The 124048-nt window shown below is 42.2% G+C and overlaps 2 protein-coding genes and 2 long non-coding RNA genes across 11 annotated transcripts; 2 read left to right on the top strand and 2 right to left on the bottom strand.

Annotated features, from left to right (window-relative positions):
* Positions 1 to 344: 344 nt before the first annotated feature.
* On the bottom strand, positions 345 to 4717 carry LOC119566792. Its single transcript, XR_005226150.2, has 2 exons — positions 3067 to 4717; positions 345 to 2823 (listed from the first exon to the last, which is right to left on the bottom strand). It is a non-coding gene; the product is annotated as an uncharacterized LOC119566792 (long non-coding RNA).
* A 25589-nt stretch (positions 4718 to 30306) lies between these two features.
* MORC3 (MORC family CW-type zinc finger 3) lies at positions 30307 to 85269 on the top strand. Its single transcript, XM_037904252.2, has 17 exons — positions 30307 to 30456; positions 40346 to 40418; positions 46871 to 47003; positions 48059 to 48273; positions 48573 to 48720; positions 51681 to 51831; positions 53102 to 53233; positions 53465 to 53584; positions 59316 to 59413; positions 64352 to 64456; positions 64607 to 64729; positions 64821 to 64895; positions 65763 to 65805; positions 73654 to 73841; positions 74846 to 75674; positions 80580 to 80743; positions 83113 to 85269. Exons 1-17 carry the CDS (start codon positions 30418 to 30420, stop codon positions 83264 to 83266), a joined length of 2790 nt encoding a protein of 929 aa, XP_037760180.1. The 5' UTR covers positions 30307 to 30417; the 3' UTR covers positions 83267 to 85269.
* On the bottom strand, positions 30819 to 89535 carry LOC114021373. 5 transcript variants are annotated; one of them, XR_005226143.2, is made up of 6 exons: positions 88997 to 89206; positions 85825 to 85924; positions 60769 to 60861; positions 58248 to 58368; positions 43729 to 43844; positions 30819 to 31305 (listed from the first exon to the last, which is right to left on the bottom strand). It is a non-coding gene; the product is annotated as an uncharacterized LOC114021373 (long non-coding RNA). The 5 variants fall into 5 exon arrangements; XR_006287951.1 differs by lacking the exon at positions 30819 to 31305 and adding an exon at positions 38343 to 38433; XR_005226142.2 differs by lacking the exon at positions 30819 to 31305 and having other exon boundaries at positions 43002 to 43844.
* On the top strand, positions 89436 to 119360 carry CHAF1B (chromatin assembly factor 1 subunit B). Of its 4 annotated transcripts, XR_005226141.2 has the most exons (16): positions 89565 to 89712; positions 90211 to 90299; positions 92302 to 92432; positions 92811 to 92943; positions 93698 to 93815; positions 95556 to 95659; positions 98970 to 99066; positions 101239 to 101317; positions 104262 to 104355; positions 105266 to 105335; positions 105452 to 105543; positions 107097 to 107259; positions 108426 to 108854; positions 113650 to 113826; positions 117385 to 117479; positions 118018 to 118038. XR_005226141.2 is itself a non-coding variant. In XM_037904233.2 (15 exons), exons 3-15 carry the CDS (start codon positions 92307 to 92309, stop codon positions 118137 to 118139), a joined length of 1722 nt encoding a protein of 573 aa, XP_037760161.1. In that variant the 5' UTR covers positions 89436 to 89712; positions 90211 to 90299; positions 92302 to 92306; the 3' UTR covers positions 118140 to 119360. The 4 variants fall into 4 exon arrangements, 3 of the variants coding, with proteins under 3 accessions (XP_037760161.1, XP_037760168.1, XP_043394190.1); XM_037904233.2 differs by lacking the exon at positions 113650 to 113826 and having other exon boundaries at positions 89436 to 89712; positions 118018 to 119360; XM_037904240.2 differs by lacking the exon at positions 113650 to 113826 and having other exon boundaries at positions 89581 to 89712; positions 90249 to 90299; positions 118018 to 119360.
* Positions 119361 to 124048: the final 4688 nt, after the last annotated feature.

The following is a 124048-nucleotide window of genomic DNA, read 5'->3' as shown; positions in this document are numbered from 1 at the left end:
AGCACACATTTGAGATCTTATTTTTTCCTACAGCTTTTTCAACAATTTTATACTTTTGAGCAAGCATACCTTTTACAGATATTACCAGTCTAATTGATCGTTCTATTTTATCTAGTGTGTCCTTATTAGTTTGTATCTCCATATTCCAATCTGTATCATTTCACTCTATTTCCCTCAAATTTGGCCATATTAATCTAGGGTGAGTCATAAAGGTTTTAGTCATCTGACAGTGCCACTGAGATTGATCATACTGGAAATAAGTTATATTTCCACAAGTACATCACATCCCTTGGTTCATGAACCAGGTTTGGTTGTTTATTGTTACATTACCCTTTTTTATTTTGATGCCAACATCTATCTGTGTTTATTTCATATAATTCCCACCAACCATTTTTCCACTGTAAATTCGTGGTGAGATTACCTCCTTTCCATTCCAAATTCCAGTTTCCTTCTTTAACCAAGGTACCCCATTCCAATTGGGCTCCTAATATTTGCTTCTCTCCTAACCCAGATATCCACCATAATCCATTTCCTTCTGGTACTATTTCATAGTACCCTGTTTCATTTTCCCAGGTGCTGGCAAATATTACCGGATACACTTCCTGTGCCTTTCCATTGGGTATACCGGAAAGGACAAGAGTGCACTGGCGTATGGTATATGTATGCACTTACACCTTCCAGGTATCCTGGAATGATTGATTAATATAAGAGTAGTAACTCAATGCCCAGTTAAGAGTCTGGGGCCAAGTTCCTTTTTGGCTCTGTTCCAAGATATCTTTCCATTGTTCTCCCAAGCTTCCCTGGGCTTCTATACAAACTTCTCCCCAGGATAATCCTGAGCAGTTATCCCTTATTTGTTTAACGATATCCAGAATACTTTCCCCCAATAATGCACTCAATTCCATCACAGAATATCCCATCTTTTGTTTCCCCTTGTTTCCCGGTGTGTACTGACTGCATCAGTTGCTTTAAAGTCTCTCTCTTTCTTTCCATTAGGGTAGAGAGGCTCCATGTGTTTCCCAATCCCATTCCAGTGTTTAGTGTTTCCCATATGGTATCTCTCAACCATTCCTCTTCTTTCCACGTCCCAGATCCAATATGTTTTATATTGTGCAATCCATTTAGAACAGTCAGGATAATTAGTGTCAATCATCCAATCTTCAGGAAATAAGTTTATAAAAACTTTAAATCTGGACCCATTATATATGTATCTGTGCCTGCGGTCACGGTCTGGAATTAACCATTCCATGCATTCAGGGGAACAATTGGTTACATTAGGATGTTCCTGGGTCACTTTGGTGATATTAACCCATGTTTTACCTTCCCTGTGTTGTATATTCCCTGTATATGAGGTATGGCATCTTAAAGCACATTGATGTTCTTCAGGACATTTACATCTAGATACTACCCATCTCTCAACTTGGGTGTTATGGCAATGTCCCTTTACCATTATCCATTCATTTCCTAATTCCCATTCAAACACAGATTCAGCACAATGCCCTGATGAACACATGGTCTGGGTACACTAATTACATTCCCATTGACATATGTCCATATTTTCAGTGATGTTATAGTTTCACAGTTGTTCCTATATCTATGGGGGGAACCTCAGTCCCATTTTCAAGCCAAGCTCCTTGAGTTATACATTCTTGGGGTGCTTTGGTTACAAGGACCTTTTCTTGGGGTACATCTGGTTTCCATAGTTCCCCAGTTCTAGTATCAATAATTCGGGATTAGTGAATTCCTGAATATGTGTACAATTAGTTACACTCTAGGTCCACACACATCCTTTACCATCTGGATCATATGCTCATTCAACTACCAAAGTGTGTTGTTTTTTTTCCCAAAGGTTCCTTGCCAGCCTTTTGTCAATATTTTAGAGTTTAACCCTTGTGTCCACACAGAAACACATGCTCTTTTTCTTTCATGAAAGGTCCATATTCCTTGGGTGTCTTTTTTGGCCCCGAAAGGATTAACAGATTCTGTTACCACACAGTGCCAAACTTCTCCACCTCCCACATCCCGGTCTTCCTCATCCTAATCTTTACCAGGTCTGACCACTCTTTCCAATCTCTGAACCAAGGAATCAGCTGCCTGGATAAAAAGTTCTGTGTCCTCATTTTTCCCAGCTCCTTTTCCTTTAATTCTGGGGAGATAAGCCTTGTTGAAACATAATCTTTGGACAGTACTACAGACGATGGCTCTGAACCGTTATTCATCGTAAGGTTCGTGCCAGTTGGAACTGTGCCTAAATCTATATTATCCTCAGCAGTTAGGGACCGTTTCTGAATTTCCCCTCCTGCTTTTTCAGTTGGCGGAGATGCTGTTATAGGTCTGCATCCTATAAAAAGTGGAAATAAGGTGAATGGACGCTCATAACGAAATCCCCGTTCTATCCTCCTGTACAGAAACTCCACTGGTTCTACAAATACTGCTTCAAATTTTTCCATGCAACTCCAAATAAGTTGGAGACCATCTTCACAAGAACTTCTTCCTGGTCGGGGGTAGGTCCACCATACAGGACCTCTACTCCATAGTTTTGTGACATTCCAGTCCCAAGCCATACATCTTTCCTTTGCTTTAGATCACCTCTATTTCTCATTCCTTTACCCATTCAAAATTAGTACCCCCAATTCAAAAGAGGAAATCAGTGCATATCCTTGGTATAAGCCCTCATTGCTGTTGGAATTGTTTGATCACAATCTTTGGTCGCCTCTCCTGTGGGACAGATGGATGGCGATCCAGTAACCACATGACAGATGAGCCCACAGATGACAAAGCAAAACAGGTTCCACAGGATATTCCTTGCTTCCATGGATCAGTCTGTGCAAAAACAAAACACAGGCCTCTAACCATGCCTTATAGGTTAGTACATCTTATGATTATATACTATTTTGTCTACCTTATAGGTTTATGAACTATTATACTTGATGGATACAGTTTGACTTGATCAAAATGTCTCCATACATCCCCATTTGGAGTGGCCACCAGAACCACTATAGGACTGGTCACATATTTCACAGGGAAAGGTCCCTTCCATGTGGGTTTTAGCTTACCTTTACTTACCAATTCTTTGAGAATCACTTTGTCCCCTATCTTCTATTGATACCTAGATGGTCCTTTGTTCTTCCCTTTGTCTTCGCTGATTTTCTTGTGCCCAAATTTCTTCAATTGTTTGTACCAAATCTGCTATCCAAACTTCCTTCTGTACCCGTTCAGTTATCTGTTTTCTAGGTGGGAGTAGGAATTCAGGAGTCCTCATAGTTGGACCTGTCATTAACTCAAAAGGTGAGTACGTACTTCCAGCTGTCCCAAAGCTCTCATGGTTATCAGGAGTGCAGGTTAAAGCAGTTTCCCAATCTCAACCTTGTGTTTGAATTTGCTTGGTCAAGGCGGCTTTTATTTCTCTATTCCTTTCCATTTTTCCTGCACTCTGTGGGTGGTAGACTATATGCCATTTCTGTTTGATGCCCATCATTAATCGTAATGCTTTTACCACTGCTCCCACGAAGTAAGGTTCTTGGTAACTATTCATGACCAAGGGTATACCCCATCTGCTTAGTATTTGGGTCCATAAAGCCTGAGGTGTAGTTTGAGTTGTGTTATCTGTTGTGGGGATTTCTTCCACCCATCCTGAAAAATCATCTATGACCACCAAGCAAAAGGTTTTCTTTGTAGGAGTTCTTTGCAAAGGTCCAATGTAATCCATTTGTAATCTTTGCCACAAGCCCCTAGTGTCAGGTTGGTGTCTCAGTATTTTTGCTTTCCTGCTTTTAGGGTTAACTTGGGCACACACCAAGCATTGTTGACAAAATGTGGTCATATGCTTGTCCATTCCTGGCCACCACATTACCTTTTTTTACTTGGCGCTAATGTTCTTTTAGCCCTTGTTTATGTCCTCATTCATGGACAAATCGGATTATTTCTTCTCTATATTGTTCTGGAGGTACCCATCTTTCTTGATCTCCTTGTTTTGCTATGATCATTTGTTATTTCCCATTCTCCTTCTACTCCTGTTATACTTTGTCCCACTAGTTTCTATTCCTGTTCTTCATACTGTATGAATGCTTTGTGGTGTTCCAGAAATTTTTGATCAGCTGTATCAGTGTTTGTTTGCAGTTTTCCTGGATTTGCTTCATTTTTCATTTGAGATTGAATTACCACTTTGATGTCACTGTGAACCACAGCTGTTGCAGCTGCTGCTTTAGCCATTTTATCCACTTTAGCACTGTAGTATCCTTCCAGAGTATGTTGTTTAGCATGAGCCTTAACATGCTTGATTTCTGTGGAACCAATCCTTTTCCGAATAATATCAATAATAGTTTTCCAGTAATCCCAGTATACAACTTCTTTGCCTTCCCGCTGTTCCATATGGGTACCCATATGCTTACTTCTTGCACAGTCCATTGAGAATCAGAGCATATGACCACATCACAGTCCAAGGGAGTTGCTTCAAATGCTAGCTTGACTGCTGCCACTTCACATCCCTGGATTGACATCCTTTCACATGGGATTTCGAGTTCCTGTTTTGGAAACAAACAGTTGCTACTACACAAACCAGTTGACTCTCCCTGTAAGAACTAGATCCATCGGTGAACCATACCCACTTGGGATCCAATATTGCCTGTAGTAGATCCCCAGCTTCTTGCACAGGCCACTTGTACTGTGTCTGTATGGTATGACAAAGCTCTGTCCTTGTCTCAGTGGGTCCCGCATTTCCTGGCAGATTTCGCTAGCCTCAGAGGCTCACTGTGACCCTCCACATAGTCCTCCTCTCTCTAGAGGCAAGGGTCACAGCCTACTGAGCCATTTTCATCATAAGCCAGCGAGGGAGGTGAGGAGAAGCTATCCTCCCTTGTTCAGTCTCTGTTGTCTCCAAGTCTCAGTGATTAATCAGGGGGGCTAAGGAGGGAGCCTGGGCCCACTCTCTACTCCAGGCTCCAGCCCAGGGACCCTAATAGTATCAGCTATGGTAGCTGACCTTTTAGAAACATGACACATACAATTCCCTGGGCTAATTCCCCACAGCAGCCCCCACTTCCTCAAGCTCCATTTCACCCTTACCTCAGGGCCTCCTTCCTCGTGCCCAATATGGCATGTACTGCTCATTCTCTCCAACAGCACAACTTCCTCCCACAGCTCCTGACATGCACACCCACCTGACCAACTGGGAGGCTTTTAACTAGTTTCAGCCAGTCTCTGATTGGTTTCAGGTGTCCCAATCAACCTAGCTATCTTCCCTGCCTTCTGGAAATATCTTAATTGGCTCCAGGTGTCTTAATTGACCTGGAGCAGCTGCCATTTACTTATCCTAGTAACAGGAATTTGTTTAGCCTGGGGCTAATATATCTGTCTCCCACTACTTTTCTATAGCCATCTGGCCTTGCCCTGTCACAATGGGCACAGGACATTCATGTTGTTCCCCTTCTATTATTAGATCATATGGAAGTAGTGGGGGTTCCTTTACTCTATTCACCACAATTCTATTTACTCTCTGCAGTTCTGTGGAATCAGGGCCCACTTCGCCAAATGATGATCACTTACTCTCATATCAGAAGTCTTTCCTTGCAGAATCAGTTTCACAGGGGTGTGAGCTGTGGTTACAATAATAGGAGCTTGTCCTGTTATGTATTCCCATTTCTGTAAGGCCCATATAACAGCCAAGCATTTCCCTTCACATGGAGAAAACGTGGACTCATGGGGTGTTAATCTGTGCTTTCCCTAAGCAACGGGGCGTTGCTTTCCACATGTTTCCTGCAGTAGTACTGCACCTATAGCTCCCAAGCTGTGTGATGCCATGAAGTAAAAAGCTTCAGCTGGATCTGGATATGCTAATACTGGTGCAGCCATAACTGTTTCTTTTAACTTCCTGAATGCCTCGTCATGTTCTGGGCCCCAGTCCCATTGTTGGTTTCTTTTTGTTAGGGACCACGGGGGTCTACATATTTTAGCAAAATTTGGTATAAAATCCTGAACAAATCCAACAGCTCCTAACAATACCCTAACTGAACGCACATCCACTGGCTTAGGGAGGGTGCTTAAGATTTCCACTCTTTGTTTACTGATAGTACAACCCTCCTGTTCCAAAATAGTACCTAGGTACTCAACTTCTTGCTGTACCAGCTGTGCCTTGTCCCATGGTAATTTAAAGCCTGTTTTCTCCACTGTGCCCAGGATCAGTTTAGTTCGATGTTTACACTCCTCCTGGGAAATGGCTGTTATCAATATGTCATCCACATAAGAAGTAACCCATGGCTTATCCAAATCCGGGAGTTGATCCCACATCCTTGTCACATGTGCTATACCTGGAGCATCGTGGCAACCCATGGGGACACATTGAAATGTTAACTGTTTGTTCTGGAATGTAAAAGCAAATCAGGACGGACTCTCAGGAGTTAATGGAATGGCAATGAAACAGACAGCAATATCCAAGACAGAGAACCATTTAGCAGCTGCAGCTATTCCAGCCAGTATAGCTGGTGCCAGCAGGACTGTAGCCACAGATTTTTCTATAATCAATCATGAGGCACCACCGTCCATCCGATTTCTGCACAGGCCAGATCAGAGAACTGTATGGACTTTGTACTCCACCACCACTTCTTGTTCTTTTAAATCCTGTAGCAATTCGTCTATATGTGGAACAGCTTCTGTAAGATAGAAATATTGAAGAACTGGTTTTACAAATTTTCCTACTATTTCCACTGCTGCTTGTATGCCCCCACATTCGGATTTCTTCTTGGCCCACACCATAGGGAACTCCCAGTCCATTCATTATCTGGTAGCATCACCTCTGCTATGGCTTTGCAAGCTCCTTTCCTTAATCCTTCTGAAATCACCTGCTCACTCACAATCCCTGTCTCCCTTTTCCACAGCAAACCTCCTGCCAGATCAATTATCCATTTCTCTTGCCATTCCACATCGGCACCTAAGATGGCATTTTCAGTCATGCTGTTACAGACCACTGTATCTGTCCAAAACTTACTGTGTCCTGTTACCCATGGCAGGTTTTTCAATAAAATCCCTTTCACTCCTTTGCCTTGAAATCCAAATAAATGAATAGTTGTCCTTTCTGCACACCCTCCTGCACCGATTTAATCAGAGTTGCCTCCACTCCTGTATCAATTAACACTAGCAACCATTGTATGTTTCCTCCCGCCCCCACCTGCCCCGCTTCCACATAAGGTCTATCAGTTATGTGGGGCTGTAATTTAGCCACTGATGTCCAATCTTGGGGGCAGAGGTTGCTAAGGGCCAGACAACCCTACTGAGATATGGAGCTACCCTGACGGGAAGCTGCCACATGCATCTGAGCCAATTCCTGGGACAACAAGCTGTAAGGGCCTACCAGATCTCCGGTACCTGTTCCCACAATCTCAACAGCCCTAGCCCCAGGTTGTGGCGCAGTCTGTGACTTGTTCCCTGCCAAATCATTCACAGCATTTAACAAAACCTCTAAAGGTTGTCCATCTAAACGAACCATATCCGCTCCTTTCTCCTGGAGTAAAGCCCATATTTGTGCTTGCATCGATCCTCCACCGGACCCTCCATGTACTTTGTGGGGTTGTCCCACGCGAGCGTGATTAGGACCATTGTAGCCTTCTCGGTTGCTGTAAGAAACCTTGCTGACCACCTTCCGGGAGGAGCCACTTATTCTGCTTACCACCTTCTCTGCCTCTCGGGCTATTTAATCAATCTAGCCTGATCCAACTCTCTCGAGATCCTATAAACACTTTAATAGGTTCCCTTAAACGATGATATAACAAATCTGTTACCGGCTGTTCCTCCATATCAGCTAGAGAACCTGCCTACAACAATAACTGACCCTCTCTCCTCCTGATGCACCAGTAAAACTGCCTTTCTTAACTCAGGTTTCAGAGTAGCAGCCGAGTGTTAGTCTGTATCCGCAAAAAGAACAGGAGGACTTGTGGCACCTTAGAGACTAACAAATTTATTTGAGCATAAGCTTTCGTGGGCTACAGCTCACTTCATCGGATGCACAGAATGGAACATATAGTAAGAAGATATATGTACATTTGCACATTGGCCAAACCGGACAGTCTCTAAGCAAAAGAATAAATGGACACAAATCAGACATCAAGAATTATAACATTCAAAAACCGGTAGGAGAACACTTCAACCTCTCTGCCCACTCAGTAACAGATTTAAGGGTGGCAATTTTGCAACAGAAAAGCTTCAAAAACAGACTCCGAGAAACTGCTGAGCTTGAATTAATATGCAAACTAAATAGCATTAACTTGGGATTGAATAGAGACTGGGAGTGGCTGGGTCATTACACATATTGAATCTATTTCCCTAAGTTAAGTAACCTCACACCTTCTTGTCAACTGTCTAAATGGGCCATCTTGATTATCGCTACAAAAGTTTTTTTTCTCCTGCTGATAATAGCTCATCTTAACTAATTAGCCTCTCACAGTTTGTATGGCAACTTCTGTGTGTGTGTGTGTGTGTGTGTGTGTGTGTATATATATATATATATATATACACTTACTATATGTTCCATTTTATGCATCCGATGAAGTGGGCTGTAGCCCACGAAAGCTTATGCTCAAATAAATTTGTTAGTCTCTAAGGTGCCACAAGTCCTCCTGTTCTTTTTTCTTAACTCAGAAGAGGTTAAGAAATATCGAGCTATCCTCTGTACTGCAGCCTCTCTGTCCTCTCAATTTGACTCCATTTCAAGCTCTGCTAACACCGCCATCCCTTCTGTAGGGCCAACACAAGTTATTGCCAGGTCCCTTAAGTCTCCCAAATCCAGATGTTTTCTAACAGCGTATCCCATTAATCAAGTCAGATATGTTTTTTGAGTCAAGGGACCTAATTGCTTAGCTAATGCCTGCTTTTCAATTTGAGTTAATGGGCAAGTTGTTTCTTCCAATACATAGCCGGGGAATTTAGGTATTTGAACCACCACCGCTGGCTGTCTTTCCATTTCTTCCCCTGATTCAACAGGCTCATCCTCCTCATCCAGAAGTTCAAATACCAAGCTCCCTTCTTGATCCTTCACCATTGTACCATCAGTATTGTATTTAGCTCTATATCTCTGTTTTCTAATCACTTGTGGATGCCTTATGGGTATATCAATGTTATGGTATGTAGGCTGACTTGCTGCTTCACTCCCATACTTTTTGCCAGACTGTAATGACACACACACCCTTTTGCCATTCTTTTCCTCTTTCATACATTCATATGGAGGTGGAGGGGCACTTGGCATTACATATTCTTCCTCCTTCTCTTGCGCTTTTCCCCCCGCCACACCTTCACAACATTTTCCCAGTCCTTGTCATTCCAGGGATTATGATCAAAAGCCATGCTACAAACAGATGTCCTAGCTACCAAAGCAGACGCCAGCTTATTAATCACTTCGATGCATTTCATATGATTCTCCTTTCCAGGTGGTTTTGTAGCTTGTTCAGTTAAAACTGACACAGCCCCTTTATATCGTTTTGCCTCCAATTTATACTTTTGTTTTTCCTGCATTTGTGCATCCATATCACATTCCAATTCCTGACAAGTTTGAGTTAAAGCAGCAATCTACTGGACATGAGTTACATTTTGCATCAGAGCAGTTTGCAAATCTCTTTTTATCCCCTCATTTTGTAATCTCAGTTTCTCCAGCTCCTCTTGCAAACTTTCCTTCTCCTGTTTCCAAATCTCATGCTCCTCTGAAAATGTATTCACAGCCTGATACATAATCCAAAGAGAATCGTTTGTCATTTATTACTTTTTAGGAATAGGAGTGCCACGTCTGATATTTTAACAGCATGTCATTCAAACACCCTTCCTTGTACAGGACAGGAACAGCATTTGGCAACCATAGATCAGAGCCAAGATCTTCATATGCCTTTCTCAGTAAGCACCTCTGTAGTAGCAGGATTATGTTTGTATTTTATATAATTTAGAATGAAGGATAAAGAATAATAATGTAGCATGTATTAGTGTATGATCTGATCATATCCTGCCAACCACCTTTTTTGAATAACAGAAAGGAATGGCGTAATGGGCCAATGGGTAGAGATACATCAGCCAGAATCTGTGTCTGGACTAATTTCAAAGCAGTAACAGACCTTTGAGGGTCACCAATTTGTTGTAGGTTTAGCATTTTAAAATAAGTAAAAGAGTGCCATAATTGTTTTCTTTTGCATTGCAATTTGATGTTCCTGTTCAAAGTGTTCTGTGTAAATTAATTATGTTTTGTGTGTGAATGAGGAATGTATGTGTTAAGAGATAAGTGTGAAGGCCATTGCTGAACCAGATGTATGAGGGAGGAACCGGAGACAGACTCAAGGGCGCCAGGAGGCTGCAACATGCCCCTATTGAAGCATCAGAGGAAGGTCGATTGACAACTCTAAAGATGAGACAGGCACCTTGTGATGGGTTGGATCACAGAAACCCCCTGGGAGGCTGCCACCTGATGTGCCAAGACTACTTCTGCTCTTGCTTTCCTGCCCTGTCAGCTTAGGACTTCAGTGCCCTGTCTGGTTTGAGCCAGACTGCTAGCCTACTGCAAATCCAGACCCAGGTCTGAACCACGTCCCCTAACAGCTCTAGACTTAACTGAAAGCAGCTTACAGAAGTGTTCCTGTCTTTGATACGCAGATGCCCAACTCCCAGTGGGGTCCTGTCATAACCATACAGCTAAGGGTAGCCTAGAATTCCTCCTTACCTGTAAGGGGTTAAGAAGCTCAAATAACCTGGTTGGCACCTGACCAAAAGGACCGATGGGGAAAGAAGATACTTTCAAATCTGCGGGGAAGGTTTGTGTGTGTGTTTTCTTTTGGGAAGCAGAGAAGCATCAGGTCAGAAAACTCCTTCTCCTATAAACAATTCTAAAAGTCTCTCATATTACAAAAGTTGTAAGTAAAAGCCATGCAAGGCATGTTAGATTGTCTTTTGTTCTGCTTGTGAATTTTTCCTTTGCTGGAGGGAGGTTTATTCCTGTTTTTTGTAACTTTGAAACTAAGCCTAGAGGAAGTTCTGCTGTGTTTTTGAATCTTTTGTTACTCTGTAAAGTTATTTTCCATCCTGATTTTACAGAGGTGATTTTTACCTTTTTTTAAAATAAGGTCCTTTTAAGAACCTGAATGATTTCTCTATTGTCCTAAGACCCAGGGGTTTGGGTCTGTGATCACTTTGTAACCAATTGGTTAGGATATTATTCTCAAGCCTCCCCAGGAAAGGGGGTGTAAGGGGTTGGGGGGATATTTGGGGGGAATAGGAACTCCAAGTGGTCCTTTTCCTGATTCTTTGTTAAATCACTTGGTGGTGGCAGCGTACCCTCCAAGGGCAAAGAATTTGTGCCTTGGGGAAGTTTTAACCTAAGCTGCTAGAAATAAGCTTGGGGGGGGTCTTTCATGTGGGTTCCCACATCTGTACCCCAGACTTCAGAGTGGGGAGGGAACCCTGACAGGTCCAAACCCTAAATAAATCCGTTTTACCCTGTATAAAGCTTTTTCAGGGTAAATGCATAAATTGTTCGCCCTCTATAATACTGATAGAGAGATATGCACAGCTCTTTCCCTGCCCCCTCCCCCCGACTATTAATACATACTCTGGGTTAATTAATAAGTAAAAAGTGATTAACCTCAGAAAGTAGGATTTAAGTGGTTCCAAGTAGTAACAGACAGAACAAAGTGAATTACCAAGCAAAATAAAATAAAACACTCAAGTCTAGTACAGTAATAAAAACTGAATACAGATTTAATCTCACCCTTAGAGATGTTTCAATAAGTTTCTTTCACAGACTGGACACCTTCCTAGTCTGGGCACAATCCTTTCCTTGGTATAGCCCTTGTTCCAGCTCTGGTGGTAGCTAGGGGATTCCTCATGATGGCTGCCTCTTTGGTCTGTTCCACCCACTTATATATCTTTTGCATAAGGCGGGAATCCTTTGTCCCTCTGGGTTCCCACCCCTCCTTCTCAATGGAGAAAGACCAGGTTAAAGATGGATTCCAGTTCAGGTGACATGATCACATGTTCTGTGAGACCCCAAGCCTTCATTCCTCCCAGCCTGACTCACTGGAAGGCCTGCCTGCAAACAGAGCCATCCACAGTCAGTTGTCCTATCCGATGGGAGCCATCAAGATTCCCAACCACCATTAATGGCCCACACTTTGCAGAATTACAATAGGCCCTCAGAGTTATATTTCATATTTCTAGTTTCAGATACAAGAGTGATACATTTATACAAATAGGATGAACACACTCAAAAGATTATAAGCTTTGTAATGATACCTTACAAGAGAACTTTTGCATGAAGCATAGCCCAGTTACATTATATTCACACATTAGCATATTTTTATAAAATCATACAGAGTGTGTCACACACCTAACAATGGGGACAAGATAGCAGTGATCAAAACCAGCATGGGATAACCCCCTGAGGAACTTGATGTAAAGAATGAGAAGGACAATTTAACAAAACAAGCACTCAAACAACAATTGATTACAGCATGATGGTGCAAAACTCATTGGTCCCAATGAAGGAAAATCACTAGATAAACAGGGGGCCTTACCATGAAACTTTGGGTTCGTTCTGCCAAGACTTCCGCAGAACATCGTGTTGCGGCCGACGGAACCTGGCTCCTCCCTACCAGTGATCAACCTAGCTGGGCACGAGGTTGATCCGGACTCTGGACTGGTAATTATAACATCAACTGGCAGGACAGTGTGTGTGTCTGTGTGTGTGTGTGTGTGTGTGTGGTATGATTGAATGCATATGCTAATTGTTGTATCTTCAATAAATGTGGCTTACCCACTGAAAAAGATCCTGTGTGCTTCTTATAAGCATAACACCTCTCAACCATACCTGGAGTCTTCAGGGCTTTCCCCTTGTCCCCCGGTATGATGACCCTTCCCTGTCTGCATTTGTGAAACACTGACAACAGGAACGACCAATATAACCCCGCTCACCGGTATATTTCCCTTTCTTCATACTGTAACTAAATCTGGCCCCCAAGCTATAATTAATATATCAGAACTGATTCAGAACAATATTCAAATTAGTCGGTTAACACCAATGATTCAAGATACCAAGCTCTTAACAGGCAACCAGTTCAGACTGCGTTCGATTCAGTTTAAAGACCTTTTCACTTAGACAGGACAGTAAACCATCTTCTGCTACCAAATGTTGACCACAGGGGGCGCTACTACCCTTGAAATGGATCTTTACTGGCTCCTAGCGGAGCAGATTACTGTCATACCGGTGAAAAAGGTCCACAGTAATTATCTTCAGTACACAGCATCTTATTGAGAAGGAATGACACAAGCGGTAAAGGGTTATATTAAGCACATAACTCCAACGTTAGACATTAAGAGCTATGCATTCCTCTTAGCGAGTCTCTCACAAACATACACAAACAGGTTCTGCGCTAGCCTCACACAGTTCCTTCCTGCTTGGCAAACAGAGAAGGTGGTTACCAATTTTATAGATGGCTTCTTCCCTCCTGCTCTGTTCTTCTCAGCCCTCTGGTCTGTCTTGGATTCCCTTGAGGCAAGGCCTTGGTTGCCTTGAGACCCCTCTGGTTCACAGTCCTACTCGAGCCCATGGAGCAGAGTTTTGGCTACTCTGTCTTGCAGCGTTGCTTCTTCAAGCGTCCATTAAGGAATCCCAACCACGGTAATTTACTTTGCTAGATTCTTGTACTCTTTCCTCAAAGGAGTCACATGTCTTAAAAGCATGCCCAGTGCACATGTGGTTACTAATTTTTACCAGATTAGTATTTTAGAAGGGGCTGGGTGGTGGTGGTCCCGAACGCAGATCACCCCACGTTTACTCACTCATCAATCATTCACTCTGGCTCTCTGCGTGGTGTCCTTGCTGTAAGGTCACTATAACCAGGTCGACCTGTGCTCTATGTTGGAATTTTATACATGTGATATTTACTTTTGCATGGGCCCATATTTGCTGACCAATAGGTTCAATATAGATCACACATGCAGACTTTGCCAGTCCTTTATCAAATTTGCTTCTGCTTAAAGGGAACCTGCTCCCAGGATCCTCTGCAGCCATTCAGCCATGTTTAAGTCATGTCAAGTTATGTTCACACCATTCATTCAGTATGGCCACACCAATTTGGCACCATCCCAACAATTAATGCCTGACATTTTTTTCTCCTGAAGTGCTGAGCATCCAAAAGTCCATTTGAAGTCACTGGCAGTTGCAGATGCTTAGCAAATCTGAAATTCAGATCCTAAGGCCTGAGTCCTGCAACTAGATCTGCATAGGGGCCCCTGGATGGAGACACATTTTTAACCAAGTTAGACAGATTAAATACTAAATTCTGGCCTTTTAATACAAACATTTCCAAATAGAGATTGTTTTCTGGGGTACTGCAGTGAGAAGTACCTGAAAGCGGATATTACTCCTTAGAACCCCTGAAACTCCCCAAAAAATTCCTTAGCCCCATCCCCCCACACATACCCTTTGAAGTGCTGCCATATGTGCAAAGCAGCAGCACCTGGGCCCTTCGGAAGATCTACATGTCTTATCAGGGAGAGCCGGAAAAGTGGTGGTCCCACTGATCCCTGTCAACTTAGTTGCATGCTGAAGTCCTTGCCACATAGATCTAACAGAAACAACAAGGAGTCCTTTTGGCACCTTAGAGACTAACAAGTTTATTTGGCCATAAGCTTTCGTGGGCTAAAACCCACTTCATCAGATGCATGGAGTGGAAAATACACAAGGCAGGTAAATATACACAGTACATGAAAAGATGGGAGTTGTCTTACCAAGTGGGGGGTCAGTGCTAACGACAATTCAATTAAAGTGGAAGTGGGCTATTCTCAACAGTATAATACCAAGGGAGGAAAAATCACTTTTGTAGTAGTAATGACGCTAATGTAATCAGGGTAGCCCATTTCAAACAGTTGACAAGAACATGTGAGTAACAGTAGGGGGAAATCAGTATGGGGAAATTAGTTTTTGGGTGCTAGAAACAGGAGCACTTCTTAAGCTGTTTTCAGTTAAGCCTGCAGCTTTTGGGGGACATGGTTCAGACCTGGGTCTGTTTGCAGCAGGCTAGCACGTCTGGCTCAACAAGACAGGGTACTGAAGTCCCAAGCTGCCAGGAAAAATGGGCTCAGAGGTAGTCTCAGCAGATCAGGTTTATATTCTGTGACCCAGCTGTGACGGTCAGTGGGGATCCTGGATGCAACACACTGGCAGGGGTTCTGGCCATGTCGCAGCCAGACTAGGGTTGGCTGCCCCTGGGCTACTTCCGGACTCCCCCTCTATCCAGCACCTTGGGTTCCTCGGGATAGCTGGCACAGGGCAGGCTCGGCCACTCCTTCAGGTAGCTGTCCTGGGGCAGGCCCGGCCAGCCCTTGGGTCTGCCACAGATCACTGGGGTCTCCCAATCAGGAGATAGGCCAGAGACATCTGGCCTCCCCGGCAGCTGCTCTGCCAGTGAGCCCTGGGGGGCGGGCTCAGAGCTCCCTGGCTCTGCCCACTCTGGTGTCCAGAGGGGCTCATCTCTCTCTGGGGCAGTGGGGAACCACATCACTACACCTACACACCCACACACCCCTCCTGCTAGTCCGGGCCAGGCTCTTCCATACCTCCTAGGCAGGACAGGAAGTCCACATTGGCGTGGTCTTTGCTGGCCCTATGCTGGATGGTGAAAGTATAGAGCTGTAATGCCAGGTGCCAGTGCATTAGCCTAGCGTTGTTGTTTTTCATTTTGGTTAACCACTGAAGTGGGGCATGGTCTGTGAGTAGCATAAATGGGGCCTCAAGGAGGTAGTACCGCAGGGCGTCACAAGCCCATTTCACCATGAGTGCTTCTTTCTCTACTACCGTGTAGTTCTTGCGGAGAAATAATTTCCGGCTGAGATATAAAGCCAGGTGGTCTTCTCTGTCGATTTCCTAGGACAGGACAGCCCCGACCCCCACCTCCGAGGCGTCCGTGTGGAGGATGAATTGACAATTGAAGTCCGGGCTATACAGGACTTGTTCCCAGCAGAGGAGCTCTTTGAGTGTCCAGAAGGCATCTTCGCATTCTTGAGTCCATGATTCAGGCCGGGGGCTGTCCTTAGTCAAAAGTTCCGTCAAGGGAGTGGAAATGGAAGCGAACTGGGGAATGAACCACCAATAGTAGCCCGTGAGCCCCAGAAGTTGTCGCACTTGACGTTTCGTGGTGGGTGGCGGGCATGCCGCCAGTGCTTGAACCTTCCCAATGAGGGGCTTCGCCCGTCCTCCCTCTATAGTGTATCCGAGGTACGTTGTCTCTTGCCATCCGATGCGACTTTTTTTTTTGCTTGGCCGTTAGTCCCGCCTTTTGCAGGGATCTCAGGACCACAGCTACCCGCTCCAGGTGGTCCTCTCACTGGCGGCTGTAGACTACAATGTCATCCAAGTACGCTGCTGCATAGTCTCGATGGGGCCACAGGAGGCAGTCCATCAGTCATTGGAATGTCTCCAGGGCCCCATGGAGGCTGAAGGGCATCTGGGTAAATTGGTAAAGTCCCGTTGGGGTGGTGAACACTGTCTTCTCCTTAGAGATGGGGGGGTGTGGGATCTGCCAGTACCCCTTACTTATGTAACGGGTTGTGATGAAACAGGCCTCCCCTAGGCAACCGAGCAGTTCATCCATGCGGGGCATAGGATATGCATTGAACCTCGAGATGGCATTGACCCACCGGAAGTCTATACAGGAGCACCGTGTTCCGTTGGGCTTGGGTACCAATACCATCGGACTGCACCACTCACTCTTTGACGGTTCAATCACTCCTAGGGCTAGCATGGCCTGAATTTCCTCCTCGACCTCATGCCGCATTTGGTGCGGCAGGGGCCTGGTCATCTCCTGGATTAACCCTTCCTGACTCGGTCTGGATGGCATGATGGACCAGGGTTGTGTAACCAGGTAGGACTGTAAAGGTTCCCCTGAAAGCCTGCAGGAGACATTGGGCCTGCTTTCACTGCTCCTCCGTGAGCGTGTCCCTGAGCTGGGATCCTGCAGGGTCCTCTGTTGGGGCATGCGGGGACCCAGCTATGGTTCTGGTGGGTAAGGGTTAATTAACAGGCCCTCCTGCTCCCGCCATGGTTTCAAGAGATTCATGTGATATCGCTGGATCTTCTTACGCTGGTCGGGCTGGTGGACCTCATAGGTGACGGGCCCGACCTTCCGGGTCACCTCATGGGGTCCCTGCCACCAGGCTAGCAGCTTCGATTTGCTTGACGGCAGGAGAAGCAGGACTCGATCACCTGGCTCAAACCACGCTTCCTGGTTATAGGTTCATGCCTGGGCTTCCTGGGCGGCTTTTAAATTTTCGCGCACTAGAGCTCCAGCCTGAGCAAGGTGCTCCTGGAGCTGGTGAACGTACTTCAGAAGGCCCTGGGTCAGAGACGGAGACTGCTCCCATGTCTCTCGCATTAAGTTTAATAGGCCTTGTGGGTGGCGGCCATATAGTAGCTCAAACGGGGAAAATTTTGTTGATGACTGGGGTACCTCGCAGATAGCCAGCAGTAAAGGCGGGAGTAGCTGGTCTCACTGGCGAAGCTCCTCTGTGTGGAACTTGCGCAGCATCTCCTTCAGGGTCCAATTGAACGTTCCACCAACCCGACAGTCTGTGGGTGGTAGACGGAGGTGCGCAACTGTTTAACTCCCAGAAGCTCGCATACCTGTTGCAACAGCCAGGAGGTAAAATTGGTGCCTTGGTCCATTAGGATCTCCCGGGCCAGCCCCACTCAAGCGAAAACCTTCACTAGTTCACCAGCGATGGTTCGGGTGGTGATGCTCCACAATGGCACGGCCTCAGGAAAACAGATGGTATAATCAATGATAACCAACACATACTGGAATCCTGCGGCACTTCTCGGGAGCGGGCCCACCAGGTCCATAGACGCCTGCTCAAATGGCATCTCCACTATGGGCATGGGAACCAAAGAGGCCTTAGGCACCCGTGGGAGAGCTGCGAATTGGTACTCTGCGCAGGAGCTACAATAGTTCCTCACCTCTTGGTGAATGCCAGAAGAACCGTGTCAAAATCCGGACGAGGGTCTTCTCATGGCCCAAGTTCCCTGTGGCAGAGATGTCTTATGCGAGCTTCATCACTGCTCATCAGTGGCACCAAGGCACCAGCAGCTGGGTCTGTGGTTCCTTCGTGCGGGGATCCTGTTCCACCCTGTAAAGACAGTCATGGTGTAGCTCAAAACGGGGCCACTGATTTGCATGACACGAGTCAATCACAGCCCCATTGACGACAGCTAGTTGTCCTTAGGACCAACTAAGGGTGGGACCTGTGCTCTTTGATTGTGTCAAAAGTTGGTGTTAAGTAGGGGTTCGACAGCTGGTCCAGGAAGGGGGTCCTCTGGTTCCTCGGTCCCTCACTCGGGGTCCGGGGCCTCCTCCTCCTCTTCTGGCTGGGCCTCGGGGCAATCCCCTTCCAGCGCAGGGGTCGAGCAGAGAACCTCCTCGAACGCTGGCCACTCATGCCCCAGAATCCCTGTGTAGGCTAGTCGAGGAGCCAGGCAGACGACCATCCGTTGTGTGACCCCGGCCACGGTGAGCGGGACCCGGGCACTAGGGTATGGCCGCACGTCGCTGAGGATGCAGTGCAGCCAGATCGTCCCCAGATGGGGGTTGGCCTGAGGCCCCAGAGTCTGACGGATTAGCGTATGGCCGCAGCCTGAATTGATCAGTGCCTGGGTTTGGTGGTCCTCGACAACTACTGGAACTGTGATCTTGGGGACCTGTGGCAGCCAGGCCTGGCTCCCACATAGACGTGGCTGAAGCTGCAGTCCATCTCCGTGCAATCACACTGCAAGTATCCATATTTCCAGCATAAAAAACAGGGCTCAAGTTCCAGGGGACCACCCTGGGTGGGGCCTCCCATCTGGCCCCTGGGGGGACTCTGATTGGTCCTCAGAATGCTCTGCACGAGGGGCACAGATCCTTGTCGACATGGGAGTTCGGGGCATCTGGCCTGAAGCCCTGAGTGAGCCTCTTGCCCATGTGGGAGGCTCCACACTTCAATCTGGGCACCCTGTTTCTTTTCGGGGTTAGGGCGCTCTGGCCCTGTGGGGGTGGGCTCGGGTAGCTGGTCCCACCGGCACTTCGGCTGCAAGGAAGTCTTCCATCAGTGCGACGGCGGTGGTTAGCAAAGCACCCAGGCCCTTCCCTACGACGGGAGGATGTGAACGAACAGTTCTAAAATAATTTACTCCATGACCTCGTCTGTGACCCACCTCTCCGGCTGTAGCCACCGCTTGCATGCTTCCCTCAGCTCTTAGGCCACCAACCAGGGTCTGGCACCTGTGGGGTAGGTCTGGCTCTGGAACCGCTGCTGAAAGTTTTCCGGGCTGATGTCCAAGGCATCCAGGATCGCTGTCTTTACCTGGCTATAGGCCTTTCCATCCTCTGTAAGACCAGCCCTCTGTATGCCATTTGGGATGTCCTGGTGAAGTACAGGGCCAGGAGGGTAGCCCATTGGTCAGGGGCCCATCCCGCAACCAGCCCCACCCTTTCAAAAGTTACCAAAAAGGCTTTGTGTCGTTGTGGTGTCCCATCTTGGTTAGCCGCACCGGCATGGTGGTGTGAGGTGACCCGGCCGCGTCTCCTGGCTGGGGCTCTGCAGGGCGTGGCAGTACTGTTGCCACGGGCTGCATGCATTGCTGCTGGTGTTCCTGGTTCTGAAACCCCAGGTCCCGAACCAGCTGCTGCTGCGCTCCTGGCAGCTGGATGAGCTGCTGTGGGAGCTGAGCCGCATGCTGCCGCTCCTGGCTCTCGGTCAGGAGCCTGATAAGTTTGTCCATATCCATGGCTTTTTCTGGGGTTCGTTCCCCCCAGACTCCTTCTCACAGGGGTCGAGGGATCGTGCCCACATACTCCACCACGTGTACAGCAGTTAGCCGGAGCTCATCTCTCTCTGGGGCGGCGGGGAACCACACCGCCTCACTAGGTTTGGGAGGAGGCCTAGCGGGGAATTAGTCTGGCAATGGTGAGTCAGGTGCTCAGGCCCTCAGGCAACAACAATATATAAACAGTGCATCCAGGCCCTTAGTCAGGGCTGGCATGCAGTGGAGTGGGAGGGCCAGCGTCCCCCGCTACCACCCAACTCGTGGGTGGCAGTCTCCCCCTCTCCCAGGCCTTCAGACCTAGGGCCTGGGCTCACTGTTTGAACCTGTTTATATACTGTTATTGCTCAGCCCCTGCCTGAGGGCCTGAGCCCCTGACTCACCATTGCCCCGCCCTGACCTAGGGCCTGGGCTTACGACTAACTGTGTTTATTTCTGCCCTCACAAAGGCCGCGGAGGAAGACTCCTGCGGCCGGACTAACTCCCTGCTAGGCCTCCTCCCGAACATAGTGAGGTGGTGTGGTTCCCTGCCGCTCCAGAGAGAGGGACGAGCCCCAGCTAATCTCTCCACATGGACCAACTTCAGTTGGTGAAAGAGACAGGCTTTTCAGCTAACACAGGTTCTTCAGGTCTGTGTAAGTTTGAAAACTTGTCTTTCACCAACAGAAGGTGTTCCAATAAATGCTATTGCCTCATCAATCTTGTCCCACTAATAGACTGGGCCCAAACACAGCTACACTAACACTCCAAAAAAAAAAGTACTTCGTTTTTCTGCTTTATTGGGAACATTGTTCACGCAGCTCCCTCAGTGGGAGATTGTTCCTACAAAACTTGATTACCCTATCAGAACTGAGGAACTATTATGTAATTAGCAAAGCAGCTGTGTCCGCAAGGGCTGGGGGGGAGATACCAGCGAAAGGAGGACACTCAGGCCTAAGGATAGTAAACTATGCTTTATTGAAGGAAGGACTTACGCTCCAATCTGCGCGGGGAGCCCCTAGGATGCACGGAGGAGCTGCAGGGGACTCTGGCCATTCGGGACAGCTGACCAGGCGGGACTCGGGGGTGGAGGGTGGAAGGGGGGAGTCCTCTATGGCACTATATTCTCCGCGCTCATCTCAGGGTTACATGGGATCAACAGCCGGTTACATTCTTACATGTATAATTTATGCTTATTACATAAACTGACTCGTTTACAGGCAAAAATATGCTGAGCTATGCTACAATATCTTTTGGCAGGGTCTGTCGGACAAAGTTCATTGAAACTGCCTGCATCCTCCGCTTACCTCCAGTCACATACTCAGTCCACCACTTAGCTCCTCGCCAATCTTCCGCAACCTTGCCCCTACAGCAGCACACACTGTTTGGCCAGCATGGGTGTTGCACTGTCTGGTGTGGCTCACTACAGTTGAGTGCCTACCTCAGGGCAGACACACTAACTGGTGGTATGTTCTATAATTAGATTTCACCAAGTCAGTAACAAATATGAACTCCCACATCACGGTAATACTCTTACCAGGAAATCACAAAAAGAAAAGGAGTACTTGTGGCACCTTAGAGACTAACCAATTTATTTGAGCATAAGCTTTCGTGAGCTACAGCTCACTTCATCGGATGCATAAAGTGGAAAATACAGTGAGGATGTTTTTATACACACAGACCATGAAAAAATGGGTGTTTATCACTACAAAAGGTTTTCTCTCCCCCCACCCCACTCTCCTGCTGGTAATAGCTTATCTAAAGTGATCACTCTCCTTACAATGTGTATGATAATCAAGGTGGGCCATTTCCAGCACAAATCCAGGGTTTAACAAGAACATCTGAGGAACAGTGAGGGGGGGTTAGGAAAAAACAAGGGGAAATAGGTTACCTTGCATAATGACTTAGCCACTCCCAGTCTCTATTCAAGCCTAAGTTAATTGTATCCAATTTGCAAACTGTTCCTCAGACGTTCTTGTTAAACCCTGGATCACTTCTCCTTTCTCAATTCTCCAGCCGTAAGAACAGGAAGTACTAAAAATTCCAAATATTATTTTGTTGTCCTCTGAAAAAGTTAACGTTAAGCATTTCATTTCCACTTCTCATTTGTTCAGTTCCCCTCTACTCCTACTGTCTGGACCATAGGCTGAGCTTCCCTTTTGTAGCCTGATTTATAGGTTGTGTATTAATTATATTGATTACTTAAGGATTCCAGTTAACACTTTGAGGGTTGACAGGTTCTTGTTCCAAGTTTAGGCCCAGGATTAATCAAATTATTATATAGTTGGGAACCCTGATGTGCCCTGTTACAACACTCACACGATAGGAACTCTTCTATATTTACAAACAGTTTATTAATACATTTAGCACAGTCACAAACACTCCAACCCACTAAGGTAGGAGCTCCTACAGAATGTACATCGGCACATCCATATACTTACACCATCCCTTGCAGAAGAACCTGAAGTGTTAGCCATTATTTTTTTCATCACAATCACATTCCCCCCTCATCACCAATGCTCATCATTTTGGAATCTCCCAAGGGCTCTAGATTTCTCTGTCCTACTGCCCCTAGGCTGGGATGCAGCTTTTATATTATGTTAGGCTGACACCACTATGTCTGATGCATAATCCGTAGAGGTTTCTTCCCTTTTCCTTATTTGTATTTCCTCACCTTATAAACATTGGAGTGTCCTTCTGCTATAGGTTAGTAGATCAATGATCTTAACTTATCATATACATCAATTCATTGCCATGGCTCTTTGAGGTTAGGTATTTGAGGATGTAGCTCATGTACCTGTTATTGTTATGTACATTAATTTGTTGCTATGACACTTTGCTTTGGACTCATGTTCCTGTGGTCAGAAGTTCCCCTTAAACACTCTATTTTCAGCTCCCCAATACTTGATGTTTTCCATTAGGCCATTTATCTGTGTCAAAGTTCATAGGCCTCAAGCCTTATGCTAAAACTGCTGAAGCCAATGTCTTACAGGATACAGGCCTGTAGATTCCTTGCACTACTGCTGAATATAATAAAGGCAAGCTAGCCCTATGGGCTACACTTTCACGTGGTTCTTGGCTCTCCCCAGAGAGCATGACTCTATTCCCTCCAGGGCTCTGCGTTTGGTGTGTGTGTGTTGCTCTCCAAGGGTACCTACGTTTCTGAGGCACCTCCCCACCAGTTGTCCGTAGCATGGGGGAGTTTTGTCTCTGCTAGCTATGGATCAGCTTCTGAGAACCAACAGCCTCTGGCAGCACAAGCACTACCTTCCAAGCCCCCGCAGGCCTTGCTATCTCTGTACAAGCAGTGATAGGCACATACCAACCCCCAAGTTCTCAGAGCTTTTCCTGCAGTGTCCCAAGGGAACATTTTACACATCAACTTGCAATATTCAACTCAGAGCCAGCACTTAGCTTAACCCCATGGCACTTAGATATATTTATAGTGAAAACAAGGATGTTTATCATAAAAAAACCAGAGCCTAGCAATAGTTAGAATGCTGGAAACATGGTTACATAATAAACAAAATCATAGCATGATTTCTAGACACTCAATAAGTTACTCTCTTAGAGAGAGAACATGGGTGAGGTAATATCTTTTATTAGCCCAACTTCTGTTGATGAGAGAGACCAGCCTTTCTTTCTCGCCAACAGAAGTTGGTCCAAGAAAAGATATTACCTCACCCATCTTATCTCTCTAATATCCTGGGACTGACATGGCTACAACACTGCATACAAGTTACTCTTTTGTCTAAAGAAGCTTATCTCATCCAAAGTTCTCTCCAGCGTTTTCAGTCAAGGCTGGCTGAGACCCCTCTTTCATGAAGCAAAAGTACTGTCCTTTTCCTACCTCAGGGAATGGTGCCTGGGCACCTTCTCTGCATCCCAAATATAGTCAAGTGCACCCACCAGATAGGGTTCCCCCTGTGACACTGGCAGGCCAGATACCAGCTCTTTCCAAGGCTGCAGGCATTAGCTAAGAACAGACAACTTTGTAGCTGACCACACAAGGTCACCTGTGTGTTAGTTTTGCTCAAAATAGGTATTAGTCTTATAAGAATGTATTTAGTGTTTAGTCTCTATGAAATATTTGTATGTTGCTGTATGCACTAATCTCATTTATAAGATCTATATCCCATGTTATAAGGTGATAGTTAAGTGTTTTCTCTGTAACTGTAAACCCCCACCATCAGGAGAGAAACATTACCAAGTGTGAAATACTAGCTTGCCACAGGATGTGTGATCTCTTGTCCACCGAAGAATGCTTATAGACACCAGACAAACCATTCGCAAAAAGAAAAGGAGGACTTGTGGCACCTTAGAGACTAACCAATTTATTTGAGCATGAGCTTTGCATCCGATGAAGTGCATCCGATGAAGTTGCATCCGATGAAGTGAGCTGTAGCTCACGAAAGCTCATGCTCAAATAAATTGGTTAGTCTCTAAGGTGCCACAAGTCCTCCTTTTCTTTTTGCGAATACAGACTAACACGGCTGTTACTCTGAAACCAGACAAACCATTGTGGAACATCAGAGGACAAAAGACTTTGTTGACTGCTTCCCACCCATCCCACATCCCCCATGGAGAGGAGACCTGCACATGAACTTGTCCCATCATCTTGAACTCTGTGGGAAGGGAATAAAAACCCCTAACAAAACAAAACTGCATCTTTTTGGCTCTTTGAACTTTGAAGTACCAGAGACTCTAAACTGAAGCTAGTGAGCTCTAGGGCCTGCCTCCTGGGTCTGCCCTGAAACACACGTTGAATTGAGAGATCACAACTTTGTCATTCTTAGGATTTCAGTGTTAACTCATTTGTGTGTGTATATGCTTGCTTGCATTAATCTGTAAATAACTCCCATTTCTTGCTCTTAATTAATAAACCTTTTTATAGTTTATTACAGGATTGGCTATAGGCATTGTCTTTGGTTTAAGATCTAGGATTCCATTTGATCTGGGGTAAGTGACTGGTCTCTTGGGACTGGAAACAACCTTAATGTGGTGTAATTTTTGGTGTAAGTGGCCATTTATCACTGGGTGGCAAGATAGATTGGAGAGTCTAAGGGGACTGTCTGTGACCCCATAGTAAAAAAGTCATAGTGATCAAGAAGTTCATATTTGTTACTGGCTTGGTGAAATCTAAGTATAGAACACACCAGCAGTTTGGTGCATCTGCCCTGTTTTTGACAGTCTAACCTGACGTAGGCACTCACAGTCGTGAGCCACCCCATACAGTGTGACACCTTGATTCTTCTAAAACAACAAGGAGTCCTTGTGGCACCTTAGAGACTAACAAATTTATCTGGGCATAAGCTTTCGTGGGCTAAAACCCACTTCATCAGATGAATGGAATGGAAAATACAATAGGGCAGTATAAATACACAGCATATGAAAAGATGGGAGTTGCCTTACCAACTGGGAGGTCAGTGCTAAAGAGCCAATTCAATTAAGGTTGAAGTGGGCTATTCTCAACAGTTGACAAGAAGGGGTGGAAATGATGATTTTCCTGTATTTTCCACTCCATGCACCTGATGAAGTGGGTTTTAGCCCACGAAAGCTTATGCCTAGATAAATTTGTTAGTCTCTAAGGTGCCACAAGGACTCCTCATTGTTTTTGCTGATACAGACTAACATGACTACCACTCTGAAACCTTCCTTCTCCTGCTTTTCCTGCTACATTTTTAACTCTGAAGTCCTCACAATCCTTCACTTGCATCCAGTTCAAACTGGTTATAAAAAGCCCATTGTAAATGAGACAATACTCAGTGCGCATGTGAATATATAGAATAAATATCTCGTCTGACAGAAAACCAGTTTTTCATCAATGCTGGTGATTCATACCTTGATACAGACTTAAGAAAATATTTTCAGGTATATGCATAACTTCTTCGTACATACATTTCACAATGATTTTAATCATCAATGTGACCCTGGCTTTCATCTGAGATCTCACATAACACTCTTTGATGAACCAGAATGTACGTACCAGAATCAGGACATTGCTGTAACCCCTTTGCCAGTTGGTGTCAAAGGGTTTTTGGATACAGTGTATACAGAAGATGTGTGTGGGCATGTACAGGGTGTGTGTGGGCTGTCCATAAATTACGTAACACATTTTTGATGCTTTTCAAGACCCAATCACCCACCCAACCTTTTACCACTTAGTAACACTGAAACAAACACGCAAACTAAGGACATGTTACGTAATAAAAGGGTTGCCAGATTTCTACTGCATTAATAGACCAAAGTCACTTGTTGAAAACTAGCCCAATCCATTCATTGAAACAAAGTTTTTTTTATTAACACATTGGTCTCTACACAAAATAACAGCTTTCGTTAGATACCAAGTACAGATATGATTTAAAAAAAACAAACAAAACCCTACAAGCCCCAGCAGGAGTTCATCCACATTAGCAACAAAGCTATGAGAGGACAATCAAATGCAGAATCATAACCCCAATATTGGAACTTGTGTCCCAACTGAGGGCTGGCAGATGTCTCAAACGAAAAAAGGCTGTAGTCAGTCATTGGCTGCATGTGTGTTCTCTCTGCATGCTGCACTGGCTCTGGCCAGGTAGCTGATACAGCAGGCTCCAATCAAACTGCCCAAAAGACCACAGACTTGGTTTCTGTAGTGAAGGCACTCGGCCAGGTTTATTGTCAACAAAGCACGATAATAGCACCTGGCAGACTCTACGAGGGTACTAAGACATGTATGCCCGTTACAATGGACTCAGCTCAGTGAATGGTGGGACTTTCCATTCGCCCCTTGACTGGACAAAGACATCCTCTCTGTGAGCCTTCTTTTATACACTGATACAAACAAGTTATGTATTGCCCTTCTGCTATGGTTAGTTACCACCCTTTACTTTGTATAAGTTGGTTCGATCAAAACATCTCTATTCATCAAGGTGTTATCCTAACCTTATCTTTAAGAGGGTGTCAGTTTGTCTTTGTATCATCTTCAGGGAGTGTGTTTAAATCATAACCTTGTATCGGGGTGTTCTGGTCCTACGCTTCTGGAATGTATTTACACAAATACTTAACGCGTAGGAGTGCTTGTGTTTTTGCAGTGCCAACTCCCCAGTTCTTGCCAATTTCATGTATTGGACAGTGAACCTGCAAGCAGGCAGCATCTGCTTTTAACACAGCAGGGCCTGACTTGGCCTGACTCTTGTTAACTCTGCTTTATCTCAACAGGCTCCTTATACCAAGCCTCATGACTCAGGTTCTCTCTTTCTACTACAATAGTGAATGAAGTTTTTAGGTACTGAACGTAAAACAACTTTAAGCTCACTTCCCAGATACTGTATGCAGCTGTGTCTCTACTACCTTCCATCCTGGCTCTGAATGTCTCAGAAGCACAGTGACAAGTGTTATTTAACCCCACACTGCAAAGGCTTTCTTATTAAAATCATGATCCTTTCCCCTCCCCTTCCTCCAACCTCTCAAATACTGCATGTATACAGAGGTCACAACATATTTAATATTCAGCTAAAACCTCTCCTCTACCAAAAAGAAGTAGAATGAAGGTTTGTAGCTGTTAGAGATGGAAAGAAGGAGCAGGAGGACCCAGAGGCAGATTGAGTAAACGGACTTCTCTGTTGAGGTACTTGTTTCCCTCGACCCAATTGTTGAGTAAGCCCCAAATTAATTACACCACACTCTTTTATTTAAGTTAATATGTAAACACCCACATTTACTGCAACACCTCCAAACCCCTTATTTAATCATATGAACGTCCATATAATTAATATTAATAGCTATATACTGAATAAAATGATACCCGCCCCTGGTTACAGCATTAAGCATATTATACAGACATTTTTACCTTGAAGATACATTTCTTTGCAGTAATTGTAGCCACAAGTTCCCTTAATCAGCAGTTCACAGTGGAGGGAGGAAGGGGACATGACCCTGAGCTTGTTTATGTAGCTGGGAGAGGAAGGAAGGGGGGAGATAACACTTTTTCACACAAAGGGTATCCTTCAGACAACCATATTCCTTATGCAGCTGCAACGCTTATCTATCCTTTTTGAAGCAGAAGGGAAGGGAAAAGGATGGCAACTTTATCTATCAAGCGAAGAAATAGCGCTTGCCTGTGCCTTACTCCCTATTACCATGATAGTGGTTACCCAGGTCTTTACTTAACCCTTACATACCCCTACAGTAGCAACCCCATACTCAGTCAAAAATTTGTATGATAGCTAACCTGTTGGTCTCTCTCTGCTGTACCCCTATAATTCCCTAAAGTGGACATGTTTCTATTACCCACACTGTGATCACTAACATAGTGGAGGAGAGCTAGAAAGAGCTGTTGCATTCATTTTGGGGAAGAGGGCAACTCCATCCTTTGTGATAAATTTGTTAGGAAATTTTAAGATTCCCTCCCTCCAGTGACAAATGTGTTTAACAGGCTCTCTATAGTTTCCCTCTTCCGAATCACAGTTTCATATGACAGCCATCAGGCAAAATATTCAGACAAGCTTGTCAATGGAAAGTGCATACCCACTAAACCAGGGATATGGTTCATAATTTTAAACTGTACACACAGTAGGAGATATGTTTTGCTGCTGCCCCAAGTATACACTACAAAGCAGTACATCTACTGATCATAACAAAGGACTGGGAGTCAGCTCTCAGTTTCAATTCCTGACTTGCTCTTTTAGTTTCAATTCAATGATTCATCGTGTAACCCTGCCAAGTCTACTCAGAGACAGCATTGTACAGCTGTTTATAAAACCTAAGATTTTTATAACTGCAAGAAGTTAACCAAAAAGTTTCTCTTTTTCCTTTTCAGTTTGTTTTGTGCATTAGACTGTACTTTGTGTATAGGCAGTACCAGTGTATACAGTACCTGTACAATCAGTCTCTATCTTGCTGTAGAGTCAGTATGGACATTAAACAAAACAGAAATACTTTTCTAAATTTGCTGTCAAAAACATGAATGATTTTATTTTAAAAGTCTAAGGTTACAGAATCACATTAATTTCTCACAGCTTCAATAACCCCATCCGTAAAATGGGATTCACAGTTATATGAGTGATGACAAATGTGGTGTGTGTAAAGCACTCTGAAATATTGAGATCAAATGAGCTATAAGAGGAGCCCAAATGTCCTCTGCTCATAGCAAAGGCCACCAAAAGCAGAGAGGGGAGCAGAACAGTGAGGGGTCTGGTCACCCCCACATGTACCCGCAGAACCCAGCCCCCACCACTGTTCCCTCTAAGCTGTGCGCGTCTGCACGCGCACACAGATCCTAAAACCCATGCACATGGCGAAACACCGCACGTACAAAAATTTGCACAGAAGCACAATTGGCACAGAAGAAATTTTTTGCTTACACAGCCTGTCAAAAATTAGAGGGAACATTGGTCCCCACCTGCTCTCCTCAGCACTCACCCGTCAGGGGCCCAGAGCCAGGCAGTTTGAAGCCCCCCGTCAGGGAGAGGCCATGACACAGGCCCTGTACATCCAGCTCATGTCCCACCAGACAGCAACAGAGCCGCTAAGTGCCGCCTGCACTCACCATGGCTGCAGCTCTAGGCTCACCCTGTGCCTGGAAATCTCGCCTTAGCCAGGAAAGGCCAGTGGGCAGTGAGGTACTGTAAGGAGAGCCCCGACACAGTATATATATATATATATATATATTTCATCTAATTAAATTTAATTAGCCCCAAATGTAGCAGACTATAAGCAAACTTGGCCAAAATACTGCAACCCCTGACTGCTCAAAAAACACCACAACTGGCATGCATAAATAGCCCAATTCCACAGGAAAACCTTGAATGTGGCAACATTCAAATAATGTATCTGAGTCTGTATACAGTGTATGTGTGTGCAGGGAATGTGTGGATGGATGTGTACAGGGTGTGTGCATTCAGGAAATGTCGGTGGGTGTGCGCACAGGGAATGTGTGTGTGCAGGGGATGTGGGATGGGTGTGTACAAGGTGTGTGTCTACAGGGTATGTGGGGGTGCACAGGGTGTGCGTGTGCAGAGGATATGGGGGTGGCTGCATACAGGGTGTGTGGGGGGAAGTGGGTGTCTGTGTGCACAGCGTGTGGGCAGGCAGGGGATGTGGGGGAGTGTGTGTGTGCAAAGGGGGTGTATAGGGGTGGGAGGATGACTGTACGCAAGGTGTGTGTATGGAGGAGCAGAGACTGCACGGGGAGGATATACCCAAGAGGATGCGGACGAGAGGTGCGCGCGCAGGGGGAATGGTTAGTGGGTGCGTGCGGAAGGGGACGGGCGGCGGGGCCTCTCCCTTTTCATGCAGCCGGGCGGGGGGAGGGAGGGTGTCCGCGAGCCGCTGTCACGTGGGGTGTGGCGGCCAGTCAGAGCCTGGCTCCTCTCCAGCCTTTCCGCCCCAACTGCTGCGCACGAGCCCACGAGCTGGGGGCACAAACCGCCGCCGCCTCGGCGCCTCGCCCCGCCCCCGCAGGCGGGTGCCGCGCACGCACAAGGGGGCGGGGTTGACGCTCGCGGCTCTTCCTCAGCGCCCGGCACCGCCCCCAACTCGGGGCCGGAAGTGGTCAGCCCCGCCCCGGAAGTGCTTGGGGCGGAGACGGGCGGGGGCTGGGACGTAAGGCTCCGCGGCTGCGTTGATTCTGCACCGGAGTTAAGATGGCGGTGCAGACGCAGAGCGGGATTCGCCTCAGCGCGGTGAGCGGGCGGCTGGGCGCCCCCGCCCCCTGGGGTGGGGGGGGGGCGTGAGTTGGTTTCTCCCCCCATCTCCCCTCCCCGTCTCGAGTCCGTTCCCTGGGGACCGGGTGGGGGCGGCGAAATGGTCCCCCCAGCAGGCGGCAGCTCCCTGTGCCCAGGCACGAAGGGGCGGGCTGAGGCCTGGCCCCGGGCAGGGAAACCTGCGCTTCCGAAAACCAAAACACCGCGGAGCTTGCTGGCGGCTCCCGAGAGACGGGCCGGGGGCTGGGCGCGCGCCGCCATGGGGGGGTCCGGGCTGGCTGGGAGGGGCTTTTCCACCCTGCGCGGGGGGAGCCCGGGCCGGCGGGCGGGGCTCGGCGCTCTGTGCCGGTCTGGCCGCGGGGGTGGTCGCCGCATGGCTGTTGGGGGCGGTGCCATCGGGGCTGTTTGGAAACAGTCGGGTAGGCGAGGCAATGAAGGACGCCTCAGCTCAACTCAAGAGTTTCCGGGAGGGGGACTTGGGAGACGATGCAAGCGACTTTCGGTTTGATGCTCTGGCCCTGCCTATGGAGGTCGCGGGACAGGTTTGGGCAGGAAGCCCGAGTTTGGGAGGCGGAGGAGAACAAAAACACTGGCTAGATTTAAAAGGACGTGATCATTCTTTGAGGTAGGCAGTTGTCAGGGATCTCTTCAGGGGAAACCTGTTGGCACCCACAGGTACCTGCAGGGTTTTTAAACAGCTAGGCTTTCCTGTGCCCTTCTCACCTGATGGAAGAGCTTAGATAATATGCAGTATTGTTGTAGCTGTGTGGTTCCTATGGTATTGGAGAGATGAGGTGGTCAAGGTAATATCTTCTATTGGACCAGCTTCTGATGAACAAGGAAAAAAGACAAAAATGTCATATCACCAGTGGTGAACGCTTTTCATGAAGCAATCACTCTGTATCCGATTTATCAATAGTTATATCCTCAAAGGAAACCTGCACAGCACTTCCAAAAGATGAATGAGAGCTTAAATTCATAATTTTGTTAGACACTAAAAATCATGGTTATAATAAAGGCACTGGCTTCATGGGTTATTACCCACCAACCCCACTTTTTGTCAATGACTACAACGGTGTTAATGGGCCACTTCACCTTGACTGGTCCCTTAGAATATGTGCTATCAATTTACGCTGAACTATCTTGTATTTAGCTGTGATGCTCTGAGGGCTTGTCTGCATTTCAGGTACGTACTGGGAGGCAGTTAACAAGTTGAGATGAGAAGCCCTCCCATTGACATAGCGCTGTGTACACAGGAGGTTTAGTCTGTACTGTATTGCTGAGTGACATAGTTATAACCATATAAGTTCCTAGTGTAGTCTGGGGCTCACTATCTTTCCCAGATCTGAAAAAGAGCTCTGTGTAGCTTTAAAGATTCTCTCTCACCAACAGAACTCCAGCTTAGATAAAATAGACAGGCATGTAGATCTTCTGTTTTTTTTTTTTAAACTTTTTTTCTCTTACACTATTCTTTGTGTTCCTACTGTTAAGACTAAAGAATACTTTGTTTTAAGAAGCCTCTTTTTGCGTCACTGTAATCCACTGGCCACTGATTCCCAAAGGAAAGACAGGAGGCACCAAACTTAGTCAGATCTGTTGGGTAAGCACAGTTGATATGCAGGCTACTGGAGCCTAGAACCCATTCTGTGAGTGGGAGAATAGCAGGATTGTCCAAGGGAGAAGGCATAAGACTGGAGAAGTGGACTTAGAGAGATCTGTAAGGGGTCAAAGGCACAGCTAACCATGGTAGTGGCAACTAGCATTGTCCATGGCTGTGGGTATAACCAAGGGCTAAAACCAGTTGAACAAATCACTTCAAAGTTCTGGATGTTTAAAAATGACTAGTAATATTTAGGGTTGCCAACTCTCCCGGTTTTGCCGGGAGTCTCCTGGAATCACACCCTATCTCCCAGAGGCTACTGAAACCAAACCGGGAGATTTTAGGCTGGTAAAAGTCAAGAGGTGCAGCAGGGCTAAGGCAGACTCCCTACCTGCCCTGGCCCTGTAATGCTCTTGGAAGCGGCCAGCATATCCCTGCGGCCCATGGGGATGTGGGGGCTCCGTGTGCTGCCCAAACGCTGACTCCGCAGCTCCCATTGGCCGGCAACTGCGGCCAAAGGGAGCTACAGGGGCGGTGCTTGTGAGTGTGGGCAGAGCATGGAGCGTCCTGCCCCTCAACCAGGTGCTGCAGGGATGTGCCGGCTGCTTCCGGGAGTGGGGTGGTGCCAGGGCAGGTAGGGAGACTGCCTTAGCCCTGCTGTGGCGCTGCTGGGAGCTGCCCGAGGTAAGTGCCTCCTGTCTGGAGCCCACACCCTCTCCTGCATCCTAAGCCTGGAGCCCCCTCCCGCACCCCAACACCTTGCCCCATTCTTGAGCCCCCTCCAACACCCAAACTCCTTCCCAGAGCTTGCACCCCACACCCCCTCCTGCACCCCTACCCCAGGCTCAGCCTGGAACCCCTTCCACATTCCGAACTCCTCGGCCCTAGCCCAGAGCATGCATCCCCCCTGCTCCCCAAGTATCTTGTATCTGCCCCAGCCCGGTGAGGGTGGTGGGGAGAGCGAGCAACGGAGGGAAGAGGGATGGAGTGAAACAGGGCAGGACAAGGGTGTTTGGGTTTTTGTGATTAGACAGTTGGCAACCCTGGTGGTATTCTTGTTTTCTAATATTTGGGTCCTTCCAAAAGAAAAGTGATTCTAAAACTTTGTGCACAATTAAATATCATTCAAGTGCAATGTACAAGATAATCAAAACACACGAATCTTATTTTCAAAAAGCAGTTCTATTAGTTGTTTTCAGAAGGAACTTAATAAAATCTATAGTGGCTCTGAATTTTTTTAGAATGGAAATTTTGCTAATGTTACTACTGTATCTATGAAGTAAATTATAATTAGGAAGACGAAGATTCAGAAACCTATTTATTTAGAAGTATGGAACTGAATAAATGAGGGAAGGTAAACATTTATAGTCTCAAATAAATATACACATTCAGTGCATTGAACTAGTTAAAATCTCCCACAATCTTTCGTACTCATGTTGAGCTTTATTGTGGAAATTCACTAGTATTTAAATTGTTGTAATTTCTGTTCTTTGTATATGCAGAATCTGTCAAAAGCAAGATGTATGTTCTGTTGAAGTTTGCTAAATATGCACTTTGTGCTAGGTACGTACCGTTAGTGCAGATGTCTCCGCAGTTTATTTTCATCTGGAATGTTATGTACAAAGCTAGAAAAAGTTTGTAAGGTGTGGTAATAGGATTGAAAATTCCACAGATTCCATCTGTCATAAACAAGTGGAAAATAAAGATGAGCAGAGTTAAGCTTATAAAGTTGGAACAAAGGGGAAAATGTAACTATTGTAAGTGTGTTCTCCAGATTGGTAACATAGTGACCATTCTGTATTATGCTGTCTTTACTTCCGATCAGTAAGTTGATTGATCCTGGTTATCTGGTGTCTTGACTCACTATCAAATGCTCATAGCTGACACGTACAGTATTCTGTGAAAAGAAAAGGAGTGCTTGTGGCACCTTAGAGACTAACAAATTTATTTAAGCATAAGCTTTCATGAGCTACAGCTCACTTCATCGGATGCATTCAGTGGAACATTCTGTGTATTCCAAACATCATCTTAAAGATATCCTGTGTAACTACCCACCATTCAACAGGGAAAGATTTATAACAACTTCAGAAATGTCAAGAATTGACTACAAATGAAAGTTATAATAAATTTTACAAACCTTTTAACTCCTACAATCTGTCCCGTGTATGATATTATAGAAACACTGGTGGCAGCTCCGTAGATAAGGCTGCATTCTGAAATGATGTGTATGTATTTCTCTCTACATGTAGGTGAGCTTTCAGAGTGAAATTTTACTTCGGCATTAATATTTGTCCTTTGAGTATTCTGAGTAGTTTGATTTCTTTTCATAAACTTTAAATTGGTCTCTGGCTGAAATTTATCCATAGTAGCCTGACTTTGTGTGTGCGCGCACACGCTGGGGGTAGGGAAGAGAGAAGGAATCAACTGATCAAAAAAGAGCCACTATGGGTTAGTGCTTTTTTGTCAGATTTATCCTGTAACAAAGGAAGTTTTATGTGTAGCTGCTGACAGATTTATTTTCTGTCAGCAACTTCATTTCTCTGACAGATTATATCCTACAGTAGAAAAGATTTTTATCTTTCAGAGAAGTGCAGCTGCTAATGGATACAACCTTCTCTGTCAACAGCTGTAGTTCTCTAGCAGGTAAAATCTTATGCCAATGAAGTGCAGCTGTCACAGAACTAGGGGACTCACTTTTCTTCAGGTCCCACCTCCCCTACTGAACCTCTTCTTCCTGCTTAAATATATTTTTAAAAAACCTAGGAAATTAACACACAAGTAATGAAGCAGTTATGGTTGCCACTCATGTAATATACCGACATACAATCAACATGCATGCCCATTGTTGTAGCTGTGTTAGTCCCTCCCAGTATATTAGAGACACAAGGTGGTGAGGTAATGTCTTTTATTGAAGTTGGTTCAGTAAAAGATTCTCATCCGCCTTGGCTCTCTTACATGATCAAGGAAAAGTTAGCTGTCTAACAGTACATACCCTCTAGTCCACAGGCCTGCCTTATCATTACCATAGCTACCGTGAATGATAGACGACACACAACACAACCTTAACTCTGCTCCTCTAAGGATGCCGGCCTTCCAGCATCCTCTACCAAATTATTCTCTCCCAGCATACTAAACTATGTCAGATATTTACTACTGATAATACTGGGGATGTGGAGAATCCAGTAAAGTAGTATTTGCAGAGGGCAGCTTGAAGGGGCAAAGTTAAGGTTCTGATATACAATAGTAGTAATAGTAATACTAAGGTGTGGGCCTGTGGGTAGAGGAGTAGGTGGTATGTACTGTTAAGTGGCTTAACTTTTTGTTTTGAGTCCAGTAAGTTACATGTGTGACAACTTTAATTGTTTTTACAATAAAGATTTTTGTCATCCGTAATCTATGACTGGCCTGGCTTGAATATGTACTCTGAGTACCTGGCTATGTAGAAACATTGATATGTAACCTGCATTTGGCCAGGTGAGTGCATTGTTCATAACCTCTGAATAGGGAAGGTATAAGATTTGCAATTTGTTTAGGATCCTTGCGTGGAGTAAGTTGGTCTAGTGATAGATCTGGACTATAGATTAAAAATAAGATGTAGTTTCTTGACAGAAGTGGGTAGTTGGGGTAGGGGAGGCTTGCATCTGTTTGGTACATTGAGGCAAAAGGCAACCTTTGTTGATATCAGGTAGGATATTTCCCAGGGAATGCCTTGCTGCTAAATGATGAACTAGCACTCGGCTGAGCCATCATGGATTAACAAGTTGTTGTTAGCATAGCCTCACACTCTACAAGGGAACCATGAGGGAGGAGACACAATGGGCGCAGGGCAGCGGCTGCAAACGCTTCCCTGTGGAAACTGAACGTGATGATGAATCCATGCTATCCTGCTGAATTGCACAACTCCCTCCTCTGGATGGCGCATGTACGGCTGCACAGGTGCCCACTTTCCAAAGTGTCAGGGGGTGCTCAACCTCCGGCTCTGCCCCAGGCCTGTCCCCACCCACTCCCCAGAGTGTGCTGCGTCCTTGGCCCACCCTTATTCCAAGCCACGACCTGCTAACAGGAGGCGGCCAAACAACGTTATATGCAAACATTGCGCAATTTTTAATTACTGTGTTCTCTAATAGATCAACGATGAAACAACGTTAAGTGAGGAGTTACTGTACCCACTCATTGAATAGTGCTACAGCTTCTGGGGGCACATTCTGTGATTCTTAGCAATGTAGAAATTTAAAGGAGTACTTGTGGCACCTTAGAGACTAACCAGTTTATTTGAGCATGAGCTTTCGTGAGCTACAGCTCACTTCATCGGATGCATAGCATATCGTGGAAACTGCAGAAGAAGGTCTTCTGCAGTTTCCACGATATGCTATGCATCCGATGAAGTGAGCTGTAGCTCACGAAAGCTCATGCTCAAATAAACTGGTTAGTCTCTAAGGTGCCACAAGTACTCCTTTTCTTTTTACGAATACAGACTAACACGGCTGTTACTCTGAAACCTGTAGAAATTTAAGTTGCTTTTTGAATTATTCCTTAGTGCATTGTGGGAGAACTTGTCTGTCCTTTCTGGGAACATGGAAAAATTGTTGGAAGGTATTGGACTAATGGTGGCACCACAGTGAAGCTAGCCTGCGTCCACACTGCAATAGTTTTACAGTTGCTGAGCTGTGCTCACTTCTGTGTTAGCCTATACCTCTTCTTGGGCCTGCCATTTTGAGTTAAAAGCACCACTGCATTCAAATTAAGGGGTTTTATGTGTGATGATGGCTCAAGTATAACTCAAGTTAACTTTGCAGTGAAGACCAGGCCAAAGACACGTTAGACCTTTGAGTCCTGCTGGACAGTGGGTTAGTTTTAATTTAATCAATAGAAAAGGGTTTGAGAATATGCATCATGAGGATATGTTCCTGTTATGTGCACTGGATTCCATTAAACTCTTCCATGTATGTAAAAATTGCTTTTCAAACAAGCTTTACAACATTCATGTGGGATGGGCAATGTTATTAGAGACAAAGGTGGGTGAGGTAATATCTTTTATTGGACCAACTTTTAGTATTTTAACAACACTGGTGGCTTGCCCATGAGAGGATTGTGCATGTACATATACAAAAATATAAAATCACTCAGGATTAAGCTCTCCAAAGGAAGTTAAAGATTTCATGCAATAACCACTCCCTGAAAGTCATTAAGGATATTGTGTGAGCTAAATCACTCTCCTTTGTACAGGTGGTTAGAACTTTCTAAGCTGCCTTTGTTTTGCAGAGCTGCTGTATAAAAGTGTTGATGGCCCAGCTTTCTGCACCATGTGGTCTCCATGAGCAGTGTGGGACTAGGCGTTTCTCCAGCCCTGGGCTATACTACCGAATTACGTTGGTATAACTGCTGAACTGGAATTAATTTGCAACTGGATACAATTAACTTAGGCTTGAATAGAGACTGGGAGTGGATGGGTCATTACACAAAGTAAAACTATTTCACCATGTTCTTCTTCCCCACCCTCCACTGTTCCTCAGATGTTCTTGTCAACTGCTGGAAATGGCCCACCTTGATTATCACTACAAAAGGTCGCCCCCCGCCCTCCCCCCGGTAATAGTTTAGCTTAAGTGATCACTCTGGTTACAGTGTGTATGGTAACACCCATTGTTTCATGTTCTCTATGTATATAAATCTCCCCACTGTATTTTCCACTGAATGCATCCAGTGAAGTGAGCTGTAGCTCACGAAAGCTTATGCTCAAATAAATTTTAGTCTCTAAGGTGCCACAAGTACTCCTTTTCTTTTTGGTATAACTGTCGCTCAGGGGGTGTGAATAATCCACACCACTGAATGATGTAGGTATACTGACCTGAGCGCTAGTGTAGACAGCGCTATGTCGGCAGGAGAGCTCTCTCACCAACATGGCTACTGCCTCTCATGGAGGTGGAGTTAAGTCGACAGGAGAGCTCGCTCCCATTGGCTTAGAATGTCTGCGCCAGAAGCAATACCACGGAGTAGTTGCATTGGTGCAGCTGTGTCACTACAAGTTTGCAGTGTAGACCTGCCCTCACTTATAGAAATGAAGTGCAGAGGTGTTTAGTGAGAGAGAGATTCTCAGAAATTGTTAAGCAGTTAGATTGGTGAGTGTGTCCTGGAAACAGGCGGGAAATGCTTTACTTGAGGTTTCTGCAAGAGTGAGTTGCTTATGTGCCATTTACCACCCCTGTTCAAGGAAATAGGATTGGTGTGCCTTTTGTAAATAAACAAGTTACCTGAAGAAGATACCTGACTCTGCATCACCAATTTCCGCTCCAAACAGAAAATTGACCTACAAGGTCATGATTTCTGCTCTGCTTGGCAAAAGATCAACAGCATTATATCTGTGGAGATAATGGACAGGGTGACTAGCTCATGTTTATTTAGGCCTTGTCTACACTAGAAAGGGTTTCCTGGTATAGCTGTTCTGGTCATTGGAGGGATAGAATTTAGGAGCTTGACTATCCAAACCATGAATCACCACTGCTTGACCTAAAGGAGCTATTTGGTTAGGGGTAAATAAGCCTTCATCACACTGACCCAATTACTACAGGGAGACATGTTTGTACACACTAAGAGCAGGTCTATACTGCAAAGTTTAGTTGAGACAGGTGTCTTTCAGGTGTGTGGAAAAAACAGTACTCCCTGTCAACACAACAATGCCACCAAAAACTCCAGTTTAGATGCAACTATGCTGACAGAAGATTGCTTCTTTAGCATAGCTAATGTTCAGAAAGGTGATGTTACAATGCTGGTGGAAAAACTCCATCTGTCAGTATATGCTATGTCTGCACTAGGGGGCTCCCCTGGTTAGTTTTACTGACAAAGCATTTGTAATATAGACAAAGCCTAAGCCAGTGTATTGCTCCTCTTGGTGGTTGCCCCTAGTAAGAATAAGTGCTTGTTACATACCTAAAGAAAAGATTACTCTTTTAGCTCAAGTGGTTGAGGCTTGTGCTGGAGAGCTGAGATTTGGTTCCTCTAATGACCTCTAGTGTCAGTTTTCAGAGTAACAGCCGTGTTAGTCTGTATTCGCAAAAAGAAAATGAGTACTTATGGCACCTTAGAGACTAACCAATTTATTTGAGCATAAGCTTTCATGAGCTACAGCTTCCGACGAAAGCTTATGCTCAAATAAATTGGTTAGACTCTAAGGTGCCACAAGTACTCCTTTTCTTTCTAGTGTCAGTGGACATGTAATTGTAATGACATGTAATACTCCTGGTGGAATTCTGTGCCAAAAAGTTTAAAAATCTACAACAAAAAATTTTGCACAGAATATTTTAATTCTGCATATTTTGTCAAAATAACACAATATAATCACACCACTTTCAATTATTTTTGGTCATTTGTTTCAAAATACTTGTCAGCAAGTATGTCTGTAACAATACAGACAACAAAAAAGATTCAGGAAATGTTTTTTGACAAATAGATTCCTTACTAGGCATATTAATACAGAACTCTGAGTAATTCATTTAAACCACAATACAGAACCATATTTCCCGCACCCTTCAGAAGCAGTGTAAAGGCTTGGGGGAGTTAGGGGTAACAGAGGAGCTGAGGGAGAGGGAAGTAAATTGCTGGGAAGGAGCCTGGGAGTGAACTTGGAGGGCTGTTGGGTATGGATGGGAAAAGTATGGAACGGGTTTTTTGCGGGGACAGGGAGGGATTGTTAGGGAGTTTCCCCCATGCAGACCCTGGCTGACCCCTAGCCTCTCCCATTCAGTCAGGCACATCTGCCCCCACCCCCATGTGTCTCTGTGCCCTCACCCAGCCACTCCCCTGGCCCTATGTAGCTCTGCACCCCTTCCCCCCTGCCCCCACGTGTCTCTGTGCCCTCACCCAGCCACTCCCCTGTCCCTATGTGTCCGTGTACCCCTCCCCTGTCCGCACTAGTCTCTGTGCCTCCACTCAGCCTCCCTATGTAGCTCTGCACCTCCCTCCGGAGTAATGTAAGATTCTCCGAAAAAGAGAAACCAACTTCATAGGGTGACCTTGAGGACTCTAGTCCAGAACACAGCATAACAACAAGGGCTAAATCTTACCAATCATGTCACTTTCTTGAAGAATATTGATGATAAATGTTGGAAATATTCTTCAGATTTTTTTAAGTATGGTAGCTTGACACTCATTTGTTGTATGAAATAGCTACTGTAAATGTCACAATATTTAATAGATATTGTCTTTCACTTTATAGTGTGTAGGGAAACAAACTGAGCTAACACTAACCTTTTTTGTTTTTGTTTTTTGTTTCAGCTTTGTCCAAAGTTCTTGCACACAAATTCTACCAGTCACACTTGGCCGTTCAGTGCAGTTGCAGAACTTATAGGTATCAGCACTTCATTTATTGAATACTTGACCCTTTTGTTTTTGTTTAAATTGTGCAGTGACTTGGACGTTAAAACTTAAATTCAGCTAAAATAATTATAGTAATAGAAAGTGGAGGGGAAATAAGGTTTTAATTTTGATTCTGTGGTACATTGAGAGCAATCAGAAGTTTCAATTTTATTATTTAAAACTTCCTTACATGTGTTAATACAGTGTATTATAATTAAAAAAATTTTTTTTGCAATGTATGCTATTTGTGGTTTATTTTGTTTGGAAGTAGCTCTGTCAGGTTCTCTTGCAATAGCACACTGGTATAATTAAGGTTTTGAACATTGCTAGGGAAATGTTCAAATTTAAGACATTTTTTCTCATTTAAAATCCATAAAACCATTTCTTAGGCTTTTGTTCAATTTTCAATAGCAAAACCTAAATGTTGGACTTGTCTACTTGTAATAACAGTTGCCAATAAGCCAAAGTGCACTTTGCTTTTATCTTTGTTCACAGTTTCTAGTTTTATAAAAGCTAGAAGTTTGATTGTGTTACCTTTCTTTAAGGTACGTTTTCTCAGGACAGTTTGTATCTCATATTTGGTTGTCCAAGAAGAAAATGTTTTATAGCCTTATTTGTTAGCCATGTGCTTCCTTTTCCTGAACTGCAGTTCAGCTTAGTTAGGAGCTGTCAAGGTTCCTTCCCCACTCTGAACTCTAGGTTACAGATGTGGGGACCTGCATGAAAGACCCCCTAAGCTTAGGTTAAAAACTTCCTCAAGGTACAAACTTTGTTTTGTCCTTGAACCCTAATCTGCCACCACCAAGCGTGTTAATAAAGAACTTGGAGATGTCTTTGCCCCAAATATCCCCCCAAGCCCTACACCCCCTTTCCTGGGGAAGGCTTGATAAAAATCCTCACCAGTTTGTACAGGTGAACACAGACCCAAACCCTTGGATCTTAAGAACAATGAAAAATCAATCAGGTTCTTAAAAGAAGAATTTTAATTAAAGAAAAAGTAAAAGAATCACCTCTGTAAAATCAGGATGGTAAATACCTTGCAGGGTAATCAGATTCAAAACCTAGAGAATCCCTCTAGGCAAAACCTTAAGTTACAAAAAGACACAAGCAGGAATATACATTCCATCCAGCACAGCTTATTTTACCAGCCATTTAAACAAAAGGAAATCTAACACATTTCTAGCTAGATTACTTACTAACTTAACAGAAGTTCTGAGACTGCATTCCTGATCTGTTCCTGGCAAAAGCATCACACAGACAGACGAGCCCTTTGTTCTCTCCCCTCCAGATTTGAAAGTATCTTGTCTCATCATTGGTCATTTTGGTCAGGTGCCAGCGAGGTTATCTTAGCTTCTTAACCCTTTACAGGTGAAAGGGTTTTGCCTCTGGCCAGGAGGGATTTTATAGCACTGTATACAGAAAGGTGGTTACCCTTCCCTTTATATTTTTGACAGGAGTATAGCTGGTTGAGAAGGACAAAAGGAGTAGGGTGAGTGGGAGAAACTGCCCATTTCTGTTGCCATTCAGTGGTGGTTTGAGGGAAACTGAGGTCAATCTTAATTTTTAGCATCTGGTTTTGTGTAAAGATCAGTCATTACAATCTGGATTTTTAAAAATAGGTTAGCTGTTTCCCTAGTAGGCAGCAAATTAGTAACATTTTGTTTTTACAAGGTACTAGAAAACAAGATTTTTATTTCTTTTCCTTTTTGCTTATGATGATGTCTTCAGTGGAATTTTACCTTTGCTATATCTTGAACTATAAATAGGGGCAGTTTGGTAGAGGGAATTGTTTTGGGGCTGTGTGTTTGAAATTATTAATATAGGAAACTACCATGATACCAGTTCAATCATTAATTCCTTTATTAAATCTAAAGGCTGAATGGCTTTTCTGTAATTGCTCTAAATAGGTCTAAAAGTCTAAATAATAAACAGTAACAACACTTTTTTATGAGCATTTGATTACAAATATTTACCAAAGGGTTTACAGGGCTTATATCCATATTGGTTGGCTCCAACTTGTACAGGTAGGTATTAGCAATGAACCCTTAGAGCAGAGGTGGGCAAACTACGGCCCGCAGGCCCCTAGCCCCCAGCCCCTCCCCTGTTGTCCGTGTCCCCCCCCCCACTCCCTCCCCCGCGCAGCCTCAGCTTGCTGTGCCGCCCGCGCTCTGGCCCGCCACTCCTGCTGGGCAGTGTGGTGGCATGGTTAGCTCTGGCTACTCTGAGCAGCATGGTAAGGGGACAGGGAGGTGGGGGCAAGGGGGGAGGGCTGGATAAGGGGCAGAGGGTCCCGGGGGGCAGACAGGGAGCAGGGGCAGTTGGACAGGGCAGAGGTTTGGGGGCTGTCAGAGGATGGGAAACGGGGGGGTTGGATAGGCGTGGGATAGGTTGGACAGGCGTGGGAGTCCCGGTGTGTGTGGATAGGGGTCAGGGCAGTCGGGACAGGGAGTGGGGGGGGTGGATGGGTCAGGGGTTCTTCGGGGGGCAGTTAGGGGGCGGGAAGTGGGAGTGGGCGGGGGCCAGGCTGTTTGGGGAGGCACAGACTTCCCTACCCAGCCCTCCATACAGTTCCGCAACCCTGATGTGGCCCTCAGTCTAAAAAGTTTGCCCACCCCTGCCTTAGAGTTTACTCTTTTTAATACACTTTAACAAACAAGTGATGTCATTGCCAAGTATTGGACCTTAGCTAAGACCAGATGAAGCAGTTTTTTATAATATATTAAACAAACTGATATAGACAATTATTTACTGTACCCATTACCCAATGAACCAGGTTTTATTTCTATTATTTCAGCACAAACCTTAAATAATACAGGTATTTTGAAGTGTCTCTGAAAGTTTAACACAACTCTTCTTATGATCTCATTCATTTTGACCACATGCATTGGGCATATTGCACATGTTTAAAATCATAGTTCGCCCAAGTCTAATGTGAGCTGATATTCCTGCTAGGGCAGGGGTCGGTAACCTGCGGCATACGTGCCAAAGGTGGCACGCGAGCCGATTTTTACTGGCACGCTCCTGCCAGCCGGGGTCCCGACCGCCGGCCCTGCTCAGCCCGCTGCCTGCTTGGATGAACGGAACCCCAGGCCGGCAGCAGGTTGAGCGGGGCCCCCGGCGGCCGGGATCCCGGCTGTCAGAAGCCGGTGGACAGAACCCCAGACCGGAGGCGGCCGCCGGCCCCGCTCAGCCTGCTGATAGTCTGGGGTTCTGGCCACCGGCCCCTTGCTGGCCGGGGTGCCGGCCATCAGCCCTGCTTAGCCTGCTGCTGGCCTGGGATACCAGCCACCGGCCCTGCTCACCTTGCTGCTGGTCTGGGGTTCCAGCCGTCCGGGCTTGCTCAGCCCTCCTGTCGGCATGGGGTACTGGCAGCTATCCCAGGTCTCTACTCCTGGCCTGGGCCCAGCGCTCTGCAGCCCTTATAAAAAATTACACTACAATTAGCTTGAAAACTTAAAAACTTTGTATATTACAGTAATCATTAAAAAAAAGTATGTTAATAAATACATAGGTTTGGTGAAACAAAGTAGTTGTACTTAATTTGTGTTTTCAATGATTTACCTTCTAAAAAAACTCGCATGTCTCGCACCCCCCAGGTTAAGAACCACTGCACAAAACTGATAAGATCTGTATTTTAATTTTAAATGAAGCTTCTTAAACATTTTTAAAACCTTGTTTACTTTACATACAACAATAGTTTAGTTATAGACTTTTCGAGAGAGACCTTCTAAAAATGTTAAAATGTATTACTGGCACACGAAACCTTAAATTAGAGTGAATAAATGAAGACTCAGCACACCACATCTGAAAGGTTGCTGACCCCTGTGCTAGGGGATGGGGTGGTGTTAATCTTTTTATTTAAAATTGAGTCAATTTGGGGGGTATTAATCAACTTTTACATGTTTTACATATAAGCTGATGACTTCATCAAAAAGATGAAAATAAAACTAAAATGCATTTCTAACTCTAGAATTGACATTAATCATCAATTTCATCTTCAATTTATGGTTTTTGTTTAGGGTCTTTAGTAATTTTTAAACAAAGTAGCAAAATCTCGCTGTTCAGTGCTTTGCAAAACTGTATGCGCTAGTCAAGGAAAAAATTTTATCCCTTCTCCCCAAATTAGTTTGTGGCAGATGCTGTAATGAGGTATTGTATTACTACAATTTAATTTTGCAAAGTACCACTCTATATTTACACTGTGAAGAAACACCTACATAATTAAAATTGACAATATAAATTGATAAAGGACATCTTTGTTATGCACCTTTGCTTTTACATGTTTGTTCACTCACAAATTCAGAATGGGCCTTAATGCAAATTACTAAAATTCTGCAGGGTTTACATTTAATTCCAGTGGCTGCTCATCAGGATTGCCAGCAATAGTTTAATGACAGGTTTCAGAGTAGCAGCCGTGTTAGTCTGTATTCGCAAAAAGAAAAGGAGTACTTGTGGCACCTTAGACTAACAAATTTATTTGAGCATAAGCTTTCGTGAGCTACAGCTCACTTCATCGGATGCATTCAGTGGAAAATACAGTGGGGAGATTTATATACATAGAGAACATGAAACAATGAGTGTTACCATACACACTGTAACCAGAGTGATCACTTAAGCTGAGCTATTACCAGCGGGGGGGGGGCGCGGGGGGACCTTTTGTAGTGATAATCAAGGTGGGCCATTTCCAGCAGTTGACAAGAACGTCTGAGGAACGGGAGGGGGTGGGGGGATAAACATGGGGAAATAGTTTTACTTTGTGTAATGACCCATCCACTCCCAGTCTCTATTCAAGCCTAAATTAATTGTATCCAATTTGCAAATTAATTCCAATTCAGCAGTCTCTCGTTGGAGTCTGTTTTTGAAGTTTTTTTTGTTGAAGTATTGCCACTTTTAGGTCTGTAATCAAGTGACCAGAGATTGTACCCAGAAGTCACCTACTACAGGACAGGCCCAACAAAGAAAATAACAGAACGCCACTAGCCATCACCTTCAGCCCCCAACTGAAACCTCTCCAATGCATCATCAAGGATCTATAACCTATCCTGAAAGACGACCCTCACTCTCACAGATCTTCGGAGACAGGCCAGTCCTTGCTTACAGACAGCCCCAGAACCTGAAGCAAATACTCACCAGCAACCACACACCACACAACAAAAACACTAACCCAGGAACCTATCCTTGCAACAAAGCCCGTTGCCAACTGTGCCCACATATCTATTCAGGGGACACCATCATAGGGCCTAATCACATCAACCACAATATCAGAGGCTCGTACACCTGCACATCTACCAATGTGATATGTGCCAGGAATGCCCCTCTGCCATGTACATTGGTCAAACAGGACAGTCTCTACATAAAAGAATAAATGGACGCAAATCAGACATCAAGAATTATAACATTCAAAAACCAGTTGGAGAACACTTCAATCTCTCTGGTCACTTGATTACAGACCTAAAAGTGGCAATACTTCAACAAAAAGAAACTTCAAAAACAGACTCCAACGAGAGACTGCTGAATTGGAATTAATTTGCAAACTGGATACAATTAATTTAGGCTTGAATAGAGACTGGGAGTGGATGGGTCATTACACAAAGTAAAACTATTTCCCCATGTTTATCCCCCCACCCCCTCCCGTTCCTCAGACGTTCTTGTCAACTGCTGGAAATGGCCCACCTTGATTATCACTGCAGAAGGTCCCCGTGTCCCCACCCCTCCATTCTCCTGCTGGTTATAGCTCACCTTAAGTGATCACTCTGGTTACAGTGTGTATGGTAACACCCATTGTTTCATGTTCTCTATGTACATAAATCTCCCCACTGTATTTTCCACTGAATACATCCAATGAAGTGAGCTGTAGCTCATGAAAGCTTATGCTCAAATAAATTTGTTAGTCTCTAAGGTGCCACAAGTACTCCTTTTCTTTTAGCAATAGTTTAAGTGGTTCCTAAATGGCAGATCCTCATTAGTCTTTGGAAAGGCCTTTTGTTTGAAAGCTACTTGGCAACCAGCACTCATAGCTTAACCCTACATCTTTCTGAGTGATTAGTGGTGGAAAGTCATCAGCAAACAGCCCAGATAATATGGTATCTGTCCACATGAGTGATTATAAAAATTGGTGTACACTGAGTGGGGACTGGCCTTCAAGTCTGATCCTAAAACAGCAACTATAAGCCACTCATTTTGTAGACCTTGTACAATATTTTAACTTTTAAAAATGGCTTTAGCTGGTTTAAAAAGGAGGGTGAAGGAAAGGTGTATGGAATTTAATGTTTTATGGGTAAAAGATGGGACATCCTGAATCCACTTACCTGGGAAATATTTTCATAGAACGTTTTGGTATATAAGCCCTTCACCAGAATGATGTATTTTTGAATATTTGAATGTATGGATGCTATAGCATTTTAATTTGTGCTCTTGTTAATTTCACACTTCCCTGATTTTCAGACAATGCTTATGATCCAGATGTGAATGCGAAACAGATATGGATAGACAAAACAGTAATAAAGGGCAACATATGTTTGACATTTACTGATAATGGAAATGGTATGACTTCAGAAAAATTGCACAAAATGCTCAGGTAGGTAACTGTTTTGTGGATATTTTTATGGTCTCCCACAATCATTCCAATTTCTAGTTTCAGATTGTAATGTTCTGCTCATTCCTGCATATTTTTATGTCAAATCTGCAAATTAATTTAGTGCCTGTGAAAGTGAGACTAAGATTAGTAACTAGATCCAAACGATAGGCAGATGCTGGTCAAGCCTTCATCAAGATCTGCAGTACATTTTGTTCCTGAATCACCCTCCTCCATTTGTCTGTTCCTGAGCCTATTTAGAGTCAGCGGCAATACAGAAATATGTGGTTTTGTAATGTCCGTAAGTGGAATAGGATAGGGGAAGAAGAGGAGGATATACTTGCTAAACTCAGGTTTGTGTGAATATAAACCCAGGTAGCCAAAGTTGAAAGGTAGTTAGCTCAGTGCCATTAACTGCCAACATAACCGTTCAGTTGCTCCTTTGATTTAGTGGGTTGTAGGTGAAATGTATTAGAATTAAGATTTTGCACATTGTTCAAAATTGCAGGTATTGTAGAACAATTAAGGGGCTGAGGAATTGCTGTAATGAACAGTTATATATTTTCTTTTTACGTGTTTTTTTTCTAACTTACTGTTTCTTGTGAGTTAAGGGCTTAATGCTAAATTCACTGCACAACTACAGATCATCACTTTTAATGAAATGTCTCCTTTGTCTCCTTTACCAATGCAAAATTGACTTTTGTTTACAAATTATTGCAAAAGCAATTGAGAGAAGTGGAAAAACTGTTCACCAACGTCTAGTTCAGTCTTTATAATTGACTGTTAGACTGATTTGGGAGCACTTTTTGTATAATCCCTTACAGATTATACCCCTTAGACATATTTAAAGATGGCAATAGATGACACCAGGGAGCAGTTTAGCATTGTAACATCAATCTGATCCTCAGCCTTTGTCTAGTTGTTGAGCAAATACATCTTTTAGCTGTGCTTTAGTCACTGGTATCAAAAGTAGAGATTAACATCTGTTTAAACCTATTTTGATATCAATCTTTTGTGGGTTTACACTTTTTACAAAATGTTCTAACAATGTGTTTCAGCTTTGGTTTCAGTGACAAAGTTACAATAAATGGCCGCGTTCCAGTGGGACTGTATGGAAATGGATTTAAATCGGGATCTATGCGCCTGGGAAAAGATGCAATTGTTTTCACCAAAAATGGAGAGACCATGAGTGTTGGCCTGTTATCTCAGACCTTCCTAGAAGCTACAAAGGCAGAACATGTCATTGTTCCTATAGTATCATTTAACAGGCAACATATCCTTTTGAGTATTTTCAGACATAAAAAGTGGTGCACTTGCATGTGTAAATGTAGGATATGAAGAGCCTCTCAGGAATGCTTCTTGCCCTCTCAAGAAATGGAAATTGCAGTTGTGCTGTTGCCCTCCTCATATATAAGGAGGGATGAGGGCTATGGGGGGTTGGATAATAGCAACAAAACACTTGTCTAAGACATGTTAGGAAGAAAGCCCAGAGTACTGTGGCTATGCCAAAGAAGCTCACCTAGAAATTTATTTTAATTTGTGAAATGTTTAAGTCTTTAACTTAGTTTTTACGGCAAATAATTAATCCAGTAGAATACAAAGCCAGCCTAAAGGCTATCCAGGCATATTCTTTGTTCTCTACTGAGGAGAAGTTACTGGCAGAGCTTGATGCTATCATGGGGAAAAAAGGAACAAGAATCATCATTTGGAACCTTAGAAGGTAAGATGAAGTCCAGTGTCTGCTAAATTGTGAACTTAAGTGTTCAGTGTGCATGAGTTTGGTGGTAAGCAGCTAGACTTTAGAAGTCTTGGTGGAACAACTCTCTAAAGCTACACAGCTAATGAGCATGAGTTGGTAGTAACTTAGTGGGAACATGCAGAATCAGACTGATAAACTTGAGAGTTACAAGGTCATTCATCCACTACCACTAAACTATCACAACAGAGCAAGTAAAATAGCCAGAGGCAAAGGGACTAAAACCAGGCCTACACTACAATGTTCTGCTGGCGTAGCTATGTCTGTTCGTTATGCCAGCAAAAAACCCTGTGTTCACAGTTAATATAGGCAAAATACTTTTGTTGGTATAGCTTATGCCCTTTGAGGAGGTAGTTTAACTGTGCCAGCAAAAGAATTACTTTTGCTAGAATAAGTTGGAGCGCTGCTAGAGAGGTTTGTTGGCATTGCTATACCAGCAAAGTTTTTGCAGTTGCAAGCTAGCCCTAAAATGTGATATCTTGCTAAATCTTATCTGTTTTAATATTTTAATGGCAGTTTGAGAGAAACCAGGCAGCTCCTTAACTAAACTTTCTTGTGGCCTAGTAGTAGTGTACTTAAAATGTCTGGAACTTTTCAAGTTTAATTCTAGTTTGTTGACTCTTACGGTATCTAATCCAGAATTTCCCCACATATTTACCATAGCAGAATAAAAGGCTTAATTAGTCACATTCTCAAAGTCAGTAGAAATTAGAGAACAAATTTGTTTGGTCAACTTCTCCATCCATGTGCCTCTTTAGGATTGTGCCCTATAGAATCATAGAAATGTAGGACTGGAAAGAACCTCAATAGGTTATCTAGTCCAGTCCCCTGCACTCAAGGCAGGACTAAGTAATAACTAGACCATTCCTGACAGGTGTTTGTCTAACCTGTCCTTAAAAACCTCCAATGTGAGAGGTTCTACAGTCTCCCTAGGAGATTTGTTCCAATGCTTAACTACTCTGACAAGCTTTTCCTAATGTCCAACCTAAACTGCCCTTGCTGCAATTTAAGCCCATTGCTGCTTCTCCTATCCTCAGAGGTTAGGGAGAACAATTTTTCTCCCTCTTCCTTGTAACAACCCCTTTTGTACTTGAAAACTGTTATCATATCAGCACCCCCCCAATCTTCTCTTCTCCAGACTAAACAAACCCAGTTTTTTCAATGTTCCCTCATAGGTCATGTTTTCTAGACCTTTAATCGTTTTTGTTGCTCTCATAGACTTGAAGGTCAGAAAGGACCATCATGATCATCTAGTCTGACCTCCTGTACATTGCAGGCCACAGAACCTGCCCCACCCACCTGGGAAAGAATTCTGTATAGTAACTCAGAGCCCTCCCTATCGCTGGCTGTTGGAGATTTGCTGCTGGCGGTCGTAGATAGGCTACATGCCATTGTAGGCAGTCTCATCATACCATCCCCTCTATAAACTTATCAAGCTCAGTCTTAAAGCCAGTTAGGTTTTTTGCCCCTACTCCTCTCCTTGGAAGGCTGTTCCAGAACTTCAGTTCTCTGATTAGAAACTTTCTCCTAATTTCAAGCCTAAACTTGTTGATGGCTAGTTTATATCCTCTTCTCTCCTCTGGGCTTTCTCCAGTTTGTCCACATCTTTCCTGAAATGTGGTGTCCAGAACTGGACAAAATGCTCCAGTTGAGGCCTAATCTGCGCAGAGTAGAGCAGAAGAAATATTTCTCGTGTTATGCTTACAATGCTCCTGCTAATACAGGGGTTCCCAAACTTGGTTCACGGCTTGTTCAGGGTAAGCCCCTGGCAGGCCCTGAGGTGCTTTGTTTACCTGAGCATCTGCAGGTACGGCCGCTCAGCCCCAGTGACCGTGGTTCGCTGTTCCTGGGCAATGGGAGCTGTGGGAAGAGGTGCGGGCCAGGCCACCGCTTCCTGCAGCTCCCATTGGCCAGGAACGGCGAACCGCGACCACTGGGGGCTGCGAGTGGCCGTACCTGCAGATGCTTAAGTAAACAGTGTCTCGTGGCCCTCCAGGGGCTTACCCTGAACAAGCCACAAGCCAAGTTTGGGAACCCCTGTACTAATACATCCCAGAATGATGTATGTTTGTGGGTTTTTTTTGCTGCAAGTGTTGTACTGTGGACTCTCATTTAGGTTGTGGTCCACTATAACCCCCAGATCCCTTTGCACAGTACTCCTTCCTAGGCAGTAATTTCCATTTGGTATGTGTGCAGTTGATCCTTCATAAGTGGAGTACTTTGCATTTGTCCTTACTGAATTTCACTCTGTTTATTTCAGACGATTTCTCCAGTTTGTCCAGATCAGTTTGAATTTTAATCCTATCCTCCAAAGCACTTGCAACCCTTCCCAGCTTGGTATTGTCTGAAAACTTTAAGTGTACTCTCTATGCCATTACGTTCATAAATGATTTAGATATTGAACAGAACTGGACCCAGGAAGGATCCCTGTGGGACCTCACTTGATATGCCCTTTCAGCTTGACTGATAACTATGGTCTGGGTCTGTAATTCCCTGGGTTGTCCCTATTCCCCTTTTTATAGATTGGCACTGTATTTGCCTTCCTCCAGTCTGGAATCTCTCCCATCTTCCATGAGTTTTTGAAGATAATAGCTAACGACTCAGATATGTCCTAAGACAGCTCCTTGAATATTTTAGGATGTATTTCTGTAGTAGTATTGTTAGGATTCATTTAGAACAAATGAATGTCATTGCAGTGTTACCTGGTAAATATTAGAGAACTCTTCTTCAAAGATATGTTCCTTTTTAATCAACCATACTTTAGAATCTCCAGCTGAAATAAGCTTGCCTGCTAAAATCTTCCTATTCCACCCTTCCGTGGTACCCTGCCTTCAGTAATTGTTTTGGGTTATTAGTTTATTTTTAATTTTTTAAATAATTTAATATAAATTTATTTTATTTATATTTTGGACTGCCTTCCACAGAGATAAAGATGGAGAAACAGAACTCGATTTTGATAAGGATAAATATGACATCAGAATTCCAGAAGATTTAGATGAAGCAACAGGGAAAAGAGGGTATAAAAAACAAGAGAGACAGGACCAGATTGTGCCCGAAAGTGACTATTCACTAAGGGTAAGTATACTGTTTTTGTTTTGTTTTGTTTTTTTAAATAAAGTAATCAGTGACAAATCTGGAAAGTAGGTTAAAATATTTGTTTTCAATGAGAATGATTATACTACAGCAGCATTGGCCATAAAATATTTTAAAGACAGTCCATTTGCTTTTGCAGTATGTGTCTGTGATGCTTCCCCAGGGTGCATCTCAGCTTCTCCAGGATTGTGAGGCACCTAACTATAACCTGCCCTTAGTGTGAGGAAGCCTTGTTGCTGTGTGTCAGCTCCCTGACTCTGCCAGTCATGGGCAACACAAGCACTCCCTTCTCAGCCTATGCTTGCTCCACTGTCTCTCTGCAGGTCAGTGATAGATATGGTCCAACCTCCAGGCCCTTGAATGTCTTCCTAGTACCCAGCCCCTGTTCCACTGGAAATACTCAATATTCACAGATTTGGTGCTCCCAGTTGCAGTACACTGCAGTTTCTAGTTTTCCCTCAGATCGCTGCTCTTTAACAGACAGCACTTAGATATGTTTATAGTGAAAGCAAGAAAAAGTGTATTTAACAAAGGAAAGAGATTCAAGTGATAAGTAGAAGTATTGGAAACAAATGGTTACATATAAAATAATGCTTTTAGAATCTAGACTTATTTAACTATTTAGGCTAGAATCTAGACTAATTTAATGCCTTGTAAAGCAAAGTTCACCCCAAAGACCTTTCACTATTTTTCAGCCAAGCCTGGGGGTGATCCTTTTTGCATGAGGCAAGCCATACTATCAGCTTGTCTCCTCAGTGAAGGAATTGTCTGTCTTCTTTCCGCCACTTGAAAACCTGCCTGTGGCCAGGGGAAGTGCCTGGGAGTGCCATGCCCCTGTTGCAAGAGCAGGATGCAGCCCAGAGAGGACAGGGAGAGGTATCGTGCAGCCCCCAGCATCTAGGCAGCAGCAACCCTGAGGCCTGGGCTCCACACATCCTAGCACTTCTGTCCCTAACTGCAGCCCTGCAAACCTGCCTGCGCCTGGGTCTTTCCATGTGGAATGATAGTGTTGGGAGCCTGTGGAGCTGCAGGCAACAAAAGTCAATAAGCAGCAAGTGTGTTGCCAATATCCAGACCAATTCCAATTCTAGTCAATTGGATGGTTTCAGTTCCAGGCAAAATGTTTAACAGGAAGTAGTTATCAGGGTTGTTATTAAGGAGCATTTACTCTATATAGAGAGAGGATGTATTATAAACCATTCATGTTGGTTTGGTTTGGCTTGCGTAATAGAAATTACCATGTGTTTTGCAGGCTTACAGCAGTATTTTGTATTTGAAGCCAAGAATGCAAATCATTATCAGAGGACAAAAAGTGAAAACGCAACTGATTTCCAAAAGTCTTGCATACATTGAACGTGATATTTATAGACCAAAATTTTTGGCTGTATCCTTTACTGATACGTACATCATTGCATGCTAAATGGGAAGACATGATGTAAGTACGCTGTCAATTCTGTGACAAAATGTTGTGTTGCAGATATCCATTAAGATGCTATACCAAACCTGGGGGCTGATGGAATTGTTCCAGTTTGAAGGTATTGGCTCATTTTTGAATGAACTTTCAGTATGAAGAAACTCTTGGGTGATCAAATTATCCTTAACATCCAAAAACAAGGCTAAAACTGTAAGAATCACCTTTGGATTTAACTGCAGAAACAAAGATCATTATGGAATAATGATGTACCACAAAAACAGACTCATCAAAGCTTATGAAAGGGTTGGCTGTCAATTAAAGGTAAGAATTTAACCTTGAAAAAGTTAATATTTGTGAATTAGAAACTAGTTTAATTCAAAACAGTTTACCTAATTTATTTTATTGAGAACTATAATAGTAATAAAATACTGATTTTTAAGAAATGTTATATTTTGATGTAGCTTTTGTAATATCCTTGGTTTCTGTAGTGTCAGTGCATCAGTTTAATACTGAAAGTTGTACTAAGAACTTCATGATAAATGCTTGCTTTAGTACTAAACTTGATGTACAAAGTGTAGGCAAGAATGTGTCACTTTTAGGAGAAAGGAGGGACTCGAGAATCATAGAAATGTAGGGCTGGAAGGGACCTCGAAGTAATCAGTCCAGCTCCTGGTGCTGAGTCAGGTCCAAGTAAACCTAGCCCATCCATGACAAGTTAGTTCTTAAACATCCAGTAATAGGGATTCACAACCTTCCCTATACCAGAGGTTTAACTACCCTTGTAGACAGAAAGTTTTTCATAATATTTAACCTAAACTCCCTTGCTTTAGTTCAAGCCCATTGCATCTTACCCTGCTTTCAGTGGACATGAACAATTGATTTATCCTCTTTATAACAGCCTTTAACATACCTGAAGACTTCTCAAGTCCCCCCCATAATCTTCTTTCCTCAAGAAGACATGTCTAGTTCTTTTAACCTTTCCTTATAGGTTCTAAACCTTTTATCATTTTTTGTTGTTCTCCTCTGGACACTCTCTCTCCAATTTGTCCACATCTTTTCTAAAGTGTAGCACCTAGAATTGGACGCAGTACTCCAGCTGAAGCATCCCCAGTGCCAAGTAGAGTGAGACGGTTACCTCCTGTCTCTTACGTACAACACTGCTGTTTATACAGCCCAAGTTATTAGCGTTTTTCACAACTGTATCACATTGTTGACTGATACTCAGTTTGTGATCCTCTACAACTCCCAGATCTTTTTCTGCAGTACTACTGCCTTGCCATTTATTCCCCACTTTTGTAGTTGTGCATTTGATTTTTCCTTTCTAAGTGTAAGGTACTTTGTACTTGTCTTTATTGAATGTCGTCTTGTGTGATTTCAGACCAATTCTCCAATTTGTTACGGTAATTTTGAATTCTAATCCTGTCCTCCAAAGTGCTTACAAACCCTCCTAGCTTGCTGTCATAATTGTTTTATAAGCATACTGTCCACTCCATTATCCAAGTCATAAATGAAAAATTGAATTGGACCAGACCCAAGACTGACACTTGTAGGACACTACTAGATATGTCCTTCCCATCTGACAGAGGACCACTGATAACTACTCATTGAGTATGGTCTTTCAACCACTTTTGCGCCCACCTTACAGTAATTTCATGTAGACCCCATTTTCCTAGTTAGCTTGCGAGAATGGTCATATGGGACTGTCAAAAGCCTTAATAAAATCAAGTGATATCACATCTACTACTCCCCCCTCCCCCAATCCACGAGGCTAACAACCCTGTCAAAGAAGGAAATTAAGTTGGTTTGACGTGATTAGTTCTTGATAAATCCATGTTGGCGATTACTTATAACTCTGTTGTACTTTAGGTGCTTACAGGTTGATTGTTTAACAATTTGTCCCAGTATCTTTCTAGGTATCAAGGTTAGGCTGACTGGTTTATAATTCTCCAGGACCTTCCTGTTCCCCCTTTTTAAAAATAGGTAATATGTTTGCCCTTCAGCCGTCGGGGACCTTACCCACCCTCCATGTGATCTTGAAGATAATTGTTAATGATTCAGAGATTGCTTCAGCTAGTAACTTAAGTACCCTTAGGATGAATTTCATAAAGCCCTCTGACTAGAATACATCTAACATATCTAAATATTCATTAACTTGTTCTTTCCCTGTGTTGGCTTGTATTCCTACCCCTTGTTAATATTAGTTGTGTTGTATCTGTTAACCTTTTTAGCGAAGACTGACGCAAAATAGGCATCTCAGCCTTCTCTGCCAAGTAGAGGACCTACACTTTCCTTGGTCTTTCTCTTAATGTATTTAAAGAACCTCTTAGCCTTCTATACCTCTCGCTAGGTGTAATTCATTTTGTCTCTTAGCGTTTCTGATTTTCTCCCTATACGCTTGATGAATTGCTGAGTACAAAAGAATACCACAAAGCTCCCACTTTTTTGTAGGATTCTTTTTTGATTTTTCAGGTGATTCAAGAGTTCCTGATGGAGCCATGTTGACCCCTTACTATAGTCCTGTTTCCTGCATATCAGGATAGCTTGAAGTTGTGCCTTTAATGCTGTCTTTTTGAGAAACTGCCAGTTCTCTTTTAGCCCTTAGATTTTCTTCCCGGGGGACGTTACCTACCAGTTCTCATAGTGTGTTTAAAATCCCCCCCCCTTTTTTTTTAAAGTCCGTTGTCCTTATAGAGTCATAGAAATTTAGTGCTGGAAGGGACCTCAGAGTCATCAAGTCCAGCCCTCTATGCTGTGCCAGGACCAAGTAAACCTAGACCATCCCTGACAGGTGTTTGTCCAACTTGTTTTTAAAAGCTTCCAATGATGGGGACTCCATGACCTCCCTTGAAAGGCTATTCCACTGTGTAACTTCCTTTTGTAGTTAGAAAGCTTTTCCTATCTCTCTTGCTGCAGATTAAGCCCATTAGTATTTGTCCTACCTTCAGTGGACATGGAGAACAATTGATCACTGTCCTCTTTATAACAGCACTTAACATAATTGAAGACTCTCAGGTCCGGTCTTCTCTCCCCCCCCCCCCCCCCCCTTTTCTCATGACTAAACATGCCCAGTTTTTTAACGTTTCCTTATAGGTCAGGTTTTCTAAACCTTTTTATCATTTTTTGTTGCTCTCCTGTGGACTCCTCCCAATTTGTCCACATCTTTTCCAAAGTATGGTGCCCAGAATTTGACACATTACTCCAGTTGGGGCCTCACCAGTGCCGAGTAGAGTGGGATAATTACCTCCTGTGTCTTGCATGCAACAGTCCTGTTAATACACCCCAGAATCATATTAACCTTTTTTGTAGCTGCATCACATTGACAACTCAGTTTGTGGTCCACTGTAACCCTAAGATCCTTTTTAGCAGTACTACTACCTAGATAGTTGTGATTTGATTTTTTTCTTCCTAAATGCAGTACTTTGTACTTGTCTTTATTGAATTTCATCTTGTTGAATTCAGATCAGTTCTTCAATTTGTCAAGCTCATTTTGAATTTTAAACCTGTCCTCCAACGTACTTACAACCCCCTCCAGCTTAGTGGTGTCTGCCGATTTTTATAAGCATACCCTCTACTCTATTATCCAAGTCATTAATGAAAATATTGAATAGTACCAGACCTAGGACTGACCCCTTTGGGATCCCAGTAATTATGCCCTCCTAATTTGACAGCAAACTGATAACATTTGGGTACAGTCTTTCAACCAGTTGTGCGCCACCTTACAGTAATTTCATCTAGACCACATTTCCCTGCTTTGCTTATGAGAATGTCATGTGGAACTGTGTCAAAAGCTTTACTGAAATCAAGGTATATCATGTCTACTGTGTTCCTCCATCCACTAGGTCAGTAGTCCAATCAAAGAAGGAAATTAAGTCAGTTTAGCATGATTTGTTCTGGCAAATCCATGCTGACTCTTCCATATAACCCTGTTCTCCTTCAGGTGCTTACAAATTGACTGTTTAATAATTGTTCCAGTATCTCTGCAGGTATTGAAGTTATGCTGACGGGTCTATAATTCTCCAGGTCCTCTTTGGTTTTCCTTTTTTAAAAATAGGTACTACATTTGTCCTTCTCCAGGCTTCTGGGACCTCTCCTGTCCTCCAGGAGTTCTCAGAGATAATTGCTAAGAGCTCTGAGATGGCTTCAGCTGGTAGCTTAAGTACTCTAGCATGAATTTCAGCAGTCCCTGCTGACTTGAAATACATCTAACTTATCTAAATATTTGTTAACCTGTTCTCTTCCTATTTTTGTTTGCATTCCTTCCCACTGGGTGTTGGTATTAATTGTGTTGAGTATCTGGTGGTCATTAACCTTTTTAATGAAGACTGCAACACAATAGGCATTAAGCACCTTAGCTCTGTTGATGTCGTCAGTTATTAGCTCTCATTCTCCGCTAAGTAGAGGACCCACACTTTTCGTAGTCTTTCTCTTGGTCCTAAGGTATTTAAAGAACCTCCTCTTATTCCCTTTTATGTGCCTTGCCAGGTGTAACTCATTTTGTGCCTTGCCCTTTCTGATTTTTGTTTCTACGTACTTACGCTGTTCTTTAGTACTCCTCCTTATCTATTTGACCATGTTTCCGCGTTTTATAGAATTCCTTTTTGATTTTCAGGTCACTAAAGAGCTCCTGATGGAGCCTTTTTGGCCTCTTCCGAAGGAAAGATAGAATAGTTTGCAGTTATGCCTTTAATATTGTCACCTTGAGGGAACTGCCAGCTGTCCTGAACTAATTTTTCCCTTAGATTTTCTTCCCATTGGACTTTACCTATGAGTTCTTGGAGTGTGTTAGTCTGCTTTTTTGCTAACCAGTGGAGTATTTTAAAATGCTGAACATGTATTTGAGGGAGGTGTGAGGTGAAAAATAGAAACAACAACAAATTGCCAAGTTATTAGCTACTGAGTATTCTATAATAGTAATATCTGAAAGAAAAGTGTTATATATTGTTGTCTACATCAAAGATCCTTTGAAGTTGGAATTTTCCCTTACCTTTTTATGTCCTTATTCTGCTGCTTTTGCTCCTTCCTTTCTTTAGAATGATGAAATCAGCATTTCATGGTCACTTTCACCCAAATTGCTTTCTGCCTTCAGATTCACAATCAATTTCTCCCTATTGGTCAGAATCAAGTCGAAAATGATTGTCCCCATAGTTACTTCCTCCACTTTCTGAAACAAAATTTGTCCCTGATACATTTCCAAGAACTTATTGGACATTTTTTGCTTTGCCTGTATTACTTTTCCAACAGATGTCTGGGTTGTTCACGTCTCCCCATTAGTACCAATGTGTTTTTGATATTTGTTTTGTTTTAGAAGCGCCTCATCCACTTCTTCCTTCTGATTTGATGGGCTATAATATACCCATACCATGATGTTACCCTTATTTTTCCCTGGGTTATCTTCACTGAGAAACTTTAAACCTGTCTGCCTCTCACCACCTTCTGGACCTCAGAACAAGCGTATATATTCTTGATGTATAACGCTACATCACCTGCCTGTCCTTCTTGAACAAATTATACCCCTCTATACCAATAGTCCAGTCATAAGATTTATCCCACCAAGCCTTTGTGATAGTTTAGCTTATGTACTAATTATTCCCCATACTCCTTGCATTTGTGTATAGACATCTGAGATGTTGAGCAGATTCCCCCACTGATTTCCCTCTTGTTACTCCTGTGACCCTATTGTAATTTTCCATGTCTTCCTCCGAACATCTAGCCCTCTGTTAACATGGGTTTTTTATGCTTACCTATGAGCTTTTGTCACCTTCCCACTTTGGACCTATTTTAAAGCCTTCCTTTATCCACATTGGATATGTTTTCACCCATGATAGGTACAAAATACAAGACAATTCCATTTTTTTCCCCAAGAGGAACTACATGTCAAAATTTAATTTTGTAACTTCAGCTCAAGTGGCTTGTAAACTTTTCCAACGAACTTGTTGCTAAATTGAATACATTTTGTAAAATCCAAACTATCAATTGTTTTCTCTTTGTAAATAGGAATGTTTCAGTATAAAAGTTGGCATCTTTTTCTAATTTCTATATTAATCTTTTACAGGCAAACAACATGGGTGTTGGTGTAGTTGGGGTTATAGAATGTAACTTCCTAAAACCAACTCATAATAAACAAGATTTTGATTATACCAATGAATACAGGTGAATATATATGTATTTTATCTAGACATATTATAAAATGGGTTTACGGTAGGTGCACTAAATACTTTTCATAGCATGCTATTTTCTTAGCTATAAAATGTTAGTTTTTTTCCCCTAAGTATTGCATAAGTACTTTGTAATCTGAAATTGTCATGAAATACTACCACCACTTTGGACAGTAATAGCTACCAAATTGAAAACAAAGGTAGTTAATTCTGTTTTAAAAAGTTACTTTATCTTTCAAACACCTACATGCTTTTCTATTTAAATGCATCTTTCTATGGATAGAGTTAACTGGCTGAAAAGCTGAATTCATATGCTAACCAGTGGAGTATTTAAAATGCTGAATGTGTATTTGAGGGAAAAGTGAGGTGGGAAATAGAAACAACAAATAATTGCCAAGTTAATTGTGTGTTCTTTAATACTAATATCTGCAACAAAAGTTTTATATATTGTCATCTACATCTGAAGATACTTTGGAGTTGCTATTTTTCCTTGTTTTTTACATGCAAAGATAATTAAGTAATTGGCTTACTGGAGAGTGTATTTAAGGAGTCTCAAAATTAATGCTCTAGTTAAAGCTGTAAATTAGTAATTTGTCCTTTTTTAATAATAAAAGTTAAAATTCTGAGATACAGCTTTCCTGTTTCTCTGGTAGGCTGAGCAATATCAATCACCTGTAACCGAAGGAATTGGATATGTCATGAGACTGGAAATTCTGTTAAATCTTAGATTTGGCAGATGAACTATAAAGTAAGCAGCTCAGATTTCTCAGCCGCATAGGGTTGTGGTAACTAACTGGGATTTGGAGCTGCTCTGTAATAGTTTATGAATAGTGCATGTTGACCTGATTGGGATGTTCTGTATGAATACAGTGGTTTAGTATAATGTGGGGGTGGATGGAGAACAAGCAGGAAGGGAAAGAATGGCTCAAGATAAGCCACTTGTTTCGTAACTAGTCAAGTGTTTGACAATTCCAGGACAGAAAAAGGCTTTTGATTAATGGGATCTAAACTCAAAAAGAACACTCTTTCAAGATTTCAGAGTAACAGCCGTGTTAGTCTGTATTCGCAAAAAGAAAAGGAGGACTTGTGGCACCTTAGAGACTAACCAATTTATTTGAGCATGAGCTTTCGTGAGCTACAGCATCCGATGAAGTGAGCTGTAGCTCACGAAAGCTCATGCTCAAATAAATTGGTTAGTCTCTAAGGTGCCACAAGTCCTCCTTTTCTTTTTACTCTTTCAAGAGGGAAGATAGCTGTTTAGGAGAACCAGACTAAAACCCCGGATCCTTCTGAGGGTATCTGAAGAAGTTAGGCCTGCTTAGGTTACTTTAAGGGAAGAAATACAGGTACCTGAACTCACTTGGACCTGTTAAGTACAACTGATCCACAGTATACTGTAGCCCAGGGCCTGGTCTCAAGAATGGGAGAATTGCAGAATCCCACCTGTTGACAAAAAGTAGACAATCGTTTGATTATACTCATGATTTGTTCTTAAATGTTCAAGATACCAAATAACCAAACTTACCCAAATTTATTGTTTAAACACAAAGCCGTATGGGAAGGAGACATATGTGCCTTCTTTCTGGGAAGCAATTCTTACACAGAAAATGTGCTTCTAAGATAGCTTATCACAGGAGCAGGCAACTTTTTGGCCTGAGGGCCGCATCGGGTTTCGAAAATTGTATGGAGGGCTGGTTAGGGGAGGGGGGCGTGGCGCAGACCCCACTCCCTATCCGTGTCCCCCTTCTCCCCCCCCCCCCCCAGCTTCTCATCCCCTGACAGCGCACCTCCCTGTTCCCTGATGGCGCACTCCTCCCCCTTCCCCCGACTCCTGCCCCATCCAACCACCCCTTCTCTCTATCTCCTGACCGCCCACGGAACCCCTGCCCCCATTCAACCACCCTGTTCCCTGCCCTCTAACCACCCCGACCCCATCTACCCCCCTGGCCACCCTCCTGAACTCCCCTGCCCTCTGTCCAACCCGCCCTGCTCCCTACCCCCTTACCGCGCAGCACAGAGCACCAGGTCAGGCTGGGCTCTGCATCCATTCTGCCCTAGGAGCTCACTGTGCCAGCAGTGTAGTAAGCTGAGGCTGTGGGGGAGGGGGAACAGCGAGAGAGGGGCCGGAGGCGAGTCTCCCAGGCCAGGGGCTTAGGGTCTGGGCAGGAGGGTCCAGCAGGCCGGATGTGGCCCGCGGGCCATAATTTGCCCACCTCTGGCTTATCAGATAATACTTGTAGTATGATTTTACAAGTTACAAAGCTTTTTACACATCACTAAAATCCAATCCATTGGTTTGTAACAGTTCTTTAATTTGTTTTGTTCTATTATTTTCTTATTTCTGATTTGGCTAGTACTTTCCAACCCCAGTTGAGTGTAGAGGTGCATCCCAATCTGTGCTAGGACCCACCACTCTTTGTATTTTAGCTTAACAGGCTTCCTATTTTCTAATGGCAAGGCTGACTACAGCTTTGCAAAATGTTGTGCTTTTGTGAACAGAATTGTGGGGAGAGCATGACGTATTCAGTTTACATATACAAAAAATGTTGGGAAGTTATGTTAACAAACTGTGTGGATAATACCTGTTAATGGGATGTATGCAATCTCTAATATATAATATAGACAAACTATATATAATATAGAGGAACACACCATAAGATAAGTAAAGGGACAAGGCCTAACACATGAGGGGGTTGCATTCAGAGAGACCAGACTGGGAACAGAGATTCGGGTAACCCTTATGTACAATGACAGTAGCTTTCTCAACTTTTATCTAAAATTGTGCTTATTGTATTTATTAAACAGTGGGGGTGTATATATATTTTCTCTCATTTGAAGAGAGTGTGGGAGACTTCAGAAATAATTCAGTTAACTGAGGTGAATGGTAAATATTTAGTGAAAAATATTGAAATGTAATACACTAGTACAATTTTATATGAACATTAGTGATATCTTACCCGCCCTTCCCCCACCACCACCACCTTTCCAAAAACACCTAGCTTTTGTGCATCTGCTCCCATCACCCTATGAAGTCTGCTTTCCTTGTCCTCCCTTAGGCTTCAACCCTGCAACTGAATATGCTCCTGAAAACTTGTCTGCTTGTAGGAGCTCTGTTGATTTTGGTTATGATGTCAACTCTGTTCCTCCTTTACTGCCTCTTTCTTGTATACCCATAATTGTTCCCACTAGTCTCGTCTGTATTTCCCATTAGACAAGTATTTTCATTTTTACAGATCATGTTTGGTCTTGTAGAATCCTTTGTTCATTTGGTCCAAAACCATCCTACTTAATTCATGTACTATAACTTTTGCTCCGCCTTGCTTATTTCCATGTCTTTGCCTCTTCAATTCACTGGCTTCTTATACATTTTGCTATGCTACTTACTCCTGCCTTCCAGTTTGCTTGCTTCCTTCATGTTATGATTCGCTTTTTTTGTGGCTGTCTACATTTGTGTTCTTTCTAGACCCCTCTTTGGAACATTCATTTGCTCTTTGTTTTTCTGACTTAAAATCTTTAAATCCAATCTCAAAACTTCTCTTCCTCTTCTAAGTTTGTTGTGATCTTGCTGAGGACTTTTGCATGTCTGACTTAATGACTATCCAAGACTATCGAATAACAGGCTCAATTGGAATTGATGTTCAATCAGAGATTAATAGAGCACTCTACAGAAAGAATAGATAATTACTACCCTAGGTGTTAGGTAAAGATCTGACGCTGTGTCTCTTCTTCACTGTTACAGGTGGGGAATGAAACTGTGCATCCCACCAAAGTTCCAAAACTTCTATTATATAGGGATTTTAGCCCATGACCCTTCTTTGCCAAAAATACCCTCCCAGAACTATGTTCTGATGTCATTTCTTATGTTCTGATGGGATTTCCTTTAATATCTGTACATTCTTAGTTTTCCTGATTTATGTGAAGGCATAATTTTTTACAGCTGAGGACCAACATTTTTCAAGATAATATCTCTCAGGGAGTTGTTCTTCCCCCATAAGCATTCTTCCTTGTTGATTCCCCAATAGGAAACATCTGCTGTAACAATCATCCCTCATCAATCCATTTTATATGTAATGCTTATGTAAGCATTATATTGTAACATTTTTTTTAAAGGAATGGTTTCCATGAATATTTGGAGTTTTATTGACATGGAAGCACCACAGATTATTAGATACATCCTAGTGCATACAATTAATGAATAGGGTTACTTATAGGTCAAGGACCAGTATTCAGGGCCTTAGAATTCCACATACTCTTTATTCTTTAGAATCTTTGTTAATATCATAGTTAATATGTAAATGAATCAATATACAAAAAAGAAAAGGACTAAAAGGGCTAATATTCATGAACAAGTATTAATAGGACTACCAAATGGACTACTTAAATTATTTTTAATAGTTGTATTGCCTAATCTTTCACCATTCTTTCGAATCAAAGGCTATTTTGTTCAACTGCTGCTATTTCTGCTTGTCTACGCTACTGTGCGGGGTCGATCTAAGATACGCTACTTCAGCTATGTGAATAGTGTAGCTGAAGTCGACCTTCTTAGATTTACTTACCGCGGTGTCTTCAGTGCGGTAAGTCGACAGCTGATGCTCTCCCATCAGCTCCACTTGCGCTCCTCGTTCTGGTGGAGTACCGGAGTTGACGAGAGAGCACTCAGCGGTCGATTATCGCATCTATACTAGACGCGATAAATTGACCTCCGCTGGAACCATCGCAGCCTACCGATCCGGCAGGTAGTGTAGACAAGCCCTAAGTTATTGACACGTAAGACTTCACACAAGTCTAGCACTTTAGTTTAAAACTAAGGGTTTTTTTATTTGAATAACTTTCTGCTATAATCACACTAACTTTTCTATGCAATCTGTAAATGTTTGCCTGGCTAATAAATATTTTACAAAATGTTTCTCATGAGGCACTATTTCTTTGCTAGACTTACAATAGCAGCACTGGGAGAAAAACTTAATGATTACTGGAATGAAATGAAAGCAAAGAAAAATGAAGAATATCCTCTAGATTTGCCAGTAGAGGATTTACAGTAAGTAAGATGCCTCTAAAGCTGTAATGTAAAGGCCTCAATACTAAAATACATGCATGTTAGTTTCTCTTTTCTCTACTCCTACATGATATTGCGCAGGAGTGTGGGGGGGAAACATTTTCATATGAATGTTTTAATGTTTCTGTACAGAAAACGACCTGATCAGACATGGGTTCAATGTGATTCATGTCTGAAGTGGCGGAAGCTTCCAGATGGAATAGATCGCTTGCCAGAGAAGTGGTACTGTTCGTTGAATCCTGATCCACAATTCAGGTAAAGTGGGATCTGGAGGAATATCGAGATGCTATTGCATGTTTTACTTTTCTCAGTTAATTAGAGCACCATTTGTCTCACTATTAATCAGGAATTGCAGTGTACCAGAAGAACCTGAAGATGATGACCTAATACATCCGACATATGAGAAAACTTGTAAGAAAAAGTGAGTACCAAAGACTAGTGTAAAAAGATGTACCTATTATAGAATAGAAATATGAGAAGTAAAACACCTTTAAGTTTTTAATTTACCCACTGTTTTGGGGATATTACTAAGTTACAGCATGGTTTGTGTCCTAAAAGAGCAGACCAAACCATTGTAAGGGTACAGTATTACAAATGTCATGTTATATTTTTATATTATATATCTCCTTTTAGCATGGACTGATACAGAAATTCTCAAATTGTTCTGTGGACCACTAGTGTCATTTTTGTTTGACTGCTGATCACATGATGCTCTTTCTCCTCCTTTCCAGTTGCTAAATTGACAGCTAAATATGTATTAATGTAAATACTCTCGTAAGTTAATATCATTAGAGCAATTGCTGGCATTGGCTCAGGGATGTTGCATAATTCGTAATTGGGGGGTGGGAATGGTGGTCCACACAATGCATGGGAAGATGACACTCTAAGGTGTAATGCAGGCTACATAAACTGAGGATCCCTGGTCTACCCTACACATGCAGTTGGGTGTAACCAACTGCCCCAACACAGTAGTAATTTTGAGCATGAACAGGACCTTAATTGACAGTTCAGGAAGGCTACTGTTTTTGAGTACAGATGAAAAGGGTTAGCTTAAAAGGGATTATTTACAGTGGTCAAATCTGACAAGTAATTGAGGTTATGCTAATTTTAACTCCTAACAGCCTTCATGCTTAAATTATATTCAGTAATTCAGAATGTTAGTGAAAACCATTGTCCATTCTTTTCATCTTTGAAAGGTGAAGAGTATTGTATTTGTTTTAAGCTAGAAATTGATTTTTACAGTGAATTATATTTTGATTTAAACTTTTTCTTCCCCTAACGTATAAAGAGACAGGGAAAAACTAAGGAGGCGACTGGAGTACAGCCAACAGGTAACTGTCTCTCTTAATCTTGATTTGCTCTTGAATTTGGTAGTTTTGGCTGTAAATGCACCTGAATGATGATTTCCCAGATGTAATTCATTCAAGAATATACATACAGTATATTGCACTGTAGCTACTAATGTGCATTTAGCGAAAGCTGTAAATTCAAAACTCTGCACACTTCAGAAGGTCAGGGGATATTTTTTTTTCCATCTGAGTGTCAGGGGGTTTTGTTTGAGAGGAAATAAAGGAGATTACTCAAACTACTTTGTAATACATTTAAATATTTTTACATGAACATTCTGAAAGGGGCTTCAAACATAATTTACACAACACTATATTTTTAAATACGCATTTTGTTTTACTTGTACTTTTTTTAAAGGCAGTGAGCCCACTGCTCTTATTTAGAAGATGTGTAAACAAATATACACACTTCTCATGTTTAATGTTTTTATATACGCAAGTGCACACACACTATATCTGATCACATTATGCTTGTTTAAGAAGCCATATACTTTTTGACTATTTGATCAAATTAAGGTATTTAAAACAGCATTGAGAGGCTCTATGTTGTGTGTCTTCTAGGTTCAACTTGCTTAATTTACAAGTAAGAATTTTTTTAAAATTGTCAGTCCTGCAAATTCAACCTCAGATCTGTATTATTGCTCGCAATAAAGGTTCCACTGGCCAAAGTCTGCCTTCCATTCTGCACAGACAACCTTATCTTTAGTGAAAACAACAAGGAGTCCAGTGGCACCTTAAAGACTAACAGATTTATTTGAGCATAAGCTTTCGTGGGTAAAAACCCCATTACTTCAGATGTATGGAGTGAAAATTACAGATGCAGGCATAATTATACTGACACATGAAGAGAAGGGAGTTACCTCACAAGTGGAGAACCAGTGTTGACAGGGCCAATTTGATCAGGGTGGATGTAGTCCACTCTCAATAATAGATGAGGAGGTGTCAATTCCAGGAGAGGCAAAGCTGCTTTTGTAATGGGCCAGCCACTTGTTTTTGTGGATACAGACTAACACAGCTACCCCCTGATACTTATCTTTAGTGGGAGTTTTACCTATAAAAGCTATTTGCAGAATTTGTCCTTTTATTTCAAACTTAGTTAATGTTTCAGTTGATTCATTAGATTGGAAAAAAAAATACAGGCTCTCTGGCATAACTATATTAACACTGTAGTGCTAACAAATAAAAAGTGTAAACATTTGAGAACCTGGTCCCATATATATATATTCCAGATCATCTTTTTACTTTAATGACCAAATTTAGTGTGCAAGAACACTGTTAGTATGCATATTTTATGATGTGCATAAAATAGTGTGCATGTCTCCCTTTGCTCCCCATGTACCAAATTTTCCAATACATTTAGTAAGAAGATACCGTTTTCATAGTTATGTTTTGGGAGCAGAATTCAAAGTTCGGTGATTAATTATCGAAGTATTAAAATGTACTTTCCAAAGTAATTAAACCAACGTAAATAGAACTATTTAAATATTGAAATTACTAGAGAATATATAAAAGCAAAGCTTTCTTGAAGAAAAAAGTTTATAAAAATCTGCAGGTAAAATTAAAAATATGCTCTAATAGGTAGATCATAGTATTGTAGAACTGAAATGTACCTTGAGAGGTCTTTTAGTCTAGTCCTCTGCACTCAAGGTAGGATTAAGTATTATCTAGACCAGTGGTTCTCAACCTGTGGCCTGTGGGCCGCAAGTGGCCCACAATCAGCACACAGCTGCAGCCTACGTTACATCCTCAGGGCCATACAGGGGGTGTGTGTGTGTGTGTGTGTGTGTATATAATATATCTAGTGTGGATGTGCCTCACATAACACACAGCGAGCCACATATTTGGCCCACAATGGTAAATAGGTTGAGAACCACTGATCTAGACTATCCCTGACAGGTGTTTGTCTAATCTGCTCTTAAAAATTTCCAATGACAGAGATTCCACAACCTCCTTAGGCAATTTATTCCAGTGCTTAATTATCCTGACAATAAGTTTTTCTTAATGTCCAATCTAATGTGCCCTTGCTGCAATTTAAGCTGCTTCTCCTCAGAAGTTAAAGAGAGCAATTTTTCTCCCTCCTCCTTGTAACCATCTCTTTTGTAATTGAAAATTGTTATCGCTCTTCTCTCTCTCTCTCCCCCCCACCCCCGGTCTTCTCTTCTCTTTAGACTAAACAAACCCAATTTTTTCAATGTTCAGTCTATAGGTCATGTTTTCTAAACCTTTAATCGTTTTTGTTGCTCTCATAGACTTTAAGGTCAGAAAGGACCATCATGATCATCTAGTCCATGGATCTCCAAACTCAAATCACCACAAGGGCCACATGAGGACTAGTACATTAGCCCGAGGGCTGCATCACTGACACCCCTCCCCCTGCTGCCCCAGCCCCCCGCTCCACCACTTCCATGAGGCCCTGCCCTGCTTCTTCCCACCTCTTCCCTGCCCCTATTCCAACCCCTTCCCCAAATCTCCGCCTCCTCCCCTGGGCGTGTGGGTCCCCGCTCCTCTCCCCTCCCTCCTGGAAAGTGCTAATAGCTGCCAAACAGCTGTTTGGTGGCGGGAAGCACCTGGAGGTAGGCAGAGGAGCGGGGATGTGGTGCGCTGGGGGGGAGGGGAGGCGGCGGGGGAGGGGAGCTTGGCGGCTGCAGGAAATAACTCGGCGGGGGGGGGAGCCGCAGGGAGCTTGGCGGGCCGCAGCAAATAACTCTGCGGGCTGCGTGTTTGAGACCCCTGATCTACTCTGACCTCCTATACATTGCCAACCACAGAACCTGCCCCACCCACCTGGGAAAGAATTATCTGTAGTAACTCAGAGCCCTCCCCATCGCTGGCTGTTGGAGAGATTTGCTGCTGGCAGTCGTAGATAAGTTACATGCTATTGTAGGCAGTCTCATCATACCATCCCCTCTATAAACTTATCAAGCTCAATCTTCAAACCAGTTATATTTTTTTGCCCCCACTGCTCCCCTAGGAAGGCTATTCCAGAACTTCAGTTCCCTGATGATTAGAAACCTTCGTCTAATTTCAAGCCTGAAATTGCTGATGGCCAGTTTATATCCTCTTCTCTCCTCTGGGCTTTCTCCAGTTCGTCCACATCTTTCCTGAAATATGGTGCCCAGAACTGGACAAAATGCTCTAGTTGAAGCCTTATCGGCATGGAGTAGAGTGGAAGAATTACTTTGTGTCTTGCTTACAACACTCCTGCCAATACATCCGAGAATGGTGATGGGTTTTTTTGCAACACTTCGGACTCTCATTTAGCTTGTGATCCACTATAACCCCCAGATCCCTTTCTGCAGTACTCCCTTCCTACTCAGTCATTTCCCATTGTGTGTATGTGTGTAATTGATTGTTCCTTCCTAAGTGGAGTACTTTGCATTTGTCCAATTTCATTCTGTTTACTTCAGGCCATTTCTCCAGTATGTACAGATCATTTTGAATTTTAATCCTGTCCTCCAAGGCACTTGCAGTGCCTCCCAGCTTATCATCCGTAAACTTTGTAAGTGTATTCTCTCTGCCATTATCTAAATCATTGGTGAAGATATTGAACAGAACCAAACCCAGAACTGATCCCTGCAGAACCCCACTAGATATGCCTTTCCAGCTTGATTGTGAGCCGCTAATAACTACTCCCTGGGAATGGTTTTCCATCCAATTATGCACCTTTCTAGTATTCTGGTTCCTGTGATGGGTTGGATCACAGAAACCCCCTTGGGACTGCCAACTGATGTGCCAAGACTACTTCTGCCCCTGCTTTCCTGCCCTGACAGCTTGGGACTTCAGTGCCCTGCCTGGTTTGAGCCAGACCCGCTAGCCTGCTGCAAACCCAGACCCAGGTCTGAACCACATCCCCTAACAGCTGCAGGCTTAATTGAAAGCAGCTTAAGAAGTCTTTCTGTCTTTAACACTCAGATGCCCAACTCCCAATGGAGTCAAACCCCAAATAAAGCCTTTTACCCTGTATAAAGCTTATACAGGATAAACTCATAAATTGTTCGCCCTCTATAACACAGAGAGATGCACAGCTGTTTGCCCCCCCTCCCCCCCCCCCCATTTTAATACACACTCTGGGTTAATTTAATATTTAAAAAATAATTTTATTAAATACAGAAAGTAGGATTTAAGTGGTTCCAAGTAGTAACAGACAGAACAAAGTGAATTACCAAATAAAATAAACCCACAAGTCTATGCTTAATACAGTAAGAAAACTGAATACAGATAAAACCTCACCCTCAGAGGAGTTCCAGTAAGCTTCTTTTTACAAACTAGTCTCCTTCTAGTCTGGGTCCAGCAATCACTCTCACCCTGTATGGTTACTGTCCTTCGTTCCAGTTTCTTTCCGGTAGCCTCTCCACCCCCAAAGGATATCTCTTGAGTCAGCTGAAGACAAAATGGAGGGGTCTCCCAGGGGTTTCTCTTGTGGGTGGATACCCCTCCCTCCCCCTGTGTAGAATCCCAGCTACAAGATGGAGTTTTGGAGTCACATGGGCAAGTCACATGTCCATGCATGACTCAGAACTTACACCGTAGCAGCCATAATTCACATGCTACCTTGAATGTCCTCATGTAGACTTCTGATGTGAATTGGAGCCTTCCAAGATCCATTGACAGTTAAGTGCTTCTTGATTGGGCACTTAACTTGCAAATTCCTTTCTAAAGAAGCTGACCAAATGCTTTACTAAGGCTACTAAAAAATCAAGCAAGTACACAGCCAATATTCATAACTTTGAATACAAAAATGATACATGCATACAAATAGGATGAATAGATTCAGTAGATCATAACCTTTAGAGAGATGTTACATGGCATATGTAGCATAAAGCATATTCCAGTTATGTCACACATTCATAAGCATATTTCCATTAAGTCTTATGGGGTGCACCGTCAGTTCCCTTTTGCATTCAATAAAAAACTTACTTTAGTCAGACATAGGCCTGGTCTTGACCTAAAATTTAGGTCATCCTAGCTATGCTGTTCAGGGGGAATGAAATTTTCACACCCCTGAGACATACAGTTAAGCTAACCCTAAGCCCCAGTGTAGATACCGCTGGGTCTACAGAACTATTCTTTCGTCAACCTAGCTACCGCCTGTCAAAGTGGTAGATTTACTACAGTGATAGAAAAACTCTTGTTGCTGTAAAATGTCTACACTACAGTGGCAGTGCTGCTGCTGTAGTGCTTGTAGTGTAGACACACCTGAGTAGCTCTGTTTAGAAATGAGGTGTCCAGTCTTGAGGCTTATATTTTTCTTGTTATTATTGTCACTTACATCTCAACTAAGCTAATTTACAATATTTTTTTTTTTTGAGGATTTACTAGCTATAAAACTAGGTGCAGCCTGCCATTCGAAAAAAACACCATGTGCCCCAGTGACAAAAAGCTTATATGCTGGGAGAAAATTGCAGTGGTAGAAAGCATCAGCCTGCTATTCATGATTGAAGTAAGAAGAAAGGGGGCCAATGCAGCCCCAAAAGTGAGTGGTGCTATAGGAGAAGTGATGTCCACTGTGACATATATGGCAATTTCCTGCAGTACCCTGGAAAAACATTATTGGATTAAGTTTAGCCTTACTGTATTAAGTTTATATATCATTGTGGGCCAGCGATTGTATGTAATTCCATGGGGATAGGGGGACTAGAGCCCTCCAGGAGCTAAGAGGGGGTGATTAGGTAAATTAGCTCACTCAGGTTTCAACACACCTCTCGAAAGGTACCACCACCTGCACAAGCTTGAATATATTGGTTCAAACTGGATTCTCTGGAGACCTGCAAACAAAGAAAGGTCTTCTGTACTTCTTCAGTTTAAACCGATGCAGGGCCACCTTTCTGATCCAACAAATGGACAGGACCTCCTGTCCAAGGGGAGACGCAGTCCTTCCTGAGAATGGCTGGATCTGGAAGGACTTGACCTGTTTGTGGACTTGCTTGTTCTGGGTTAATAGTTATCAGTCCTTGTAACCAAAGAAAAACCCTTATGTAGGGTTTGAAGGATTGACTCGTAACCGTGCCTCCCAATAAATGCCTTGTCTACATTCCACTACTTCTGTTCTTTTTTATATTGGTATTTGTTTTATTTGCATTATATTTTTGTTTCGTGTACCTTTTTAAAGTTTATTATTTAGCAACTCATTTTTAAGATTATAGCAGTTATAATTATTTAAATTACTATTAATACTAGCTTAAAGCACAAACCAGGGGGTGCAAGATTATTTTTATGGAATAGCCTCCTAGGGTATAATATTACATTATAAGCTTGATTTGCCTTTAAAGCATTTTTGTCATTTTAATTTTTCTTTTCCTATAATTATATTATAAACTGGTTCAAAATATTTATTACTACAGGTAATTTAGGTGTGAAACAGAATATAGACCAATTAAAGTAACATTTTCTGCATTTATACCAGAAGTGGGGTTTTTTAGCCACTACACAATAGTTATTAGTCGCACAGACAGTTTTTACTTTACCAGCGTCACAGCGTTTCAGCCATACTGTGCAATTTGGAGACTGGTTTTTCCCCAGAGTGAATCCACATGCTAGCAACTCTGTAAGACTTTAAAGCTGCACACTGTGTCTCCCAGGTGCAAACAGCAGTACAAGCCTGGGGCTTTCCAGATCTTGCATTGTCTTGCAACAGAGGGAAAACAATTTTTTTCACACTATATGGGTTTCAGTGGTTTTGCATTTAAGTTCATGGAATTGGACCCTTGTTAGTTTTTTTGCACTGCACTAACTGGAATCTTTCTTGTACCAAATTTTAACTTGTCTGTGGTAAGAGGGTAAGTTTTCTTGCTCCATATAACTTAGGGCCACTTTTACTTTGTATAGCATGTATATCCCCCACGTACATGTTGTTAGCATTCATTGACTTAATTCCATGCTTCCTTAAAAGCAATTACAAGATCTCACATGTTATATACAGTTAACAAAGATTCATTAATGAGTTATTGGTTTTGCTTATTTAGTGGATATAGTACTTCTGCTGCTATCTACTGTCAAAGTGCTTGATGATTTCCACAGCATGTGTTAGCAAAATAGTGACTTCAAACAGTCTAGTTCCTGTGCCACTCCTGTTAAGTTTCTTTCAGTGAAGTTGCCCCCCCCTTAATGTGTAGCAGTCTTACACGTTAACGTATGAGTCTTTAACGGTGTTTAAGCATATTTTACCTATTTTTAGTGAGCACAGTTCTTTACGGTAACTGCAGTTTGGTAAAATTTAACACAAATGCGTACAAAGATGTTCAGTTTATTTATAATATTTCCTTAACAGGTCTTAACCATAAACCATTGGGACCTGTTTCCAGGCTAGGACATTTTAATCTTTATTTCCAAAACTCCACCATACGGTTTTTGTGTTTATTCCCTAAGTAACATGTATTTTTACTTCATAGTTAAACAGAACTTCTGGCTAGGATTTTAATGGTTGGATGTTTTAGAGTTTTTGAATGGGCACTGCACCATTCAAAGTAGCTCCATCATCCATAAATATAACATATTAAAAGAAAACAGAATATGGATGGCATTTTTGAATAAGGTTTTGGTGGTTGGGGTACAACAGTGAGCTTGGGGTTTTGTTCTAATGGGAACAGGGGTTTTCAACCAGGGGCTCATGACCATCCTGCCCTTCTCATATTGCTAAATGCGAGGCAGGTTTCCAGCTATATGTGAGGGTAGCCCAGGTATGGGACACATTTTGAACTTCTGTAATAGTTCTGCCAAATAGTTCTGTAATAGGGTACACAGTTCTGCCAAATTTAGATTTTAGGAACCCCTTCCTACCTTCAAGGTGTCTATAACTTCTGTGCTTAGTCTAATTAAATATTGCTTTTTCTACAGGTTAATAATGAAATGTATTTTAAAACTCCTTCTGTCTCTTCAATCAAAAATGCATTGTCATCTATGAGTAGAAAGGAGGGTGCTCTAAGATCACACTTAACAGAAGCCTTAAACACTTCTGTTACAAGATCTATAAACACTTCAAATAATAGATTAGTATCTTCACCTCATTTGGATCCTGAAAACAGGTTAGTGAATAAATGCAAAGTAGCTTTCCATTCATCTCAGGAATAAATAAGTTTGCAAATGAAAATAATTATGGTGGTTGTAATAGGTCAGTTGCTAGGCTGTGACAGCCATAATAATGATTGATGTATTTGAGCTATTATGATAGCTGTCAGCCATTAGACCAGAAGCTTTCTGAAGAGTGAAAGCAAATGTAGGAAGCATTTTGCTAACAAGGAGGAAGATTGATTACCTATTTCTCTTAGTCAGGAAAGACTGCTTTTTGTTAGCTATCTTTCCAGCATATTTTTCTCAAGAAGCTTCCATTTCAGGTAACCTTTTATTATATTGTCACTTCTTGGCCCAAAGTTTTAGTCTGTTTCAGGATATTTTGTGAAAACAAGTCAGTTGCTAGGTTACTATAAAAATAGTGGTTGATATCTACCCTGACTAGTGAGATGTAGTTTTTTCTTAATGTAACAGTCTTTCTAGTCAGAGCCTCTTGAATGGAACAGATGTCAGCAGAGAGAACACCTTTCTCTTGACTTGGCCTGTCTTTCAGCAAATTATTTGTAATTCTGAATTAGTTAAATAAAGATGTTGTTGCTTCCATTGTCTCAAATAGCCTTGGATGAATCCTTTTGATTCAGTTCAGCCATGAAACCTGATCTCTCCTAATGTTCTTAACTGTACCAAGCACAACCAACAGTCACTACAATAGATGAGCAGAAAGACATCCTCTTATTCACGGTGTATAGCGTCCGTTCACTCAATGTCCAGTTTTCAGGAGTTCTCCAAAATGTAGGATTTACGACTCCTAAAGTTGACCTCAAAATTTAGAACTTAAAAAGTGCACATGATTTGTCTAGAATCACCAGTGCAGTCCAACAAATATGTACTTTATTTTCATAAGCACTGTTCACACAAACTTTGAAATTATACAGTTGAGAAAACAAATTATTTTGAATAATGTAGTAGTTTGCACTAGCTGAATATTTCATTTCTTCCCCCCCTCCCCCCCAACCAGCCTTAAACGGAAGATTTCTGGTTGTTCGCCTGTTACTTTAAAGACACCACGATTAAATAACCACACATTTGACAATCACACTGAAGATGATGATGAGGACGTCATCATCTTAGAGGAGAGCAGTACTCCAAAGCCTGCAGCAGACTGTGATGTTACAATAGTAAAAACTGAGCATATTAATGTGGAACAAAGCAGCATGCAAGAGGAGTCTTGTGGTGCAGGTAGTTCAGAAGATAAATATGAGCAGTGGACTGCATCAACCCAAACTGAGATACCAAGTTTAGTGGTTAAAAAAGAAGAAGTAGAAGAGAATATAGATATGCAGCTACCCAGATCAACTTTGGAAACAAGCCAACAAGAAATCATTAATGCTTCTGAGGCATCTTCTGTGGATTTTAGCATCAAATTAAATGAACTAAGAAATCAGCTGCAAGTAGCAAACCAAGAAAAAGAAAATTACCGAAAACAGTGTGAAATGTTAACCAACCAGATGAAAATACTAGAGCAGAAGATACTAGAAATGAATGATAACTATGTGAAAAAGGAAATGTGTCATCAGTCAACTGAGACTATTATATTCCCAGATGACAAACTAGAAAATTTTAAAGAGAAAAGTCCAGAAGAAGTGGGTATTTTATATGAGCAAGCCTTAAAAGAGATGGAAAAGCTAAAGGAACAGTGTAGTACTTTGCTAAACTTAAAAACGGAATGCAGCAAATGTGCTAACAATGAAAATAAAAATGAGGTGGATGAAATTGCTGTGCAACTTGATGATGTCTTCAGACAACTGGACAAATGCAATACTGAGAGAGATCAATATAAAAGTGAGGTATGTTTGTTAATATGGTTTATGGCAAGGTAAAGTGAATATACAGGACCTGTCTTTTTTTTTTTTTTAAAAGATAGCTACAAAATTATTCACACAAGGCCCTGATCCTGTAATGAGCTCTATCCGCACAGCTCCCTATGGTGTCAGTGGGGCTCCTTATGAGCAAAGAGAACAGCCACATTGAGTACACTGAAGGATCAGGGTCAAAATTTGTGGATGCAGTTGCACATATAAATTATAATTATCCAGCTGCAAATAAGTTAATTGGAAATAAATTAGGATTATCTCATTAGCTGACATCTCCTGTGTATATGCTAGATCTTGATTGCTGTAAATTGCTAGAGGAGTGAATACCTTTTGGTTGTTTTTAGTATCCTGTTACCTCTATTTCAAAAATTCAGGTACGAATATTTTTTCAAATAGTTAATTTTTTTAATTTAACAATTTTGGTAAATACATTTATCATATACTATGTTCAAGTAACACAACTAATAAAAAGTGCCAGAAAAGATACCAAGCATTGAACTGGGGTAGAGTCACTCTCACTTCTCTTTAGAAGTGATCCCTCCAGAGTAAGCTTGAGACACCCTGATAGACAAATATACAGGAGTTCTCATTGCTTTTGGGTAGTTCATTATTTGTTTTTGTGAATAAACAGGATAGACACCGCAGGGGATTACATCAGCCATCTTTTAACTTCACTTCTCAACGCCTTTTCCCATTTACATGGGGTTGGAGGTACCTATGATTCTTCACTGCTCCTTCCAGTTCATGGCACAGGTTCATAGGTCTTGGAGTTCCAGTCCTTTTCTCATCAAACTTTTCTTGACAGTCTTTCCATTGTGTCCTCTGTCTTTCATGTCCTTTCTTGCTGTTCTTTCTCCCATCTTTCTTTGCTATCACTGAGAGTCCCAAATTCATCTTCCCCCTAACTCACTCCATGTGCACTCTGTTTACTCTCTGCTTGCCTGCCATTCTCTTCAGTATATTATTTTATACTACCCACTGTTGCCAAATCAGAACAGGCAGGGACAGACAAATTCAGTGAACACATTTCCTTTCAGTTTGTGAATTAATTGCAAGTTCCACAGTACTCCTGCCTTTCACTGCCATCCATGGACATTGTGGGGCTCTCTTCAGTTCTCCAGATCTCGTTCCAATTGCATGAAATATACTTCCAAAGAATACAGATTTTCTTCTCTCCAGAAACTTCAGTCAACAGCTCTTCTACCACTCTTCCTTATTTGCATAATTGCAGTCTTCTGTGTTTACCTTCAAACCATGATCTTCAAACACAGATGCCTACTCTGATACCATATTTACCAGTTCCTCTTTGTTGTCAGTCAGAAGGGCCAGATGGTCAGCGTAGATTATCTTTCTCTGTCTCCACAGGTTTGGTTCTTCTATTATTTAACTCCATAACTAGGATGAAGAAAAGTGGACTCAGCACACTGCTTTGTCTGACTCCCACTGTCGCCTCAGAACTCTCTGAAATTCCATGTATTGTTACCACCTTAGTTCTTGATCCTCAGTGAAGCTCCTCTATCATATCCATTTCTGTAGTCCCCGTCCCATTGATTTCAATACTGCAGACAATGCAGAATCAAGTCATATGCTTTGTCAAGATCAATAAATGCTACGTAGCAGTTATGCCCTCCATTTATAATTCTTTCAAACTTCTGTCTCATTGCAAATATGTCTGTAGTATTCCTTCCCTTCTTAAATCTCCTCTCCTATATTTTCTTCCACCTTGCACCAAAACCTTACCTCCAAAACTCTTTAAAGGATTTTAAGAGTCTGATTTAATGGACTGATGCCCAATAAGTGTTTGGATCATTTGCATCATCCGTGCCCTCCCAGAGAGGCACAATATTGCAGGGATCGGCAGCGTTTGGCCTGCAGCCCACTAGGGTAAGCCCCCTGGCAGGTCGGGCGGGTTTGTTTACCTGCCACGTCCGCAGGTTCGGCCAGTTGTGGCTCCCACTGGCCGCAGTTCGCTGCTCCAGGCCAATGGGGGCTGCAGGAAGCGGTGCGGGCCAAGGGATGTGCTGGCCGCTACTTCCCACAGCCCCCATTGGCCTGGAGCGGCAAACTGCAACCAGTGGGAGCTGCGATCGGCCAAACCTATGGATGCGGCAGGTAAACAAACTGGCCCGGCCCACTGTTGCCAGTCCCTGATCTATCCCATTCTCCAGTTAAGTGGGATCCCGGCAAACACATAGTAATGTGTGAAGTGAGTATCTGCAGTTGCCTTGATCATATCAACAGTTACCTCATCTTCACTTGCTACCTTACCATTCTTCATCTTATTCAGTGCTTTTAACTCCTCTACAGAGATCAATACCTCTTTGAGGCTTCTCCATAATTGCTGAAGGTGCTTGCAGTTGCAGTTCTCTTCTTGTTTCACAGCCTTTGGAAATATTTTTTTCTATACCTGTACCATACCTTTAGGGTTAATCATCACACAGTTCCCATCCTTCATGCAGAAAGCTCTATATCGTGTTTCATTTGTTCCTCTTTTTTTGCTAACCTAAAAGCCAATTTCTTGACCTCTTCCTCCAGCTTTCTGTATAATTCCTCTTCGGCCTCCATTTTCACCTTAGCAACTGCATGTTTGTGTGCTTTTTTTATTCTCATCACACCCTGCTTTCTCAAACTCTTTAAATAATTTTGTTTTTAATTACTCTTGTACATCAGACTTCCATCACCAGCTTGTTATCCAAAAGTACCACTCGTTCTGCCACATTACCTTCACTGCCTTAATGAAATGGATAGGGATGGTGTGCCTAGCTTCTGTTTGCTAGAAGCTGGGAATGGGCAACAGGGGATGAATCACTTGATGATGACCTGTTCTGTTCATTCCCTCTGGGGCACCTGGCTTTGGCCACTGTCGGAAGACAGGATACTGGGCTAAATGGACGTTTGATCTGACCCAGTATGGCCGTTCTTATGTTCTTAACTTCCTTAATTCTCCCTCCACTCTTCACTGTCTTTGGCAAAGCATGAAAACCTTCCTTTACTGTTTGGCAAACTTCCTTTCTGCCCCCTTACATAACTAACTACCAGTGCAATTTCTTCCTCAATTTCATTCTTTCCTGTCTTTTCAGGTTATACATTTTAGCTATTAATACTTGCTATACTGAGTGAATGTGTGGCAGAACAACCTTTGTCTTTCACCATTTTCATGTGTTCTCTTACCAAAATATACCAGTAGTCTACATGGGCTTTGCTTTTTCCACTATAATATATCATCATATGGGATTCTTTTTTTTAAAACAGTATTCACTGCTGAAATCCCATTAAACACCACTTAACCCAGTTTTGTCCTTCTGCATTTCTTTTACCAAAGCCAAATTTACCCAACGCTCTTTCTGTTGGGCTCCTTTCACCAACATGATTGCTGGTAACAAGGTGTTACTCTCAACCATAACCACCAACTCTGCCAGCTCATTTCTAAAGTTGTTCTTCTCTTCCATAGGTCTGCCTGATTGTGGGGCAAACTTTGACATCAAACAACCCTATTCTCTATCAACAACCATACTACTATCAATCATTTTCCTCTTCTTTCTACCCTCATGACATCATTGATCTGAGCTTATGATGATAGCTTCCCCATTCATTTTCTTTTTTCTCACAACCAAAAAATTTAAATCCATCTTCCAAGATTATACTTCTGCCTCCACACCATGTAGTTCTAAACAAAATTGCTATAGTTTAATGTATCTGAGTTATGGAAATTGATCAGTTTGGGTAATTTGTCTCCATCTTTTTCAAAATATTTTTAGAGGAGAGTATCTATACTCTGCCATCATTTTTTGGTCACCAAGAATTAGTTAAAACCATAGAAGTGACAGCTAACTTTAGAAACTGTAACAGTTCTTTTGGAATTCACACAGGATGGATAAAAAATTAGTTTTTAAAAGATCAGTTCTTTAAATCTTACTAGTTATTTCCCTATCTTATAGTATTAAATTGCTAATGTGGATGTTTTGTATGTTTCTTTAGCTTTCTAATTGTTCATAGAATTTCAGTTTTTATACATAAAATGCTCATCTATACTGAAAAAGTCAAGAGCCTCATTAATAGTCTTAATCTGAAAACAACATGCACACAGATACAGAATTGATAAGTAAATTGCCCATGCTGTGTTCGCACTAAACTCCACTTCTTGATATACTGAATTTCCACAAGTCAAGAAAGCTGAAATGCTTTGTCCAGTCTGTACTCAACCATTAGGGTATGCAGTGTGAAATCAATGGAACTTGTGCTCCTAAATAAGTTAAGTGCTTTTGAAAATCCAACTATTAGGTGCCTAAATTAGCTTTAAGTGCCTAACTTTAGGCTTCTATTTTTGAAAATTTTGGCATATGTAAAGTATGTTCACTAATATATTGAATATATACACTATATGTTCACTAATTTAACTTATTGTTAATATTGAAGCAATTTGTTTTGAACGGAAAGATTTTGTGGCACTAAGACTTTTTAATAACTACAATTTTAACCTCTGATACCGCAAACACTTTTGTACGCTCATGTTGGTTTCAAGCAGATGAGTAGTCACACTGAAGAAAATCTGATATTAATGTGAGCAGAATTATGTACCTGCTTAAGTGTTTGCAGGATCACGGTTTTAATTTAATATTTTGTTTTCCTGTAGCAATTTTGTAAAATAGATATGATACCCAACCAGTAGTGACATTTTTTAAAAGCATACTTTATTATTTTTAATTTATTGAAGTAAAACATTTTCAGGTTAGTTTTTTAAAGCATCAGTAAACTTCTTTTAAAAATCAAGTGATTTGATCATTAGTTAAACCAGTGATTTAAATCGCCTTATTTTTAAATTACTCCACCGTGACTTCAGAAGTATAAAATTAACTTACTTTGATTTACCTGTCTCAGATTGAACTGCTGGAAATGGAAAAAACTCAAATTGGTTTTCAGTGTGAAGAGCTTAAAAGAGAAGTTGCACAGTTAAAAGCTACAATTCCTCAAGTGGTAGCATGTGCAAATGATTCTACAACCAGTAACATTGAGGATCCTGTCAGTTATTCTGTTGAAGAAAGGTATCGCTTTTCTTACTTTTAAACCAGAAATTTGCCTGGAATAGCCTATCAAGCTTGTACCTTAAAACATTGTCAAAGTTCATGATTGATTCTGTGACCTTTTGTGGCTTTCTGAATCTTCACTGCCCCTTCCTTTCCCCACTAATGTTCACACTTTATCATCTTCCAAAAAATATTTTGGATTAATGTATGTATGTGTCCAGATTGCAAGTGTTAAAGAATCTAAATGTGTAGTTTGTCTGAAAATCCTAAAAAAATAAAATAAAAATAGAAGAAAGTTTCTCTTTATGCAGGTAGAACAATGGCTTTTTATTGGAGTTAACAGCTTGCTTGCTTGCTTACCGCTATACAATGCACCGAAGACATTTTCTGAGGCGTTTTTACTCCAAATGTATATTAGGACATGTCTATACTACAACATTAAGTCAACGTAAGTTATGTTGACCTACAGCCAGTGCAGTAATTAAATAGGCTGTTCATGTCCACACTACCCTCCTTGTGCCAGTGGTGTGCATCCTCACCAGGAGCGCCTGCATCAACTTAAGTGGGGGGCATTGCAGGAGGCTGACAGCCAGAGCCCCACCACTGCAAGGTTGACAGTTGGTGCGGGGCTGACTGTGGGAACGCTGCTGCCCTAGAGCTGGCAACCAGCCAGGTGGTGGTGGGGCTGATGCTGATGGCACTGACCTGCCCCGTATGGGGGTGGTGGGGCTGGCGCTGATGGCGGCGCCATGCAGAGGTGACAGGGTAGGGCTGGGGAGGCTGGCCAGGCTGGGGCTGCTGGCCCTGGGTGGTGTGCCCACGCGGGAGCGGCAGGGCTGGGGCTGCTGGCACCGGCTGGTGGCTAGCGGCTAGCCCCAGCCCTGCTGCCCCCATGTAGGGCTGCTGCGGCTAGCCCCATGTGGGGGCAGTGAAGCTGGGGCTGATGGCACTGGCTGGCTCCATGCAGGGGCAATGGGGCTCGAGCTGTCAAAGACAGTAACAGGTGATCTAAGCAACGAAGTGTCTACACAGACACTGCGTCTACTTAACTACATCAACCTAAGCGCACTCTTTCGTGCGCAGAGGTGAAATTATTACGTCAGCGTAGTGGACGACTTACTGTAGTGTAGATGCTTAAAAAAATTAGGTCCACATAAGCTTCCGTATGTTGACCAACCTCTGTAGAGTAGACTAGGCCTTAAATGTTCTTTGTTATGGATTATTGACACCCTTCCTTAAATGCTACTGCAAACTGTAGCACTAGATTGAGTTACCATTCCATACAAGTCTGTTCAGAGTTGTCCCTGCTCGCTAGATCTCTAGTGTTTAGGTTTGAGCTGTAGCTGCATCATCACTTGTGATCGTTCCTCTGTCTGCCAGCATTTCCTTCGCTGTTGGCATCTGACTTTAATGACTTGTACTCCCTGGAAGGATTTGCAGATATTTGAATTTGTTGCACTAGTGACCACCCACAAATCGTGCTGGGACTTATCAGCAGAATGGATGCTAACCTGGAAGGAAAAGCAGGCTGAAGGAAGAGAGATAAAAAGGATGGCTGAGTTGGAAGTAACTTTGAGCAGCAAAGAGGCATGAAGGGAGAAAATTAACACAGGAAAGCAAGAATAAGAGAAGGAACACAGAAAATAAACAGGAGGAGGAAAGGAAAGTAGGAGAGAGACTGAAGCAGAAAAAAAACCTGTAGAGTAACACAGAAAAATATAGCTAAAACGTAGCCTTACACTCCTATTGTAGCTTTATTTTTAAGGTAGTTCTTGGACAAATTTCTCTTTCCAGCTGGTATTTCCCTCTCTTCCCCTCCTCCTCTTTTGTCTGTCTCTAGAGTTGGCTTTCAGTGTGTGCCTAACACTTGGGCCAAATGTGCCATGCTCTGTCATGTTTCTGCATGTACTTCCAATTTTTAATACTTTGGAATTATTTTGAGAAAACAAAATTGAGATTGAAGTGAGGTATCTGGGTCAGTATTTGGGTTTGTGCTACCCAAACAATCTCTCATCCTGCTTCAAAAGAGCCTCTATTTTGTGGCAATGAGGATGGAACCAAGTTCCGCCCTTAATGTTTGTTTAAAACAGAATGAACATGTAATCCTCCCGCTCAGGAACTGTGGTGCTCAAACCTTGGAAAAACTAGTCCAGCTAGTTCCTTGCCTTGAGTTACTTCATAGATAACTTTAAATTAAATTTCATGATGTCTTATATTGGCTGATACGTTTCTTTGTAAAACTCAAATTTGTAGAACCTTCTGTTTTCAGTAAGGTAGTCACATTGTTTATAAAGTTCACTATAAAATGTTATGGACTGTAATCTCAATTTATCTGCACTCTATATAAAAAAATCTTCCTTAATATGATCATCATTATTTCCTTACAGCCTGAAACTGCGATCCCTCCGAGTTAACGTTGGACAGCTACTGGCTATAATTATGCCTGATCTAGATTTGCAGCAAGTAAATTATGATGTTGATATAGTTGATGAAATTTTAGGACAAGTTGTGGAACAAATGCATGAAATCACCACTACTTAATATCCTTTACTGAAGACATTAAGAAACTTGCTGAATCTTCCACTATATTGTATGGTTTCCAAATTGTAAAGACTGGTTTTGTTTTTATGTTTGAGTGATTTAGATACAAACTCAGTGTAAAATATATATACTGTGTGCACTCAGATGTCACAAATACTGTGGGTACTTTTCACGTACCTTTTAAGTTTCTCCTTAAAAGGAACAGTCAACATTGACAGACTGTGGATGTACCTAACTTATTAAGAATTTTGTTTTAAAAATAAATGTAATTAAACTTGCAAATATTTTCTATTACTTTGGAATCTTAAACAGTTTTTACAGAGCTTTTCATTTGGCTTTTAACTTTTTTGTATTCTCAGTGACCCTTAAATGTATTTGTTCCCCCAAAACTAAACTTACCCTCTCTGATCCCCCTCTGAAAACAAACCACGATAGCATGGTTGTAAATATCAGTATTCTCCTTGTAAACAATAATGAAACAGGCAAGTTTTGTGAGTTTGCCTTTACTTATGATAAAATATAGTTGGTACATGAAATTTTTGGGCTGTGGTCCCTGGTAGCAGTATGGATTGTTGGGGGTTGGGTTTTTTTTTGGGTACAACAAGGGTCTGATCATGACATGTGCTAATACCTGCAGTTCCCACCAAACCCAGTAGGAATTGCAGATGCTCATACCACTCAAAGCATATTGCTGTGGTTCTAACTACAAGTAGGCATAGTTTTGGTATGTGCTATGAGCTTATTCATAGCTCTGCCAATGCATCTCAATGCTGACCAGAAATACTACCATTTTAATACTACCCCCTTGAGTGAAGACTGCTAATCATGTTAAATTGTATAGTGGTTTTGTGATGTTGGCAAATACATAATAGGGAAAAGATGTCCTTAAAAAAACCCCTCAGAACACTGAATTGTTACAATATTGATTACTGACTCTGCCATAGAAACCCCTGTCTGTTAGCTTTTTTTGAAATGACATTACTGTAATCAATCCTAATTTAGCTTCCCATGAAAATACCAATAATGCAGCATGCTGTATGATTACAATGGGCTACTCAGTTTTAGAAGAATTATGTAATTAAAAGGGCATTTAAGTTAGATACTTCTGGTGTTAATGACCAATGAGTTTATTGAAGCTGAAAATTTAAATCTAATTTTCTTTCACTGTTTATGCTGTTTTAAATTTTGCACATTTTTTATGGACAAAAAAAGGGCTAGTCCTTTTGTTTCTAGTCTCTTTTGCTGGTTCTCATGTATTAGCACAGTGCTGCAATATCTGCAAAACAGGTGAATGTTTAAATTTAAGTGCTGAGGACATATAGGGATAGTGATGGTATGCTTCTTCAAACCATCTTTTTTTCCCAGCCAACAAAGGTGTCGTCCTCATTTGACTAGTGTTCTAAACAAAATGTTTCAATTAAAACCTTCAAAACAATCATGAAAACATCCATTTAAACATATTTGAAACATCTGTTTCTACAAAACCTACATTTTTTGGCTTAAGCAACCTTACTGTCCTGTTTAAATTAGGCTGCATTCCCTTAGTTGTACTTTGCTAGTCTGTGTAGCCTAAAAGTATCTTGAATACCTGATCTAGTATTATGCTAGTAGGGATAAAGAAATACTATTGTGCTTAGGGTTAAATTTAATGTTTAATTTTGAACAGGTAGCTGAAATATAACAATGTTCCTATACCTAAGTCGTTTTTTGATAAACTGGTGTGCAATTTTTCATTTCGTCTGTCATTGTTTATTTATTTTCTCAGTGTTTTTTGTCCAGATACTTCTGTAGTTGAATTTATTATAGATGACTGGTAAAATACAATGTCTATATTGAAAATTAAAAATTTATACTGTACATTTAAATTTTGAGGAACAGCGGGTAAATGGAAGTAGGTTTACTTGTTAAAGTACATAGATGTATTTTTTTGTAAAAAGCACGTTCTGGTTTTCTGTCAGATCAAAACTTTTAACTGGTCAATAAAAAATTAATTTTGTTTTAAATAAGAATATGCATAATAGCTATCTCTGGCTTTATTTTAACATTCATCCTTACGAGAAATCTGGCATCCACTTTACCATGCAGCCTTTTAGAAGAATGTCAGTTTGCTTGCTTCTGTAATCCACATTAACAGTGTAGTTCTGTCACTCTCTTTAGTGGTTAGATCACATATAAATGTTTGACTCTACTTCCATGCTAAGAGACCTGATTCTTTAACTCAAGTTCTGGAGGCTAGTGTTTTCATGTTCTGAAGTCCCAGGTTCAATGCCAGATTTCTTAAACAAAGGGTGTTGGTACTGTCACAGTTCAGAGCAATTGCATCTCTGCTCCTGCTCTGTGGTCCAGCAAGGACACCCATTCTAAGCTCCCAGCTCCTCAGCTGTCACATCTGTCTCCCTCCTAATCAGGTTATTTCCAGGCTGCACATTATACTGTGAATTCCCCAGCAGTCAGACCATAAACAGTAAGTGCCACAATTAAGTTACCACACAGCTCTAAGCAAGCACATTTATTCTTAAGGTAAAAATTACAGAAACAAAAACATACACTAAACTTACTAGAGATCACACCCCATCTTCCACAAGGGTTCTGTCAGTCCTTTAAACGCTTCCCTGAGGATTGGGGGCCTCCGCTTGGATAGAAGGTTCTATCCATTTGCTGGATCAGAAGGAAAGCCCTCCATTAGTTAACTATATTCAAACAAAAGTCCTTCTTTTTGGTCCCTGGAGAGTTCAGTTTGAACAAGCATATGCAAGACTCTCCAGTCAGTGCTAGTTCTCTGGAAGTGTTACAACTGGAGTGAATTTGCCTAACCCCACCCCCCCACTCACCTTAGTTCCTGGAAGACTTGGGTCTCCCTCCCCACATGGAATTGCATACAATCCCTAGCCTACAATACATAAACTTACTTCAAGAAGGTTGGGCAGTTTCCTGCAATACCCTGGACAAATCTGTCACAGGTACATTTGGTTATCCAATCTAACCACTAGACCACACACTGCTTCCAAAGCCAGCAATGGAAACCAAGATTCCAGATGTCCAGCATTCCACTGCTGTTCCACAAAAGCTTGTGTAACCCACTGGCAATGTACCATCCCTCCCTGTAAGGGCTAGTCCATGTAAAGAATATCAGCATGCTTCACCCACCTCCATAATCCCTGCATGAACACACCAGCTATACCTACTGCTGACATGGAAGAGGTCTGTGCTGTGGACTGGAAGGTTGTGGGTTCTAACCTTGCAGATGACCCAGATGGAGTGGAAAAAATACATTATATATAAAACTCAGTTTAAGAGCCCTTAAGCACTTGTTGAAATGCTTTTATATTGCAAAATTGTATTTAGAAGTGAATTTGGATGTTGTACTATATACTTTACTGCTGTGTTTTTATTGATGTTTGGTTCAGAGTAATGCACAGAAGACTCCCTGTGTAACCAAAGAGTAGATTCTTGCTGTGTAAGCTCCAAAAAGGCCAGAACTTACGTTAACTTACTTTTCCAGAAAGCAATCCTCATTCTGAAAGGGGTAACACTGGCACTTATTGGAGATTGAGTGTCTCAGGGCATTACTGCTCTAGAGCTCAAGTGCTGCCACTCAACCTTTCCAGACTACTGTACCCTTTTGAGGAGTCTGATTTGTCTTATGTACTCCCAAGTTTCACTTATCTTAAAGTGCTTCCTTACAAAAATCAGACAAATACAAATGTCACAGCACACTATTACTGAAAAATTGCTTACTCATTTTTACTGTATTATAAGTGGACTATAAATACTGTACTTGCATTTCAGTGTATAGAATATAGAGTAGTATAAACATGTCTTATGAAATTTTAGTTTGTACTAACTCTGCTAGTGCTTTTTATGTAGCCTGTTATAAAACTAGGCAAATATCTAGATGAGTTGATGTACCCCTAGGAAGACCTCTGCATACCTCTACAGGTACTCCTACCCCTGGTTGAGAACCACTGCTACAGAGCATTTCAGCACTAGGTCACTAGTTTGAATTGTGCCCAGCTCCACAAGAGTTAAAAATTGTTCCTCTAACACATGTTTGGCATGAGCCTGGTTAAGTATAGCAAGACCTAAATTTGCAAGGGTTGGCCATTTTGTAATTGATACACACATTTGGGGGTGGGCAGAAGGAATGCAGAAGACAGACCAAAACACCATTTAATCTTTAGCACATAATCATGGGGTTTTGTAAAAAAAATCTCACAGTTTTAAGGTTTGAATAGTTATTTTTGAACTTTTGGGATTGTGAATACTGAACTATATCATGCATTCAGATGGGCTATAGCAGAGGTGGGCAAACTATGGCTTGTCCTGCCTGGCCCTTGAGCTCCCAGCCCCTCCCCCACAGCCTCAGCTTGCTGTGCCCCAGTGCTCTGGCCTGCCACTCCTGCTGGGTAGTGCAGTGCCATGGCTGGCTCTGGCCAGCTCCTGCTGCTCTGAATGGCATGGTAAGCGGGGCAGGGGGTCCTGGGGAGCAGTCAGGGGGCAGTTGGATGGGGCAGAGGTTCTGGGGTGGTCATCAGGGGATGGGGGGCTGAATAGGTGCAGGGGTCCCAGAGGGCCTGTTGGGGCAGGGGTGTGGATAGGGGTCAGGACAGGGAGTGGGGGGGTTAGGGGGTGGAGTCCGGGGGGGGTTCCAGGAGGGGGCAGTCAGGGACCAAGGGGCAGGGGTTGGATGGGTCAGGGTTCTGAGGCGGCCAGTCAGGGGCAGGAAGTGGGAGAGGCCAGGCTGTTTGGGGAGGCACAGCCTTCCCTACCTGGCCCTCCATACAGTTTCACAACCCCAATGTGGCCCTCGGGCCAAAAAGTTTGCCCACCTCTGGGCTACAGAAAGGGCTGTAACCGTTAACTGAGTACAGCAGACTTTGCTGAGGGGTCTGCACCCAGCCTCTCTCTCTCCTCACACCATATTCCCTGTTGCACTACAAATGCAGATGGCACCAACAGGAGACCCAAGGGAACAGGTGAGGAACAGGTGCCAGGCTGTCTCCAACCATTCCCTCAGCCAGTTCTAAGCCACAGGATTGTACCCCTACTTCCCACAACTTCCTTCCTAAACAGCCAGCTGCTGCCCCCCCCCAAAACACCTGTTAGCAATTTGACTCACTCCAGCACCCCTCTCCTCACAGCTTTTAGCAGTCACTCACCCTGACAGCCTAGCACCCACCCTTTACACACCCCAGGCACCCTCTTCCACTCACGTACTCTAGCAGCCCTGGGGCTAATTACCAAGTTTTGTGCAATTTCATGTCACCTGACATCCTGCTACTGCTCTGGGCCAAGTGTGTTGGCCATCAGATGAAGCTTATGGTCCTATGAAAACTTGCAAGAATGCAAATTAGATTGTGTCACTAAGGGAGCTTATCACAATTTGGCAGCTATAAGAAACTGTGTAAATTCCAAAAACAAAGTTGAGATCTGGTGCTGTAACCCCTCTGCCTCCCTGTAAAATGGGGACAATACTCAGCTTTATAAAGTGCTTTGTGATCTAGGGATGAGAAATCCATGTTGAGTTAGGTACAATTAATTTAAATAATCATAAGAGTAGTGCAACTATCTTAATTCTGTTACCATTTCTGTATTCTCTAGCGGCCCCCCCACCATACCTACACAGGAAAATGTGCTTTAAGCAATTGTCTCTAACAAAAAAGACCCCTGCTACTCTATAGAAGGTAGGATCCCTATAGCTGCACTAACCCCACGGCTCCGCCCACCTACCTGGAGTATCTTACAGGAGACTGAAAGAACGGAGCAGACAGCTGGAGCAGGCATGGGGAAGGGCCTTTTCTTATCTGACCCACTCTACTGGAACGACTGAACTCGAGAAAGTTTCACTTTGCCACGACTGAATGAACAGAGGAAAATATACAGATCTCCATCATTCTGTAAAGCAACACACACACGCTGTCCCTAAATGCATACACCCTGCTCCCTCCACCCCCTCCTACATCGACACCACCTCTACACATACACCCTGCTCCCCCCATTCTACCTACACAGACACCCTGCCCCCTCCCTCCTTTATGCACGCACACACCCTGCTCCTTCCCTTCCTCCCCTAAACATACACACGCTCTGCTCCCTCCCTTCTTTCCTTATACACGCCCACCCGGCTCCCACCCACCTCTACGCACAGGCACGTGATACAGCCCCCACTTGTAGCTGTGCATCGGAGCTTGGGCTGAGGCTCTGGGCTCAGCGGGGCGCGGGGGAGGCGCGAGGCGGAACTCAACAGCGCTGCCCAGCAGGTGGCGCTGTTGCCCCGTAATGTCCCCCGGGAACGAGTCCGCGGCGGGCGTGTCCCTTTCCTTCGACCCGGCCTACCTCGGACGCATGCGCGGTCACTGTTGGGGCGCTGCGGCGCGCGCGGGAAAGGCGAGCTCTGCCTGCCGCGGCCGGACCCGCCTCCCCTGCTCCGCGCGCGCCAGCCGCAGGTAGGGGCGGCCGCGGGCTCGGGGCGTCCCCCCGCTCCCCGCCAGCGGCGCTACGGGCGGGAGCTGGGGCACGGGGTGCTGGGGCGGGGCGTAAGAGGAGGTGCCACCGGTGAACTGCAGGGTGCGGTGCGGCCCCCCGGTGGGTTGCCGGGTGCGGTGTGTATGTGGCATGCGGGGTGTACAGAGCCCCAGCTCTGTTGAGACGGGATTTGGTGAGGGGCAGCTAAAAGGCCGAATTCAGCCTTCCTGTGACTTCCTCGTGTTTTCCGTATCCCAGTGGTGGGTTTGTGTCGCTCCAGGGTTCTCGTGTCAGGCTAATATTTTCCCGGGGGGGAGGATGTTGTTTAGACATGGAGTATTATGAGGGGGGCCTCTTCATTTGCAGGGATTTGTCACCTTGCCTTGCTTCCCCTTCCTTTTAAACTTCATACTCCGTTTGGCAGATGAGTGCATATTTTACTTGAGTTTGATTCAAACCTTTAACTTTGTGTGTGACAGTTCTCCTCTGCTGAGTGCCTCAGTCTTCCTCTCTGTAGAATAGCGGTGATGTGCAAAGATCGTTGAGACCTCTGGAAGACAGCTGCTAGGTAAGTGAGCATTGTTTTGTTATTGCTGAGGCACAGCATATTTTCTGTGACTAACAAGCCCCTCTGTTCCTTGGAGGAATGATTTTTCTTCTGTTCTGTCTCTGTTTCCCCTTTTTCTTCTATCCTTTCATCTCCCTTCCCACTCCAACATGCTAATTTTTTCTCTTCATTTTACCCTTCTTGGTAATTTTCCCTTCAAATGCAGATAACTTTTATGGTCCATGAGGTCTGCACTAAATAGTGAATTCTTCTTTTACTCTTCCCTCCTTGCTTTCCGTTTTTCTAGCATTACTTACTCTGAGGGGAATTCTGCACCACTGCACATGCGCAGCATTTATGTCCCCCACAGATTTCTTAGCTTCCCCGCAGAAAAAGTGACTTTCTGATGGGGAAGCAAAAGGAAGCCACTAATAGTCATGCGACCCTCCCAAGCATTATGTTTCGGGTGTCCAGGGCAACTGGCAGAGAGGTAAATCACTGTGGGTTGGGACTGCGGAAGACCCAGCTGGTGGCTCCTACTCTGCGCTGGGCTCAGATGCTGGTTCTGGCTGGGCTGGGGAGGATGGAATTTCCTCTTCCCTTGAACAGCATCCAGAGTTGTTTCAGACCCACCCCCAGATTTCTCCCTTGGCTGTAGGAAGCTCTGCAAACTCTCTCCCCCTAACCCCCGTGCTTCCTGCACCCATCGCACCTCAGTTGCAGGGGGAGGGATCACTGTACAGGGAGCTGCTCCCCCATCTTCCCAACCCCATTGCATCCAGACCCCCTCATACCCAGACCCTCCCGCCAAGCGTCACTCCCCGCCACACTCCCAGAACCCCTCCAACAAGCCCCACTTCCCCTGGACCACCCCAGTGAGCCACCCGCACCCAGATCCCCACCATACCAAGTCCCAACCAGCTGCACCTAGATCCCCACCCCACTGAGCCCCATTCCTCCAGCATCTGGACACCACCACTGAGCCCCCCCACACCCTCCTGCCAAGCTCTTCCCCCCTCCCCCGACACCCCTCCTGCTGAGCTCCAACTATCTTCACCTTGACCCCCTCTGCAGAGTCCCATTACCGTTGCACCCAGAACCCCCCAACAAGCTTGTGCATCCAGATTCCCCCCCTCCGGCCCCGCACCCGGATCCCCCACTGAGCCAACCACACCCAGATTGCCCCACACAGAACCCTCTCAACCCACACCTGGCTCCCCCCATACGAAGATCCTCCACACTTGGATCCTGCCTTGCTGAGCCTGCCTGCTCACACCTGGTGCACCTGTCACAGAGGGGCAGGGTCCTGGGGTGTTTCTGGTGCAGACCCAGTCTTTGTGGTGTGTTAGGGTTGGGTGCAGCCTCGCTGCTGAGTCTGTGTCCTGGGGGAAAGTGGCATAGTGATCTCCCACCTTGTGCAGCTAGTGGCCTGTGCTCCCCAGTGCCATGCTGGAGACGCCACATTTATTTGACAAATAAGATTTGCAGAGTTTTAGAATATTGTGCAAAATTTTTATTTTTTTAGCGCAGAATTTTTAATTTTTTGGTGTAGAATGCCCTCAGGAGTAATTACACTTGCTGCTTCAACGACGCTTGTGACTCAAACACCAATCTATGCAATGATTTGTGCTGCAGTCAGAGCAGGGAGTAGAGGGATCAGAGCAGCATGAAGAATTCAACCATATTGAGGTCTGGGGATGGGAAAAATGACATGCCCACAGAAAATGTACCCAAATGGTATTCCAGCACAATTACCTCTGTCATCGTAATAAGATTTCCAGTAACAGAGTAGAGAGCCATGGCTTAGTAACCTTTTCAGAGAATGTTCTTACTGAAAACTTTAGTTCTTATAAACCATAGTTACTTAAAACAACTTTCCTTAGACGTAGTAATCTTTTGTGCTTTACTATAATGTTTTACTTATGATTTCTGTGGTGCTTGTGGACACCGTATTGTTAACTCTGATTATAATTTTTGTCATAATAAATGCAAAATATCTAATACTTGCCATGTTTTTCTTTAGAAAGAATGAAGGTCATCACTTGTGAAATAGCATGGCACAACAAAGAGCCGGTGTATAGCTTAGACTTCCAACACGGAACAGATGGGAAAATCAATCGACTGGCCTCCGCAGGAGTAGACACAGCTGTTCGTGTGAGTTCCAAACTTTCGCTGATTTTAGTATGTGCAGAATAACTACCAAGGAATTTAATTTTACTTTAAAATTTCACCTTCTTCTGGTTTTCCATGGGCTACCAGTGAGTGACTCAGATGAACAGTTATGTGAAAGTGGGGCATGAGCTCTGTCAGTCTGAGTTTAGTCTTCAAATTCTGGCTAATCTGCTTCTTCCTAATTTCATCTAGTTTGGGTAGAATTTTGAAATTTTTGAGTGACTGCACTCTTCCTGTCTCCTTGTAAAATATATAAGTAAATGAACTGAAGAAAATGGTGCACACTAATTACATAACTGAAAATAGATCAATTTTCAGGTATAGAAGCCAATTTACTACCTGTAATACTTTTAAAACTAGATATGGAAAGTGGAAAAAGGACCAGATGGGAAAGCAATTGTGGAATTCTTGTCCAATCTAGCTCGACATACCAAAGCAGTGAATGTTGTGCGTTTCTCTCCCAGTGGTGAGATTTTAGCATCAGGAGGAGATGGTGAGTAACATTATAATAAAGACCGATATAAAGAAGATACATACATCTCATATAAAAATGAGCACAGAAAGTGTCTATCTTTGGGTTTGTATTAACCAGTGCCCTCCCTATCACCATAATTCATGAGTGCCCCGCAAACCCTAATGAATGTATTCCTCCAGCCTCCTTGTGAGATAGGAAAGTATTTTCTGTGTTTTACAGATGTGAAAGAATTATTCCTATTTTATGGATGTGGCATTGAGCAGCTTGCCCAATATCAAAAAGGGACTCCGTGGCAGAGTTGGAAATTAAATCCATCTCCCGAGTCCCGGACCAGTGCTTTATCCTCAGGACCAAAGGGATTGGATAGCTCTCTATTGGGTTCGACACACATATGTAATATTTTAAGAGAAGATTTCCAAAGGCACAAAGGGCAGTTAGGTATCCTTTGAAAGTCAGTCGAAAGTTGGGAAGCTGACACCCACTTGGACCTTTGGAAATTTCCTTCTTAATCAGATTGTTTAATGAAAAAGGCTAGATCAACATAAATCAAAACTAACATATACATTTGTTTCCTGTTCCTACGTAATAAAGGTAATGGTGGGGAAAAAAGCATTTCTAGGTCAATCACCTAAAAAAATCTCCAAGGCTAGTCTAAATATTTTTGCTCATTGACTTTCACATTACATGTAACATAATAGCAGGATAAGGCTAATATAATAATTCATTATCAAAAAAACAGAAACATTTATCAACAAATCAAATTATTCCACAGATGCTGTGATTTTATTGTGGAAATTGAATGATAACAAAGAACCAGAACCAATAGCATTTCAAGATGAAGATGAAGCTCAGCTGAACAAAGAGAATTGGACAGTAATTAAAACTTTAAGGTAATTTAATTGGGCTTTTGGAGAGTTTTCTTCATTCCATGATGCTCCTTATGTCTGGAACAGCCTTCCACTCAACATAAGCAAATCCTCATCACAGTTTTTGCAAAACTCACCTGCTCCATAGCGTATTCCTGTTATGCTTCTGCCCCCATTTAGTATCAGTCCGTGCTGGTGTTCTGTATCAGTCTGTTTCCCCAGTCTTCCAAGATTTTTAAGGCAGAAGATCTGACACCTGTGGCATAGCTCTCTGCACCTACTTATATGATCATTTACTTCAAAAGCTCTGTCTTTGTCCCCTTTTGCACAGGGACAGTTTAAGAAAACAGACATTTTTAGCACTGAATTTATAGTGAACATAATTTAATAATGAATATTAAACAAAAAAGTGCCAAAAGCTAAAATGATTCATGCCTGTTTGCTAAATGTCAGTCCCAGCCAAATTTTTTAAACTAGTTTTTAGAGTTGTTGAAAAGTTTTATTCCAGCTGTCTGGAAATGTTATTTGCAAATTACAGTAATTACAATTGTCACCTTTACTTTTTTTTTTATTATGTATTCATACAATACAAAATAGTCTGTATTTCACATTATATATGATGCTTATTAGAATGTACGTGTATTCACAGTTAAAATAGTTCATTTATCTAAGTGAAATGGGTCGTGGGTTCAGCCCAGTTCCTACTGGGCAAAACATCAGAGCACCACTACCACAGTGGGAACTGAATGGCAGCCTGTTCTCACTCTCCGTGGAGAAGCAAAGGAATGAAAGGCTGTGGAAACTGAAATCACCTTTTGTCCCTTTGTGGGACAATATGTGGAATGCTATCCCCTGTTTGAGCAGCATCTGTGGATAAAGAGCACTTTGGTCTCCAGGTTCTCTCAGTTTGCATCCCTTATGGTCGTTAAATTCATTAGTAATTTACACTATTTTACCAAAAAAAAAAAAAAAAATCTAGTCTCAATACCTGATAAACCTGAATAGGTATAAAGTGTGTATAGTAGAAAATATGCCTTTAAAAATGCTTGTATAATTTCCATACAAGACTGAAACAGCTTCCAAGATAAGTTAATTAGAATTAATTTCTCTAAAAAAAAAAATTGGAATTTTTAAAAATGGGAATGTAACATGTATTTTATCATTCGGATAGTCACATTGTGGTGTAAATCTACAAAATAATGCTAGTGATTCTTACCATTTTTTAAACTTATTTTTTGTGGAGATTCTCCTAACTTGGACTTGATATCAGAAGACATTCGTTCAAATGCAATATGAACTAAACTTAGATTCGGAGATTTGATATGCAAACGTTTTACTGAACGTTTCTTGTGAAAAAATTTATCTGTAAAGGAAAGTTTTCTGAAAAAGTGACCTCTCTTGTATTTATATAATTTATTAGTACATGAACAATTGTGTGTTTGCTTATATTGCACACAATCCTGGGGATGTTCATTTTTTCACATCTTTAATTATACATCATTTGAAGTCATTTGTGAATTCAGCGTTTTTGTTTCTTTGAAAGATGCAGTGTTATACATAGGTTAGCAGGGGGAGTGTCACTCCTACTAGCAGGAATATATATTGTTTAAAAATAAAAAGCAGTGGCTGGCTATCTCATTATTGCAATACTTGATAACCTTTGGTCATAGGCTTTTAACATTTAAAAAAAAATCTGACTGTGTTTCTTCATAACTCTTGTTCTTGCTATAACTAATGATCACAATTTACTCCCCTGGATTCCAGAGGCCACTTAGAAGATGTGTATGATATTTGCTGGACCCCTGATGGAAACTGCATGGCATCTGCATCAGTAGATAACACAGCTATAATGTGGGATGTCAATAAAGGTAATTGCTAAATTTCTAATTTATCTTTGTCGCATCCATCCTGAGATAAGTAGAATTGCTTAATGCTTAAAAAATAACTGAAAGCATCTTTTTTTTTTTTTTTTTTTTTTTTTAAGACAAATATGGTCAAATTATTTCCTGAATTTGTGAGGAATACCTCTTAGTCTGGGAGCATGATGTAGTGAAATCTTATTTTGTGGACAGGTTAGAGACAAAAGGGTCAGGGAGGGGTCATTTGATTCACACAATTTACAGAATCATAGTTTCCATGGTGTCTCACTCTGTGGCATGCCACGGGGACTCAGTGCCCTCCCAGCTCCCGGTCCACCAGTGGCTGGAAATTTTGGTAATACAGTGTTGTCAGGGATAGGACGAGTTGGGTATCTTTTGAAAGCCCTTTCTCCCACAACCACAATGGTACCAAACATGACAAATCTTGACCCGTTATATAGATGTGTATTTGAGAAAATGTTCAAAAATATACATTAACACAGAGATTCATTGCTTACATAAAAAAGACATTAATCTTTGGTAATTTTAGGGAAGCTAGCCTTGACATATAGGCCTGAAAACATTTATTCATCAGTCATCGTCAATGTTGTCTCCATCTAGGGCACCACTGCTAGACATGTCGTACTGATTCTCATCTGCACTGCACTCGTACATCTCTAAAAAGCAGACAAATGTTTGCTGGGTGGTGAGCATCTGGTCTTTGCACTTGTGAGCATTTGATTAGCAGAAGGATTGATTCTGGAGTGCGTGGCATTTCACACACACTGTGTGATCAGTCCATCATCCAAGACCCATCCATGCCCAAAAAGGAGGATAGTTTTGGATGTGCTTGATCGTCCCAAAGCCATTCCATTGCTTGATGATTTGCCCCTTTTGATAGCAGGTATAAATGCACCTCTTGTCAGTGGCAATTTTTCTGTTTTTCTACTTCTTGGAAAACATCCATCAACATAGCTCTGTAAGTGTCTTTAATATTGGTCTTCAAATAGTAAACTTGGCATATGAATGCCTCCACTGTATTTATGACCTCATCAGTGATTGTCTCAGCCATTCCAAGCACCTTCAAAGGTGGATAGAGTCTTAGGAGGGTGAATCAAATGCCTTCTAGTAAGATAATTTGGTCTTCCAGTAGTGTCCCATCCTGGCAGTGTGGTGGCATTCAATGGTCTGAGTGGTAGGAACACATCTCTGAGGAATATACAGCGATTCTGTTCCCTAGCAGCGGGCACAAAAACAGAATGTTGCGGAAGTTTTGGGTAGCATCTCACAACACTAGCTCATGTGTGTCTTGTGCACACCTTTCACTGTGACATTGTTGCTGGCACCCAGTGCCAGAAGCGAACAACAGCAAGGTTTGTTGCCCGGTGTGCATCACCCAATAATTACAATGGGGTGGAGAAGCAGAAAAGTTTATTTGCAGCTGCAAAGAAGGTACAGGGAGAATAGAATTTTAAATTTTGCATATAGAGCAGGAAGTTACACAGGCTTTTATACATTTTTTTTTTTTTAGCATATTTATTTAATAGCAAGCTGCCCTAAGTATTTATATAGCTAACCAATTTAGTTACCAGCTAGTTTTTTTGTTTTTTGTATTATTTGTTAAACTGTGCATAAAGCTGCTTTATTTAGCATTGTTTTTTTATATTTGCCTTGTTCGGCCTTGTTTAGTCTTAGGCAGTTTGACTTTGCAACATATTGTTGCAGATTTTTAGCGTAACTGCTGTAAGCGTCTCCAGGCAGGGGGGGCCAAGGACACTTGGGCCTAGTGCGAGGGGGCTTTATTGACATTTGTGGTCTTTTATTTTTTTGAGTTACCTAGTGGCCATGCCCAGTGTTTTTAACAACTTTTTTTTTTTTAGAACATTTAACAGCCTTGGCTTTGAGTTTTTTTTATTTGGGCTATTTATTTTTTTACAATAGGATTTTGCATAAGCACTTTGTGATAGCCTTGAAGAGAATGACATATTAACTTTTGCAAACGGGTTTTGACATATAATACTGCACAGCATAATACCATTAATATAAGCAATACAGGAAAGAGAAGTTTTAATAACAGGCTAAATAAACTACCAAGCCAAAACGACAAACCCCAGCCTGAAAACAAGGTTTGCAACCAATCGCTTTCGGGGGCAGTATAGGCAACCTGTGCTTTGGCTCGGGCATGGGCCTTAGCCTGTACCATTTTTTTTATAGATATATAAACATTGGGGCCCGACGAGGGCACAAACCCCTCCTTGGGATGCCAAGAGATAGTCCAAAGCCAGCCTGTTTTGGAGGGAAAAGGTTTTGAACTGCTGTACCTTTTTATTTAATGTTTTTATTGCTAATTTTAAATTATTAATTGAGTTTTTTAACTTTAAGGCAACTTTTTTAAGTACCATTTGCAGCTTTACAGTATAGCGGCTTATGCATGCCATGGCTGGCCCGGTAAACAGTGGCGCTATTCCCAGTACAGAGCACCCTACAAGCTTCTCGGTTGTGAGGGGATTTTTTATATTGCCTTTTAATGCTGTAGTCAGTTGCCACAGGGTTTTTTTTGTGTGACTTAACAGAGGTATTTCGGGCATTTTTAATTTTTTTTTTTTTGGGCAGTGTGGCAGTTATTGACAGATAAGGAACTTCATGAGCTGTATAACAGCTACCTGTCCAGTTGGCTGGCAGCACCTTATAAGCCTTTTGGCCACATACAAAATAGTGACCCTGTAGGGCCCAGTAGTGTCAGCCTCCTCGTGAGAACGATTAAGAAACTTCACTGAACAGTGAGAGGCAGCAGCTTCGTTATGCCATGTGATGACAAAATTCTTCGAGCACCTCTTCTCATGCTGGAGTGTTTTTCCTGCACAGTTGTCCTCCATGCAAGTGTGAGACAGTAGCTTCTTCATTGTGACACGGGCGATGTTCATGGAGTCAGTGTGTTGGACAGGTGTAATACTCTGGAATCTTTTCTTGCAATATTTTTAATTGATTCCTCTGCATATATGTTAAGCATGGGTGTCAATGGTGCCACCATCTGCAGTGTAACTTGGGGGGGGGGGGGGGGGACTCGCAGCCCCTAATGCCTCCCAGCACCAGGTATCCTGGTTGGTGGAAAGTTTTGTGGGTTGAGTTTATATCATTAGAAAGCCTTTTCTCCCACTACCATCATTGTAAGACACTTTACAAGAAAGTTATCTATTTAAGTGTAAAAATATATGACTTTACATTCTGAAATACTTGGCCTTGTTTTATTTCTGAAATGAAAAGTGTTTTATGAAATAGAAATTGAGTTTTGGAATTTAGAAATTATTTGCATTTTCAGGGCAAAAAGTTTCAATTTTTAATGAGCACAAGAGTTATGTACAAGGAATAACATGGGATCCTGTAGGCCAGTACATTGCAACCCTTAGCTGTGATAGGTGAGTTATTGTTTTAAGTGTTTCCTATTACTATTCTTTGTTGCATGTTAATTAAGTCAAGAAAAGAACTGAATGCTTTTCACTTCACAACTACCAATATCTGGAAATGTGAGTTTTAATTGCTGTTCACATTGGTCCTTCAAAGGGAACTGCAAAAGGTGAAGTGAGAATTGGAGTTAATTCCAAATTTATTTCTGTGTTGAATGCCATCCAAGGCCTTAAAGGGAACATTCAACAAAGAAATAATTTTAATTAAATTTTTAAACAAATTATCCTCCACTGGGCATTTTTGAATCACTGAAGATACCAGAAGTTTCATTTTTCTGGGCTGAATGTCCCTCTTTTCATCCCACCCCATATCCCAACCCTCAGCAGCCTGGTTAGTAAGGTCATTTGGCAAACAAATCTGTGTTTAACGCAATTTTTTTTTCATTTTAACTTTGCAGTTCACCTTAAATTGTTTGGGGATACGCATCCTATTTTGATAGACTTCACAACTGGCTAATAAACCTCTGGGAGAGTGATCCCTGATTTGAGATTTCTTTAGTACCAAAGTGTTCTGAATCTCTGTAATGCAGAAAAATAGCATATCAATGGGCTGTCTTCATAGAACATAGAAATTACATGAGCGTTGTTTAGCTAGTGCCTTAGTTTAGTTGATCTTCAGTACCTTTTTATCACCAATTACCCCTTTAATTATATTTATCCCTTTGTCTCTATTGTGTGTTGAAGACAAAAAGATGGATACATGTTAACCTACATCTTTTATTGGTTTTATTCTCTCTATGGGCTGGAGGTGTAAAGTGATGCCCTTTTAATAAATCCCCTCCCCCTTCATCTTCCTCTTTCCTTTTATCTTTCCTCACCCTCTTCCTCTCCTCTAGATTACTAGCCTCGATTCCAGAGGTGTAACAAGTAGTAGCAGGATGAAATTAAGAAACAGAAAACAGTCTGGGTATGTCTGGAAAGACTTCATAATGATGAGGGTTCTATTATAGAGGATACTGATCTCACTTGGAGCAGATCCTGCAAGTGGCTCAGAGAGAGGACAAGTAGAAAGACCTGATAGTCCTTTTGAATCAACATGGGATAAACATGATCTTTGGATGTTTCTCTAAAAAAAACTATCAGCTGTGAAATAGTAAAGTGACAATTTAAATTATCTTTAGACTTCAGAGTTCACACCCTGAAAAACATGAATTCTGTTCACAGTTCTCCCGTGCAGATTTAGGAAGATAATCTTGCACAGACCTGCATTCAATTCACATTGTAAGGAAACTGCAACAATAATGGCTAGAAATGATTTATTTTGTCAGTGAAAGTTCATGTTTTGTAGGAACTGATGGGAGTCACCAGGGAAGTCCCAGGAAATTGTTCAGGTCTTTTCCACTTCACTCTGAGCCCTGATTTTTCCTCAAGGGCACATACACACATGTCACAGATAAGCTTCTGTGAATAAATCAACAAAGGTCCATGTTCCCTGCAGCTCTTCTTGTGGCTCTGCAAATACCAGAGGATCGTGTGTCCTTTGCTTGCAATGCTCACAAAGTAGTGCAGAGGTGTGCAGGCTCCATGCTGCTGTCAGAGATGGTGGACAGCAAAGAGAGTCACGCAGGTGCATGGAATTTTTTTAAAAGACATGAAAATTATGGGATAGAGATGGCATGGGAGTGGAGAAAGTTGCATGATGGGAACTTGACCCTACAGTCCTAATCACCCCTGCACAACTCGTTTCTGCCCCATCATGCACTGCCAAAACTTCCCAAAAGTTAGTGTGCTAGACAGTGGCAAGTTGCACATCATGATGCTCCTCACCGCATTGAAACAAGCACTCCTGGTGAATGTGCGCAGCGCCGATGCAGGGAGCTCAGCATGCCCACACGCAGGCAATATGCTAACTGTGGTGGCTTTATGCTGACATAACTTGGGGCAGCAAAAAATTGTAGGGTAAAGATGCCCTTAGTGGTTATTTGTTAATGTGCTGTCCTATAATATTTAGTAGTAGTAATCTCCTATCCTTTAGTAGGAAGTCCTTTTGTCACATAACTGTCAAACGGATCCAGAACGTTCTGATTGAAAAGGAAGATGCTGTAACTCTGTATGAAATAGACAAGGATATTGCTCAATGTGGAAGGTACCTGTTTGTGGGTAACGATATTCTCCATTATGTAGGGTGCTGCGGGTGTACAGTACACAGACTAAGCGTGTAGCATTCAATGTTACCAAGATGCCATCAGGAGCTGAAGGCGAGGTAAACTGTTCTAATACTAACAATGTTGTGAGATAACCCTTGTTATGTTTTTTACAAGGGCTGCTCTCTTTGAAAGTGAAATTTGGAAAAAACTATTCAGTTTTAGAAATAATTTACTTGTACATCAGATATTTTTGCATTTGTCTTTTCGTTTATTGCTATATGAATGTGTGGAATAGAAGATGTTTCCTCCTATTGTTTTCTCTGACTTTAGTTTACTGTGGAAGTGACTGTCACAGATAACATTGTCATCTAGTGATTGCCTCTTGCAAGTTCATCTGCTCCTACAATTTAGCAAATTGACAATGCTAATGCCTTTGAGTAAAGTTCAAGGGGTGAGAAGCAAAAAATAGTCTGTACACAGAGAATTTCTTTTAAATGGAATAATTTCAAAGATATCTGTCAGGCAGCAGCTCTTAAGGTTGTTAATAGTTATAATTAGGGCTGTCGATTGATCGCAGTTAGCTCACGCAATTAACTCAAATTAATTGCGATTAAAAAAATTAATCACAGTTTTAATCGCACTGTTAAGCAATAGAATACCAAGTGAAATTTATTAAATATTTTTGATGTTTTTCTATGTTTTCAAATATATTGATTTCAGTTACAACACAGAACACAGTGTACAGTGCTCACTTTATATTATTGTTTTTGATTAGTATTTGCACTGTAAAAATTATAAACAAAATAAATAGTATTTTTCAATTCACCTCATACACGTACTGTACCGTAATCTCTTTATCGTGAAAGAGTTTAAGTTTACAAATGTAGGTATTTTTTCATAACTGCACTCAAAAACAGAACAATGTAAAACTTCGAGCCTACAAGTCCACTCAGTCCTACTTCTTGTTCAGCCAATTGTGAAGACAAAGAAGTTTGTTTACATTTACTGGGCATAATGCTGCCTGCTTATTATTTACAATGTCACCTGAAAGTGAGAACAGGCATTCACATGGCACTTTTGTAGCTGGCATTACGAGGTATTTATGTGCCAGAGATGCTAAACATTCGTATGCCCCTTCATGCTTCGGCCACAGTTCCAGAGGATATGATTCCATGCTGATTGATGCTCGTTTAAAAAAAAAATAAGCGTTCATTAAATTTGTGACTGAACTCTTTGGAGGAGAATTGTGTGTCCCCTGCTCTCTTTTACCTGCATTCTGTCATATATTTAATGTTATAACAGTCTAGAATGATGACCCACTGACTGCACTTTCACTTCACTTTGACAAAACTGAAAGAAGGTACCTATGTGACATTTCTAAAGATAGCTATGGCACTTGACTCAAGGCTTAAAAATCTATGCCTTCCAAATAAGTGCCTTCCAAAATCTGAGAGGGACGAGGTGTGGGGCATGCTTTCAGAAGTCTTAAAAGAGCAACACTCTGATCAGAAACTACAGAACCCGAACCACCAAAAAAGAAAATCAACGTTCTGCTGGTGGCATCTGATTCAGATGATGAAAATGAACATGCATTGGTCTGCATTGCTTTGGATTGTCATTAAGCAGAACCAGTCATCAGCACGGGCGCATGTGGAATGGTGGTTGAAGCGTGAAGGGACGTATGAATATTTATGTGCCAAATGCCCTAAATATCTTGTGACGCTGGCTACAACAGTGCCATGGGAATGCCTGTTCTCACTTTCAGGTGACATCATAAACAAGAAGCAGGCAGCATTATCTCCTGCAAATGTAAACAAACTTGTTTGTCTGAGCGATTGGCTGAACAAGAAGTAGGACTGAGTGGACTTGTGGGCTCTAGAAGTTTTACATTGTTTTATTTTTTGAATGCAGGGTTTTTTTACTTACTTCTACATTTGTAAATTCAACTTTCATGATAAATGGATTGCACTACAGTACTTGCAATTGAAAAATATTTTTTGTTATTTTACAGTGCAAATATTTTTAATAAAAAATAAATATAAACTGAGCACTGTACACTGTGTTCTGTATTGTAATTGAAATCAATATATTTGAAAATGTAGAAAACATCCAAAAATATTTTAAAATGGTATTCCATTGTTTAACAGCGCGATTTAATCGTGATTAATTTTTTTAATCGCTTGACAGCCCTAGTTATATTGCATTAACATTTTTATTACTAATGAAGTAGCTTGCAGTCATCTGGTGGGTGTAATGTAATTTTTGAGTGAAAATATATTGGTAAAAAGTTCAAAATCCCGGGAGAGAAGCAGAAGAGGTTTTTTTCCCAAATTAATTCTGAATGATAGTAAAATAACTTTTTGGAGTTGTCTGTAAAAGAATGCATATCTCTTTTCTTTAGGAAGTAGCTTAAGCAGGTTTGTTTATACTGAAAAACAGCTCTAAAATGGATCTGAGGGGGCATTTTTAAATCTCTAGGATTAGAGTTAAAATAAGATTACCTAAGGGACAGGCTCTTAGTTTCAGTTAATGTGTAACTTGACTATTTACTTAAAATAGTAAATAGTCTTCCCATGTCTTTATTTAATTTTTGATTCTCTTTATATTTGAATTTCTTGGATCCATCACATTGCATTTTTTTCTTTCTTAGTATTATTATACCCAAGCAATAGTGCTACTCTGTAAATAAAATGTATCTTCATCTGTTTCCCTTACTGGTGACTAATTTAATTTAAATAGCTATAATAACATAATAGAGGGAACGGAGAGGAATAGTCAAGTCTAATATGCCTTTGAAGTATGCTAATCAGTATATGAAGAGGGATCCAGGGAGACTACCATTAGCCATAGAGATTTGAAACCACCCAAAATAATAATTTACAAAAACAATTTGGAGGTAGTAAAATCTTAAATTATTTTAAGACCCACTAAAGACTCATTAAACTGGATCGCATAACCAGCTGATTGTCACACTTTAAGATAAAGGTATTGACTAGAATTAATGGTGTTTTTCAGAGATGATATTTAAAAAAAAAAATTTATTCTTTTGAAATGTTACAGGTGAGAAGCTATCGGATGTTTCATGATGACAGCATGAAATCATTCTTCCGCAGGCTTAGTTTTACTCCTGACGGCTCTTTGCTTCTCACTCCAGGTACGTGAAAGGAAGATATACCAGGTGCATGTGGCAGCCCTGGGTGGGCACTTTGCCCTTGTGTCAGGAACATCACTTTTTGAAATGTCAGAGAAACACGGACATGTTGCAGAATATAGCCACCTGCTACAGCAGCAAGAGGGGTTAACAGTATCTTGTTCTTGTTACATGCTGCTGCTGGTAGCCACCTGTGGTTCCCTATTTTACAGAGTAGGCTAAATTCAGTGTGTATCTCTGTATAAATTTGCAATCAGTTTGACATTTTATTAACCAACAGCAGGAAACTCAGACCTTCAGTATAGTGTTAACACTGGCATAAGGCATTCTTTATGAAATTCCTGGTATATCAATAATGTCGCACTGTCAGAATCATAGAATCTCAGGGTTGGAGGGGACCTCAGGAGGTCATCTAGTCCAACCCCCTGCTCAAAGCAGGAGCAACCCCCAATTTTTGCCCCAGATCCCTAAATGCCCCCCTCAAGGATTGAACTCTCAACCCTGGGTTTAGCAGGCCAGTGCTCAAACTACTGAGTTATCCCTCCCCCCCAAAAAAGGAGTATTTTCTTTGACTTATTCTGATTCTGCTCCTTTGTGTCCTTCTTCTTAAAAGCATTCTGATCTATTAATAAGACCAACACTACAAAGCGGGGTCTGTTACCTGCATAGGCATTGATGTTGCAGCCATTTGCAAAAGTAAAGAGAAGCTCATGTTGGAGCAGTATATAAGGAAAACTAAAATAGATTTAAAGTAGTATTTGGGATACATTTTCAAGTTGTGGTCAGATCACAAAAACCTGGCCCTTTGCCCTAAGGCTAATGCTTGGGAAATAAAATGTTTATAAATATAAGTTTGTGTGTTTAGTATCTTTGAATTGATGAGTAATGCTTTGAAACTTTTTTATTTTCTCAGCTGGCTGTGTTGAATCAGGAGAGAATGTAACCAACACTACATATGTTTTTTCGAGAAAAAATCTTAAAAGGTAGGGTTTAATATACCTAAATTTTCTTTATAAAATATATATATGGGGGTGTGTGTGTGTGTGTATATATATCCATTTCACATGCCATTTTCTGAAACATTTCTTCTTTCTAATAGGCCCATAGCTCACCTGCCCTGTCCTGGAAAGGCAACTCTAGCTGTTCGCTGCTGTCCGGTCTACTTTGAGTTGAGACCAGCACGTAAGAAAGGTACCATAAATTCTTTTGGGGAGCTTCTTTTACAGGAAATCTGCTGGAAGGCAAACCTGACTATGTTGCTGCAGGTCATACTATTTTATGTCCCAGCCTTTTAACATTCCTTCAGGATAACTGTTGTACCACATCTGAGAAGCTATTTGCTGATTCTAAGGCCTTAAATTCACTAAGTGCCTTTTGCGTGATTTTTGGTTTAGTGGATAAATGTTCTCACTTGGCCTCTAATGCTGCAGAAACACGGCTTGGTGTTTTCCTACAACTTTTTAACTCACTGATATGAATAAACATAAATAACTTGGCCCAGCATTAAGGAATCACCTAGTAAAATATTTTTTTAGTCCTGATTGCCCACATCACAGAACCACTACAAAATTTGTCACAGTTTGCAACAGTTGGAGATATTTGTTCAGGAGAGCTAAGACTAAAATAGCACTAGTGTTGCTGGTCAAGACTGGGATTCATTGGCCGAGATATGGTGAGGGGAAATTTGTACACAAACTGCTCAATAACTGGCTGTCAGGAAGTGAAAACCTGAGCCTATTGAAGTCAGTGGGGCCGAGATTTTACCCTAGGGTTTTTAAACAAGACTATTCCCATTCTTCCTAAAAGGCACAGATTTCCTCAATTCTAACTGGAGCACAATAAGGCCCTCTCCTTTGATGTGTATAACTCATAAATTATAGTATTCCTTACAGGATCCTATTACTTAGTGCCATTTTTTTTCCACCATAACCTTCAGAGATGCTGTTGGAAGAGAACTAGATGGGATTTTGTCAATCTGTCAGTCCTTTATTAAGCAGAGGTGTCGCTGCTGCTTCCACAACATTCTCATGAAAGCGAAAGATCCAGACTAGGGCCGAAATGTACAAATTTAGATGCCTAAAATTAAATAAGTGGCCTGATTTTCAAAGGCATCATCATGGAAGTCAGAGGGACCTGTGTGTTCAGCACCGCTGCAAATAAAGGCCAGTTAGTGCTTACCTTTTAGCACCAGCTGGAAAAAATGTTGCTTCGGTATCTTTGTCCTCTAGCCATGCAAAGAACTAATCCTAGTCCAGAAGATTAGCCAACAGTTGAATTTAAAAATTACAAAAGGAAATGAAATTCAGGCAGAAAATGGATTATATAGCAAGTTGTGTTTTATATAAATTTGGTAAGATTGTGAGTTAAAGTAAATTTTGAGATTTGATTATTCAGACCTTGAGTTAAAGTGCAAAAAAAGCTTCTGAATAGTTTAACTGGAGGATTGTCATTCCCACTTGAATAATTTAAATAAAGCCAAAAAGACTGAACTTTGCCCCAACCATTAACCTTTTAGGCTAAGACTAAATAGGAGAAACTTAAGTCCAAAGAGTAGCTTTTCCAGAAAATTGTATATACTTGAAAATAGTGTTATATAATACAAGTGCCAACTTCTCAGCCAGAATGTTGGTACTGATACACTGCAATGATAAAAACTCTGTTCAAGCATTTAATTAAGTTAGTACAAGCAATATTATTATAATAGTGTGTGATTTTTCTCAGTGTTGTGTTCTTTGTACTCCTAGATGAAGCTTCACAGACGTCAATCCCTGCTCTAATAAATCTGCCCTATCGGTTGGTGTTTGCTGTTGCTTCAGAAGATTCTGTGCTTTTCTATGATACACAGCAGTCCTTTCCCTTTGGTTATGTATCCAACATACATTATCATACTCTGAGTGACATTTCATGGTAGGTAATTGACAGATCCTTTAGATTTGTCATGGTAGAGTGAGTTGTCACTCTTATCTTCTCTGAACCCTGAGGATCCTCCTATTTCTTGCTTTACACATCTATCAATCAGTTGTACTTATATGGTTACCATAGTACCTGAGCGCCTTGCAATCTTGTAATGTATTTTTCCTCATGACACCCCTGTGAGATAAGGCAGTGCTATAATCCACATTTTACAGATGGGGAACTGAGGCACCAAAAAACCAAGTGACTTACCCAAGTTCTCTCACAGTCTGTGGCTGAGCTGGGAATTGAACCTAGCTTTCTCATGGCCAGACTGCAGCCCTAATCACTGGACCATCCTTCCTCTCTAGGGTCTGTACCAGATGTTCTCAACCTATTTACCATTGTGGACTTCATATGCCTGTGTTATGTTGGCCACATCCACACAGTATATATACTGCTTGTATGGCCCTGAGGATGTCACATGGGCCGCAGCTGTGTGCTGATTGCGCTGCAAGCGGGCCGCAGGTTGAGAACCACTGGTCCGTACTGTAGTCACTATCCTTACAGCTGAGGACTGGATACGGGGCTTCTTTCAAAACCTGTCAATGATGCTCATGTATGATGATGAAGAGGGGCTGCATGAGAACGTGAACAGAAAATTAAGATTTCTTAATTCACCAGTGGTCACTGTTTGGTGAAGTGAATGGCAAGGGCCTGTTCATGTTGTTGCTGCAGTGCTTTGCCCACTGCCAGCACAAAGGGCAAGAAATGCAGCCAAACCAGTGCTGAACACAGTTTAACTATAATGTAAATTAGGGCAAACCACATTCAGCACCATGTCAGAAATCATGGTTAAAAGGTGCTGAACTGTATACCTGCAGTTAAATTGTATTCAATATCACTTTGGCTGCACCCACCTGCTGTTAGTAATGGGTTATTCCATACCACAGACAAAGCCAGAGGAACTAAATTAATTGTCAAGGCTGCGCTTCTTGAACTGTTGATTGTTTGAGTTAGATGATGTCTTTCAGGGCATTTCAGGTTTATTTATATTTACACATTTAGCTGGGGATGGGGCAACTTGTATGATTGACATGGGATATGCTTCTGGGGAGAGTGATCAGGACTAGCTCAGTTTCTCAGATTTCTTCCCTCTGAAAAAAAAAAAAAACAAACAGGTCCAGCGATGGATCCTTTCTTGCTATTTCTTCCACGGATGGATACTGCTCTTTTGTGACATTTGAGGAGGATGAGCTTGGAGTACCGTTGAAAGAGAAACCGGTGTTGTGTGTCACGACCGCTAGTGCAACAGAGAAGAAAATGAAGAAGAGTCAGTCACAGAAGGTTGTCTCCCCAGTCCCCCGGCCAATTGATGGAACCCCTCCGAACAGGACCGTGGATCCAAGTAATCTCACTCTCCAGCCTAAAACACCAGCAGCAATAATAACCAACAAGGATTCTCCCTCAACACCCGTTGGCATCAAAAATATTCCGGCTTCATCCTCAGACGAGAGGAAAACCATGCAGCCATCCAGCCAAAGTGCTAAAATAAACCAACCCAGGAGGATTACTCTAAATGCTTTACACGGTTGGAGTAAGACGCCAAGGTAAGATTTATATTGCAGTTTCCTGTGATAAATGTGAAGGCCAAAACAAGCTGTTTAGAAGTATCGAGGTTTTAAAGTAATTCTATAGCTATTTTTCATTACCCTTATGTTCCATTTATACTCCAAGTGAAAAGTCAAAATGACTTCTAGTTCCTAAATTTGCACCTTAATTATAGCAGAGTGACAACTCTGTTATGGTTACGGTTAAGACACGTTTTTGTTTAAAGCTCAACTCTAAAGTGTTCTAAAAATCTACAAAAAGAAAAGGAGTACTTGTGGCAGCTTAGAGACTAACCAATTTATTTGAGCATAAGCTTTCGTGAGCTACAGCTCACTGGTTAGTCTCTAAGGTGCCACAAGTACTCCTTTTTGCAAATACAGACTAACACGGCTGCTACTCTGAAACCTAAAATCTACAGTTACTCAGATTGGCTTGAAATTTGGTGTACCTCTTGGGGATGTGGGATTCTGTTAGCAATCCAAATTTGGGGCCATTTAACTAAGGGGTTTCTGACATACAGTCCCTTCTCCCAAACCCTCCCTCCAGCTTTTCTTAAAATTTACAGATTCTGGCAACCTATAATTCTGTAAACCTCAAATACAGATCAAATAGAGGCTCAGCTCATCGCCCAGAATCCCAGACACTGAGGGTTACCCAAGCAGAGCGCAGGGCACCTACCAGGCCTTTGGGGAAAATCAGATGAAAACTTTTCTTGAAAAAGATTTTACTTCTGCAGTTAGACATGTGACAACTCACCAATCTATCTGCACGACTAATAGATTGTGCCACACATGCATGGACAGAGGATTTAACAGATTAATAGTAAGGCTATGTTTTAGTCACTGGTATTTTTAGTAAAAGTCATGGACAGGTCACGGGCAATAACCAAAAAGTCACAACCCCGTGACTTTTACTAAAAATACCTGTGACTAAATCTTACCTGCACAGATGGGGGCGCTCCTGAAGACTGCTGCTGGGGGAAAGGGGGGCGGGGGAGCAGAGCATGCGATGCTTCTGCTGGAGGGGGTGTGGTACAGGGTCCCACTGCTGGTCCAGGCAGTGGGCGGCCCACAGCCCTGCTGCTGCTGGTCCCAGACTGCTGCTCCAGGGCAGTGCTGAGGACCGGCTGCCAGAGCAGCAGCCAGTGCAGCTGGCCCTGGGGCTTCCCCAGCTGCTGGGGTGGTCCTGGGGTCAGCCGCACTAGTGCTGCAAAATTCACAGAGGTGCAAAATTCGCAGTCTTAGTTATTAGCCTTCAAAGTTTCACACTAGCTGGATAGCTCCAGGGGATAAGCAGTAGTTGTATGAACTTGATCCACCCAGACAATGTCAGTTTGAGTCCCTCACCCCCCTCCCTTGGACAGAAATTTAGAAGAGGTTGGTGGCATATTGCTAAAATCCATCTTAGAGGTTTTATTTATTTTGGGGGGTGAAAAATGCTTGCTGGGGCAGTATGTGTGGGGCAGTGGTGAGACAGGTTAGGGTTGCATTGTGGGGAGGGGGATAAGTGGGGATGGGAGGTAGGGGAGGTGAAAGGTTGGGGGTAGCAGGTGAGGGATACATGGGGTGAATGGCATGGGATCTAGTGAGAGAATAGGAACGGGGTACCTGTGAGTCCACATTCTCCACTTCTATATGAGTGCTAGGATCTTGGGGGGGGGGGTCCCTATCCCCCCGTGAGACTGGGTTCTGGCAGGGGGGCCTACTCCCAGGGTGTCTGAGCCTCACTCCCTGCCCACTCGTGTGTACATCAAGATCTGAGGGCCTCCTGCCTCTTTAAAGGTATGGAGGCCCCTCTCCCTGCTCCCCCTCATGTGAGCTGGGGTAGGGAGGGTCTTGCCTCCTTGGGGGTGTCTGAGATTTGCTTCCTACCCCCTGTGCGTGTGCCCAGAATCTAGGGAATCCCTGCCTATGTTTTAGGGGCTGATCCCCTTCATGTGAACCAGATTCTGGGGAGGGGTCTAAACCATTCTCCTTGTCCCTGCCTCAGGTGAGTTGTGATCTGGGGGTCCCTGTCCCCAGGAGTGTCTGAGCCCTGCTCCCCATGTGTGTACCAGGATCTGGGGACCCCTGCCCATCTATGGGGGTCTGCCTCCCTAATGGGAGCCATATTCTGGGGCAGGCTTGCCTTACTGAGGCAGTCTGAGCCACTTTCCCTACCCCCTTCTGTGAACCAGGATGTGGGGAGCTCAGAACAGGCATACTCAAAGCACCAAGAACACTGAACACACTTCTGACACTGGGTTGAGGAGCTGAAGATGGGCATGCGTGACACACATCAGAAAATCTCCAGCATTGGGAATGGAAACACCCACTGACATGAATGGACCAGTTCATGTGTCTCAGAGCTGTTGATTCAGGTCATATTCATCTCCTTGAGGTGTTCTAATTCAGGTGAGACCATCACAGTGGGATAAATGGGCCACTTTATACCTCTCTGAGCCTCCTATGCTACAGGTCGATGTGTAGATGCTACACCTACTGAGAATACGTGGGGTGGGAGCCATGAGGGAAAACCCAGACTGACCAAACAGTACACAGAATACAGCTCCTTTTCAGAAAGTTATGGTGGCTCTCAAAAGAACCTGGTGGTCCTCTGGTCATCCATAGGGGGAAGATTGGATTCCAAGACCAGGTCCAGTTGCAAACCTGGGTACACTGGCACATGAACATATCAGAAACATCCCCCACTCACCTTGCATATGGTGTGTGTGTGGGGGAAGCCTGGACAAAATGGGGTGGGGGGGCCAGCTGGGAGGGCAGCCAGACAGGAAGGGACAGGGCTGGTTAGTGGGGCTGAGTGGTGGGGGGAGAAGGGTATAGGGCCAGGATTGGTCGTCCACTTGGCGTGCATGCTATGTACAACTGCAACTTTCTGTTTAAAAAAATAACCTAGGAAATTAAATAGCAAAAAAACCTTCGTTAATGAAGAGTTAAGGTTTCTCAGTGCCAGCTCATGTCCTTCCAGAGCTTCGAGTTCAGAAAAACTCAAACTGCAGAAAACCAGGAAATACAGAATTACGGTACACTGGTGCCCCCAGACATCCATAACGCACCTAGTAGCACTCTGACTTTTCACTGCACAGGAAAGAAGCTACCTGCCCTGCACTCAAACACTTCAGCCTGCTCTCCTAACACCACCACATTTGTGAAATTTAACAACAACTGCACACTTACTCAAAGGATAGCATCTGCACTTATGTTTTCCCTTACCCAGCAGTAAACCCATGGTCTGCTCTCATCTCTCACTTCACTACTGACAAGTCTAATGGCAAGACCTGCTCGCTGCCCTCCCACCCCCCAATGCCTTGCTACTGAGAAAACCTGTGCAGTTTTGCAATAAAATGATGCAGACTAGCTCGCAGGGTACACATGCTCCCCTTTCCTTTACTTGTACATATGTGGTGGGTGCAAACCGTGATTTCTTCATATCACAAGCACAGCTCTCTGTGACACTCCTCAAACTAATCCCCATCTCCTCAGCTCACAAACACCTCTACCAACCTGCACCACCTACTGCCTCCACCATTCAATACAGCTACATCTCGCACGCTGAATGCAGCTGCAGTGCATGCGGATTATTTCCAGTGGCTATTCTAGCTCCAGCGGGGCTGAGTCAAGGTTACATGGGCGTTTATGTTAACTCTGTATTTCTTGGTTTTCTGAAGTTTGAGTTTTGCTGAACTCAACATTCTGGAAGGACACAAGCTATTACTGGGCAACCTTAACTCTGCGTTAATTTTTTTTTTTTTGCCATTTAATATATTTTTATCCAAACACTGAACTTGCGTGTTGTTCTTTGGTGCTTGTGAATGCAGCTGGTTCTATCTCTGATCCAATTCCCACAATCAAAGACAGAATCTTCAGTGGTATACACAGGTACTTCAGTGAGTGTCTTATTTCAAGTTATCAAATAGCAGGCAAGTGGAAATGTAGTCACAGAATAACTGCATGAGTTTGCAGTCAGGGGCTTCACATTCTTTTGGTTTATTTACATGTGCCACTTTGATGTGCTGTTGTTGGTGAGATTTTCTAAAATTAAGTTGGAAATGTTGTTAGAACATTAAAATGAAAATATCCACTGTCCCTTTTTGTGACAATAATGTAGACTGTAGTGATAGTAATGTAGACTGTGGTGGATGTTGAGCTTTTATGTAATAATCTAAGAATACAGATATGTAATAGCTTTATGAATGCTGCATGTGATCTCAGTGAGGCAGTTGGCAAAGTTAATGTATATTATGTAGGATTTTTGGACTTACTGTTGTGAATATATTGATCTAACTTAATAGAGGGCTGCTGGAAAAACAATCAGGAAAGCAATACAGTGGCTCTAGATAAGCAGCCTCCCAGCAAACACGTGGGGGGTAATTAGAGGACAATGGCCTACTTCCAGGCTCCAGCTCAAAGATACACAGCTGTTTTGCTAGTCCTATGAGCTAACAGGTCAAAGGGTTGTACATAGTTAACAAGTGACTTAGTCTCTGGAAAGGGGGTGATCAAAAAGACTGAGCAGCTTTTAAAGGACACTCCCTGAAGAAGAGGGGTGTGAACTGTGTTATTAAGGAAACAGATATGCCACCCAGGGTTTAGTGGTCTTGGAGATGTCTATAGGAATCTTAAACTTACCAGGATCACCATGGGGAAGATGGATAGACTCCTGGTAAGTTAGATATTAATATAGTTACTCAGTTTATAGTTTTAAGACTTTTACTCTGAAATACTTTTGTTTTAAATAAATGCTTTAAGAAAGTTGTGTGGTCACTGTTTTAACCACTGGCCACTGTTCCTGAAGGTAACAGAACTAAAGAAACTGAACGTAAATCAGGCCTGCTGAGGTAATCACAGTTGGAACCTGGGGACTACAGCGTAAGGCCCTTTCTGAGAGTGGGAGAATTGTGTGATTCCACCCCTAAAGAGGTGATGGTGAGAGGCCTGAGACCTGAGAAGGAATGCATTCCAAAAAGACCAGGTGGGCTTTGAGGTGTAGTTAGTCCAATAAATTACTCTGATAACTGTGTCCAAGACCAGGCAAGCTTGTTTTATGTTCTGCTCTTCCTGCATGTACACACAAGGATGTAAACATGCTCAGTCAAGCTTAAGGAGAAATTGTATGAATCGTAATTTAAAGAATTTGATGGCTTAACATTTTAGGCTTTACTTGGGATTATTCTCCAAATTGAAGATATACAAAAACTAAAAGCATATTTGCCATAAAAGGGAGATTTTCAAAGGCACAAACCCCCAGCTCCAGTTGGGCACTTTCCTCCAAAAAACTTTATATACTGGGTTAATCGATAAACGGAGCTCAAGTGATTTCAAATAATTATCCCATAAATACCATTTAAAACTGGGAGGGATCCTTCAGGAGTCAGTCCTTGGTCCAGTACATTCAATATTTTCATTAATGACTTGGATAATGGAGTGGAGAGTATGCTTTAAAAATTTGCAGATGACACCAAGCTGAGAGGGGTTGCAAGCACTTTGGAGGATGGAATTAGAACTCAAAACGACCTTGACAAACTGGAGAATTGGTCTGAATTCAACAAGATAAAATTCAGTAAAGACAAGTTCAAAGTACTGCACGTAGGAAGGAAAAATCAAATGCATAACTAAAAATGGGAAATGACTTGCTAGGCAACAGTACTGCTGAAAAGGATCTGGGGGGTTATAGTGGATCATAAATTGCATGAGAGTCAACAATGTGATGCAATTGAGAAAGTGGCTAATAGTATTCTTGGGTATACTAACAGGAGTGTCATATGTAAGACACAGGAGGTAATTGTCCCACTCTGCTTGTACTGGTGAGGGCTCAGCTGATGTACTGTGTCCAATACTGGGTGCCACACTTTAGGAAAGACGTGGACAAATAGGAAAGAATCCAGAGGAGAGCAATACAAATAAGAGGTTCACAAAACATGACCTATGAGAAAAGGTTTAAAAAAACTGGTCATGTTTAGTCTTGAGAAAAGACTAGGAGAGAAGCTGGTAAGTCTTCAAGTATGGAAGGGCTGTTAAACTGGCTGGTGATTAATTGTTCTTCATATCCACTGAAGGTAGGACAAGTTGTAAGGGGCTTAATTTGCAGCAAGGGAGATTTAGGTTAGATATTAGGATAGTTGAGTTCTGGAACAGGTTTCCAAGGGAGGTTGTGGAATCCCCATCACAGAAGGTTTTTAAGAACAGGATGGACAAACACCTGTTAAGGATGGTCTAGGTATATGTGCTGCCTCAGTGCAGGGGGCTGGACTTGATGACCTCTCGAGATCCTTTCCAACCTTACATTTCTGTGACTTTGTGCCATAACATAGAGACAGCTGTCTGCAAAAATAAAAAGAAAACATTGAAGTGTTTAGTTACCTTGTTTGTCACACTCTGCCCCATTTTTTATACTTAATTTTTAAATGGCATGTCTGGTAGATTTAACAGAAGAAAAGCACAAGCAATAAGTTGCTGGGGAAGTGTAATTTTTTAAACAGTGCTTGTCAACAAACATCTGCAGAAGAAAGGGTAATCCAGCAGAAAATTGGCATTTCCCCCAGAAGATGCAAAGTCAGAACTGTCCAGTGGAGGTATAGATAAGAGATTCAACTACAGTTAAAGGATTTGCCCATGCAGTGGAAGGACTTTCTTAAGAGGCAGAGTAGAAACCTGGTCTTAGCAGCCAATTTTAATTTTAAAAATGTCTTTCATATATATAACATGTTTTGAAGTCAAGAATCAAGTACTGTGTTGCTCTATATCCACATACTCATTCAAGGAAAGTGTATCTAAAAATTAAAACATTTCTGTCTTTAAGAGTTAAATTTTCTGTTCAGAATATCCCATACCAAAGGTAGCCAGGGAAAGTGTGTGTGTGTGTAAAGCACATCTATACCACTGTAGTTAATTGAAGCAGTAATTAAATAAGTATAACAAGAAGTCCAGTGGCACCTTAAAGACTAACAGATTTATTTGGGCATAAACTTTTGTGGGTAAAAAACCCACTTCTTCAGATGCATGGAGCGAAAATTACAGATGCAGGCATTATTATACTGACACATGAAGAGAAGGGAGTTACCTCACAAGTGGAGAACCAGTGTTGACAGGGCCAATTCATCAGGATGGATGTAGTCCACTCCCAATAATTGATGAGGAGGTGTCAATTCCAGGAGAGGGAAAGTTGCTTTTTTAGTGAGCCAGCCAGTCCCTATTCAAGCCCAAATGAATTTTAGTTGTGCAGTTTCTCTTTGAAGTCTGTTTCTGTGGTTTTTTTGTTCAAGTATGGCTACTTTTAAATCTGTTATAGCATGTCTAGGAAGATTGAAGTGTTCTCCTACTGGCTTTTGTATGTTACCTTTCCTGATGTCCGATTTGTGTCCATTTATTCTTTTACGAAGAGACTGTCCGGTTTGGCCAATGTACATGGCAGAGGGGCATTGCTGGCACATATCACATTAGTAGATGTGCAGGTGAATGAGTCCCTGATGGTGTGGCTGATATGGTTGGGTCCTCTGATGGTGTCAGTAGAGTAGATATGGGGAGAGTAGGCAACGAGGTTTGTTACAGGGATTGGTTCCTGGGTTAGTGTTTCTGTGGTATGTTGTGTAGTGGCTGGTGAGTATTTGTTTCAGGTTGAGGGACTGTCTGTAAGTGAAGACTGGCCTGCATCCCAAAGTCTGTGAGATTGGGGGATCATTTTCCAGGATAGGTTGTAGATCGTTGATGATGTGCTAGAGAGGTTATAGCTGGGGGCTGTATGTGATGGCCAGTGTGTTCAGTTATTTTCCTTGTTGGGCCTGTCCTGGCTACCCATCTCGCTCTGTCAGTCTGTTTCCTCAATTTCCCAGTGGGTATTGTAGTTTTAAGAATGCTTGATAAAGATCTTGAAGGTGTTTGTCTCTGAGGGATTGGAGCAAATTCAGTAGTGTCTTAGGGATTGGCTGTAGACCGTGGATCGTGTGATGTGTCCTGGATGGAAGCTGGAGGCATGTAGGTAAGTGTAGCGGTCAGTAGGTTTCCAGTATAGGGTGGTGTTTATGTGACCATCACTTATTTGAACGGTAGTGTCCAGGAAGTCTCTTGTGTGGACTAGTCCAGGCTGAGGTTGATGGTGGGGTGGAAATTTTTGAAATCCAGGTGGAATTCCTCAAGAGTCTCCTTCCCATGGGTCCATATAATGAAGATGTCATCAGTGTAGCTCAAGTAGAGGAGGGGCGATAGGGGACGAGAGCTGAGGAAGCATTGTTCTAAGTCAGCCATAAAAATGTTGGCATACTGTGGGGCCATGCGGGTACCCATAGCAGTGCTGCTGACTTGAAGGTAAAAGTTGTCCCCAAATCTGAAATGGTTGTGGGTGAGGACAAAACCACGAAGCTCAGCCACCAGGTGTACCGTGGCCTGATCAGGGATACTGATCTTGACAGCTTGTAGTCCATCCTCATGTGGAATATATTTATAAATAATTATACTATACAGTACCTTTCAAAGAAGAATTTGTGGAAGTGAGGTATTAAAATCAGTTGAATTGTATCTCTGTTTTATTTTTAAGGAGAATAAACTTGATTCCTCTGAAGACAGACACGTCAAACTCAACACACACAAATCTAGTGTCCACACCTTCCTCCTCAGAAGCAATTCAACATGGTAAGCCACTTTCTGGTCATAATATATAAGATTTGCTGCTCAGCCATTTCATTCCAAATTACATTATTATGGATCTTTGACTAGTTTGGTAAATATGAAAGTTTTAGTTCAAACATGAATATAGAGGGATTAATGACAAATTCAGAAACTTGTGTCTCCAACTCAGTTTTGGAAGCTGCTGCTTAATGGTATTTTGGACACTATAAAGTGAGTTATTGTTCTCAGTCCAGTTGCTAGTGGACAGATGTCCACATTAGTCATCAGCAACACAGTTGATGTTAGTTAGAATCTTGGCTGTGAGTCTCAACACCCAGGCATTGAGTTATTCACCTCCACTTCAGACTGGTGGGTTTTACGAGCCAGTTTTCACTGCTGCTGCTGCACGATGCCTGTACAGTGGATAAAGGACTTTGGTATACAGAGCTGACAATTCAGCATCTTTCATGCATGCTAAATTAACTTTTTTAATTTTTTTTAAATGAAAAATAATAAACAAGAAATCAAACTAAGTGAATTTCATTATTTCCCAATATTTCAGAGATACCTTCTCCCTCTGATGATCCTGTGCACAATCCCCCAGCATCTAAACGTCCCAGAATTGATGAAACTCCTGTCTCTGTATCTTCTGAAGACCAAACCAGCTGTAGTTCAAACAACTGAAGACCAAAATTTCAATAAACTCACTGTCTGGGGGCAATGCAGCTAGACCAGAAAGTAAATTCCCTTTCTGCAAGTGATAGAGAGCCTCAACAGCTAAATAGAGTATTAAGGGGGTTTAACATAAGGTGTTGTGAAGGAGGGTATCTGCAGCAGAAAAGACTGATTTTCTGCAAAAATCCTGTTCTGGGGAAGTGAAAATAGTTGGAACTTAACTGTGCTTGTATCGTCCCTTGAACACTGCTTTCTAAACCAAGTAGTGTCAACTGCATGATAAAGCATAGTGTTTGTAGGCAATATTGGTATAGAAATGTCTTGACAACCTAAGAGTCTCCTTCATAATCATCTCATTGATATTTTTAAAGTATTAAGTCTTCCAGCAAGTCTGTCTTGCAGAAGAGTGGGATTTTTAAGGATTTGTCTGTCTTCATAGTGTTTTAACGTGGCTAACAACTGTTTAACTGAGGCAATTGACTTCTACGTTGCACAGTTAAGTTTATCAGTTCACAAGATAATTATGCACTCTGACTTTCATTCCATTTGGATGTTTAATGTTTATGTGCTCCACACTTGAAAATGCAGTGCAATATCAGTGGTATAATTGAAATAAAAGTCACAAACTCATAACTGCAAGGAAGTGAAAAATATTTTTGTTTAAATGTTATGGGCATTCAACAATAGAAACAGATTCGTCTGTTCATTCTCTGTATTAAAAAATTGCAGACATGAGGTTTTCTGGGGACAGCAAAGGATTGCGATATATATGTTGAAATTACTGGTTTTCCCTGTTTTTCCATAGTCCAAAACCTGCTCCCTTAGCAAAAAATAAATGCATAAAACCAATGTATGTTAAGGTTTTAATTTGTGTGTTTTTGCACTTAGTGCTCTTTGTGTACCTAACATGAGACCTTAGGTTTGGAAACAGTGAAATCAAAATGGAACTATTGTGAAACCTACTACACTTCAGAATGTTCAGCCCTGGTGGTGAAGGTTGGAGAAGGAGCAAGGGAGTACTTTGTAACACGCCTTCCCTGTTTAAAAGAAAATGTAAGATAATGCTTAAATAAGTGAAGGACCCTTTTAATTGACTTAAACTGCCACTTAAAACCCTTTTTCAGGTAATCTCTTCTGATTAAGCCTCTGCTTCCAACATTTGAAGTGTTAATGTACATAGTTGGGAAAAAAAAAAAGTTCCAAATTCATATTAAAGCTTTTTTCTACCTATACTGTTCCCTGGTTTTGGTTGTTTCACTATAAAATTGTTTTTAAAATATGTAATTTACTTATTGCTTGTTTCATGACTGCATGAGAAACTAATTCAAAAAGAGGCAAATTAAAGTGAAAGTTCTTCAGAAATGGGTTGAATAAAATAGTGTTCATATGGAAGAAATGTTACTTAATAAATTCTTGTCAGTGAGACAGTGTTAAGCAGATGCTAAAGTACTTTGCTGAATCAGGGTCTATTGAACATTTCTGTTGAAGTTTGATATATACAAAAGGGGGGGAAACATCTTACTTGCATTTCTGCTCAAGATCTTTGAAGAAGAGGATGGGGCTGAGCTTATTAGATTTATCCAAATCTTGAGCATCCTAAAATAAGAAATGGAAAGAAGATACTAGCAAACTAGGTCAGATGTTCACACAGTCGATTAAAAATATTTTTAAAGATCCCTACCAATGGTGACTGATAGACATTTACATCTAAAGTCCTCTTTGCTATTTATGTTTTATTTTTTTTGCTCAGTTTGGGCCATGAAAACACTAGTCATCTCCACTTTCTGGTTTCCGTGTACAGTGACCAATATAGTGCTGCAATATTGGGGTTGTGTGCGCTGCAAGGGACAGTTTAAATTCAAACCCTTATAAACATTAATTGAAATATTTTTCTGCAGTTTTATAAAACCTGATTTTAAATAAAGTAGGCTACCCTCTACACTGAGGACTGGTAAGTAGTAATGGGTAATACTATTCACTTCATCTTCATTTTTGCTGTGGTTAAAAAGAGATGTGTGCTCAAAAACCATTGCACTTAAAACCATATAAGCCAGATATGGAAAAGAGTTACTGGTTGTAGACTAGCCAGCCAGCTCATTGTTAATGCTTTCTCCAGTCTAATCATAAGTGTCGCAAGAAATAGGGCTTCTGCCACTTCCCTTTGAAAACTATTCCACATCCTGATTGGAAGCTTTTCCTGGTGTTTGTTTTTATAATTTCATCTCATTATTCCTAGTAGTTCCCTCTTGCCACAATAATTACTTTTTCTTGTTTACTGCCCTTAGTTACTGGTAGATTGTTGTCTCCCCTCTCTTCCTCTTTGCTCAGCAAAGTCATACGTATTTAGCTCTTTTAATCTTTTCTCATAAAACCAGGTCCCACATTTTTATTGCTCATCTCTGAACAGCAATAATAATACATTCAAATAAGTACCATCCCTTTTTATTTTTCGACACAGTACTATATTACTATGATTTCTTTTCACATTTAGATACCTCCCACATCTGTTTTACAGAAGTAAATTGTTGGTAAGTTCATTAGTCAGTTCTTTCCATTCCTTATGTATATCAACTGGACTAGCTGATTCATATATTTCATATTTAAGTAATTCCTTATTGGCAGTCGGTCAGTGCATCATAGAATCATAGAATATCAGGGAAGGGACCTCAGGAGGTCATCTAGTCCAACCCCCTGCTCAAAGCAGGACCAATCCCCAATTTTTGCCCCAGATCCCTAAATGGCCCCCTCAAGGATTGAACTCACAACCCTGGGTTTAGCAGGCCAATGCTCAAACCACTGAGCTATCCGTTCCCCACCCTCGCCCCCCAGACCTTTTACAAGGTCTTCCATATGTCCAAGTCATCCATTCACCTTACTGGTTGATTACCAGTTTAATCTTTGTGTTGAACAAGATGGTGGATTTTTTCTACTAGGCTGCTGAATACCATTCAGTTGTGGATAATATAATAACAGTGTGAAGAATAACTTGTCCAGAAACCCAGGCATGAGAATTCTAAGCAAAAAATGAGGGTTAGCTGTCCTCTGGATATCACTGTTCTTCGTCTTGGGGGATGTGGGGAAAAGATATTGAAGCTAGCAGTATAAAACAACAAAACAACATGGTGGATTAAGAAGAGTTGTGGGATTTTAGGACAGTAAACAATTTAATCTCTGATATATGTGCTTCCAAAAATACTGGTTCTGTTTCCAACAAGAGCTTCCTCCTTACAGTTAAATATAGTGGCGGGGGAGGAGATGTTTTTATTTTCTGATGAGTAGCATCTCATGTAGCTCACAGAACAAGGATTCCCTCTCCATCAACACATGCAATTTTAAAAAATAGAATATTTTTATTAGAACAAGTGAACTATGTAAATGACTTTCACTTAAGTGTTCTATATGCCAAGACATAAGTAAGGCTACCTGGGTCAAACGAAATACATTATATAGATTTAAATAAGTAAAATAAGAAATGGAACAAAATATAAACAGTGCAACAAAACTCTGTTAAGGAGAAAAGGTTGACGCTAGATGGCTACCAAGACCCACTTACATTTTCAGAAATAAATAAGCATAATTTTTTAGTTAGTTTTTCCTTCATGGCTAAAATTTCCCACATTTTCCTAAACCCAGTTTTCAAGCTTTGACTTTTCTCCGGTCAACAGTAACTTGCAATAGCTAGTAACAAAAGACATGGTTTTTTTCCATTTTAGAAAAAAAATATTACCTATTCCTGGTAGGGTTAATGAAGATACTCAAGGTTATTTTATAAATGGCCGAGCAAAGTGAGGTCTTATGCTCAACTCGATGGCATTTTTTGTTTGGCTGTAACTTTGGAATGCAATATCTGATCAATTCCAAAATTTCAGGGAATGTTTTTGATATCAATGGTCAGAACCCTAGTGATTTTGCTGAAAATCAGAAGGGAGAAATGAGGAACACATGGAGTCCGTTGCATCTGGTTAAACACACTTAGCCTTATTGACCTTGTTGAAGCTTATTTCTACACTGGGTCCACGTGACTTGTGCCCGCAAACCCGTTCTTTCCAAGCCTGCGCTTGCAAGACACTGTGATTTCTAGGGGCATATCCAAGGTTCTTAGTGCCTTTGTTAGCTGTAGCTGCCCGAGGGCTTGGTTCATAATGCATTTTTGGAGACTTTCTGTCCAACCCACCATACTTGACTAGAAGTGCTCTTGGTCTGCCAAGCCATTTTTTGGGTGTGCACAATCCTTATAACTGGAGACAACACCATGTATCCAGCACTGATAGAAGACCACCTCCTGCTTGCACTTTCACTCCTATTTCAGGAATCTGGCAGAGCAGCTGTGAGGTGCTGGTGGACATTACAGCAGTGGTATCTGTTTTATCGAAAGCACTTCTCGGAATGGGGTATAGCCATGGCATCTGCAACCCAGTTGATGCAGTTCATGCCTGTTGCCATAGCTGCAGATTCACAATACGTCGATTGTCACTTCTGGAGCAGGGCCACAAGCACAGACTGGTGGGACCGCATTGTCATGTGGACCTGGGATGACCAGCAGTTGTTCCAGAACTTTCTCATGAAGAAGCAGATGTTCCTAGAGCAGTGTGAGCAGTTTGCATGAGGGGAGACCAGGCAGGTCCAGAGGCAGATCATTATAGCCGTCTGGAAGCAGGCTATCCCCAGACTACTACAGGTCTATGGCTAACCATTTTGGTGATAGCAAGTCAACTGGGGAGGGGTTGTAGTGATGGAGGTTTGTGAGCGATCAGAATAATTGCTGGCTTTGAGATAATGGGCTTTCCACACTGCACTGGGGCTACTGATGGGACTAATGTGACCATAACTTGTTCTTTGGAAAGAGCACATAAGCACATAATGGTCCATAATTCAAAACAATGCTTGATGGCAGCCGTTAACACCTTCCAGCACAAGAATAGCTACCTTCCCCCTCCCCCACCCCGCCCCATCTCAGCTCTACCATTCATTCCAATGCAGTTTAAAAGGTTGACACTCTGAATGATTTATCTCCCAGATAGAAAGAAAGGACGTAAGAATGGAGGGGGCATGCAGGAAATGGGGGACCCTGGCCTGGGGCAAGAAGGGAATGAGGTTATACAGAAGCCCTGAGATGCGGGGTGGGGGATACAGGAGGAATCCCTGAAATAGAGGGAGAATGACACAAGCAGTTTGGGGGCAGCAGGAGGGAGATGGAAGAATGCAAGGAGCCCCTGGTGTGTGCAATGCTTGTGGCCTACAGAAAAGCATGTGACCCTTCTCTTTTTGTTCTGGGAAATTAAAACTTTGTAATGTTTTGGCTGGTTCCACTAATATATAACCTCACAGATTGTTGCTGACTGCATATAAAGGTTTCCTGATTTGCCAGTGAATTTGGCTTCCTCTTGTTGGAATTTTTCACTGAACGCCAGAGGTATATGTACCTAAACAAAAAATATATACTGACACATTTTAAAAAATGGTTTATGGTATCTATATACTATAGCTGTATTTGATTTATTGGCATTATGAGTTGCCAGCTTGTTTGGCAGTCCTATTTAATAAGAGGCAGCCTGGTGGTATGTTTTAAGTTATAACATACAGAATACACTGTACTGTATTAAGCCACTCCTGCTTTTCACACCATTCACTTTTCCTCTCATTTATTACATTCCGTTTATAAAGAACTTTTCTGTCACTGTTCAGATGCTCTGGAATGTTGTTACATGGCAATAGCAAACTTGTGATAGGATTGGTTGTCATAACTTACATAAATAGATTAATACTATAGTTAGTTATCGAGTTGGAAATATGGCATTTCAAAATTTAATGTAGAAGGGCTAGATTTTTGAAAGTGCCTAGAATTTAACAGATTAAAATGCTGAGCACTATTGAAAATTTGGCCCAGAGTAACCAAAGATTATTTACCAAACTCATAC

This window comes from Chelonia mydas, chromosome 1 (assembly GCF_015237465.2).
Source record: "Chelonia mydas isolate rCheMyd1 chromosome 1, rCheMyd1.pri.v2, whole genome shotgun sequence".
Classification (NCBI taxonomy): Eukaryota; Metazoa; Chordata; order Testudines; family Cheloniidae; genus Chelonia; species Chelonia mydas.
This window is presented reverse-complemented; position numbering and strand designations above follow the sequence as displayed.

Coding starts and splice junctions, on each gene's coding strand:
- MORC3 (XM_037904252.2), top strand. CDS start 30,418: ATGGCGGTGCAGACGCAGAGCGGGATTCGCCTCAGCGCG. Junction 48,274..48,572: donor AGTATCATTTAACAGGCAAC/ATATCCTTTTGA, acceptor CTTAGTTTTTAC/GGCAAATAATTAATCCAGTA. Junction 75,675..80,579: donor GAGATCAATATAAAAGTGAG/GTATGTTTGTTA, acceptor TACCTGTCTCAG/ATTGAACTGCTGGAAATGGA.
- CHAF1B (XM_037904233.2), top strand. CDS start 92,307: ATGAAGGTCATCACTTGTGAAATAGCATGGCACAACAAAGAGCCGGTG. Junction 99,067..101,238: donor GCAACCCTTAGCTGTGATAG/GTGAGTTATTGT, acceptor TCCATTATGTAG/GGTGCTGCGGGTGTACAGTA. Junction 101,318..104,261: donor CATCAGGAGCTGAAGGCGAG/GTAAACTGTTCT, acceptor GAAATGTTACAG/GTGAGAAGCTATCGGATGTT.